The sequence below is a fragment of the Phymastichus coffea genome, unplaced genomic scaffold (assembly GCF_024137745.1).
Source record: "Phymastichus coffea isolate CEN01 unplaced genomic scaffold, Cenicafe_Pcof_1.1 PCOF00094, whole genome shotgun sequence".
In the NCBI taxonomy this organism is placed as follows: domain Eukaryota; kingdom Metazoa; phylum Arthropoda; class Insecta; order Hymenoptera; family Eulophidae; genus Phymastichus; species Phymastichus coffea.
The window spans coordinates 342762-446794 of NW_026706905.1; the positions used below are offsets into that span (position 1 = coordinate 342762).

Sequence of the window (104033 nt, forward strand, 5' to 3'; positions counted from 1 at the left end):
TGGCCGAGGCTAGAGCGCAGAGAGATACGCCGCTGGCTGCTTTATGGCGCGCGACGCTGCACATCGCACCAAGTCTTAAAGGAGGAAGGGGGCGGGGGGAGGGAAAGGGATTGAAGCCGCGTGTAGGCTTTTATGGGTGATAAAATTTTGTCCCGGGTCATGATCCCTTTCTTCTACATTATTCTCCTTCTCTATCTTTTCCAATATACATCCATGTACCATTGATGGTTACGTGTTTTGCCAGGCCCCAAAAATGAATTTCCACGCTGTCGTTCGCGCGATCGTTTCGCGCGAGCGAATAATTCATTGCTTCGCTGAGCTTTTGGCCGATGACAAACGTTTTCGCGCGACGGATTGAGCGCAAAGTCATTGGCCATTTCGGATTTTCAGTCTTGCGCTACGCGAACCAAATGAATCGCACGCAGAACGCGACATAAATCCAATTTCACTTCCTGCTGCATTTCTTTTCGACGGCGAGCTACGTGCAGTCGCCACGTTGTTACATCAATCAAGTCGACAAGGCAAATTGCTAATTACTTAAAACGTCGATTGCGCGAGGATGAAGCAAGTTGTCTTTGAGCTTTGCACGAATAGCGAAAAGTTGCGCGAGAGACCCTCGTACGAAACTCGAAATGACAATTAAGCTGGGATAGCTTCTGAATTCAGATATATATAGTGCGTGCATCGCAAGCATCGACGACAAGAAAGATGAAGAGAGAAAGTGTCTTGCATGAGCATGAAAAAGGACGATATAAAAGTGTACATTAAAAGCTCTTTGTAATGGTGTACGAACGAGCCACTCGTAAAGGACGCTTTCAGGAAGAAATAACTATGACTGCTGAGTATGTCAACAGCCGCACGGCGAACGCGGAAGGCATCTTCGCCGCGGAACTCCATATCCGAAATACTTTCGGATTCGCCCGAAAGTCGACGACATCTCGCCGCGGAGAGGCGGAAGGCCTCGGCATGCACAGCACAATATCGGCAATCAGCGTGGAGGAGCTCGAGAGCGGGGCCCAAGAATTATCGCCGTCGTGTCGCGATTTACTCGTACGCGCTCTCCCACCGACGACGGGCGCATCTTTCATTGCCTACTTCCCACCCGCCTGCCGTCGTCTTTTTATCCTTCGCGCACGTGAAAGCCGAGCTGAGGATCTTTTTCATCTGCTTTTTCGCGTCATCTTCTCTTTCTGCCTCGTTTTTTTTTTTCTTTTTTTTTATAAGACGGAGATGATGATCTGTTCTTTGAGGTGCCGTAAGGCTGAGTTACACGATGCCTTGTGGCGATGAGATGTCAGCAATTTATTTAATATTTTTGTCGTCTGCGAGGACTTTGATTGTACGTACACTTAAAACTCTATGTTCACAGCGATTTGCTATGTCAGTTATGATTTATTTGAACGGTGATTCAACTGATAATTCAGTCGTTGGTAATAACTGAGAAATCCTATACTTCGGTAAAAGGCATCGGGCAATAATTGCGGATGCAGGATGAAGAAATAATAACGAAGCGCTTGCTCGAGTGCAGCGCGGAGACAAGAAAAGTAACGTAGAGATTCGTTAAGCAGTGAGAAAGCCATGGGAGATAGAGAGTACAGCAAGCACGAGAAACTGTCGGCTCGCTCCCTTATTCTCGCGTCTGTGAAATTACATCACGCGCATTTAATATTTAATTACGGAGTTACTTCTACTTGTTCGCGCGTCGCTTCGGCTGAGACGCGCGCTTGCCAGCTAGCACGGCGCCGCCGTAGCCAATTGAATTTCGACCAATGAAGTTTTTCTTTTTCTTTTTCGAATTGAATTCCGATTCCTTTGCGACAACTCCGAGCTCAACACGGCCTCCCTTAATAATTGTCCTAATTGGAATGCTAATGCTCCGAGAAAATTTTGGGGGGTTTAGTCAGTCCGTCGCTCTCCTCCTTCCGAAACGAGCTGAATTAAATTTTCAAGCGCGAGCCCTCGGCGACAGCTGAATAATAGACATCCGCGATGCGCTTTTATTGCTCAATCAATAAAAACTGGAGAGATCGCGCGAGTAATCGAAGGAAAAAAAAAGAGAGAGAGAGAGAGAGAGAAAATGAAAAGGCCCCGCGCTCGATATAACGCCTGTGCGAGCCGCCGCATTAATTAGCGCGACACGCGGCGGGGGAGAGGCAACGGTAATTTAATCTTTTATCGATATTATCAGCTATTAAATTGCGCGCGAGCGCGAGCTCTCGCGAACACGGGCTATCGCGTAAATAATGCGCTCAAAGCACATTAACAGCTCTCTCTCCTCTGTTGCCGCATGAGCGTCGCAGCATAGAGACAAAAAATGAGTGCCAGCATTAATAAGCCTAGTCTGACTTAGTTGCGCTGCCATAGTTAATGCCCTCGGACTCATCGCGTAAGCGAGCTCGCAAATAGGCTTTCGTTCGTTTATTGAAGGCGCGCCACGGCGGGGCCCGAGCGGCCAGGATTCTCGTCGCGTGCCACAATCGAATCGCGACGCTCGGGCCCGTCGACGACGGCCGCGATGGTCGCGCGGGGCGGAGGCGTTGTTTCGAGCGCGAAGCGCAATTCGCTCGCCGAGAGCGGACGAGTTTATTTGGCCTGGAGCGCATAACGCGTAGCGGCCGTCAGTCAAACAGGGCAAACGGAATCGGAGAGTGCGTCGAGCCTGGTGTAACGCGCGTTCGTAAATACAAGGGAAGGAAGGGGATGAGCGTAGAGCGAAGCCGGAGATAAATCAAGGGTCGAATAAAAGTCGGACTGGGCAGCCTGTGCATGTATCAATCGAAATCAACCGTATCAATTTTATCCTCCTATCTAAATAAGTCTACTACTGTAGCATTCGCATCAAGAGAGAGAGAGAGAGAGAGAGAGAGAGAGAACACTGACGAGGGAAGGAAAAACGGGTATACAAGCTGGAAAAACACGTCGGCGCATGAGCGTCGCGAGCGCGGCTATAGAGTAGCGCGGCGCGCTCGGGGCAGGGAATCGATTATTCTGGCAGCAGCAGCAACAGTCGGCACGGGGAGCACTTTCGCGCGGGTCATGGATTCTTCTGACTTTGCCCCTTTCCTTTTCTCTTCCTCGCCGTCTCTCTTTCGCTAGCCCACGTCGCTCCCTTCTCGGTTGCACGCTCGCTCGAAAGAAAAGAAAAAAAAAGAAAAAGAAATTTACGACGATCGCCGTATAATCACCTCGAGTTCGATCCGCAAGCTGCCGTGGCGCTGGACTCTTCCTTTCGCTCGAAGCGACGATTTCCCGCGCGTCCCAAGCCAAAAACGTATGCTAATTGTCGCGCGAGCGCGCGATCGATCACTCGCACGTTCGCGCGTACCTCGCGACCTTACGGTTCTCACGTGACCATTGTAATTCAAGCTCGAACTTAATTTGACTGCAGCCACCGCACCGCGCGTCGCAACTGGCTTTTTCGTCGCCGAGGCGGCAAAAATCTCAATCGCGCGCTATTCCACGGGCTCGCGAACGAGGGATAAATTAACGCTGGCGACATAATTGAATCGGCCATTCGGAGAGCCGCTCGTATCGTAAAATCTCCGATAGGCCGCGCGAGGCGAAGGCAATAAAAGTCTTTAATAAAATACGTTATAACTCCCGTCGGACTTTCCGCGATCATATCCCGTGCAGCAGCGCGCCGCCCGCCACTTGTTTTCAAATTGATTCCACGCCATGATAGCCTCCTTCGGCGCGGCCCGAATTGCACTCGATAAAGTTCGAGCTGCGCGCCTTGCCGGAGGGGCGAATTCGCCGCGGCTAATCAATTAAGTTCCCTAGCTGCTGCATTCGTCACGTTCGCCTTTTTTCGCCCCCCCCCCACCTTCTCTTTCTTGCCCCAAGTAAACTTCCAGCGAAAATATGCTTGCTGCCCTACGCTTCCTCTCGTTTTTATACCCTATGAGGCTAACTGCACGAGATCTGTTTTTGCCAGATTTTCCCCTTCGAGCTGCCGACGCCTGATCGATCAATGAATACAATTACGTAATATCCATTGGACGATTGCATTGCACGTCGAACTATAAACTGTCGGTATTCCGAACAATTTAATTATCTTTCGTAGATCATCTTTCCCGGAAAAATATCTAACTTTAAAACGGTCAAAAAGTTGCGATCTATCCACCAACGGAACTAAATATACGATACGGATCTTCGAAGCTTTGCTTCGTACGACAACGATAATGCTGTTATACCCAAATAAATGGATAAAGCTTGTTAAGTCGAGAGTAAGTGAAAAAGGATTGACGCGATTTTCTGAAACAGCCGTTACGATGCCTGCATCCCGAAAAGTTTTAATTACAAATTATACGAAATATCTCTGCCTGAAATTACTTGTTTCGCGGGGGAAGAGAGAAGGGCGGCGAAACTAGCGAAGCTTCAAAAAGTTTCGCCGATTCGTGAGTACGAAAATAGCGATATAATGCACGTTTCCATTTTCGCTTGCTCAAAAACGGAATAACGAAATTCTTTTCTCTCAAAACACACAATTATCTGGCCGAATCGAGTGATCTTGAGCATAAAACGAACAAAAGCAACGCGCGCGGTACTCCTACCACGAAACGTAGAAAAGAAGACATATAGGATCTTTGGAATCGTACGCGGGAAGACGGTATTCCACTCGATAAATTTCGCTTGTTCGGCGTCGCGCGTCTTTCCAACCTCAGCTTTTTTTTCCACCCCCTTTTCGCCCGCTCACCGACTCCTTTACGTCCATGTGAAAATTTGCCGAGAATGAAACGAGGAAAGGGCTTTCTTGACGACGACCAATGGGCAAAATAATCGGTTGACTTTCGCACGAGTGAATGGCGACGAGACTATGGCCATTTGTCACGGGATCGTAAGGTGGGTTCATCCGACAGGTTTCCATTGGGATCGTTCTTAAATAATTCATACAGTCGAACGAAAATTGTCGATTTCAGCAGTTCAAATTACTACTTCGGTCGAGGGTACAAGATGCAAGAGGCATCTCCGTCAATCGATCGAGTTTACGACGCTTGGATGCAAGCACACGCGAGTCCGCGAAGCCTGTAGGTTTTGTCCGAACACACGGATGTGGAAGGGGAAGGTATAGAGGCGCGTGGACGCGAGCTTCCGCTAATAAATGGAGTTATACACACTTCGCCAAGTGGTCGCGGCCTGCTAACTCCATTCTCCAGAGCGGCAGCCACAATAATTGATGAGCCTTTGCCGCCGCCGCCGCCGCCGCCGCCTCTCGGCTCTGCTATGTCGCGCGATCGATTTTGCGCTCGAGCATTTACTCGCGTGTGCATCTGTGCGCGCGACGCCGCATTGTTGGTTTCTTGGATTAGCCGATTTTGCCGAATGCCAGAGCGGATTGTCTCGCCCCTGCGATGAAGCGCGATCCGAGACTGCGATCGACTCTTCTCGATTCGTTTGTGAGCGGCTGAGACGAATCGTCGAAAATCTTTTCGGCGCGAGGGTGTAGCGCTACTTTTGCCACCCTATGTACACGCTGCAAAGCTCATGCATATTAAATAGGAGCAAAATAATTCAGAAATTATATTCATTCTTCGCTTCTCCCTGAGAGGAGTGAGAGAGGACCGAGGGGGGCCCATTGGATCTCAAATAAATTTTCTTGAAAAAACTAGCGACCGAACTCTGAACAAGGTTGCTCTCGATTCGAGTATTGAAATCATTACGTAAGCCTTTTGTGTGAAAAGAAAAATTGTGGCAAACCGTATATGAGTAACAGAGGGGAAGAAAAAAATAAATGGAAACAACAATTAAAAGATAAGAGAACGCTCAGTTGTGAAAAAAAAAAAAAAATAAATTAACAAAAATCTATTTTTCCCAGAGGGACATCTTGCGCGAGCCGCGTCAGATAAAGAGGTAGAACAGAAGAAGCCATTTCAAAGACCCATTGTCTCAATTCTCTGCCTCTATGTACACGCTTTTCTGTTTCGCAATTTCCAGAGCCTCGGCCGTCGATATTCATCCCCTCCCCTCCCCCTGCTGAGTGATTTTCTTTCTCTCTCTCTCTTTTTATCTCCTCTTCGTTTTCAGCTCTTCACGTTGAGATTTTCACCCATGTAGACTTGCGCTCACGAAATACGCTGATATTTTCTTAATTATCGTGACAAAAGTTCAACGCGCAATTCAAAGAAAATTTTCTTTTCCCTTAAACGTTCCAAGTTTGACGGCAAAAAGACTATTACGCATGTACTATGCACTTATAGCTCTTAAGCCTTTTATTACCAGAGGAGGATTTAAGAAGGCAATTTCCTAGTGAAGTTTTCATCGGAGTGTTCCTTTTTTGGATTACGCGGCATCTGCATACCCGTTAGTAGGCCTAGATTATAGATTTGTGTAGAATATCAAAAATGCGCTGAATCGGCGCTGAACTGATAATGCGTTGCCGACGCTAGAGCAAAACTTCGCGCGCTGTTTGTATTGTAATTCCGAAATGAAAGCAGCAGTGAACTATTTCAATTTAAGTGGAATGTGTGTATCTAACGAAGCATTGTAACTCATGCGCTCATGTTGAATTTTTTTTTGGCACTGCATTCGCGCTGTTCCTCTATGATGTTCGCCCAGTTAAAAGAATTTTTCAAGTATTGCTGAAAAAAGCCAAAATTAATTTCACTTTAAAACAAATTGTTGTCGACGTTTCTTCTTATTTTTCGTTTTTATTTTCCTTTTATTTTATGTTTTTTTTTTGTTATTTGTAGCTGTTCAAAAAAAAAAGTAATAAAATAAAATATGCACATCATATCGACAGAGTTAATATAAACGAAGCAACGAAAAGAAAGATCGTATAAATTATTAAACTTTCAATTAACCAACTAAAGTGAAACAGAACTTGCAAGAGGCAAGAGTCGAATAATTACGAGAATGAGGAAAAAGAGAAAGCATATTGACGTGGAATGAAAAGGGGCTCGGACTACATAGCTCGGAGGAGAGGAGAGAGAGCGCCGCTAAATGTCGAGATGGGATTGTGTCGTCACGTGCGGCCACTCATCGCGTTAGCTTCATCTGCAGCACGCGCCACTGGCTTCCTTTCGAATTCGTCGAGCAATTTCGCTTGAGCTCTTTTTTTTTCTTTTTTTTTGTGGTCTACTATAACTAGGAGAGAGATTTGTTTTTTTATATAACGTAATTGAATGAGTTTTACGGAAGAAAGAGTATTCTCCAAGAATTTTACGCCAATGAAAGTGCGGTTTGTTTAATTTTTTTACAAAAATTAATATAGTTTGAAAAATATCATGTTGGGCTAGAAGTTTGCAGTGATAATTGACTGCTTAATTTTCAAGATAATAATTGTTATAGTAAAATCAAGGAAAAAATATTTTAGAAATAATTTCGCTAGTTAAAAAATGTCTGCCTTCTTATGAGTGGAAAAATAAAAATATACTCGAAGATTGTGGTGTAAGTACACAAAACAATAAATAATAAAATAAATTATGATCCGAGTGTAATGTTCAATTTCATAATATATTCTCTTAACTTATTGTTAATGTAATAAGTGGTTTTTCAATAAGGTGAACTAAGCTATTTAGAATAAAAAATATAAATACATTTTATTTTATCCAGTTTATAATAGTTATAATAGTTATAATAAAATGAGAATATATTAATAATAAAATTTATAACCAATAAGCATTACGATTTCAGCAAGAACCAGAGGAATTAGCGTTGATGTATTTTTTTTGTCTTAATTAATTTTTTTTAATTCATAGCAGAACCGATTATCATGAAAACGCCAGAATAAATGACGTTTCGTAACTTATCGCAATCCAACTGTCCAAAACACAACGTCGTTTCATTAACAAAATCACCGCGCGTAAACTATTTACATGGCTTTATACAAATCTATAACAAATTATTCTCATATACTAAACATGTACAGATATTGAGCATTCCATTCCAATCTAAATTTCGCCAACTTTTCTTCTCGTCCATCTTAAAATGTATTCAAAATTTTATATTAATTATTTTAGATAATATAAAAGGTTGAAACAGTTGGGATTTACTTTTTCTGATGTATGACTATAATTTAACATAGATACTTTATTCTACTTTAGACTCGAAAATTGTATGAGTAAAAAAAAGGAAAACGACCAATGATGATGCACTATAACATGTTCATGAATATTTTTTTAATAAATAAAAACAACTTCGATTTTAATTATAAACTAATTACAAGTCAATATAACAATCTTGAAGATTACGAACTGAACGCACAACACTATTTATTACCAAACGATAAGCCCGTCATATATTCTTCCCCAACATCTAATGTCTGAGTAGTTATATTATTGTAATAGTATTTTTAGAATTATAAAAGTTTTACTAGAGCTTTAGAGCTCAAATTTTTGTTGCTTTTATGTCAAATGTGCATTGAAAGATTTCAATGCCTCTCTTTATTTATTTTTTTTCGTAAACCTATCAAGATTACAAAAGGTATTTACGGCCTTATCAAATAACATTATATATACATTCATAGAATATTATCAACTTTGTTTTGTTTTATGAGAGGTGGAAATAGATTGATTTTCTTCACAATAAACTTAAAGCTTTATACGTATATAACTACAAATAGGTTTGCATTTTTAAACTGTAATAAGATGTAATTGTAAAACTGTATTTTATCTATTTTCTGGTATTGCAAAGTAGTGACGTCTAGCGTTCGGTCTAAATGTTAAAAAATAATATTTACATCCCTGATCGCAGGCTAAAAAAGTGCAAAAAAACGTCATTCGGAATACATATTTTTTGTCTATATATATTACGAGAAAATTATTGTAAACGTCGTCAGTACTCAAAAAAAATTTTTTCTTGTTCATAACAAATAAAATCTAATTGTACTGAAAAACAGATAATATATCACTTTCGTTAAAAAGAGGTTCAGATCAACTAGTTGCATTAATCTTGCTCGACTGATGGTTTACAACCTACAGTTCTTTTTGTCTGTAATTTTGTTTGGTAATGAAAGAACATCGTCACACGATAATTACGTAAAACGTGCATTCTCCATTTCTGCTAGTAGCAATTGAAGATGCTTCGAATGCCTTTGGATTCAAGACATTTTTGGTTGTCGTTGAACGTCAGATCTTTAACCATTAACTGTGAACAAATATCTTTCATAATGTAAGCTGTAAAAAAACTATTTTATGTCAAGAAATTCACTCTGATTGTCTCAAATCTATTTAAATTATTGACAATCTGAAATTACTTTACGAATACTTTACGAATTAATGTAAAAGTTCTTATTTTAATATAAAATATTAGATTATTGCATTAAAATATTACGTTTACAATCATCTAAAAAGTTTTATAAGATTTACAAATCGATAAGCACCAATCAACTATTGCATCAAGAATTTTAATTTACTTACCGTGTAAAGATGAGAATATAAATTTAAATAATAACATCATTGTTCTCGGATGTCCGTGGTACGACCGACGTAGCAAGAAAATTGTTAGCACCAATTCTAGCAGCAGCCCTCGCTTGTTGCCTCCTATCTAAAGCAGATGAACTTTCATCTACTTCCGTAGATAGGTTTACTGTGTGAAGTTTTGTACTGCTCACCGATCTTTCTAGATCTGACATTTCACCTATACAGGAAATCTCTATTTTTTACTCAAAAATGCTCTTATTCAATCTCATAAAATAGATATAATTTTTAAAGCTATATAACACAAGATGAAAAATCATTGGTACGTGCAATTAAATTAAGAAAATCAAATAACCTCGCAAAACCAAAAGTAACAAAACCTGTCAAATACTAACCGTTAATGCTATGACAATCTGAGACCAAGAAAACCGGACTATTTCTAGGATCGAGATCACCATTAGTATTTGTGCTTTCGGTATCGGCTTCAGTTCCACCACCAACTTCGTTATGACCCTCAGCTGGTGACTCATAGCTACTACCGGAGTGCTGGGATGCTCGTCGACGGCGATTTGCTATATGCCGCCAGAACGGATTCTCCGTTTGTGGTGTAAAAGTACCGCCTTGAGTCCCTGACCGATTGTTTTCACGGATAAGCGGCGTTGAGTCATCTGCGTCTGAATCGCTTTCTGAATCTGTCTCGACGCGCTCGTCTGCCGCAAATACTTTACGTTTGCATACCGGACATACTCGACGATTTTTTGTTAACCATGGATCAATACATTTTGTATGATAAGCTGAAAAACAATTGTGATTATTGGATATTTTAGCTTATTATAAAATTAGGTAGAACGCGTACAATAAATATAAATACAAATTAAGTACACATAAGAACTTTGTCTATTGTATATCAAAATATTCGTTTTTGTTAGTTTTAAGAAATTCTGACTCACCATGTGCACATGGCAATACTCGAAGTTTTTCGTTTTCCAGATAATCCTCTAAGCAAATAGCACAAGTTTCGTAGGGATCTCCTTTTGTGTATTTGTGAGTCGGTATCTTTTTCAAACTGGAATTCGGTAATCGGTGTCTTCGCTGTCTCCGCCTATCTTTAATACATCTAACAATCTATAAAAACCAATAAATAATCGTCAATGAGTTCCATTGTTATCTTGTCTTCACAAAATTTTACTCTACTGATTTGATCTATGATACATTCAGTGATAAAATTTTAAAAAATTTGAAAATATTTTTTATAACGTCAGAGATCAAATATAATAGATTTGATGATAAAACTGATCTGTGATAACATTAATAATTTAATTGATGTTTAGTGATACTTTTCAAAGTTTTAGTAAAAGTAGATAAAATAGTTCTTAATAGTTAAGTCAATGTGCTCATTACTTTCATTATTCCACTAATTATAGCAATTACTTTTAGTTCTTTTTCAGAAACTATAAATATCGCTTATCAACTCTCAAAACGCACCTTTTTTCAAGCAGGTCAAGATATCACAAGTTATGGTTAACTTGACCATAATTTGCGATTATTGTGATGTAATGACGTATTATTTTCTACAAATCGAGTGATGGTATTCAAAACCTTGATTTTGAAATAACAGACAAACTTACCATAAAAATAACCATGACTAGAAAACAAATTCCCACGACAATAGCGAACGGTAATAGTAGGTGTGTGTTGAAATTGATAGGCATATCATTGATAAGGACGAAGTAGTCTTCGTCATACCGATAAACTTCTTTCAAAAGCGAGCCTGTAAACTCGCTAACGAAGACTGATGGTATTGTTATGTTCGTCGCATCTTTTGCTGACATTTGCTCTTAAATACAAATTAATTTTTATTATTTTTTAAATATTATTTCGATAAAGTATATTAAAAATTTAGAAAAGAAAACTAACCTAATTCATTGCTGCCTACATTGTGAACAATTGCAGCATCGAAACCGGCCTTCTGAGCCCTTCGAATTTTTTCTTCGAAACTGCAATTAAATCTGGCTATCACTACTATCCAGTTATTGCCTTGATAACGAGTATTGTTTGGTGGAGGCTTTATATCTTTACATGCTTGTAGTGGTTCGGCAACAGCAATTACACCCTAAAAAGAAAACAGAAAGAACGGCCAAGATTAATGGTCGTTACGTTGCAAAAGTAAGCAGTCGAACGTATATTTACCCTGAATCCTTCAGCTGGAAGGGCACCACCAAATCTAGCCGGAGCATCACGGAAGCCCTGCTCGACTTTATGGCTATCCGATGATAGAAATACTAGAATGTCGGCTTTTCCGTAACCAACGCAAATAGTTACAGCAGCGAACCATATTTGCGTTGACCAGCTCAAGCAGCGTTTGAACATTGTTCGACTTGATTGACGAAAAAAACAAACGCCCTTCGTTGCCCCCAGTCTTTGGGCTTATGGTTTCATTTGAACTTGATTCTTCTTATCTCATCACATATCATAGGCTTAAATTTTCCGATCAGGTCGTAATAGCACCAATCGGCATTGTCCTGAAAATGAAAGGAAAAATAAAAAAATTTAAACATTGAAAATCAGTGTTTCTAAAATTTCATTTGATTTTCCTTAGATGAATTTTATTCCAACGTTCATTTAAAAACAAGCTAGTGTTATCAGTATATACTTTGTACATCTTTTTAAATCAATAAAAAAGTGTTATCTGGTTCTTTTATGCATAAATTAAGTAACAAGATAGTAGGTCATCTTTGAAAACTGTGTATTTTCTATTTTTAATCAAAATTTCTTCAATACCAACATGAATTATCTAAATAATTGCTGACTTGACAGTTAACTTTAACTCACATGTATTCATAATTATAGCATATATTTAAGCCCAGATATGAATATAAGATTATAAACTGAGAAGAGAAAAGATTGAGAACAAGAGAAGAAGATTGGCAATGTACAATTATTACATTTATTGATTATGAATCTTCTAATTCAAGTGATTTATGAACAGAAATTACCACAGTTATAAAAAGCCTATTAAAAACAGGTAGCATGATTCACTCGTTTGTAACAAAAGAAACTACACTTCCAACACAAAAACATTATTTAATGAAATACAAGCATAAAAAACTACTGAGAGAAGCAGACCACCACACAAGATATAGATAATCGAGCATGAATTAATCAGTTACATGCACTTCTAATTAGATCACCCACACACACAGGCACGAGAGAGAGAGAGAGAGAGAGTAATTAAAGAAACCTTATCCTACAGTCATAGATGTGCAACATTCAGCAGTAACATTTCACAGAAATAAGCAGATAAGCAAGGAGTAACAAAAGAAGTTTGAGAGAACACTCGCGGCAGCGCGATCAAATATACTTTGCGCAGTTTCTCGTTGCGTTTGCAGCCACTGCATAATCTGGAAGTGACGTTCAACTGTGTAAAGAACTCAACGAGCGCGTGACAAACGTGAAAATCGACATTCGTGACGTTGTATGTAAACGTGTGCGTAAGCCATTGTTCCGTGTGTGGGTGTGTGTGTGTGTGTGTGTATGCATTGTGTTGTAAAGAAGTATTAATGAAAGGATTGGTTGCCATTCATTTGTATACTGGGTATACTTTTTCCTTCTATATTTCATTGATTGATGAAATATAACTTTAACCATGTAATTGTATGTTAATAGATATCAATGTGGAAGTTACTATTACAATCAACTACATGCAATTTATTTTCTAAACTTTTCCTTGATTTCCTTTGTTATAGCCTACTATTCAATGAATTGATATATTTTATAAACATATATTACTCAAAAATATTTTAAAAAATAACAAAATAGACACTACTTTTTTAGTTTATTGTTTCAAAATGATATCTATTAAATCAAATAGCTTAGATATCTAAAAGTTTTTTTTTAGATAAATATACAATATATTAAAAAAGTTTAATGATTAACCAAAATAAATATTATTGATAATGATACTATCCTATTAAAATGATAATACCTAATCACGTTTTAACAGATAAATCTTTGACACTTAATAATTAAATCAAACTGCATAATATCTGTAAAAGAAAGTTCATTGAGGAATTCTTAATTGTAAACTTAAAGAAGCTATTTCATATGTAAAGTTAAAAACAGTGTTAAAAATTGTCATCGTTTGCATTATTTCAAAATTATTATTCAAAGCAACAAGTATTTTATCAAAATAAATTCTTTACAAGAATAAAAACATAATGGCTACGTGTTTGCGCGAATATTTTATCAAAGCGCATACTATTGACTACAATTTAGAATGATTAAATTTATATTCGTCAAACACTAATTAGATAGCACTGAAATAAGCATCGGATTTTGTATGTATTGACGTAATTTGTATGACAAAAGACGGAAAAAGTAAAATCATACACGCACTCGCGAAAAAAAAATGCTCGCGTTGTAAATGAGGTTAATCTCTCAATTGCGCTGCGTAAAATCATCTGCTGGCATATTTTTTAACTCAAAATAATGCAAGTGTCGCAAAAAAACAACGTTCTATGACAGTTTTTTATTCACTTGGTTCTGTTTACACACAGATTTATATGGACACACACACACAGGCAAACAAATATGCATATATAAAAGCAATAGTAATTACTGACTCAATGAAACAGTTATCTCCCGCACGTAACATATATATCACCAAACAATTTAGGTAACTGTCAGCACATGAAGGCTATTCCTTTCTGCATCAGCTTTTTATTTGATAAGCTTGGAACCTTGATTAAAATTGCACGAAACGCAATTATGAGATGAGCAAACGTGGGTGTAGGTCGACGACGATGTTTTTGTTGTGATTTTTCTTGCATGAGAATACTTACATTACTAGCTGCAACTTTTCTGAGAGCTATGTTGGTCTTCGTCAATGTATCCAACGGCTCGTTCACAAATTATCCTTGCACTTTCACATTTGATGTTCGAAAATGCACTGCGATATCAATGGTGTAATGAAAAAGCACACAAGAACCTTTTCATCGACTCAACGAAATTACACGATTTATTATTTTCGTACTGCTAGTAAGTATTCACTGATAGTAGCGCTCGATGTTTTTGCTCCGGACTGCCGATTCTGCGCAACGCTATTGTCGTCTTGCGGAAGTCGATTGGATGGCGGCGACATCTGAAGCATTGAAGCGCCAATTTTAAAAAATATATATAATTGTTTTTTTAATTTTAATTTTTCTAGGTAAATCATACATTTCTTAATTAGTATTGAATTTTTTCAAACTATTGATATTAAAAAATTATTTACCGTTATATAAATTTAATTAATCATTAAACTTTTGGATTTGATCAACTGTGGATACCGCAGACAAAAAAATAAACTTATAATGAATAATTGAATAATGAAATCACATGTACGTAACAAAGTTCAATATTTAAAGTTAATTTAACAAGTGTTGTGTAAATACTATAGGACGCACGAATCAATCAAACTCTAATATTTGTTAAATAACACTTCGAAATGTTTCGTAAATAAAAATGTTAACATCATATTTTCAAAAATTTATTCTCCGTTAATTTTTGTCTAAAGAAATATTCAAATTATCTTCTAAAATCTTTTCGAATTACAGCTTCATATACTAATAAATAAGAAAATTCTATAAATTTAATTATCACTCGGAGACTCATTTTATGTGCGATTTATTTATGTAGTACATACATCATCATCAAAGATAACGATTCAATTCCACTCCAACATTAATACTGTTATCAAAAGTTCTTCTAGAAGAAATCCGTGTCATCGTACAATAAAGCGTAGCTCGATATTCCTTAGCAAGCATATTACGACATTAAAATGATATCGTCATGCAATTTGAATGCAGTAAAATATTAACAATAAGTAGAACAAAAATCTAAAGAATTTCAGTTTAATTTATTTTAATTGACACTTAACCAGACAACTTGGCAAAGTGTTATTCACGGTCATCCGTTTCCGTATACGTAGCATATTGCGCACACATACGGATGCTAATACATGTATGACGCCTGCGTCGATGTGTAGACCTGTCAGTGTCCCATTGACGTAGAGGTTAACGGAGTATTGCAGGCACACCTTAGGGTTAAAGTTAACAATGAGAAAAATTGTTAGGAAAAGAAAGAAATTATTCTGACGGACACTCTTTTTGTTTAAATTGACGTTTGGTCTTTGTTTGTGAAAAAGTTACTTGTTTAAGTTGTGTACAGTACGATTGTCTCCGAACTGCTAGAACTTAGAAATTTTTTCTTACCTCCTAGAGCATTAAGAATTACTCGCAATATAGTATAATATATGAATAATATAATATCGACCAATCGCGCCTGAAATTAGCAATTTTTCTGAAGGTAAAACGATTATCTATTCCGTTGATCGCATTAAAAAGTTATAATGCATGAGTTATGTGACTGTTTTAACGATTATATTATTTCAGACTTTTCAGAGTTAACCTCTCTAACGTATAAATAGCGAATACGAAAAAAAGGAAATACAATTTGCGTCACATTACGACTCGCAGAAAAGCGATAGCAATATCTTTGTTCAATGATTCGAAAAGACGTCCCTCTGACTAACGAGTCTAATAATGCTGCTGAGGAGTCATTTCAACATGGAGAAAATCGCGGAATTTACAACCAAAATACACTTGGCAGTAGGCAGTTGAATACAAGTGAATCTATGGCTAATAATACTGGTATTATGTTGAACAACGCTGACTTTCCTTCCAACACAGCTGCCATTGAGACAAACAGAAATCAAACTTTGTACAGCAGCCAGCCAGCGCAGAACAGTGGACCACCTGTTCCAAATAACAATCCACCTGTAAATACTAATGCATCCTTGAATAGTGGTTTGTTCACAAGTAGAAGCCATCCACAGTCAAGCACTAGCTCTATTAACAGTGTCTTGTCCCCAAATAGTGACTCAGCCTATAATAACACACCTATTGTCACCAGTGGACCTCCTTTAAAAAATAGTCTGACTTTGGATAGTGGCCCTCCAAGCCAAAGTAGTCTGCATTTGAATAGTGGCCATCCAAGCCAAACTAGTCTACTTTCAAATAGTGACCTAGTTTTCAATAGATCAAGTGACAATAGCAAACCTCCATCAAATAGTAGTCAGCCATTGAATAATGGTCCCACAAGTCAAAGTAGATCACCAGTAACTATTAGTTTACAGCCAAAACTTGGCCCTTCATTACAGAATAAATCATCTGTATCGATTGGCCCACAAATGAGCAGTGGTTTGCAGTCAAGCAGCGGGCCTGCACAACAAAATAGATCACCAAATACTACTGGGTTACAGTTAAGCAGTGGACTTACAACACAAAATAGGTCACCAGTCAGTAGTGGTACACAATTAGGTACACTGTCTTCAATAGGCACTGGTCCAGTAAGACAAACCAAATCACAAAATGCAGGAATACCTCAGATGATTAATGGACCTGCAATGAAAAATAGGTCACTTATTACTGGCCAGCAATCAAATACTGCTCTACCATCAAATATAGGACCTCCATTGCAAAGCAAACCATCTATGACAACTGGCTTACAATCTAATGTCATTTCACAACAAAATATTAGTTATCCTCCACAAAATAGACCATCTGTTGCAGCTGGACCTCCATTGGATGATAGATCACTTGAAATGAATGCTTCATCGCTACAAAAGCCAGTTGTTAGCACAGGTCCGCTATTGCCAAGTGGTCCACAGTCAAGCAGTGCTCCATCGATTCAAAGATCAACTGTCAGTACTGGCCTACCATTACAAAGTGGTTCACAACTCGTCAATGGCCCTCCTACACAAAGTAATCCACCTACTACAGCTGGACCCCTGTACAACACTGGTTTACCACTGAGTAATGGGCTACCAATGTATAGTAGTGCATCTCTCAACTTAAATAGTTTAACATTAAGTGGACCTTCAACTTTGAGTGGTCCAAGGATGAACTCTGGACAACCTTTGTTACATATTCCACCTTATAGTAATGTTCCTTCACTACATAGCAATTCACTTGTTAGTGCTAGCTCACCATTGAGTGCTCCACCAACGAGCAGAGATCCTCATTACAGTACTGGATTACCAGCAAACAATGGTCCTCCTGGCTTCAATAGTAGCGCTCAGTTCAGAGATATACCTTTGAACAGCAGTTCTGCATTAAACAGAAATCCCATTCCACATAATGTGCCTATGGCAAATTATGGCCCGATGAGTGCAGGTATTTATTTTTTATAATAAATATAAAAATAATTGAATTTAAATTCTCAAGCTGCATATTGTAAATTTCATAACTCTCTTGCAACCTTTTTTGTTATTTAAATATTTTTTTCCTGCAATATGTTTTGTCTTGTCATGATCAATTAATTACATATTCAACAATATCAGTTTGTAGTATAAATGTGGAAGCTTTTGATCAAAACACGACTTGGTTTTAATGACTCAAGATTTAAATTAGTGTTGTATTATTGAATTCAGTTCATTCCTTAAACCATGATTATTAAAATTATTCTTTATAACTCAAAATTTTTATTCAAGTTTTGATCAAATTGTTCTTTTAATTGTATCCACCCTTAACAGATATTAAAATTATTGTATGTGTATGCATACGTGCATGTGTACGCGCGCGCATGTGCGCGTCAACCACAAATTACTTAAAGTAAATTAACACAATGTTTGCACCTTTACAGATTCTGCAGAAATGCGGCCAAATCATTTGAATGCATATTCTCAAAACAACCAATTAAATCAATATCAAAATGCATCAGTGTCAAGAACTGGCTTCAATAAGATGTGGGGTATGGATTACGTGGATCTCATGCAGTGCAGAAACATTCTGCCGACGGACAAAGTCTCACCACCTAGGATAAAGTTGCATCAAGATTTGTTAGATCGCGCCAACTGCAGTCCTGAGATATTTCGCTGTACATTAACGAAAATTCCCGATTCGAATTCGCTACTGCAAAAGTCACGCTTACCGCTAGGCATTCTTATACATCCATTCAAAGACTTGAATCACTTGCCCGTCATACAATGTAGCTCGATTGTACGTTGTAGATCTTGCAGAACCTACATCAATCCTTTCGTATACTTTGTAGACAGCAAGAGGTGGAAGTGCAACTTGTGCTTCAAAGTCAACGAGCTCCCCGAAGAGTTTCAATTCGATCCAGCAACAAGATCTTACGGAGATCCAAGTAGACGGCCAGAAATTCGTGCAAGTACCATTGAGTTCATCGCACCAGCTGAGTACATGTTACGGCCGCCTCAACCCGCGGTATATCTTTTTATATTTGACGTATCTAAGCTTGCCGTGGACAGCGGATATTTGCAGCTAGTTTGCAATATCGTTTCGGAAGAGATGTCTAAGCTCCCCGGAGACAGTCGAACTCAAGTTGGATTTATAGCTGTGGACTCGGCTGTACATTTCTTTAGTATACAAGAGAACGCATCTCAGCCTCATGAGATGGTCATGTTGGATATTGACGATGTATTCCTACCGTGTCCGGATAATTTGATAGTCAATTTGCGCGAACACCAAGAGCTTGTCAAAGACTTGCTGCAACAGCTGTCATATATGTTTAGAGATACTTTCGACACTAATTGCGCATTAGGAGCTGCTCTTCAAGCTGCATTTAAGCTGATGTCACCGACTGGTGGTCGAGTGACAGTGTTCCAACTGTGCCTACCGAACATTGGTCCAGGTGCACTTACGGCACGAGAAGATCCAAATACGCGAGCTGCCAAGGACGTTCCACACTTGAATCCTGCCACAGACTTCTATAAACGTTTGGCTCTAGACTGCAGCGGTCAACAGATAGCCGTAGATCTTTTCCTGCTAAATTGTCAGTACAGTGACTTGGCTACCTTATCTGGCATCTGTAAATTTTCCGGAGGTTGTATCTACTACATACCGCTGTTCCAGGCATCGAAATTGCAACATATCGAGGCTTTGGAGAAAATGCTAAGACGTTATCTCACTAGAAAAATTGGTTTCGAAGCAGTCATGAGGATTCGTTGTACACGTGGTTTGAGCATCCATACGTTCCACGGCAACTTTTTCGTTCGATCGACAGACCTGTTGAGTTTGCCTAATATCAATCCAGACGCAGGCTTTGGCATGCAGGTGACTATCGACGAAAATCTGTCGGATATGCAGCACGTCTGCTTCCAAGCTGCCTTACTTTACACTTCGAGTCGAGGCGAAAGGCGAATTCGCGTTCACACTCTCTGCCTACCGGTCACCACAAATTTATCAGACGTCATTTATTCGGCCGATCAGCAGTGTATCATAGGAATGTTATCAAAAATGGCAGTAGATAGGTCGCAACAGGCTTCGCTATCCGATGCCAGGGAAGCGCTTATCAATGCAGTCGTTGACGCGCTGTCTGCTTACAAACTTTTGCAGTCGTACCCGGGTGGTGGATTAGTTGCACCGCAGAACCTGAAACTGTTGCCGATGTACATAGTCTCGCTGCTGAAGAGCCGAGGATTCAGATTCGGATTAAGCACGCGATTGGATGATCGTGTGTTTGCCATGTGCCAGCTGAAGACTTTGCCTTTGAATCAGCTCATACAGCTTATTTATCCAGACTTTTATGCAGTGCACGAGTTCGTCAACAAACAAATTGAAGAGGTAGATGGACAAATTGTATTACCCAACAGACTACATCTATCGGCCGAGAAGTTGGACTCAAGAGGTGTATTTTTACTAGATAATCTTGACCACATGTATCTGTACGTGAGTAAGAACGTTCATCCATCATTCTGTTACAATGTGCTCGGTGTGGCGAGTTTCACGGCAATACCCGAGGAGATGTTTGGGCTACCAGAATTGGATACTCCGGAATCGGATAGACTTAGGACTTTGATCAATTGTCTGCAAGAGGATAAACCTTATCCGGCAACTTTACAAGTAATTAGGGATGACGGTCACTTTAGGACACTGTTTACCGAGCGCTTAATAGAGGACAGATTCGAGAACGCATTGAGCTACTACGAATTCCTTCAGCATATTAAAACACAAGTTAAATAAGGGTATATTTGTAATATTTTTCATGTATGGGTGGATATTCGCAAACAAACGTGAATTTGTTATAAATAAATATTGATAAATTGTATAAAAAATAAATATAATAACAATACAAGTAAAGCATTACGTCAATGTACTTTTCTGTTAATTTTTCTTTACAGCGATTTGTAGAAAATTGTGCAAAAACCGTGATTTGTTTCTTAATTTAAAGTGAAATTAAACGAAACGTTTGAATATTATAGTATATACACGTTGTATACAAGTTTAATAAATAAATAATGTTTTTGAAAATAACAAAGCGAAAGTTTTTAATATTTATCGGCTAAGTCGACAAAGAAAGGTATTTGCATTGGTTGATTTTTTATTTCAAATTTATTTTCTTAACACGTGAAAAACTGTATGCTAATAACATCCATGCACGTAACCGACTTTTGATATGTGATAAAGATCACACATATGTATTAGAACGTTATATTAGTCAGAGATTTAATTGTATTTAATTCAAATTGAGATCATATGGGAAAGATTGAATGTTCTTTTTTTAGATATCCTATAACATTTACGTTTGATGCACCGTTATCAGAAGTCATTCTCTGAGTTTTATAAGCTTATTAAATATCTCTAAGTGGAACTAACACCAATAGAAACCCCAAGTTTGTTTTGTTAAAAAAATTTATTTTTTAACAAATTTAAATTTCATCCTGATTTTTTTTTGTACATTTTCAAATGATTTCCTTTTTTTAAATATTATATTAGGAATTAATTTACAATTTTCTGGAGAACTTAAAACGTATGATTTGTTTACAACCATAAAATTATATTTTCAAAAACGTTTTTTACCTGCTATAGTCAATTGTTGTACGTACTAAGCTAATAATTATAAAAATTAATAAACTAAATTTCTTTTTATTTACAATTATGAAATTAAACTGACAGATAAAAGTCAATAGTCGCAATAAACAAGGATTGAAAATGTCTTATCAACAACAATATCTTTTAAAAGTTTATACGTAAAAATGTAAAGTATATGTAGCTGATTAGCTGATACATTATAGTTCTTATAATCTAACTTACAAAGTGCAATCAGTAACAATGTACAAATTCTTACAGCATTTTAGCTGCACTAAACCTGTCGTTCAAGCGGCTGGCTTTCTCAAAAATCTTTTTTTTTCTTGCTTCGTCTAAGCGATTTGCTTGCAGATCAATGTCACGATCAAAAGGCCTTCTAGTGGGTAATCCAAGATCTTTCGCTTCCTTTTCCATTTTCTAAAATCGTTAAGCATTGATTATATTTATTGGTATTGAAAAAATGTTGTAAATAATAAATAAAGTTCTTACCTTTTTTTTCTTTTTCAAATTTTTCAGGTGCATATCTAAAAGTGATTCAGGTCTTTTTTCTTCTTTAGCCTCCTGTGTAACATCTTGGTCTTTAGACTTCGATTTCTTACTTGATTCCTGAGATGGGACAAATCTATTCTCCTCCTATATTTATCAGAAATTTCTCATGAGCTAAGGTTTTTCGAGCATATTATCAATACGTTAGCCAATAAGTACAACAAACCTTTTCCTTCTGTTTTCTAAGTCTATCTGCCGGCGTATCCGTCCACATCGATCTATCGGACATATCAGGGCCTTCTTTTGTTCTAAAAGTACGTGGTATCGAACCTAAGCCTAAAGCAATAGCATGCGCTGGAGGTAGTTCAGTCATCCATTCTTCTCTTTTTTTTTCTTCTGGAGCAGTCTGTAAATGAAAAAATTCACATGCATTGATAACCATGAATTTCTTTACTAAAACTTATAAAATACATTATTTTTATGAATTTCCAATTAATTTAAAGAATCATAAAATAAAATGTATAAAAAAGTTACCTTATCTTTAAATTTAGCTTGTATTTGCAAAGCTCGATACTCTAGCAGCATTTTAGCTTGACTTCTAGCAGCAGGATGATCAGGAGGTAGGGGACCAACGACCTCACCATCATCGTCACTGTCTTCGTCGTTTTTAGAATTTGGACTCAACGTAGAAACATGAATAGGTGTTTCTCCGAGAACAAAATTATCTAACAATACAGGTCCAATAACCTTTCGTTTTTGCAAGTTTGGTGGTAAAGGCGGACCGAACGTATCTTCTTCTTCGCTGTCTTCTTTATTAGAAGCTTCATCTGTTTCTATTTTTTCGTCGTCTTCATTTGCTTGTCTCGACGCTAACAGATGTGAAGGAAGCGCGGGACCGATACTTTGCGATTCATTTTTCTCCACCACCGAGAGATACGAAGGCAGTGCAGGACCAATATTTGGTGACTTATCATTCTCCATCGATGGAAGATTTCCTATAATTTTTGGCTGCTCCATATCTCCTCGTTCTCGTACATTCAGCAATTTCTTCTCCAACTGAGGAGGCAAAACGGGTCCGTAATACGATGTGTCTTCCTCGATGGCCTTCTTATTGACGACCCTTTCGAAAAAAGATTTGGGTTTTTTACGAGCTGGGGCTGCAGCATCTGCCCTCATCTCATCTGAAACGACTAACTTGTTATACTTTTCCTGCGTTTTCTCCACACTTCTCTCATTTACCTTATCGCAGCCTTCCTTTTGCTTTTGTCCATTCGACACTGACGACTCCTCTTTTTGTTTGGAATTTCCCTCGTCCTTTTGCTTTTCCAACTTGTGATCGTTTGTCGTTGCCAGCGATTCCTCTTTTCGTTTTGTAGTCTCCTCGTCTTTTCGTTTTTCTAACTTTTCCACAACTGATTCTGGCTTCTCCTCTTTTCGCTTAGAATTCTCTTCGTTTAAGTTTGTCCTTTCTCGACTCCTCTCTCTCGAACGTTTTTTATGTTTGCTCTTATGTTTGTCAGAATCTTTCGGCCGATGAGAATCCTTGTGATGTTTCTTCTTCTCTTTACTATTACTCTTTGAATTTTTGTCTTTTTTATTGCTGGTTTCACAATCAACCGATGATCGACTTCTTCTATCGTCTTTTGAATGCCTTGAACTTCTATCCCAAGAACGAGATCGCGAACGTGAGCGAGAATAACGTCTTTTACGTTGAGGCGAGACGTTTCTTCTAGCTGTCGCTAATGAGGCAGTGTCTTTGCGAGTACTCTCAAAACGGAATCGACGCCCATCATCGCTGTCTTGGCTCTCTGAATCCGAATTCATTTTTCGCAGTTAAACCAGTAGTCCTGGAGAAAAAAATATTTCTTAAAATTTGAAAAGTATAGGATTCGTTTACGCAACTTACATTTTCATTGCTAAGATCTTTTAGATTTTATAAGAATGAAAAATTTATTCAAAATTTACAAAACGATATGCTTTCAAAAATAAAACGTGAAACTTATAATTCTCAGCAAAAATTTATTAGATTATCAATAAATCAACTTGCTACTAATAGACAACTGTTTTGAGTTACACGGTAAGTTTTACTAAAAATTAAACAATAAAGACATATTTTGGTAATATTTCATCTTTATGGCTCCACTCGCTTTTCTGAAGTCTTAGTTATACTATCGATTTTTATTGCACTTTTTACTGGTAATGATTCACTCCTTTTATTGATTAAATTTGATATAGGTATAGTGAGTTTTTTCCTCTGTTCCTCTGACTTCATCATTTTCATTATCTTGGCTGCACTATACTTGACTGATTTTCCAAGGCCTGCTGTAATAATTCCTTTCAAACTCTGTGTAACACTTGACTTCCATACTATATCTCTTAAACACTGATCTAATATTTCACTGGAATCAGGATCATATGCTATTGCTCTCAAACAGTCCTCAGTATCTTTTGACCTTGGTCCCTGTGACCATGATCTGACTAATTTGACTTGAGGTGTTCTTGGCAACTGGTTCAAATGATGAATTCTTGATTCTGGACTAAGATCTTGCTGACAGGTTTCATTGCCATCTTCATTTGACATTTCTACATACTTATCAAAGTGTTTTAATATCGGAGCATAAAGCTCTCTGAAGTATTTTAACTGAGGTAGAACGATGTTATTAATTTTCTCTTTGTCCTCTCCAAATATCATTCTAAAATCACCGTTGTAAGACAAACCTGCTATTGTTTTATAAAACTCTACCTCTGTAAAATGCTCAGGCAATAATATTAGAGCAGCATGTACAGCTGAGTGTAGATTTTGCACCAAAGCAGTCCTTATTTGTGAATTCTCATCTGGTTCCACTATAATTTCTACAGGTTTATGTAATCTGCCAGCTAAATATAGCACATTCCAGTCAAGCAAATCTTCGACCAAAGATATTTCTGAGATTACTCCGTACTTAATATTCCTTCCTTCAGTGGTTGTGATCAAAGTATTGTAATAAATTTTAGCACCCCAGTGCTCCTGTACTTTTGAAACAGCTTTGTGTCCTAGAAATTTCATTGGCTGAGCATAATGATCAGGATTCTTGGACATATTCTCAGCATGCCATTGATAAGGATTACGGACACAAAATATAAGGTCCAGCATGTTACTAGCTGGATCGCTTTTCTGTTTGAACACACCAGAACCATAAGCAAAGCAAAATTTCGTGTTCTTGGGAAATTCTCGCAGGATATTCTTGAACTGTGAGACTTGTGCAACTTTTTCCAACATCTTGTTATGATTACAAACTCACCGTATACATAACCTTCACTCGCAATCAATCGTATCAATAGATATATGTCTTTCACTTGAGAATTCAGAAAAGCAAGTGTGCAACCAAACCATACAGAACATCGGTTAGGTATTTTTTACGTCGGCACTTGCTATAGCGAAGATTTTCATTACGCATGAGCCAATACGGTTATTTTTTCGGGACCTTCGGACCAACTAACCTACAAAATGGTGTTTTTTGTCTTTCGCTTCTAAGGCACTTTTGACGCTTGTGTAAATACATATAAATAACAATAAAACTCACCTTCAATTAGCATTGATGCCTGTGATATGCTTCAACAAAAATTACTATTCATTATTTACAAATTTTCTCGCGTCAACTTTTCTAGTTTGGTGTTAGTGCAATTAACACATCGAGTAATGTTCAATTTTTATCAAAAATAAAAGAAAAATCAACTACTAACTATAGTCCTTTGACGTATCAATTTTTTTACTAAAAATATATTGATATTTGATTTACACCGGTTTCACAGCGTCACCCAACTTGATTAAAAAAAGATCGAGAAAACCCGACTCGTTACGCGATGTAACAGCCACTGAGCCACAGCCGTCAGACGATCATAAGGCGTCAAGCGCGATAACTACACAAACTTTATACAGTCACTCATACAAATAAACTAGAATTCGTGGTGAGAAAGTAATTGTGTGCGTAAATTAAGATGAATTTAAGATGAATTCAAAAAAATTGTCATTTCTGTTTTAGATAACTTATTGTGATTTACAATCTAAGAAATATTCCTATCGAATTGAAAAATTCATGAAATGAAAAATCAAGATAATATTTCTAAGCCTATAAAGTTTCGAAAACGTTGTTTAAAATATCTCCATTATTAAGATCAATTCCATCTAATTTATTTCGCAAAAATTAGAAAATTTTTCATTTTTGTATCACGATAGAAAAAAATGCAGTACAATTAAAATAGATTATAAAAGGATGACAAATTATGTCTCTATTGCCCTCAAATATTATGGGAATTCCTCGTTTAAATACTGGAAGTTTTTTAATTTTTCAGCTAATTAATTGTCAAATTGTTTTATTAATTCTTCGACATAGCATTTTTCAATATTTATCTAGTAACATCCTTTTTTTATTAAATTTTCTTTAGCTATACATTTTTTACCAAATAACTGGGCTTCAATAGTTTTTAAAATTTGTAATATTTTGTGAAGATTTTTTTTATTTTAGAGTTATTCGCAATATCTTACGCTTAATTTCTTCGATATAATGTCATCTGTAATATGAATCTTTCGGATATTAATACATTTTACAATGGCTAAATATATAGTACCATTATACTGGAATAAAGAAATTGCATAATAATAATCTTATAAATCATAGGTTGCACATTCATTTATATATGTTTAAATCCTTGTCTGTATAGTTTTCTGAGATTCGAATCTTTCAGCCCCACATTGCAAAAGAAGTTTGGTACACGTGTAACAATTCTTTCGCTTATTGTTTTTGTTCCTCGAAGCACAGTTCATGAATGCAAAAGCTACGACGTGTTTATGTCATTTGATTGTCGTGTAAAAATTACGTTCTGGTAAAAATTTGAGTAAAGCAGGCGAACCAAAACATACAGATTGAATATGCACTCATATCTCATTATTGTCAAATCTATAGACTTTTTATCGCGCAACAATTCCAATAAGGTTTTGGTTATTTGCGAAATTTGTGTTCATCACAATATAGTGCAGCGAAATGCTGTTTCGTTTATTCGTCACGCGCAAATTTACTGTAGATCGAACTAGAGCTTGCTGATCTTTTTACTGCTTAATTATTAGTGAAAGTCATATTGGCATATACGTCCTAATTTGACGCACTCGAAAATACTGACAGAAAATATTTTTTGCTCATGTTGGCATATAGCTGGCTGAAAATTAATTTATAGCGTTATTTACGTCCAGGGAATTAACGAGAAAATGATTGGCAGACGTTCTGTCTGGAGGTAAGATCAATTAGAAAACGCCGAAAGCTGTCTGACTAACAATTGCTAATGCGTTACTAACGATCGACAATACGTTACTAATGACAACGAATATAGAAAATTTTTAGCCGAGGAACATTTGTCGGTTGACATTATAATAGCAGATCACGCGCGGTAGGCTAAATGGTTAGCTTGTTTTGTAAAATGTTCTTTCTCGTCCAACTTTCTTCGGATCTGATTATTCTTTGTTTCAGAGAAAACACTTGGGGCTAGTTTTTCCGCTATTATTGGTTGAAAATTATGTCATAAACAAATTTCCAGTCGGATCTTCTATGTATCGGTGATCAAAAGTATCCTAGTAGGCTTTTCGGACTACTAGGTATCTTCTAAAGCACCAGAGATCAATCACAATGGTATAGAAAATCGTTGCTGATACAAAAAATTTCCTAAAATATTCCAAATCCAGTATGTTAGGTGAACTTTGACAGCATGGTATAACCTTGTGATTAAGTAAATGGAAAAAAATGCTTTACTTAAAAAAAAATGATTTCATCCAAGTAATTCAATCTCTGAAACAATGCAACTACACAAAGCTATTCCATTGAGTCATATTTTTTCTATTATCAGTCTTCAGACATTCATTACATCAGTATTCATTTCCGAAAGTTTGGAAATAATAAGAAAAATACAAGTTAAAAATAGCTATTGGTATTGACCATAATGAAATAATTATTGCATAAAGACGTTTAAACGAGTAACATTTATGGACTACTCCTTTAAAAGAGTTTATCTAATCTAGTAACACTATTTATTTATTAGTCTGTTTACTAATTTCACGTAACGACAGATTAGTCATTTCGCTAGTATGAAAATTATGACATTATTATGTACGACATATGTCTATTAGCAATTAATTTGTTTGATGACAGTTCCCTCAATGATTCTAAAGTAAAATTATACATCTTGATCCGACGTAATATAAATGTTGGATTTAGATTGAAGAAACATAGAAGAAACGTGAGCACGCATAAAAAAATTTGCTCGCATTTTAACATATGATCCCTTTGTAAGTATATAATGTTGACGATATGGCACGTAACGCATAAAACAAAGCATTCACTTACTATGTTATACTAGCCTCTGACGATGTTCTCGTCCACGTCAGGCGGAACTTTAAAAACGATTAGTTTGTGCTCTTGCATTAGTTATTTACGTTTTTGAATATTAGTCATTGAAATGTTTATATATAAGTCTTGCTAAAGGTGGACTTGGTTGTACCACTCCGCTTTAGTGAACATTTTGGTACATCTACTGTCTCTTTCGAAGGTACAATTATTTAATAATTTTTCACAAATTTATTTGGTAAAATATTGTAGAAAAACGTAATTACGTATTATTCTGTACAATTCTTAAATTTGTTATGATTCGTTATCTAATCCATATTTCAGTAAAGTAAACGGTATTGTGGTTATTTATTTTCGTTTAGAATTGATTCATTTATAGAATGTACATTATTACACTCCACTATATAATTAAAATTTAGATTAGCTGAATCCATATAATATAAAACTTGTTCATACCGAAACTTGAAATCATATATAACATTCGAAATTATAAGTAAAGTAAAACCAACAATCTGTGCCTTCATATTGTTAGTTTTAAAAGGAAGCACCAACGTGTTGAAACGTTACAACCAATTCTCAATTTTAATATGAACGAAATTGAGCTTCTGATATTACAATATGAATTCAGCACGTCTATGTTTTATAGCACAGTCGATTTTTTTATAGTATCTCCAATGTATAAATGAATGGTAGATAAAATAATAAATAAAATACCTTGATTGGATTGGGTTACTTACCATAAACATAAATTGACAGTATAATAAAATTATCTATAATTTTTAAAAATTTGCGAGTGTTGTCTTAAAAGTTTCCGATCTAATAAAGAAACAAGAAATTTTTCTCTAAAATCATTTTTATTGTTTTACATAGTCTTCTTTTGAGTGGATAGACTTATTGCAGCGATTCTCGAACTTCTTTAACTTTTCCAAATAATAGTTAACGTCTTTCTCTTTGAAATAGGCGTTTATTTACGCGATATTTTTCTGCTTCCATGAAAATTTTTCTCCTGCAAGTGAAACTTGGAAGTTAGATCTGGTAAATACGATGGGTGATCAATCAATTTGAAGTGCAGATCGTGAATTTTCATCATGGCCATCATCGAAATGTGAAAAGATGCGTTATCCTGATGAAAAAGCATTTTCTTCATTTTTTCTGAGCAATTTCTGCCATCAAATTTTTAAACAATGGTCATAGAATTCTCCTGTTATTGTTTTAACTTTTTGGCGATAAAAACGTCTTTGACTTTTTTGGAGCAGTTACGGCTATTGCAATCCATTGTCTTGACTGTTGATTCATTTCAGAAGTATAATGTTGGATCCAAGTTGTATATACAATTATAAGCCGATGAGAAAATTCCAACTCATTTTTACTTAAACCACATCAATATCGTTTTGAAAGTGTTCATTCGAATGCACTTTTGATCCAAAGCGAGCAACTTGGCACCCAATGCGCGGATAACTTACACATGTCCAATTATTTAGTCAGAATATATAAGAAATGTGTTCTGTTAATATTTCAAGAGCCTTTTTTATCACTCTTTCCTTAATTCGATGGTCTTCCAGTATAATTTGGTGCTTTTCCCATGTTATCGCTAGCTGTCGCAGTTTTTGACCATCCCGAACGCTCATTATCAGCTAAGCTGATATGGCCACGTATGAATTTAGTTGGCTAAAATTTCACGGTCGTAAATGATAGAGTGGACACTTCAGACATAGTATCAAACTCTTCCGATTTGCGTTAGCGTATTATTTAAAAAAAAAATCTTTAATAATAGCTTGTTGCTCAAGCTTTTTCATTAAAAAAATCTCCACAATGTTTCACTTATATGATTGTTCAATAAAAATGAAGCATTTTTAAAAGATATACTCTAACTATGTAAATAAATGGTGCCAACTTCAAATTAAGGTGGGAAACTTTTCAGACAGACTGTGTACATTGTTGAACCATCAGGACAATTGAAAAAGCTGAATCCTTTTGAAATACGTAAAATAATCTTGAATATAGCTAAAAATCTACTGTTTCATTTCGGAATAACGTCTTTTTTCAGTTTCGACCAAATAAATTCGGTGTAACTATACTATATTTTTCCTCTGATTCATTTACTCTCTTTTTACAGCAAAAGAAATGAAAATTCTTGTTCACATTCTGGCTTTTTTGGCCGTCGCTTTTGCAATTCAAGCGGATCGTGCTCATCGACGCCACCATTATAACTCCGAAAAGCTTGGATACAATGCGCAACCTACTGAAGTTTACGTTAATAAGACACCATCTCAGAACGGACTCAAACCGTTAAGCGAAACAGCTAGACAATGCATTTCAGGTCAAACCTCCCAGAATGGACACAGTGGAGAGTCCAATTCTAATGAGTTGTCGAATGAATCTGATCCGTCAGAAAGCAATTCAGCAGAAAACTTAAAATCTCCTGGACCACCCCAGGATGGAAACGTCAAGCTAAGTGATATACCTATAAGTGAACCCACTGAAGATTATAGTTTAAGTGAAACATCTCCGAGTGGTATCAGTACTGAAACGCAGACTCCGGAATCGTCGAGTGAGTATAGACAGTTTACAAGAGACCCAGCTGGAAAAGTCAAATCTAGTGGACCGCCAATGAATAAAAACCTCAAGCCAAATGACGAACCTATGAGTGTGACCACTGAAGAATATACTTCAAGTAAACCATTCCCAAGTGATATCGTTACACAGTCCCAGTCTGCCGAATCATCAAATGAGAATTGGCAGGCAACAAATGACCCAGCTGGAGAATTCGAAAATAGTGGACCACCTTTGGATGGAAGCGTAAATCCAAGTAATGGACCTGTGAATGTAACCACTGAAGAATACAGTTCAAGAAAAACATCTCCGACCGGTATCGGTACAGAGTCTCACTTAACTAAGTCCTTTAGTAAATATAGAAAATCTACAAAGGGTCCAGTTGGAAAATTCAAATCAAGTAGCCCACCCCCGAATAGAAACGTTAAGCCGAGTGAAGTTCCAGTAAGTAAAACCACTATACAATTTAGTTCAAGTAAACCATCTCTACATTCTACTAAGTCCGCAAGTAAATATAGGCATTCGACACGGGTTCCAGCTAGAAAATTCCAATCTAGTGGACCATCAATACATAAAAATCTCAAGCCAAATAATGAACCTATGAGTGTGACCACTGAAGAATACAGTTCAAGTAAACCATTTCCAAGTGATATCGTTACACAGTCCCAGTCTTCCGAATTATCGAATGAGGACTGGCAGGCGACAAATGACCCAGCTGGAGAATTCGAAAATAGTGGACCACCTTTGGATGGAAGCGTTAAGCCAAGTGATGGACCTATGAGTGTAACCACTAGAGAATATAGTTTAAGAAAAACATCTCCGACCGGTATCGGTGAAGAATCTCACTCAACTAAGTCCTCCAGTAAATATAGACAATCGAAAAGGGATCCAGTTGGAAAATTCAAATATAGTGAACCACCATTGAATAGAAACGTTAAATCGAGTGAAATTCCAGGAAGTGAAACCACTATACAATATAGTTCAAGTAAGCCATCTCTACATTCTACTAAGTCCGCAAGTAAATATAGGCATTCGACACGGGTTCCAGCTAGAAAATTCCAATCTAGTGGACCATCAATACATAAAAATCTCAAGCCAAATAATGAACCTATGAGTGTGACCACTGAAGAATACAGTTCAAGTAAACCATTCCCAAGTGATATCGTTACACAGTCCCAGTCTTCCGAATTATCGAATGAGGACTGGCAGGCGACAAATGACCCAGCTGGAGAATTCGAAAATAGTGGACCACCTTTGGATGGAAGCGTTAAGCCAAGTGATGGACCTATGAGTGTAACCACTAAAGAATATAGTTTAAGAAAAACATCTCCGACCGGTATCGGTGAAGAATCTCACTCAACTAAGTCCTCCAGTAAATATAGACAATCGAAAAGGGATCCAGTTGGAAAATTCCAATATAGTGAACCACCATTGAATAGAAACGTTAAATCGAGTGAAATTCCAGGAAGTGAAACCACTATACAATATAGTTCAAGTAAACCATCTCTACATTCTACTAAGTCCGCAAGTAAATATAGGCATTCGACACGGGTTCCAGCTAGAAAATTCCAATCTAGTGGACCATCAATACATAAAAATCTTAAGCCAAATAATGAACCTATGAGTGTGACCACTGAAGAATACAGTTCAAGTAAACCATTCCCAAGTGATATCGTTACACAGTCCCAGTCTTCCGAATTATCGAATGAGGACTGGCAGGCGACAAATGACCCAGCTGGAGAATTCGAAAATAGTGGACCACCTTTGGATGGAAGCGTTAAGCCAAGTGATGGACCTATGAGTGTAACCACTAAAGAATATAGTTTAAGAAAAACATCTCCGACCGGTATCGGTGAAGAATCTCACTCAACTAAGTCCTCCAGTAAATATAGACAATCGAAAAGGGATCCAGTTGGAAAATTCAAATATAGTGAACCACCATTGAATAGAAACGTTAAATCGAGTGAAATTCCAGGAAGTGAAACCACTATACAATATAGTTCAAGTAAACCATCTCTACATTCTACTAAGTCCGCAAGTAAATATAGGCATTCGACACGGGTTCCAGCTAGAAAATTCCAATCTAGTGGACCATCAATACATAAAAATCTTAAGCCAAATAATGAACCTATGAGTGTGACCACTGAAGAATACAGTTCAAGTAAACCATTCCCAAGTGATATCGTTACACAGTCCCAGTCTTCCGAATTATCGAATGAGGACTGGCAGGCGACAAATGACCCAGCTGGAGAATTCGAAAATAGTGGACCACCTTTGGATGGAAGCGTTAAGCCAAGTGATGGACCTATGAGTGTAACCACTAAAGAATATAGTTTAAGAAAAACATCTCCGACCGGTATCGGTGAAGAATCTCACTCAACTAAGTCCTCCAGTAAATATAGACAATCTAAAAGGGATCCAGTTGGAAAATTCAAATATAGTGAACCACCATTGAATAAAAACGTTAAATCGAGTGAAATTCCAGGAAGTGAAACCACTATACAATATAGTTCAAGTAAACCATCTCTACATTCTACTAAATCCGCAAGTAAATATAGGCATTCGACACGGGTTCCAGCTAGAAAATTTCAATTTAGTGGACCACCAATGAATAAAAATCTCAAGCCAAATAGTGAACCTATGAGTATGACCACTGAAGAATACAGTTCAAGTAAACCATTCCCAAGTGATATCGTTACACAGTCCCAGTCTTCCGAATCATCGAATGAGAATTGGCAGGCGACAAATGACCCAGCTGGAGAATTCGAAAATAGTGGAGCACCTTTGGATGAAAGCGTTAAGTCAAGTGATGGACCTATGAGTTTAACCACTACACAATTTAGTTCAAGTAGTCCATCTCCACATTTTACTAAGTCCGCGAGTAAATATAAGCATTCGTTAAGGGACCCAGTTAGAAAATTCGAATCCAATGGACCACCCTTGAATGGAAACGTGAAGCCAAGTGATGTACCTGTAAGTCAAACTACTGTACAAGTCAGTTCAAGTAAATCATCTTCTTATTCTACTAAATCCTCGAGTAAATATAGGCATTCGATAAAGAACCCAACTAGAAAATTCCAAAATAGCAGACCACCCCTGAATGGAAACCTTAAGCCAGGTGATGTACCTGTGGCTGAAACCACTGAACAATTCAGTTTAAGTAAAAAATCTCGAAATAGTAACGGTGCAGGATCCTATCTTGCTCAGCCCTCAAGTGAATATCGGCCGGCCATGAGGGACCCATCTGGAAAATTCGAATCTAGAGGACAACCCGTGGATGAAAATGTCAGCTCAAGTGAAGAACCTGCTAGTGAACCCGCTGAACAATTCAATTCAAGTGAAATTTCTCTGAGTAATATCGGTGTAGAATCCAATTCTAATGAAACGTCGAATGAAATTAATCAGCCGATAAGTGAATCAGCTGGACAATACGTATTGATGAGACAACCCTTCGATGAAAACGCCATTTCAAATAAAGAACTTATCAGTCAACCCGCTGAACAGTTCAATTCAAATGAAATTTCTCTGAGTAATATCGGTGTAGAATCCAATTCTAATGAAACGTCGAATGAAATTAATCAGCCGATAAGTGAATCAGCTGGACAATACGTATTGATGAGACAACCCTTCGATGGAAACGTCATTTCAAATAAAGAACTTATCAGTCAACCCGCTGAACAATTCAATTCAAATGAAACCTTTGCGAGTGGTGTCGGTGTAGTATCCAATTATAATGAGCCCTCAAGTGAAATTTATCAGTCGATAAATGAATCACCTGGAAAATTCGTATTAATAAGACATCACCTCAATGGAAAAGTCAGTTCAGGTGAAGAATCTGTGAATGAAGTTGCTGAACCATTCATTTCAGGTGAAATATTTCTTAGTGGTATCGGTGGACAGTCCAATTCCAATGAGTCCTCGAGTGAAATTTATCAGTCGATAAATGAATCACCTAGAAAATTCGTATTAATAAGACATCACCTCAATGGAAAAGTCAGTTCAGGTGAAGAATCTGTGAATGAAGTTGCTGAACCATTCACTTCAGGTGAAATATTTCTTAGTGGTATCGGTGGACAGTCCAATTCTAATGAGTCCTCGAGTGAAAGTTATCTGCCGATAAGGGAATCAGCTGGAAAATTTGTATTAATAAGACATCACCTCAATGGAAAAGTCAGTTCAGGTGAAGAATCTGGGAATGAAGTCGCTGAACCATTCACTTCAGGTGAAATATTTCTTAGTGGTATCGGTGGACAGTCCAATTCTAATGAGTCCTCGAGTGAAAGTTATCTGCCGATAAGGGAATCAGCTGAAAAATTCATATTTATAAGACGAATCCTCGATGTAAACGTCAGTTCAAGCGAAAAATCTATGAGTGAATCCGATGAACAATTTCCTCAAGGTGAAATATTTCTTAGCGGTATCGGTGTAGAATCCAATTCTAATGAGTCCTCGGGTGAAAATAATCTGCTGATAAACGAATCACCTGAAATTGTAGAATCTAGTGGACAATCCTTGGATGGTATCGTTTTAAACATTGTTCCAAGTGATGTACCTATAAGTATACCCCCTGAAATATTCCTTCGAATCCCGATGTCAATTAATGGATACGCTGCAGAATCCAATTATAATGTAAATAAGGTTGGTAGATTTTGGCCATCACTAAGCGAACCAGGTGGAAAATTGAAATCTAGTGAACAATACTTCGATGGAATTGTTGAAAACGTAAATCTAAGTGATTTGAATGTGAGTGAACCCGTTGAAAAATTCTCTCTAATTCCGATACCAATTAGTGGGTATACTCCAGATCCCAATTATGAAGTACATAACTTTAGTGAATTTTGGACGGCAGTAAGCGAACCGGCAGAAAATTTTGAATCTAGTGGACAACCCTTGGATGAAATCATTTTGAACGTCAGTCCAAGTGATTTATATATGAGTGAACCCGTTGAAACATTCTCTCCAACCCCAATGCCAATTAGTGAATACGCTGCAGAACCTAATTATAATGTACATAACTTTGATGGATTTTGGCCATCACTTAGACATCATCGAAAGTTTAGAGAGGGCTAATTATCATAACACTTTATTATAAGTAAAGAATAAAACGTTCTAGAAGACATTATTTTCAATGATAGAGAAGAATAAATGTAGTTATAATTGTAGCTTCGATGGTGACATGCACGTGTATTAATTGTACTTTGAATATCGAAATAAATTTTGTCAGATTACTTAAAATTTGGTGTATTTTTTATTTTTTTTACACATATATGTATGTTATACTGTGAGTAATAATATTCTTCTAAAAATGAGTTTCTATATATATTATGTATTCTTGCAAGTTTGTTTTCAAAAATTTTGCCGCTAAAACTAATTTAATTCGTAATTGTGCTTCTTGATAACGCTGCTATTTGCATATAATGATGTTTATTACGTTAGTATTATGTTGGAACTTGCTCAATGCCAACTTATGGTTATTTTTGATGCTAGAAAATATCAATCATACACAAAGATCAAAATCACTTGAAGGAACGTTACCAATGAATCAACCAGGACTAATCATGACCGATGATCTTGCATTTTGAAGAAACAATACTCAATCAATTATTATTTCTTGCACTGTTTCTCATGTGAAAAAAGTATATCGTCAAATAGCTACTATGGCATTCTTCATGAAAAATATAACGTCTGATTTCAGAGAACGCGAGAAATTGATTTTGCCACAGTTTAAAGTGATCGTTGATATAATAAAAGTGGTTAAGCATCCAGTGCTGGTCGTTAGCGCTGGGCGAGTGTAAGAAGATACATCACCAGGTAATATTCAGATACGAAGATGCAGCTACCATTAAGCCTAGTGGGCCTCTTGACTTTTGCATCAAGTTCGTCAAATGAAATGGGTACTATCATAAATGCATGGATTGCTAATAAATAGCTTCGTTTGCTCATAGTTATTCAATCACGATCACCGAGGTTCTAACATATCTGATGTGAATAATTCTGATGGCCTCGTGCTATCTTATATCCTTCGAACCTGCTGACATCGATTTATCTCCAATATCAAATCAAATTTATTTTAACCTCGACTCAATAGTCGGCTATATCTATTAGTGTCTTAACAGTCACTAATATTATCGTAAAGATCGCATCAATATTCTCGTTTAGCAAATGGTTAAGTAATCTCCAACGCATAACAAAAGTAGCGAATAACTGATTTTCCGTGATATAATTGAATCAATAAATGATCTGACAAATTAACAATTCGAAAGATAACTTCATATTAATTTTTCACACTAACTAGGATTTTTGCTTTTGTTTTCAGGTATCATTTATGCGTATTTCTCACTATACTATAGATTCAATATCGCAATGCCATGATTTCTTTACAGGGCGCTCACAATTATATTGTAGTGGCCGAATTACTGATTAATATTTTTAGGCATTGACAATATTGAAATTAAACTAGATATTGCGAACTTGACGCAAGTCATTCAATAGTGCGCTTTCTCAAGTAGCGTTTGGTGGTTGAACATACTTGAAAATGTATTAATTTCTATTATTAGATTTTGTTATCAAGTAAAAAAGCATGTTTCTTAAGTATTTCAGTTTTATTGTTTTGAATTATTTTGTATTACAATGAGTTATATGTACAATACAATGAAATCTCGTTACAATTCAAAACAATCGGTTTTGAATTACATGCTGTAGATACGTCATACATGATACTTATTTCACGGCAGAGACTTTCTAGATAACATGCAGACAACTTTGCATTTAATTTCACTCAATTGCTGTTGACAAATCTAATGTTAAAGCGCCTGCGCTTTTCTGCCACTGTGAGATATGCATCGTAGACAATTCCAGTTGTAACACATGCTGTTGAGTCTTAATAAATAAGTAGGCTCATTCTGTAAAGCAGGTTCAACTTACAATGTCTAAATCTATTACCTTCTCAAATTCTACGAAATTACAAAAAAAAGAAAAAAATTAATGGTCCATAAATAACGAGATATTTTAGACGTTCCCTATACATAATACTGTATTAAACGCAGTGACTCGAACAGCTTACGTCTGAAGACGGAAAGTTACGGAGTTGACAACTCCGAAGTCTATTATTATTAATGTGATGTTTATCGATCGCTTTACAGTTTGTTTCTCACTTTGATTACCATACTTTTATTATACACAATATAAACCATGCGCCATACCACTTCTTCGTTTAATTTATTATGTACAATTGTAATAACTAGTCTTAACCTAATTTTTAGCTAACTAGTGACAATTCGCTGTGATCTTTGAAGGGGTGTTAGCTTCCCCTTCACAAATTTATTACTTATAAATGTATTGTTTCACATTCTTTTATTATTAAAATTGCTTCGAATGTTATATTCTCATGTTCATTTAGATTTATATATAAATAACGTGCAAAAATGCTCGAACTTTCAGTACATGCATAAATAATTTACATAGTTTCACAAAAGACAATAAACGGACATAAACTGAAAAGAAAAAAACATCACAAGGAACAAAACTTAATGCAAAATGTACAATCGAAGAAAGAAAATGATCGGATCCCGCCAGATCATTACAATCTCTCGTATCGTTATTCCACCTTTCCTACTACTTTAAGTTCATACGTAATATATTAAAGTATTGTAAGAGAATAATGACGAGTGGTCATGAAAGTGTTTGAAAAAAAAAACCAAAAAAGTAAATTATAGAATAATAAGTATGAGACAAGTCGCGCAAGATGAGGATGCTGATAACAATTATGACTAGAAATGATTGCTCTATCTTGCACGCGCGAGAAATAGCCTGATAAATATTCACAGCGATTATTTCCTTCAGAACTCTGAATCTGCCATGGCGAGCAAAATGAAAAAGAAAATGTACAGAACGCGACACCCGAAGTAGGATAAACGCAGAAGAGTTGGCAGATGATAGGAAAGGACAGAGCAGATTTTTTACACTTCCGTAGTGCGTCCATACGGAACCTGAACCGCTGCAGTGGCCGAGTTCATAGTCACCGAATCTTCCGAGTGTGAAAGCTTACGCTCGCGCTTGTTGAAGAGATTTCCTAAAAAAGAAGGCTGCTGAGCCATATTCGTACCCTTGGCACAACTAGGAATCGTGGCGCCTTGGTGCACGAGGACTTGATGTCCTCCCGCCGCCGCTACCGCCACCTTCACGCCTTGGCTCATCGAGCTGGCGGAAGTCGATTGAAAGGAAATTGACATACCACTGTCTAAAGAGCCGACACTGCCACGCCGTTGTGGTTTCTCGCCAGCAACTGTAAAATATAAAACAGAATTGTTACTTGTATTCGGTATTGCTGCAAATGTTTCGAAATTCTGAAGAAATTTCTTTTACATTGTTCATGTATGTCGAGTAGAGAGTTGCTCAAGGCTGATCGCTTGAGCTGCGAGTCTATGTCTACCGCTTCGGATCTTTCGGAGCAGGGACCGGGACAAGGGCAGACTTCGACGTCCGCTACACCGGAATCACGATTCTCGGCACTGCTGCGCGCTCCACGGCTACTCTTTTGTCTTTCCAGTTCGGTCTCTATTCTGAGCGTCTCCATCTCATCCATCTCGCTAATCGACTCCCTCAAGTCCTCCACGAATTTGCAGCGATCGTGCTCGTTGCGCGCGTTGAATGTGACTAGTATTTTATTGTCGACACGCTGCGAGAGTCGTATACCGTATGGATAATCTATACAGCACATGATATTTTAATAAATGATCAATTTAATTTGATAGGATTTATCGAGATAGTTATACTCACGGGAAACTTCAAAGAGCGTGACAACCATTCCACACAGTGGAAAACTTTGCCTGAAGGTATATGTAACGCTGCTTTTCTTCTTGCTCAGTATTTTCGTGACGACGAGTAGGTCGTTAAACAGAAAAACTTCTCTCTGATGGACTCCGGGTCTCTCCTTTTTAGTAATGTCGGGTATCTCGTAGAGTCGACAGTAGCAAACTAATCGACGATGCGGTAGAGCCATGTTGGGCTTTTTCCCAACTATCGTGGCTTGCACTTTCATCACCTGCGTCACGTGATCGGAACCGGGTTTGAATTCATTCGCCTTAACTCTCTCGTAAATGCCGACAAGCATGTCTTTGTCGATGTCGCCGCAGTCATCGATTCCTCGCAAGTTCTTGATAAAATCTTCGATCCTCATTCGACGCTCAGGTTTGAGATTCGGTGTGTGTAGATCAGTATTGAGCATGATGATGGCGAACGCGAGTACGAAGACGGTATCGGGCGAGCGTAGTCTCGCGATCACATCAGGGTTGCACTGGCAGTATCGCTGACTGAACACCTCCATCAGTCGCTCGATTTTTTGTGCCTCGCCTGGCATACGGAAGTAGGCTTGGAACTTTCTCAGTGCCACGTCCACCTGCATACCAGCCAAGTCGAGCTCGTGGGAGAAGCACTCGAGTACAGCCATATTGAAAGGGTTCTGCAGATTGCCAAGGTACTCGCCAATCATTTGCTTGGATAAGCCCTTGCGACTGATGAGGAAACGCGCCACGCCTTGGGGCGAATTCTCGAGAAAGCCTCGGCGAATGAGGTAGTTGATGCCTCGTTCGGGCTTCTTGTTGAACAAGTTCAGACCGACGCGATATTGGCGCTTGCGCACCGTCTCTGAAACCTTGTAGCTCGTCTGCGATATGCTTTCGGCGTGATCCATCATGGGCAGTTGATAAGTCGAGGCTGCGTGCGAGTGGTTCATGTCTTTCACGCTGTTCAAGATAGAGCCGCTGTCATTTGCGTGCACCATCTCCGGGTGTTCCGGCGAACTCGACTGCAATGCGGGCAACGCGGAAGATTAATTTGGATGCCCCGCCGACGAGAAATACCGAGCGAATAACGATTGCCTACTCACCATTCCCTTGTGTTTCCAGACCGGCGAGCCTCGCTGCGCATCACCTTCTGAGCTCTCGCAATTGGTGGAGTCACTGCCGGAGCTCTGCACCGAGCTGAGACTTCCGTTCTCGACGCTTTTGCTGAGGCCGTTGTGCCTCGGCTCTCCGGAACGCGAATTGATGGAGGAGGTGCGCTTCGGTACCTCCGGCGGCACTTTCTTGCTGCAAGAACCCGTGGACGCTCGGCCGATTGATCTGCCGCTCGACGTACTCAGCTGTGACGCGCTGCTCGACCAGTTCTGCTGCTGCTGCATCTGCGACTGCAGATTCAATGGTGTGCATGGCGATGTGCACGGCGTTACGCGGTGCGTGTCGCGCGGTGGTGTGTCTTGGCGAAGGCCGCACAGCGCTTCCTGTTGATTGTAACGATTGCGGATTAGAACAATGATTTTTGCTGTGTTCAAGAGAAACGTATACATCATTCGATTCATCAATGATCTAATAACACTTTACGGGCAAAAAACTTGTATATTATTCTTTTTATTCTTTTTTCGTGACGGCCGGTCTAATTTTTCTGGTATCAAACTGATCGCTCCTAAGTACGCAAATAGACTTTCAGCAACTCGCGTTCCGTTTGTCGGCGACCGACAAAAATTACTTCCGTCCGCCGAGTGTACGTCCGTTTGTAGGAGCGATTCGGCAAAAGCGGTCCCTAGACGTCAGAAAATAAAATAAGAGAAGAGGGATTCGTCGTCGGGTCAATTTAGGCAAACGACGTTGTCCTCCAAATGACCCAATATATTTTGACAGAGGGTCAAAAAGCTAATGGCTGGCCGGTAGCGATAAACGAGGAAGCCACAGAAAAGGATAGTTGGACATTCACAGTAACGAGGGTAAAACGTACCTGAGGATTGTAATAATGAATACTAGAACCGCCGCTTTCCTGAGAACTGGATTCCCAACAGGGACTGGACGGCGGTTGCTGCTGCTGTTGTTGCTGTTGCCTACCGCAAGGACTCGGCGTCAGGGTCGGAGTGTGTCTGCCCGCGCCGGAATGATTCACCAGCTGGTGAGCCGCCAGCGCGTGGTTCGTGATCTGATTCTGCAATCGCGAACGAAGGACGATTAGTTATTATTTATCGATTGTTGTCCGTCGATGCGAAATTACGGTGGCTCGGCCAACTGACCGGGTGTTGGGCGTTGATCTGAATCTCGCATCTCGAGCTCTGACTGCGAGGCATCGGCGACGCGCATCCGTGGGCACCGCCGTCCACGACGACCGTCGCGCCGTGACGCCTCTCGCGCAGCGACATGCTGCGAATCGGCGTCGGCCGATTGACCGGCGACGACTGCTGATGATGCACGTACACCTGATTCTGATGGTACGCCAGTCGTTGATCTTGATGGTGATGGTGGTGGTGGTGGTGTTGCTGTTGCTGCTGGTGCTGGTGCTGGTGCTGCTGCTGATGGTGATGGTGCTGATGCTGCTGCTGCTGATGATGTTGCTGACGTTCGGTTTCCTCCGGTGGCTTGCGACCCAGTCGCTTTTCCGCTTTGGCCATGGCCGTGATCGCGGCGAACTTTTTCAGCAGAGTGTAGCGTCGGAAGGCTCTCTGTATCGTCAGCGCCGCGTTGCGCGCCTTCACGCCGCCGTACTTGCGCTCCAGCATCTCGATCTGCTTGTCTAGCAGATCCTGCGACAACTCGTACCTGCGTGATAACGCGAATAACGAGGCATTGTCGTCGTTAACGTTGAAATGCAGAAAGCCGACGTTGCGCATTCGCTACGCGCGGCGTCATTATGAATTTTATACAAGTTTCTCGTGACTCACGCCCCAAGGAGACTTGGCGCGAGGCTTCGAGCCGCGCGCGGGTCAATTGTCATTATGCAAAAATAATCTTTCGCGACGGCCTATGCCGTGTGACCGGCGATCGTCTTTTACGTAATGCTAATCGCAACGCCGCTCTATCAGCTCCCCGAGGAGAAATGTCGTTGCGCAAAATGTTGATCGGCTCGCTCGAGTAACAGTAGCCACCTAAATTGTCTCAGGGTCGGAGTCGCTCCGACTCCGCGCGAGCGCTCGCACGCTGCACGCGCGCTCTTTACTGCTGCGCTGTTTTGCAAAACGAGCGCCAGATGACAGGAAAGAAAAGAGAAATAAAAAAAAAAATAAAATAGAAAAAAAAAAAATAAAAAAGAACCACGCGCTCGCTATGAGTCACGCGCGTGCAACTCACTTGCGTGGTTTATTTTTATTTTCGTCCGGAGCTCGCGCGAGCGAGCGTTAATTAACGAGCGCATTATTCATTTGCCGAGCGCGGTGCGCGCAGTCAAGAGAAAGAAAGAGAGAGAGAGAGAGAAGGCGAAATTGACGAGGTGTCCGCGCCTAGACGCGACAACAAGCGGAGATACGGAAAAGCGTGTACTCACGCGGCCTGCAGCCGGCACCTCTTCATCACGTCGCCGTTGCGCACCGAGGCTTTCTTGTGCGGATAGGCATGGGCCGACGAGGCCATGGTCTGGCCGCCGTAGCCCTGGACCACGGCGCCGTAGCTCTGCGGCTGGGCGTAGCTCGGCTGGTGCAGGTACTGGGCGCCCGGCCCCGGATACTGCGCGTAATTCTGGCTGTACATGTACTGGCCGGTCATGTAAGAGGACGAAAGCGCCGGCTGACCGCCGCCGCCGCCGCTGCTGTAGATGCTACCGTTGCCCACGCTGCTCTTCGACGGCGCACCCAGCCTGTCCATTTTCTGCGGGAAGCTGTCGACAAACAAGATTAATCGCTCGTTAGTCGATCGATCGCTTGGCCAAACTATCGGGGGCTCGTTGCAGCGCAGCTCATCCTCGTTGAAAATTCGAGCGCCGCCGTGCGGCGTAAAAATAGACCCACTCGGGAGGATCGATGCGCATCGTTTCTTACGCCCGTCAGCTGCTGGGGATTCGAACGCCCGCCACACAGCCCCGCGTACGGGGCCGGGTGTTACCTATCGTTCCCCGCAGCGTTGGGCACACGCAGCACAACAGCGACACGTGCGCGCGCCGCACTTGTCGTGCCTGCTTTGCGAAATCTTATACGCCGCCGCAGCCAGCGGAAAGTGAAAGTCCGTTCAGCGCGCAGCGACATAGAGATAAGTGACCGATAATTTGTATCCGCAATCGGGTTGTAGCGGGTACGAGCTGTTCACTCCGCTTCGATCGCATCGCGAAAGACAAGCGACCTGCGCTCGCCGCTGCCCTCTTGCGTTTGACACAGGCACGCAATTTCTGTCTCGCAGCGCGTACATTGTCGTCCGCGTTAGGGAGGCAGCTGGCGTCGTTGATATCCGTCCCACGAGCAGCAATTTCCGCTTGCTCCCGACGGAGTCGTGAAGAATCTGCGTTCGTTCGCATGAAAAAGGAAAAGAAGGGGCGAGAGAGCGAGGAAGCGACGGGAAAGATTTATCGGGGCCTTCGCGCGTGCAACGTTCGTCCAAGCGGACGAAACGAGCGCGCGTGGACCGCGAACGCAAAGAGCCGCACAGGTGGCTCCGAAAATTCTCGGCCAACAGAGCGGAAGCGAGACACGTGGTATCTGGAAAGAGAGTGCCGAGCGATAAGCATCAAACGAAGCCCGCCGGTGCGGTCGCCGGGGGAAGAATCTCGAGCAATGTGGTGCCGGGATCATGAAAGATGCAGGCCGGCAGGCCCGAAAGAACGAAACGAAAACGGGAGGCGGAGGAGGAGGAGGAGGAGGAGGCGAGTGGCGCGTGCAGCCGGCAGCTGCCACGCGCCAGGTGCTCGCCGCGAGCGCGGTGCATCGATATTCCATGAGCGCGAGTGAATCACCAGCGCCGTGTGCAACCCCTTTATTCGCCCGCGATTGTGGGAGAATGGAGGTCGGAGGCCTAATCACGGAATGACCACTGATAAATGTTAATTTTCGTGATAAAGGCGGGTCCCCAAGGGAATGTCGAGATGACGTAGCTTTCGGTTGCACGACGATCCGCCGCTATCCTCACGGGGCGATCTGTCGACTTCGGCGACTCGTTGTATCCGGCTGCACGATTGTCACGAGCGTCCTCGAAAGAATTCGCGATGTCGCGGTGCTCATTGTCAGCCACTTGGCGCCGTGGAACGGGCTTGGCTGCATTTTCTCCCACGCGGATCGCGCAAAAATATATCGCGAGTCGTTGCGCCTCGTGCGAACGGCATTGAAAGACCGATTCTACGATCGAGCCTCGCGCAAATCGTGCGTCAACTCGATCGCACGCCTGACTGCGCGTGGCGTGTCACACGTGAGTAATCCAATCGTCCGAGTTGCGTCGGGCTTAACGCACCGCTAATTACGATTCAATTGCCGGCGAAGGCGATACACGGGGTAACGCGACGTTGCGCCGCGTCGCCTGTCATTACGCGCCCGCCCGCGCGTTTCTCGATAATCATTGGCCGAGGCGCGGAGCGACGACGGGCAGAAACGAATGCACGTACGCACGTGGATACGGTCGCGCAGCGCCGAGCGCACACGCACGCACACAGACACACCTGAGTCGCCACCCCGCGTCGTGTACGTACCGGCGCCGCGCAAAGAAGAGAGGAAAGAAAATGCAGTCACGCTCGACGTACCCCACTAAAAATCCGGATACGAAGATAATCATGGCGCTCGCTTCGGCTGAAAATTCCGCACACTAGACGCCAGGCTGCACGCGGCACCGTTCGCCAAGGACCAGCCGGGCTGCCCGCCGCGAGACGCGGAGTCAGCCAACGGCAAGTGTGCGCGCGGATCCTGCCACTGGTGTTCGTCCCGCGGGCACTCGAGCCGGGCTGTCGACGAGTGGGAAGAGTCGCGCTTGACAGAGAGGTGCTGGCTCGCCGAGCGCAGGCGGAGGACTGGCTGCGCGCCAGCTGCGCCGAGCCGAGGAGAGCGCGGCCCATAAGGAAGAGGATTCATCCTTGGCAGGGCGCGCACGGCTCGGGGAGAGGGGGGGCGGGGCAGCGCGCTACGCTGGCTTCTGCCAGTTGGTCGGAGGCACGGCCGCGCGCACTTGTTCCGCTTTTAATGAGCGCGCGCGTGGCGCGGCTTCCTTCCTCGCGCGGCCACCTGTCGTCGCCGCTCGGGATGCCCTGAATGCTCTGTCGCGGCCGCGCGATTACCCTCGGCGCCTTGTGCACCTACTGCGATAAAACTACGGCGAGGAGACGTTTACGAGCGCGTCGGGGCTCTGGCGGGGCAAAGCGGAACAGCTTCCCTCTCTCTCATTTGGCTGAACGGCAGCGTCGGCAGGTATATGCGCTACTAACATCGAGGAGCGATCGTCTAGAGATTTCAATGAATAGAATCGGGGTAGTCACCTTCCGTTTGTTCACCCGGCGAGCCGCGCAGGGGCGGAAAGAGGGGGGCGTTGCTCGCCCTCGACAACAGCGGCTTCTCCGCGGCGGCGGAGCAGGATGTTTTCGACAAAGGGTTGGGCAGTTTGTTTTAGCCTCCCTCGCTCTGCTGCCCTCGTACTTATTCGTCAAAGACGTTTCGCCGAGATGCACGTTTGCCGTACACTTTCGATCGACGCTCATTGTGCTCGTCTTTGTCCTGCACTTTATGACATATCATTTTTGCGACAGTGGATTTGTAACTCTCTCTGTCTCCCGTTCTCTTTCTCGACGTAGAACTGCAAGTGGAAGCAGCAGCAGCAACAAAGTGTGCGCGACACGAATAGGCATTGACGATTTTCGAAGATGTGCATTGTAAGTCACGGCGCCCTAGCCACTCGTCGGGCGTTTCACTATTGAATTGACCTGATTCATTTTACGAAGGCGACGGCTAACCCGTTTCAAACGAGGATCCCTATTCGTACGTACATCGCACTAAGAACGTCAATCATTTCTCTTTCTCTTTCTCTCTCTTCTTCGACTGCCAGTGCGAAAACATTTTTTTCTCTTCCTTTTGAAAAAAAATCGAGCAAGCGAATAGAAAAAAAATGCATTTTCCCTATTGAATTATTTTATCTAAAGGCAGGAAGAGACAGAGAGAGGGATCGGATTTTCTTTCACTCCACTTCATTTTCAATAGAATTTTCGTCTCCGAGAGCCCTTTTCACGAAAAGGAGTATGCATTGTCGTCGACGTCCCGGGGCATAAAAAACTCGTTATTTTCCTACCTATAGCACAGGCATCGTATACCTACACCTCAGAATACAAAAGAACAATAATACAAGTAACACACTAGAACAAGGAAGGAAGTAAGCATTTCCTCTCGAAGCTACGAGTACGTGGACAACATGAAAACTCCAGCCCTCTTTCGTGGCGGAAACAACGAAAACCCCCATCGTCCTGCGTGAACACCTGCACGCGTCGTGATTCCACGTCCGAAGCAGAAGAAGAAGAAACGCATCTGCCGGGCGAAGCGCGCGCGCGGCGGCACGCGCCTGGCACCTGGCCGGCGCGCGCGCGCGCACGTCTCGCATATTGGATGGCCGCACGCGGGCAGCGGGCAGCGGGCAGCGGGCACGAGTCGAACGCAGCTTGCCGCTACGCGAATCTCGTCCTCTCCTTCGCCGCGCGATTGCGATCGCTCGGATTTTTGAGAGAGGCGGGCGGAGCGCGCAGGTGCCCCCTCGGCCCGTACTGCGGACCGTCATCAATATCCACGATGGCTATGGGCGTGTGCCCTATCGTCGGGGAAGAGCGCAACGTGGACACGCGTGTACGAAAGAAGGAAAGAGAAAAGACCTCGCTGGCGCGTGTCCAAGTGGCAGCTGATGCGACGGCGCGCAGCGGCTGCAATCTTTCGAGTGGCTCTGCCGGCGTCTCGACAGAGAAGACTACTGCTGTCACTCCAGAGGTTTTTCCTCTCTCTCTCTCTCTCTCTCTCTCTCTATCTGAATCTTTTTCTTTTCTTTCCGAACGGATCACTGATCATTACCTTGGCTGCTACCACGTACTGAGTCACTCGTACGCATCGACAATAACCCAAGTCGAATCAGCCGATAGACTTGTATTCACTTGCGCTCGATCGGTACGGTAGGCGCGCGAAAGCTCGCAAATGTGTCCTCGACTTTCGCGAAGACGGCGTAATGGCTAGGCCATTACCCGGTCGGGCGAACGTTAAAGCTGCCGGGCGTAGGCATGCGATATGTAAAAACCGGTCGACGCCGCCGCGGCGCAACGTCATTAACGAGCGCTAACAGGCCGGCCAGAAGGACCCGGAATATTGACATAGTTTCCGCGCGAACGAAAAAAATTATGACGATCCGATAGAACGAGCCGACCGTTACGCCTTCCGAACGATCGGTCGCGCGCCCAGCTAAGCACGCGTTGCGAAAGAGCATAGAAAAAGTGCACGGGCGCGCTCATTAACGAGACTAATTTCCAGAGTGGCAATGCCCGACGACGTCGTTTCTGGTGATTTACGGCAAAGTTGGGGACCCGACGCTCCGATAAAGACGTCATTTGACCGACGAGTAACTCTCTCTCTCGCGAGTCACTTCGGCGCACTTAAGACAGTCGTCGCCAACGGGGTCACTTTACAAAATACGATTTTAAGCGAAGTTGCGAGTCCGACGGATCCCGAGAACGTTCGAGTAATCTCGAAGGCTCGGATGCTCCGTGTGCTTTTGTCGAAGCGCGAAAGGAAGGAGTCGTTACACGCGCAGGATTAATTAGTCGTGTGCGGGAGAGGAGGGTCGGACGGCGTAATAGCGCAGCGCCGCGCGCTCGCGCTTCCGGTTATCATAGCAACGAATCGAGCTACAGCCGAGCGTTAATGGCCGCTTCATCCCTGCGAAGTAACGGCATCGCGCTGAACGAGTCGAGACCGCGCGCGCGCCGAATTCGGCACCGACACCCGGGAGCCGACGATCGTCGGCGGGGCAATTAACGAACGCTAATTAACAGACGTGCCGAGCTTCGTCTTTTCACGCTCGCGAAACTTGTCGGGAGTTCGTCGACGACCCCGGGTACTCGCGCCGTTCGCTCGCGACCAGCGACGGTCGTTCGCGCAGGCGCGAGAGGCGCGCATATCGCTCGCATCCGTCGGCCGGAAGTTGCGCGCCCGCGCCTCCGATTTTGGGAAAGTCGGAGTAGGTACGCTGTGCGTCGGCAAACGTCTGGCTATATATAGATAGGAAAGGCGCGCGCGCGCCGCATTACGCAACGCCCGACGTTCGCGCGTTGCACGCACGAGATGCCGAGGCGTGCGAGTTCTCTCTCCCGCCTTGTCTGCCGCCGTAGCGCACCGCCCCGTTACTCAGCGGTTCTGCAGCCTTCGGCGCTCTCGCTCCGTCTTCTTCTATTTCCCTTCTTTTCCTCCTTCTTTATCGGATCCATTTCCTCCTCCGACGCGCGCGTTCGCGCTTCCAGCGAGCCCCGCGCATGGTTCCGCGTCACAGCGTCACCGCGTCACGCCGGCGAGCTCTCCTCGTCGAGGCGCTCCGTACGAAGTAGACACGGTCGCGAGAGGAACTTTCGAGGAAGGCGCGCTAATGGACGCCAAACAAGTTTCACGCGCGAAAAGCCGGCTGCCGGTTAATAAACGTTCGCGACCTAGTTTAGTCGGTACGGCCTCGACTGGCCATTTAACGACGAGCCGCTTTACGTAGGCTTTTCGTCAAGCTGTCAGCGCCTCAAAGCCCCGGACGTTTTACACGCGAACTCGTCAGCTCAGCGGCGCCATACGATGCAATTTGTTCTCTCGTGCTCTCGCTCTAGCTGAAAAAAGCGCCGCGGCTGACTTTTAAAATTTCAATCGAGTCGAGCGCTGCGCCTGATGGCTCGGCGCAACGAGTATACTCCTATCTCCGCGCAAGGCAGATCATTACGTCGTAAGAACGCTGTTGCGACGTAAGAGTGGCAAGGGGGGCTCGTTTTTTCAAGGGAGGGCTCTCTCGACGTCCTCGCGTGCGCACGCCTCTGACGGCGACGACGGTTGTCGAATCAAGACGAGTTACCGCCGAACGCGTCTTGCGTCCAATCGGCAATTTTCATGATCGCACCCTCGAGTGATCGACGCTGCATCTCTCGGCTGTCGCGACCTTGAGATGACAATCCAATCGCGAGGCGTGGAGATTGAGCTCTCGCGCGAGCGACACTGACAAGTCGTCGAAGGAACGATCGACGAGATCACTTGGCCGATCGTGCGGCACGCTTCCGCGGGGACAAACTCGGCCAAAGAAAAGTAAAAGCTGGAGGTACCGATTGATGAAGTTGGTCGGCGTTGAGTATCCGAGCTGCAATCTCGACCTGACCACCTTTTCTTGCACGGTGACCACGTGCCTGGTAGTGCGAGTGCTCTGATGCACTCGCGTGGTCTTGATCACCTGGTGCCTGTAGTGCTGGTGATGGTGGTGATGGTGGTGACGGCTGCCGTTGTGCAGCTGGGACGACTGCGAGGACGAGGATGAGCTGGCCGAGCTGCAGTGCTGCGGCTCCACCATTGTAGCGCCGAACATCGCGTCTTTCGCTGGGTCGCACTGTTATCGCGCGCGTGCGCGCACGCACGCACGCTGCTCGTCACTGACTGACACGCACACGCCCACTATCCATTTCTCTCGGGGAGGCACTCGACGAATCCCAATCGCGAAGCGAGTGTCACATTATTGCGGCGAACCAGCCGCCTCGATGCCTTAATTTCCCTCCTGTTCACGGCTGACCGTTCGTTCGTTACTCTGGAGGACCTACTTGGGCATTCTATTCGTTAGAGACGACTTTCTTTCCTCTTCCAGCAGAAATAACGCAGCGTCATTTCCGAGAGAGAGAGAGAGAGAGAGAGAGAGAGAGAGAGAGAGAGAGAGAAAGAGAGAAAATGCTTCTGAGAAGAGTCTTGCGAGCGAGTGTCCTTCGACTTTGTAAACGCTCTTATGCGAGAGGTAATGAAGTCACTTTTTCTTTCAAATAGTCGCTTGTACTGTGACTCCTAATCGCTAAATACGTAAAATTCGATCGACCACGAACTGTGACGCGGACGAGAACCCGCTCTCGCTCTTCGTCCGCGCGATTACACGGCGCTAAGAGCCTTGTAATCGCACGCAACGATCCGTTCGAGAGCCAAATGGAGTCCCACCTTTTATTGTCGTTTGTTTCTTGTCTTTTTCGTTTTGTTTATTTCCGATATCGCAGCGTTCGCCTCGAGATATCGGTTCTTAACGAGACACGAATTTGCGCAAGTTCGGACAAGCTATGCGGTTCGAGGCCTTGAAACGAACGCCCGCCTCTCGCGCGTAAAATGCTCGCTGAGCGTACAATGATCGGAGCGGAGCGCGCGCATAGTACGGCCGCGGCTGGCGCAACGCTAATGTCCCAGTTACGCGTGTGTGCGGGGCGGAGGCGATAACGTTTGAGAGATACGAGGCGCGCGTCGTCGATCGGTCCCGAGCGAAAAGAAAAAAACTTTTCCGCCCACGTGATAATGGACCGGCGGCGCGCCGGTCACTTTCCGCGCAAAACCGCCGCTGCTTTTTCCATCTCTTTCTTTTCTTTTTGGTGCGTCGCGAGAGGAGAAAGTTGCCGCGCAGAAACGGGCGTGAGAGATCGAGGCGGCGAGCGGTCGCCGATCGAGCGCGAGCTTCCAAGTTTTCATAGTGGAAACGAAGAAGAAAGCGCGTTCGTTGCGCCGGGCATGGGAAAGAGGCGCGTCGTCACCGCGCTCAAAAATCCGTCGCGAGATCGCTTTCTGCTCTTTCCACGGGCGCAATGGATATCCCGCCGCTCGCGCTCTGCATTATTTATCAGTTGCACCTTGACCAAATGGACGACGAACGATTGGCTGTCACTCGACGCGATCGAGCTTTGGAAAATCGCTCGACGAATGACGGCGGGTCGCGAACCGCGGCCTCGACATGGCGGCAATGTCTACCGGGCCGGCCGGTGTACAACACCGTAAGCGTCGCAGGCGCGAAAAGGGGACGCGCGCTCGCAATCGCAATAGTGTCCGCTCTCTTTTAATTGGTGGCGACGTCGTTGCGAGCTGCGCGTCGCGCGTGAGTCGCGTGCGCGGATAACGTTGCGACAACTCGCTCGCTCGGCGCACATTTTCCAGCTCGTGCGCAATCCCTCGCACGAGCCCAGCCGACAATTGGAGCGAAATGCAGGAGGGAGCCGCGAGTCAACGAGAGTAATAGACCCAGCTGTGACGAATCTTATCGAACTGTCTTCGTCTCGTCGCAAAAGTGGCTCTTACCCGCGCTAGACCTTGCGCCGCTCTTCTACGTATCATTAGAAAATCGATTTAACAAAGCCGACCAGTCCGATTGGTTTTTCCATCGTTTCCCTCATTGTCCGCGAATATGAAATGCGCACGACGTCTCGCGTGCGCTGCGCTCGCTTTCTCGCCCAATTGCATATTTAGACGCTGCGCGCGCGCGCGCACGCGGCTCGAAAAATTGCCTGCACGCAGAAGAAAGTAGCTCGCGCGCGAGCGTACAATAGCCCTCGAAACAAACCCATCGACGCTCGGGCTGACGTCAAAGTGACTTTCTCTGGTCGATCGGCGCTAAGGCCATTCCGCCTAATTAACCGGCGGAACGGCGGCGAAAAACGGAAAAACGCTTGGCCTTGGCACGTTGCATTGTAGACGGCGAGCAGCTCGCTCCCTCGGAAAAAATCCATTAAAGGAGAAAAATTCTTCGCAACGCTGTGGTCGAGTGTATCGGCCCCCGGTCAAGCTTTGATACGGTAATGGAACTGTCAGAATCAGCCGTCCTCCCCAATGCAAGGAAAGAAAGAAAACTAGGCTGAGCGCGCCGCGCGACGACCCACACGCGCGCACACGTACGGGTATATATTTTTTCTCTTTTCGCGCTCCAGCGAGCTTCTCTGTTCTGGTATTTCTCGCCGCGTCACGGGTGCGTTATTTCGCCGGAGCAGGCGACCTCGTTCCCGATGTTTAATTTGGAGGCGGCAATAGACGGAAAGACGCTTGACAAGTGTATCAGGCGCGTCGTCAATCACGGAGAATGACTTGGCGCCGCGCGCGTGGAAAAGGGCGCACGCGGTTTCCAGCGCGGCTCAGGTGCGCCACGTCCAATTCGGCGCGACGCGGCCCTCCCCGCCACTTGCCAGCGGGCCGCGCGCGTCCTCGGGTCACGCTCGACTGCGTCCTGCGCGTAAGCACGCGCGCCGATTAATAAACAATTTCTCCGTGGACTTATGGCGAGTTCTCGCTCGAGAAAGTCAAAAGGAGCGGAGGATTTCGCGCAAAAATTACGGAGCCGACGTCGCCGCTAATTGCAGCTGTGCACGGGATTATCGCGCCTCGGTGCCTCCAGCGTTTCATCGCGACCTCGAGACAGATCGCCGTCTGGCCCGACCGACCGCGCGGGAACGCCTCGCCTCGCTTCTCACATTCGCCGATCGTGATGCTTTGCGTTCAATTGAAAGAGAAACAAGCGCCTCGCGACCCGCTTCACGCAGCCGATGGAATCCCATTAATGTTATAGTAATAACTCGAAAGGAAAAGAAACACCGCAAACTCGCACACGCGCGGGGACGATAGAATCGGCCAGAGAGCTTGAATAACAATTGTTTCTTATAAGCCGCTTCTCACGAAAGCAATTAAACGCCTGTTATCTCTCTCTCCCTCTTTCTCTTTCTCTCTCGCGCAGCGGAGCCAAGCAATGAAATATTAGCCTCTACATAATATTCCAGTTTATTGCGGACTGACCGTATTTCGTAATGCACCCAAATTTTTCTCACACACGCCGAGAATAGCGCGCACGGAAATTTTTTCCATCTGATGACGAAAAAAAAATGTTTCATCTCTCTCTTGTACGGCAAGTTTGTACAGCAAAGTAAAAGCAACACACTTTGTTTATATATGCGCGACTCGTCACGTTCCATATATAAGCTTTGAAGAAAAAATAAAGAAGAAAAAGGAAACATTAATAATTAATGCTCGTTTCCCGCGAAAAATTATCGCTCAAGGTCTCTGCAGAGATCAAATTGTTGCTGTCAATCTCGACGCATGGTCCGTTTGATTAAGCGCTAAGGCTAACTTGATAAAATTAAAAGTAAAGTGATGCGAATAGGCCCTAATGAAAATGGCCATTGACACGGTTCCTTAATACACTCAAAGGTGATTGACATTCTCTCGGTCGTATGTATAAAAGAGCTTGCGCCGAATACGAATGAAGCTCCGTTGGAGTTTGGTCTCGCGAAAAAAAAAACGGGAACAGAATCGATCCATGAATTCTCCAACGAGCAAGGATAAAGAAGCGCGGACGGCCGCATTAATTAATCATTAATGCGGCGTAAATACACATGGTCTGTAAGCTTGGCTCTAACGGGCATTTAGAAATCGCCGCTCTCTCGAGGAAATGCAGGTCGCGCGAAATCGTTATGCCGGATCCCCCTCGGATTTATCATCTCGCCATTTTCTTTCTTTTTTTTTTTTCGACGACCGTCACGGTACTACTTAGCGAAAACGAAGACACTCTGGCGAGTGCGAAGGAGAGTAAGCGTCGAGGCGCTCGAGGGAAGTGGGGCAACATCAGCTGTCTGTCGACCTCGTGTTTTCTTGTTTTATGCAAGCGGCGCCGCTGCGCGAGGATCGCCGTAATCTCGCCGCGTAATAGCCCGATGATTAAGCTATAAAAAGCACCATCGACGGCGGGAGAGCGAGACTCCTTTTACGATTGGCGCACGTGCGCGCGGGCGATATTCTCAACTCGGACGACCGCGACCAGCGCGTTGCAACATCGCGAATTGCAAGACTCGTCCCATTCGCATGCCCGCGCGTGTGGCAGAAATTTGGAGGATTCAAAACAAGCCGTTCGGTCCAGATGTACACACATATGATTTGCAGGCGGCGCGAGAAAGGAGCAAGAATTTTAAAGAGCCAGCGAAACTTTCCATCTAAATGCAAAGGCGAAGTTGGCGAAAGAGAGAGGGAGAGAGGCGCGAGGAAGATTAAAGTCACGGCGAAGGATGCGCGAAGGATCAGGTTGTTGTCGCGCGGCTTGGTTGTATAATGCAAGCTGCCTCGGGCGGCAAAAGTAAAAGTTGGCGATCCGCGGAGAAAGGCCCTGGCTCGTGTGTGTGAGCGCGCGTGTCGTTGCTCTCCGCGAGACCTAATCGCCCGCATGAAAGCCGCCGCCGCCGCCACCGCTGCTGATGCGTTTTCCTTCCGATGCCCGCGCTAAACTTTCGCGCGACCCGCACTTTCCTCTCTAGCGCGCGCGCGCGCGCGCGTTGGCTTTCAGTGTCAACAGCGACGAGACTCTCGTCTTTCACCTCCTGCACTCCGTGCCGGATTTCCATCTGGTTTTTCTGCCTGCCGAGTGGCCGAGAGCTTTCGTGCATTAGAAACTCGCTGTGCGTGGACATGACCGGGGATCGAGGACAATTCCCAGCCACGCACGGATCTGGATGAAGATTCCGAGAGGTCGCGGTCTGATAACGCGAGCGCTAATCGCCGGCGCTCACGCGATATCGCGAAAGCTCCGCGCGCGCGCGTGCGGAGCGCGACTCGGCTCTTGTTCTTCGGTTGTGTCATTGCTTCGACGTCGCGCTGCCGTGGGTGACTCATCGAGGCCTTATAACTGTGCCAAACGCCTTGAAGATCGAGCAATAACAATAAAGAAACAAAGACGGAGAGAGAGAAAGAGGGACAAGGAGTTGCGCCGGCGTCGTCCGAAAAACCGAGCGCGGCTTTTGCGCAAGCCGCCTGCGAGTGGGAAGGGAAGATCAGTCTCGAGCGCGCGAAGGTTCGTTGGCGTTCGCGAGGAATGCGCGCCGACGGTGCTCTAATTGCGAAAGCCCCGCGCTTCCAGCGTGATCCGCGGAGTCGTTCCTTCTCGCGCGGGCGCTCGCGTGGCCCAAGTGAGCGCCACGCAATGGCTGAGACGGCTATCGGTCGTTGTATAACGACCAAATTGCAGAAGCCGGGAATCGGTCGGGCGCGCTGGCCGATTAGAGAGCGGAGACTCGGGTGGGGGGAGGTTCCGCACCGTGCGTGTCTCGCGAAAAGAAAAAGCTTTTCTAAAAGACAAACATTGCAGCGACTTTCCCCCGAAACACACGCGAAATCCGTCAACGAGCATTGATCATTCGATTATTCGCCGCACGCCCGCGCATTACTGCTTTACAGGAAGTTGATCGCGGCAGGGAAACTACTTTCTTTTTTTTTTCTCTCTCTTTCTCTCTCTCTTCACGGGTATCCCTCGCGTCGAATAATAATGGGAGAGAGAGAGAGAGAGATAGAGGTACTCTGGGCTTCGGTCGATTATTTATGCGAGTGCGCAGCCACCGATTTGACGCCAGGTCTATTGTGAAAGTTGTCAGCCTGGCCTTTGTCGCGCGCGTAGCCTGGCTTTTCTTTTTTTTTTATATATATACTTTTATGCGCGCGCCCGCGGGGAAAATTGTTCGATTGTCTTTCGGTCGCGTGTCTGTTTATTCGGAAATTATCACCGCGTCGGGTTTCTACGGCGGACTTTCCAAATATCGAAAGCGACCAGTCGCGAGTGATAATTCAAAGCTAGATGAAGCGTTTTGGTCAGTACCCCGCGGCAGCCTCGATTTATCGGCCTTGTCGAGCTCGAGCGCGAAAAAGCGACGGCGTCGGCAACAAAAACTGTCCACGTAGCGTAATAAAGAATAATGGAGAAGAGAGAGAGAGAGAGAGAGAGAGAGAAAACAAACACATGAAAGACAGTCGCAGTCGAGAGATGATTGCCGATCGCGAGAGAAGCCTTGACACGAACGACAACCTTTCGTAACGCTATATATGCAGCGCCATGCAAGAGGTAGACGCGCGCATCTCGTCTTTCGATACGAGCCAGTCAATTAGAAGCCCTTCCCCGTGACGCACGCGCACACGCACACACAGCCACTAAGTGAAAACGGAAGTGATCGGCTCGCTCGCACGCCCCGTACGACTTCCGCGCCGCGCGTCTTCTTTCGCCGTATTTGGCTGCAAACAACGCCGACGCGCGTCGCCGTAGAGTCGTTCTTTTTCGGGCCCCATTGTGCGCTCGAGATTGCCGGGAACGACCTGCCTTCGTTTTTTTCTTATTTTTTTTTTTTTTTCGACGAGTGACGGCTGATTATATCGTATACACCTGGCCGTTACGCGGAATCGCGCGAGATTCAGCGGTTGCGATAGCCGCGCCGTGGAAAAATCTCTCACGAGCAGCATTATACCCATCTCTCCAGAAATATGTTTACTCGGAGAGCTCGTAATGTGCAAAGCGAAGGTTACAGAACTAAGCGAGATCGTCGTTTTTTCTCTGCTTCACCCAAATTATTTTCTATCTTTGCAAGCTTCCGCGATCGTGAATAATCCCTCGTTTTCTTTTACGTACGCGAGTCCCGTACGTTTTCTCTTTCGCATTTCAGCAAACAATCGCACTTCCCGATTACATTTAAGTACACGTACAAAGCGCGCGCTCGCTAACGATTCCCAAAACATCGCGAGCGGCTGAATTGATTGATACGCGTCCCGTGTGTGCGCGCGCTGACATCGCGAATTTCCAAATATTGCTCATCGTTACGTGTGCGACATTCACTTTTGACTAGAGGCAAACAAACCCGGCGATAAAAAAGAAAAAAAAAAGAAAGGAAAAAAAGAGAAGAAGAAGACGTCATAAGATGTTGATTAATCGAAGTCGAATGAAAACACAGAGAAGGACGCAGCGAAAGTCTGCGTCGAGCGAATAATCATTAGACTCTCGTGGAGGAGTCTAATTTAGCCTCGAGGGAGAGGAGAAATAAAGGTGCTGCGCGCGCCTGTATTACAAAGGTCGACCCTGAGTAGTGCATGCGCGCAGGTATCGTCCGCAGGCGTGTGCGTGACGTGTAGGCTTCAAAGTAAGAGCGACACTTTCACTGCTCTCTCGCGCGACATTTTATTCTGCGCGCAAGCGCTCCACTCCTCTTTCCATCTACTTCGATACTTTCCTCTCGTTCTCTCTCTCTCTCTCTCTCTCTCTCTCTCTCTCATTGCCTGTAGTATTTTTAGTTACGCGACGGAAAGTGCATTTTGCAACGGGCGAGTTGTCGCAAGTGTCCGAGCAGAAAAAAAGAAAAGAAAAGAAGGCTGCGATTGTTCGCCGACGATCGCTGTCTCGCTGCGGTTAGAAATGCTAATCCGTGCGTTCGTCATCGCGCGCTCGCGCGCGCAAAAACCGACTCATCGTCGGACGTGAATTCATCCTCTCGAAATACGCGCGAGCGCCGAAAAATCGTCGGAACGATTCCCGTCGCTGGCAAGACTCTCCTCCGCGAGGCACTGTGCCGGCGTCGCACTCACTTCGTTGAGACAACGAAGAAAAATGTTTGTTTCTCTCGTAAACAGGAGAGAGAACAGGATAACTGCACTTGGGGCGGGCGACACTCGCGAGGCGCGCGGCGGCGCTGTTTGAAAATCGATGAAACGACGGCTCGACGCGCCGTTTTCAAGCTGACTGGCGCGCAATCGGCTGACTACTCGGTTAGCGCGCCGCTCGTGGTCCCTCTCTCGCGCGGCGCGCGTTGTAACCCCACCTCTCCCGCGCTAGCGGCTTTCTGCTCGCACAAGTGTACGTCGTACATACACATACGCGCGCGCTGCTACACCTACCACGTGCAATGCCTTACTTGTGCCTCTCTCTTTTTATCTATGCTACAACGCGAGGAAAACAAGGAAAAAGAAAAAGAACCGAGGCACGCTCGTGCTTTTTCTTATTGCGCGCGCCGAGTGGCGGAAAACAGCCGGGCTTTTGATAAAACTGCGCGCGAGGCAACATCGAGGTCGCGCGAGTCGCAGCGGTCGAGCAGGTTCCGCGAGATCCTCGCTCTCCGCAGGAACGAGAAGATGCCTAATTGACTTGGCGGCAGGTCATCCACACGCGTGCATGCGCGCGATGACCGATCTTCCTATCTCTAGCCGCAACCAAAAATAGGCCATGAAATCGAGCGCGCGCCGCTCTAAAAAAGGGGTGAGCGAGAAAGAGAGAAAGAGAGACGCAACGGACGAATCGAACGAGGGCTCGACTGGTAATAGCTGCAAGGGTGTGAAAAGTTGCGGCGACGGTAGCCGTCTGTCGAGAGCGGATCGGGCGACGAAACGGGGGGTAAGCATGTCGCAGCGCGCGGCAATTGTCGAATAAGGCTTGCCTCGCGCAAAAGCGAGCGCAACGAAACTGGATCGTCCTATGGAGCGTGGTCGGAACACGCGATGCGTAGTCGGTCAATGGAGAGGCGCGCAGTCCACCTAGACACGTCTGGCGCGGCGACGACGTAGCAGCAGCTGCAGCCGCGCTCCGTGCGATCGCCACGAGAATCGCGAGATCGGCGCTGATTAGCGGGAAGGAGACGCGCGTGGCCCGACGCTCGAGTGGCTCGGCGATCGCCGAGAGAGCGGTGCGGCTGATCGAACTCGCGCGTGGCCACGCGCCAAGCCACCGTTCTGCAACGGCCGCGTCCGAGGAGCGAGATTTCCGGCGGCGCCGAGAGGATGCGGGAGAGCGCGCGCGCATCGTCGGCGCAGAGTTCCACGCTACGCTTGGCATCTCGTCGCGGTGAGATGCTCTCGCCGTGGCCGCCCACTCGCTGTTTCTCTCTTCTTAATCCGTTCTCTCTCGGCTCTGTTAGGCAGCCGGCGACGGGGCGCGGCGCGCCGGTGCCGTGGCGGCAAGCTTCGCCGCGCTTTCCCGATATCGATCCGCGAGTCGCCCGGTTTCGAGGGCAGGCGGCCAGGCGCTTTGCTCATTTTACCCTCGCCACGAGATTGGAAAACTGGATGTCCGCGGTTTATTTATCCGTGTATCCTTGCAGCGCCGATCGATCGGCAAACAAGGAGGTCGCGCGCCTCTTCGGAAACGCGCGTACTGCTAATAAAGCAACGCCGAGGGAGCAAGAGACGGATCAATTTTTTAGCTAAAACGCTCTGATTGGCCCGCGGCGCGTTTTCAAATCCATTGATCCGGGACACTTTTGGCGCTCTGGCCTTTATATATAAAAAGGCGCTCTTTATCCGCGATAAATTTTACCAGGTATTCTGCATACCCCCCCCCCCCCCCATATTAACGTACAAAAGAGTTTTGTGTGCCTCGACGCGAGGTAATATATACTCTACCCGTTGCGCGCGCGTATATCTCGCTCGACGAACAATCCTCATTCTCCATCTTTCTCTCTCGCGCCGATTACGTAAAATGCGTCCGTTCGGCAGTCGACTTGTTGCAATAAAAACACCAACGTCCACGAGGCTTCGAAGACCGCAAAAGAGCACGGCAGTTCGCGGCAAAAAATAAAAAAAAAAGAGCGAGGCTTTGCGCAATAGATAACAGTCGAAACCGAGCGGTCAGTGTCAATCGAGAGAGAAAGAGAGACGCTCGCGTGCACGAGTCATCCTGATCGTTCTTTTTTCTTCTTCGCCTTCGTCCTTACGTAAGTCGCGCGGCCGTTTCAGCTCCTCTCGTTAATAGTACAGCTCTCTCGCGTTATGCGGTACCAGTCGGTACAACTTTGGCGACCATCGGAACGAGAGCGATGTGCCTTATAGGAGAGGCAGCGTGTGAAAAATAACGATGTGCCAATGCAAGCTTCTTCCTTCGCTCTCGGCTTTGTTGGCCAATCAAATTGATTGCTCGGAGAGTTCTCTTTCAAGCGCGCGCAACCACTCGCTCGTTTCTCTATTTGTCTTGGACGCGACGCGCGCAGCGACGCCTCGGGACGCTTGATTGAACTTGAAGCCTATCTGTCCCTGCAAAGCTGATGAACGCCTTTGTTTTTTTTTTTCTTTTTTTTTTCTTCCGATACTGGAAAAGCTGCTTTTGCGTAACTCCGCTGTTTTACAATAATTTCGTGCACACGAGCCTGCTATAGAACTTCCAATGACACGGTTCACCTTCGGGCTCGATTTCAGCGACTGCTGACTGTGCCTGGTCACACACGGCCGATTGCACCACCGACAACTCTTAATCCGCCTGTTAAGGATGCGCGTGGGCGCTTCGTTACGCCGGCTCCGCTTTTCTTTCGCCCTAACTGGATCGACTGGACGATAATTGCACGGCCGCGCGAGTCGATCGACGGCTGGTTTCGTTTGCTATTCATCTGCAAATCGCTGGATGTGTTTGACGAGGCAAAGAGCAATTCTAAACTGCGGTCGGTATCGATCACCGCGAAGAGAAAGCTGTCGTAAGAAAAAGACGCCGATACATAACGGCACCGCTGTTTTGTATTTTAACACCGTTTTACATAATTACCGCGCGCACGCTAATCGTGAGCCTCTTTTCGATGCTCTTCCTACTTTGAATACATTTCGATCGTGCAGATTGTAAACTCACTTGAATGCTTGCTTACATAATGGCCGTGTGTTGTATTTCTGGAATTCAATTGCCTCTTCGTTCCAATTGGAAAGAGCAAAAAGAGCAGCAGTGGTCTCGCGATATTTTTCGTGAATTTCGGCTTGATTGGCGCACTGTCGATCCTGACATAACTTTCATTGGCCCTCCTCCCCGCCGTACGCGAAAATGTGAATCGCGCGTCCAAGTGCGCGACCTTAGCTGCACTGCCAAGTGGTTTGTGACGCGCGTATAGCTTCTTCCTTCGCGGCAACGCGGGACGAGCGATCGATCGAGGTCGGACACAGCAGAGAGAAAACGGGAGGCAATGAGAAACTGTGAGAATTTCGCGAGCGACACGTCGGCGCGTCGCGGGATCGGAGCCGCGCTAATGAGCGTCAGGCAGCCGCACGATCTAGCGTCAATAATATTTTCTTGACACGCTTTCTATTGTCACGCGCAGCTTTATCGCGCCAACGGAAATTCTTACGCTCGGCCGCGCGGGCAGACCGGCACGGCGGCGCTTATAAGCTCTCCTGCGTTTCCGTTCTGTTCTCTGAATGCCAAGATTGACATGATTATGCGCGCGAGGAGGATAGCCGTCCGATTTATTTTCTCCGTGCGTGCGCGCGCCCACGCTGCGTGCGGATGTGCCTATCCTTGAACCGCTCGCGGGTTAAAGCCTAACTTTCGCCGCAAAAAGAGGTGTGCAGCATTTTTTTTTTTTTTTTTTTCTTTTTTATTTTCGTCGCTACTCCCTTTGACAGTGCTCGGCATCGTTAATTGGAATTTCGCGCGACGACGCATATGGACGAGAAGCCACGCGGAAAAAAAAAATCCGAAACGTTCTAGCCTTCTAATTAACGATGGCCGCTCTGGCGCGGAAATTTCATATCTCGCGTTCGACGGCGGCTGCAAATCGAAAGTTCGACGTGTTCGATTCTCGGGAAACTCCTCGCAATTACCGTCTCTCCGAAGCCGAACGTACCGAGACGCGTTCATAACTTTGCAGGATTCGCAGCGAGCACCAGCGCAGCGAGTGAGACAATGTGAGCAAAAAGAAACGAGCGAGTTTCCATAGGCAATAGAGCAAAATCGATCGACACGCGACCGACGCGGAGTGTCTCGTCTTACTTGGCCTTTCCCTTCGGACCGCAAAAAGCCTCGCGACAAAACGAAACCGTGAAACGCAGGCGGTCAGGAAACGTTATACTTCCACGTAGAAAAGTAAGCAGAAAAAAAAAAAATTTTGACGATTGACACGCGATACGCCGGCGAGCGCTTGGATTTGCGCGCGTGCACGAGACGAAAGTGGAGGCGTGCGCATGTATACACGGAACGGAGTGGAATCTGCGCGTGGAGTACGCTGATGAAAACGTGGACGCGTCGGAGCGTATTTCTCGAGGCAAGTCTCGAGCGACGCCGAAAGGGCGATTATCGATCGATCGCGCGTGGGCGAGCTTCTCTTGCAACGAGCGACTACGGCCTACCGGTCGTCCATACACTCGCGGCGAGAGGGGAAAAAAAATACACGGATAGGCGCTCGCGTATATCCCAAGCGGAAACGCCGACCTCGACTATTGCATTCAAGTTTTCTCGCGCTCCCCCGCGCGCGCGTATAAGCGCGCTCGTGAATCATATCGCGCCTGTGCGGCGTGCTTGGCAAATCTCTCTCTATCGCTCGCGCACAAGCGCGTAAGTGCGTCCTGTCGCCGCGCCGGCTATATTTGGGCGCGCGCGACAGGGCCCACTGAGAAAAAGCGCATTGGACGCAGGCGCCCGGCCGAGCAACGATTCGCGCTCTCGCGCGGAGAGGACAAAAAAAACGTTGCGACACGCGTAGCGCGGATATTATTTCTGTCTTGGCCGCTCTCACGACGGATTTAGCGAGAGCACCGCGCGAGCGCGCTTCCTAAAATTTCCGACGTCGCGCGGGCCACTCGAGCCGAGATCAATTTTGATCCAGGGAACGACGAGACGTTACGCCGTTTGCACTCCCTTCTCGCCGCGACAATGGATTGTCGGTGACGATTCATCACGTCACCCTCCAGCCTTGGTCGTAAAGTCGCGCGCAGGTTCGCCACAGAGAGAGAGAGAGAGAGAGAAAGAGAGAGAGAGCAGAAGCTTCCGCGCGCGCGAGCTCGTAAATTTTAACATCGCGGAGGGGGGATGGAGGCGCGTCAATTAACATTCGCGGGAAGAAAGGAGGGGAAAGAGAGAGTGGGCGCGGGCGACTACCCACGCGATGTAATAAGCCATCGTGTGCGTTGCAGAGGCGGCGGCGAAGCCTTAAACGAGCTAGTTTTATAGCGACGGTTCTGTCCTGTGGGAAAGCCTCGACGCGGCCCTATTTTTCAGAGTCCTCCGTTTATTACGCTGCCTCGCGACGCCAACGAGATTTCCGGCGCGCGGTCGTCTCGCGTGCGCTTCGCGATCGACGATCGCAAGGAACGCGACGAGCCTACGTATAATCGGCGCAAACTCGGGGGCGTTATCACGACGTCGCTTGAATTTTCGTCGCTCGGGCTTGTCGATGAAAAGAAAACGTGAAACCCTTCGAACGCGATTCGCAGCCGATCGAGCAGTTGGCGATGGGATCGACGCCAGTGAACGATCGCACCGTCGGGCGTGAAAATGCTCGGCTCTCGATTGCAAGTGGACGACAATTGGCGCCACTGGCCGTTTCGGCGAGAGCGCGGCTCCGACTTGCAACAGTGCTGACGCTTGCAGATGCACGAGCGTGCACGTATGCAAAGTCGATTGTACGTCGAGCGCAGCGTGGACTCGATCACTGAGAAAATCGTGCGCGCGCTCGCCGGTCTCTTTCCCTTGTCGTAGCGAGGGAGGAGTAGATCGTGTCCGCGAAATTCGACACTGGATTCGCTTTCCACTCGTCGCTGCGCCTCCTTTCGCCAATCGGGCACGCTTTGATTTTCGTGCGCGAAACGATGCGACGAACGAGCCACGCGTCAGAGACGCCGGGGCGAAGAAAAAACAATGTGGATGTGTGGCTTACTGGCAACTGTGCAACTGCGCTGCATTTGAGGTATACGTTGTCTAGCTTCGCGAGACAAGAAGATTAATGATACCCACCTGCAACAAACAAACCATAAAAGAAACGTTAGGTTATGATGGCTCTCGCAATCTGTCTCTCTCGCTGAAATCATACAACGCGGACAGTCGTTCGATTCGAACGAGCACTGCATTGCCTACAAGTGTGTGTAACCCCCGTTACACGTTGGAGGAAAGAAGAAAAAGGAACATTCGAGGTAACAACACGGCGCGCATGAAAGCGTTGCAGCACGACGACCGAGAGTAGTACGGCGAATCATTGAGTGTTCAATGGCGGCGGCAGATGCATTATTAAGTCGAGTAGCGTATTTGCGGCTTCGTGGGCAGCAGACGTACCGTTATAACTCGCGTCTTGCTCAATACGCACGCACCGTGTGCACTTTGGCGCGTGATATACGCGGAGCGCGCGCGGATACGGCAATTATTGCGACAATGCTCGTTTGCGTGCCGCGGCGGCGACGACTCCGCGAGATCGATTCATCGACGGCGCCTGACGCGATCCTTCTAATCGTACGCGTCACTCGCGTCATCGAGAGCGGCATCGCTATCACGGCCAATTCGTCGCGGACGCGCCTCGAAAGACGATGAACTTCGCGTCGACGCTGCGTCGGCTATTTATGTAGTGCCGTTCGCGGGACACGCTGCCGTAGATCGAGAGCACGTTGATGCAAAAGTCAAGGAAGCGCGCGCACGTAACCCGAATAAAATTCGACGCATTAGAAAGTCAAATATCACTTTCGAGCTGTGCTCGCAAGCAACTCGAAAAGGATAAAAAAAAGTTAATAAAACAACAACGGCTCCTCGCCTTTTCCCTTCCGCGGCGAATCACCGTGCGCAAAGCCATTTCGCAAATCTTCCTTTTACAACCCCAGCGCGAACTGTATACTTTCTGTTTTTCGCGCGCGCTAATTACGAATTCCCGTGTTTATATTTTTTAATCTAGCTCAACCCATCTCTCTCTACCTATCGCCCGATGCGATTAAATTTTCAAAGGGATGCATGCTGCTACTGCAAATTAAGTAATTAGTCACGGAAATTACTTCGCCTTGCTCGCGGCGCTGCCGTGCGTTTGTTCTGGAATTTCAATGACGACGAGGTGTCGAGGCGCGCCGCAGGTGTATCTCTCTCTCTCTCTCTCTCATTCGGAAATTGGGTTTGGCGAAAAATTCGCGCTGCTCGACGCGAAACCTAGAACTCGCTCGCACGAGAGCACCGGAGCCGGAGAGTGAGAGAGAAAACAATGAAACAAATGGCGAGTAGTAGACGGCGCGGTAATACTCTTTTCTTCTCTCTCACCTCTAACAAGCATTTCTAAGCTCGACGCGCGCGAACCGCAAAATTGCAATAACCGAATGACGTGCTTCACTTCGGGGCGCCGAGCCACGAGGCAATCTTGCCTCGTTTGCTAACGCACCTTTCACGGCGTCGCGTCGCATGCATCGGCGCGATTTCGCCAACGCGCACGGCGATTACCATCGCGCGGCAACAACGACCGCAGATCCCGGGGGAGCGAACCTTGCGCGAGCTAGAAAGAAACCGCGCTACTGTACGCGCGGCGATACGGCTAAGCGACAAATCAAGAGTGACACTGGTACATTATTAGAATAGTCTGATAAGCGTTATCAGCACGCGACAGAGAGAGAGAGAGAGAGAGAGAGAGAGAACGTTAATGGTCTTAGAAACAAACGACAGTCCGCGAAGGTGAACTATTGTCAGATCGTGACAAAGGTCGCACGGCGTCTCGGAGAGCAAACAACGCCGTCGGCGCCTTCCGATCGAGACGAAAGAGCTGACGCGGGCCGCGCGCGTGTTGTGGCGCGATTCTTGGATCGCGCACGGAACAATTGAAAGACCTAGCGACGCTAACACGCGCGAACGGTGTGCTAATCGCAACGAAGCGCGAGGCAGCGTACAGAGCTCCGACTAATCGAGTCGCGCTTTCGGCACTCGAGCGGCGTAAGTACACACACACACACACACGTACCTGTAGGCCGCGTAGTTACGGCGAAGCAGAATCATGACGACAAAGCGGAAAGGGTAGCACACGAGCTCGTACAGCCGACACATGGCTAGAGCGGCGAACACGACGTCTGCCACTTTATCTCGAGCGGACTCGCGGCGTAGAGAACGGCGGCGGCGATGGTGCTCCGATGCCGCGCGACATTTGACCGACCGTCCCGTGCACCAGAGAACGTGGGCATCGCGCCCGAAAGACGCGCGCCGCGTGCGGCACTGCTTAAGACGCGACAAGAGAGGGAGAGGCAGACAGATACGTACGTGACCAAACTGAAAACAGCCGGCGCGCGCGCGCGCACGGCCGGATATCAATTCAACTCGCCAATGAAGAGCGCTGATAAAGGCATTTCTGCTTCTCCGCTCTCATCGTCTCTCGCTCGTTATCTTTGCTCTCCGATCAAGTCTCGAGCGCAGCATCAGTAACAGCACTAGCTCTGCCGGTGCGCGCTCGCAACAATAACGCTGTCATGGCATCGCTTTCGATAGAGCAGCCGATGATCGAGCTTATTGATATAAACTACCGCGACTCGCTAGGAATCTAGTTTACCGACGACAGGTCTCCGTCGAAGCGGAGGCCTCGAGCTGTCGCGTCAATTGTTATTTATCGACGATGACAAGCTACCGCAACGAACGGACGCCCCGGTGGAGTAGGCAAGGGACGGGGGGTCGAAATGGATCCGTCAAGAGAGGACAGAGGCTGAGGGCGTTGCGGCGATCGCGACAAGCGAGGCGGGAAGGGACAGCGGCGAGGGCCAAGCCGCGGATTAGCGGAGGATCGAGGCGTCGTCGCGCGAGCTTTCTTCTGCGCGCCTCTCGTGGACGACGAGCAAGGGAGCTGGACAAACAAAAGACCGCCTTCTCGCGAGATACAGCACGCGCGCTCGATATCGGGAGTATACAGCGGTACACAACCAGATTCCAAATTGATCGCGTCACACGGCGTCGATTAGTCACCGACCAAAACGAAACGCGGCGTGCATTATCGAGCTTGCAAGCGCCAACCCCCTGCGTCTGAGTCAGCTACCTGCACTCTCGTCATTCGATAGAGGCGCCTGTGCGTGCCTTATTCTTTTTCCCCGAGCATCGCCACTGTCGGATCTTTGGGCCGCGTTATTTATCGTCATAGGGCGGGGGAATCGAATTACGAGCGCCGAAGGGAGCACAGATACGTTCGTTGGTTATCGATCCATCGCCACGCTGCGGAAAACAGAGTTCGTCGAAGAAAAAAGGAACACGCGAACCACGCAAAAAACTCGGTCGTTGATGGAAGTCGAATCATCATCTTCTCTTTATACTCGATAATAGCCATCGTGGTTTATCGAGAAAAGCTGTCGATGTACGGTAATAAGCTCCTTTGCGAGAGAGAGAAAGAGAGAGAACGAGGTCTCCGCGCGTTTATCGATTATCCAGCGCAGCATTACCGAAACCTTGGCATCACTAAACTTTTTTTCCGTCTCTTTCTCTCTTTCTCAGCGCACGTTATATGCTGAAACAGAGCAAGCGAAAGTGTAGCACCGCAGTCACCGCGATTCTAGCGTAATGTGCGCTTTGATGCGCCTGTGTTTATCGCCTCGCTGAGCCTTAATTCCACGGTCGTTTTCTTCTTCTTCCCCTCCTGCTCGACAAATCACAAACGTACTGCACGACAGTGCCGTTAGCTCCGTCTCCTTTGATCTTGATTTTTATTTTTATCGTGGCGCGAAAACTTTACCGATATTCCCTCTCTCTCTCTCTCTTTGCCCAGTCGCCGAACCTTTGCTCTTTTTTTGCGAGCAATCTTTCAACCGAACTAAAAATAAAAGAACACGACACGGTGCACTCGCTCGAACGAAATTAGGGCCAAGCGAGATTGCGCGCGTAAAATCGAATTTTTCCGGCAGCCCGAGGTTTATAACGCGCATCGATCGGCCAATGTGGCTCTAATCCACTTTACAAGCTTTTCGCGTATTTTTAACGCGGTCGGTTACGCAGCGGCGCGCCCTTACTTGCACTTTGCTCGACGAGCACTTCCTTGCGATGCGCGCGAGCTCTCAAAGCTACACGCTACACTTTATCCACCGATAAAATAGTTCATTGAACGCGCGCGCGCACGGATTTTCTCGTCCGTCCACTTTTCTTTATCGAATCGCCGAGCTTAACCATCCGGCCCCTGGCGGCCATCCGCATGCGAATACGGAATGAATAATTTAGCAGTGCTGCCAGTCAAATGCCTGTCCGGTTCCAAGTGAAAATTGAAATAATTGGTTTTTTTTTTTCTTTATCAAGGTGCAAGCTTGAAACGCAAACGGTAGCATTTCCTTTGCTTCGCGCGCCAGCTGGCATTTCCAAGCCAACATTGACATAATATAAATTGGAAATTCTTCCTGGATTTAATTTCCAGAGTGGAGTATACATATATATACATATATATAAAGCGGCGCTCGCGCAAAATTGCACCATTCGGATTTCAATTAAGCCTCGCGATGCGCTCAAATGGAATTCAATCGGCAAGCGCGCGTATCGGAAATAATTGCCATTGAAAAATAAGGAAGAGCAATACAAGGGAATATTGATAGAGAGAGAGAGAGAGAGAGAGAGAGAGAGAGAAGCAGCAGTGATTTGAATAATGCACTCGTTTGCGGCGGGGGTAGTAAGCAGCGCGCGCGCCTACGGGATTAGCAACCTGTTATACCTCGAGGTAAACAGTGCTCACTTGCTATACACGGCTGCTAGTTATTCCGGTAGATAAATATCCTGCGAGCTGATCCCGCGCCGAGCGCGTATCATGGGTTAGGTTGGGTTGGGCTTGCTCGGGATTTTCAATTTCGACGCAGCTTCGCGAATCGACATCTCGTCCACTCCCGTGGCTACGATCTGGCGATTCCCAGGGAGCGCACGTTAATCGGCAATAATTCGCGGCGAGTCCAACCGTAGGCCCCTCGCGCGATCGACTCGCGTGCGCAGAGGTGGGATACACAGCGGCTAATTGAAATTAAAGGAGGGGGCCGCGGGCGTTTAATCGATCGGCCTCTCGCTCGTCATCAAGCCATGAAAGTGAGCGTCGACAAGGCGAAAGGTTGAAAAGAAGAAAAGGAGCGCGCGAGGGTGCGGGGAAGCCGCGCTCGCCTCGTCGCAGGTTATGCCACTTGCTACCGCGATCGATACAACAGCAACACCCTCGGCGGCAGAAGCCTCTTCTCTTCCCCCGGCATCCCGTTGCCGCGCTGCTCGTTGATCGCGGTCCGAAGAGGAGAAATAACGACGGCGTACACACGCGCACACGTGCGCGTCCGTGCCGAGGGTGAGCCGATGAATATCGAGACTGCCTACGTACGTGTCGATGCCGTCTGCGCCTCGATCCAATTTCTTTTCTCGCTTTTATCGGCGCGCGACACCGATGCAGAACTAGTTGTGACAAAACAGCTCTTTCTCTCGCTTTCTAGAAACAGAGAGAGAGAGAGAGAGAGAGAGGTATTGAGCGCGAAATGTGGAGTATGCAGAGCCCTTGCAGCTTTATAGCCACATGTTCGTACATATAAAACTCGAGAGAGAGAGAGAGAGAGAGAGAGAGAGAGAGAGAGAGAGAGAGAGAGAGAGAGAGAGAGAGAGAGAGAGAGAGAGAGAGAGAGAGAGAGAGAGAGAGAGAGAGAGTTAACCACATTGTTCGTGAGTCGCGCGCGAGTTTTCTCTTTTCGAACGAAAATTCCGTGGCGGTGCGCGTAACGATGTGCCCCACGAGCGGCAGGGAGCGACCATCCTCGAAAAACGAAAGTGCAAGGGAGCTACAAGTGCGCGCGCTGGAGTGATTTTCAAGGGAGCCTGTTTCGTCTTTTCCTTCGTTTGATCCGTCTGCCAGTGCGCACCCCTCGGCATTTTCTCGTTTCTCTCTCTCTCTCTCTCTCTCGCTTTCTGTTCCCCCTCGCGGCTTGAATTAGTAATAGCGAGGCTGCGTTCGCTTTCTCGGGAAGAAAGTATCCGGACGTGATCTCGGGCTCGGTTGCCGGATCGCGCGACGATCGGAAAAAACGCCGCACGGCTTTGTCACACGGGACTACACGGGGAGCAATCGACGGCGCGCGCCTGCGCACGAATCGCACGCGGCCGCGTCGCGCGTATATCGTCCCGGACTGCTCGACATCGGCGACGACATTGGCCCTTTTTGCTCGCGAATCGCTCTCTCGGCGCGGCCTTCTTATTCGGCATGACGAGTCTCACTTGGCAGCATTTCAAGCTCGGTGCGTTCCGTCCGAGCGCACGTCGCGTGAATTGTTCCCTTGGCAATGAGGACTCGCGCTCGCTGTGATTAAAGTGCACGTCGTAGCGGCGGCAGGCTGCTTGGTCAAGGTCGTAAAGCCACCCCCAGCCGTCCGCCGCCCCCATCGCCAAGCGACGGGGAGTAGACGCCGATTGAGATTTCACTTTGCGTCTTGGAGGTTACACGTGACTCGCGAATCACCTTCGGACGCCTTACGTAAACCGATCAAGCGCGTATAGAGGAGGAACAAAGCGGTTCAAGAAGCGTCGGAAAATATGACAGTCGCGTTACGACGCCTAGGCGCGTGCGACGTCATGGCTCCCAAATCGATCGTGTCAAGGGTTATTCCAGTCGCGGTGCGCCGCCAAAAAGCGCGCGGCTCTGCAAATAGCGTCGATCGCGCGCGAGCCTGGTAAGTCGCTCGAGCCACCGCCGCCGCTGCCGCGGTTTATTTACAGAGGCGTGCCCTCTCGGCTGCGAGAGGCTGCAGCCAGCGAGATAACAGCCCATAGAGCACAAAGCGGAGATGAAAGCGATGCGTTTGCGCGAGCGCGCGCAACCCTTCTCGCTGCAATCAATAGCCGGTGAGCTCGCCTACCGCCGACGGGGGGCATGCCTGCTCTCGGCCGCAATTCACCACGTGCGCTACACTCCGCGGATCGATGCCGCGCAACATTCAAATGAACACTCGCGCGCGCGATCGATATCGGCTCGCTCTCGACTCTATTTTCGGCGCCTCTCGTCTTTTCGTCGGCGCGCCTCTTTCTTCTCCGCGAATGCGTTATCATCGGCTACCGCACATTGCTCGCTCCTTTCGCGACGAATGCTCTACTTTTTCGCTCGGCTCAATTTTCATTCTTTTCCCCTCTTCTTTTTTTGAAAAGTCAAGCGCAAGCCCGGCGCGCCAGAACGAGAGTCGGTTTATCAGAGGGCGCTTTATATGACGTATATAACTTTGTTTCCGTGACTCTTCGCCACTGGAAGGTCCATAGATTTTAATGCGAACGTTAAGCAGATTACGGAAATTGCGTTATAAATATAACAGGCGTGAATTTAACCCTGAAAGCGGAATTATAATTAATTGATTGGCAGTTGCGCAAGTTTACATTGCGCCATGGGGTTCGGACTGAAACGAAATCTAATTAAACCGTCGAAACTGCGTCCAAGCGAAAATTCCAAGGTACATTGTAATGGTAATGAACGGCGCAGCAATCGCGCGCGATACGAAAGGGAAGAGGGATGAACGAAGAGGAGAGGTCCGCAGCTGAAAGCGCGGCACGTATTGTAACGAAGGTCGCAGACATCGGTCCCAGGCTTCGATTTTCGAACGGAAGGAAGGAAGAAAGGAAGGAAGGAGGGAAGGTAGAGGGGGGGGGGGGGTGGCTAGCTGCGGCGTGTCGACCTTGCCAAAAAGCCGGCGACGCGGCGACGAAAATCAATCGCTCACGGTCAACGGCGACTATCCCAAGGTCTGCCGTGCATGGCCCGACTCGCTGATCCATCGCGAAAAGGCGGATGAGCACGACAACGGTCGGGGATGAAAGATGACGATCGCCTATATCAAATTGACGTCGAAGACTGCGGCTTAATGAAGATTAATTTTCCAGAATGAACGTGTAAAACGAACGATTTCTGACGGATGTTCCCCTCGAAATGAATATACATAAAGAGGTCGCAACAACCGTTTGCAACCGATAAGAAAACAGACGAGACGACGTTATGGAAATTGATCGGATCGATTGACGAGTAGTTTTGGCAAAGTGATGGACAGTTCAGCGATGATCCGTTGAGGCAATGGGCGTCTGCAATCGACGGAACGAACGACAGAAGAAAGCAAAAGCAGACGGACAAATCCACAAGGCTATCGGAAAAATCGCGGCGCGTATCTGGCGGTCGACATCTCAAATTAATCGGCAAGGCAAGCACGAAAGAAAGACAGACAGTGCAGATAGAACGCTTGTCCGCGGCACGTCGGCGGACACGTCGATGTATTATTCATCTTGCATCCGAGTGCAATTGTCGCCTGCAACGGCTGCTCAACACTCGCTGACATCGATGACAATGCCGCGCGCGTACATCTGGTAAGCGGGACGCGCGCTGCCGCGTGCTCTGCTCGCCCGAGCGTTTTGTAGGTGAAGAGATCGCGCGCGGCGACCGTACACGACCGCGGAATATGGTATCTCGCGGGGCCTCCTCCGGTTTCTCAATCTCGCGTACGGGCATCGACTTTCCCACGATAATCTATCTGCGTGCGCGTCGGCCGAGCCACCGAGCGCCTTCTCTTTTGCGGCTTTCCTTTCTCGTGGATGCCGTTCAGGCAGAGCAAATTAATTAAGCGCAAGACGGACTATTCTTCGAAGAGCGGAGATCGATGCAAATCATTCCAATGTGCACGCGATTCTATTTGGATTTACGTCGAGAATGGCGCTTTTGAAAGTGGCAGCGCTCGCGCGAGATCTCTTGCTCTGAAATTATTCAGAGAGACAAGTTTGATCGACGCGCGCGCGCAAACACTCGATTTGACGGAGAAATTTTTATTTTGTTTTCGTCACACCGAAAAACCGAGCCACTCCAGGTTTCGAAAGAGCAACGTGTACACGCAAACAAAAAGTTGCTCTCCGTTGCCAACGAGTTCGAAGCGCACACTCCAGACGAGGTGCTCTCTTGAAAAAATAAATAGAGAGAGAGAGAGAGAGAGAGAGAGAGAGTCGTCGTCTGCGCGCGTTACACCACTAGCCGAGAAACCCTGGTACTATACGGGGGTGCTTTCCGCGACAAATTGTTTTGCATCTGCCTCGGGGCATGTTCTCCCTCGGCAAAACGAGCTCTTAACGAAATAGAAGCGCAGCCGCAGCTCCACGTTTCCGACGAGAGAGAGCAGCGTGGGAAGGGCGACTCCAGCTGTATGATACGCGGCTCGTCGTCGACGGCCGAAGGCGCAGCTCGACATTCGGCCGCGAACGTCGGCGCGTGGCGACGGCCAATCGCAAAATCGAGACGGCATCTGCCCGCGCGCGCTCCATTAATTCCGATTTCCAGTCGAACGGCACGGCCGCGCGCGAAAATTACTCCTCGTTGACTTTCTTCCGGAGCGAGAATCGAGCTCTCGTCGAACTTCGAAGCGAGCAGCGACGTTTAACCGCGGAAATCGCGCGTCGTCGCGCAGCTCCGCGTTCGACCTGTTTTCGGCCGCGCGCTCGATGTTTCTTTTCCCCTCTCCGCTATGAACAAACGACGCCGCGCTGAGACGGACAGATTCGAAGCTGGAAGCTCATTAGAGCCGCCTAGTCGCCGCTCGACCTTTTGCCGCGCGCGCGCGCTCGAGGATATCACCTGCTTGGCAATTACGCGGACGCCTTACACGCCACGAGGATGTTAATTTGCTGACTTAACGGAGGGCAAATTGTACGAGGCTGAGCGATGCAGAAACAAAAAGCAGCATCGAGCGTACAACGCGAAGGTTTCTTTTCGTTCGGTTTTCACGCGTACCGTTAGCTGACGTACAGCCGACCGTCGCGTTTATCGTTGTGCGAGTGTTTGTCGTTCATACATACATATCAAAGTCGAGTGTGCCAACTGTTTACTCGCGGTTTCGATAACGCACGTCCGAGGACAATTGTTCGATTAACCTTCCGGCGCGTGTAATTCAATATTGTCAAAACCGCAGGTCTCTCTGTTGTTGCAAAGATTTCCAGGGTTATCGACTGCGCGCGACAATCCGCTAATGTAAATTTGCACGGCAAACAGATTTTTCAAGATTTTTCGAAAAACAATTGGTGAGACAAATTTATTATTCAATTCGACTTGAGCGTGAAAAACACTCAAATCTAGTTAGACGCAAGTGCAATTGTATTTGTGCCTAACTACTTTATTTTTGTGCGAATGCAAAGAAACTATTTCTGACTGACGAATATTAATTTGACCGTTTCCGCATATTTCAAAGTTTCGAAAAAAAGAAAAACACTAAAAGACGAAACACTCGTGTAAACGTGTATTTTCAGCAAGCGAAAACAGGACTACAAAAACTATGCAAACATGGGAGCCAGCCTAAAAATGACTCAATCAGCCAGCACATAATACACGGAGATTATGCCTGCAGACAAAACGCATTAGGGCGACAAATAAGTGAAAGGCAACCGTCAACACGCTGCAGTCTTATAAATCTCCGAAGGCGCGAAGACTTCATACATATATCCTTAGCGAGTTGTCTTCGTAAATCTCTGACACACATTTGAGCTCGATGGGAAAAAAAGAAAAAAAACGACAGAAGAAGAGTCAGTCTGTAGCGGGTCGACAACGCAAAAAGGAACTACGAACAAAGACAGAAAGAACGGAAGGAAGCGTAGTCGTGTCGGGGAAGAAGAAGACCGTGGCCGGAATGCAGTGGCAGCTGAAAATCCCAATGGAGTACCCTCGTCCCGAAAGGCGCGAAGCCTAGACAGAGGAATGCCGAATTACGATGAATGCCCCGCGCGACCATGCCTATATTCATGCGCGGAAACCTCACCGAGTTAATTGTCGAGCGCGATTACGCGATGGAAGGGGGGGGGGGGGTATGGCGCAAATCGATGCTAATCAACTTCCCTCTTGGAGAATGCGCGGTCCATTGTTTCATGCGAATCCGATGAATTTGCCCACGCTGCTCTTCGAACAATAACGTTCGTTTCAATCGAACTCGTCATTTCACACTGTCGACATATCTTCGGGGTATGTATCGATCTAGGACACCTACACGTACGACGATTGCACCAACATTGATCATCGGATCTGGATTTCCTTTGATTATATTGATATTGATCATTTCGGAATAATGTCGCTCAAGCTCGACACCGTATTTTCCAAGATCGAAGCAATCTTTCATTCGCCCCGAGTTAGAAAGGAAAGCGTTCTTTTGTCCGAGTGATAATGCCGGAAAGCGAAGCGACCCGCTGTCTCGGTAAGAAAGAGGAACGACCTGAAATCCAGAGGCGGTCACGAGGTAATAGAAATAGCTGGCACCGTATCGCGTCTGTGTTCCGCACGACACACTCGCGCATACGTGAATTTCGCGCAGAGAGGATGTACAATAGCCGCTGGCGGCACGCGCGTATCTGCGTCGCATGCGCGCACGTCGCCGAGGTGTCGGATGTGCATACGCAGTGACACGATGTGCTCGACGGCCGTTGACAGTGCGTCGGAGACGTGGTCTGAAAGACGGAAGCCGCTACGTACCGTTACCGCAGGCGCGCCTTGCCTAGGTATTGCTCCGCATCACAATAGCAACAATCGCAGCAGTAGCAGTAGCAGCAGCAGCAGCAGCGGTAGCCCATATCTCGCGCACTCGAGGACAGCGGAGCGACACGCGCACTCGGTAACCGCGCGCAGGCGGCGACGGCGCGTCGAACGGTCGGCGGGCCACTAGTAGTACGCCCGCGGCGCCACGCCAGCTAACTTGCACTTTGAACCCTCCTTTCCCATGGAGACTCGATGCACAGAGAGAGAGAGAGCCTCTCTCCTCGGACGCTCGCGATTCTGCGCCGTAGCTCGCCCGCGCGCTTTGTCCCGTGCTTGTACTTGCGCTACGCTACACTACACGACTCTCTCTCTCTCTTTGCCTCTCTATTTTTACGTCCTCAGGCCTGCGCAGCTTCCACCACTCTACCTTACCGCCGAGAGAGAGCGAGAGAGAGAGACGTCGCGTTGTCCATGGATATTTTTGGCCGGGAGACCAAGACGGCGATGGGACAATCTTTTTTTGTCGCGCGACGGAGGGACACCCAAGATTTTCTTCAGCGCGCACGACACAGAAAGCGAGAAAAAGAGAGCAGCGCTTGCTGGTGCTCGTCCTGCCGGGAATTTTCGCGCGCGCGAGCTTTTTAAGGTTATGTCACGCCCCATGCGTGCGTACGCGGAGACGCGCGGAGCGTCGAACGCACAGCCATCGGCAAGCTTGACGTTGGACGTCAAAAAACAGGAAAAAAGAGGCAAAGCGAGGCAAACAGCGCTCCGTGTTTCTGAGTCGTCGGTCAAAGCTGTGGCAGCCAGGCGGCGCATGAATATGCAGCGAGCACTGCCGAGTGCTCGCGCGCTTTTGGCGACAAGACGAGGAGAGATAGAGAGAGAGAGAGAGAGAGAGCAGGCGGGCGTCTGTGCTCGTTCCATTTTGCGTGCGAAGCGCCGCCAAACGAAGGCCCATCGAGCGAAACGTGCGAGAGTCAGCCGAGGCGGAGGTCGCGGCGCTCCCGGGCAAGGACGACCTCGAGCGCGCGATTCCGATCGCCGGCGTCAGCCACCAACGTATCCGGGCGGAGGCGGGGGACGCGAAGCGCTCCGTCGGCCCGCGCTGAGACGGCGCTTTCCATATTTACGCGAGCACGAGCGAGAGGGTCGACGGGCCGAACGGAGTTTGCGCTCGAGCGGCGCGTGTATTTTAAAAGCCGGCGCGCGCGCGCGCGCGCACTGCAGCGGCTACTCCGCGTGCGGCAGACATCACAAATAAATCCCCCGGAGTGCGTCGGCGGCGGAGGCCTTCCCGTCGCACGGGACAGTGGGGCAGCGCGTCGGCCGCGAGAGCCATTTTCTCTCTCTCGTGGCGCACTCGCGAGCTGGGACGAGATGCCCGAGGCAGGCCGCGCGACCGATTATCGATTACCCGTGCGCCGTCGACGGCTCCGACACAGTGGCGAGCAGCAGCCGACACGGCCAATCCGCCACCGATCGTGTTCCGCCCGCGCAGACTCATTACCCCCCCCCCCCCCCCCCCCCGGGCCAATTGTCCATGGTGCCGTGACCGAACATCTTCCTTTTATATTCAGAGCGCCTCCGAGAGAAGAATCGCTCGGGCCTATATGGGTCGCCCGGGACCGAGCCTCTCGGACTAACCAACTGATGTTTTCATTTTACCTTTCACTTTCCTGAAAAGTTAACAGACACAACGATGCAGGATATTATATCTCAATATCGGCGTGTCCATATGTGGAATATACGAGTGATTGATGAGAGGTTGGCTATGCGTTTTTCTTTTTTTTTTATTCATCGTGTATTTTCATTCAAAAATATGGAGGATGAGGAATACGCGATAGCGTGGATAATCGACCTGGCGTATTACCTGCGTCCAATAAAGGCTGATCAGAGCGATAGCATTGTGGACACACGCAACTGCAGCAAGATATTACGCGCGATGCGAATTTTTCATGAGATTAAGAGAAAGAGAACACGCGAAGAGCATTGTTTCAGTGGTGAGAGGAGTGGAGGGGGTGGGGAGGAAAACCGTCTACTGTTGGCTTTATATCTCTCTCTCTGACATTGTCATACTGCGCTAAACATCGCGCGAGTGCGCAACGAGTGGGCATAAATTGCTCTCTCTTCTCCGCCTGCGGATGACAAGTAGCCCCAAATAAATATACGCGTGCGTGTTCGGCAACTTGTCCGCGGGCGCACGTTTTACATCGCGTCGCTCCATCGAGGACGGATGGACGATCGCCTGGACGAATGACAGCGGATAGCGGTATCGCGAGAAACGGCGCCAATTAAACTAATTTGTTTCCCTCCAGAGCTAACGTTACAACTTTTCGCCGCGGAATGGGACGATCAAGAGAGAAAGAGAGAGAGAGAGAGAGCAACAACGACTGCACTTATTTCTTTGACACGCGTTCGAGTTTTCGAAGGTTTTACGAAGCGCAGCGACATCACTCGCGCACACCGCACGTGCACTCCGCGTGAATCGCCGGATATGCCGGCGACTCCGGTTCGTAATTGCGGTATTTCGAAGGGCAATCGCGCGCGCGGAACCCGTGTGGCGCACAGCGAGCGCGGAAGCTCGAGCAGCCTGCGCGCCAATCAGCCGACTCGATGCGATTTGGCCGGGAGGAGAGATCGAAGAAGAAAAAAAATGACAAATGCTGTTGCGCCCCCTCCCCCTCCCGCGGCCGCACGACTCCCGTACGGAAACTACGGAAATAGAGGGAGAGAGAAAGCGCGCACACGTGTGGAAGCCCAGAGGCGAGGAATATTTTCACGCTACGTCCAGATGCCGGGAGGAGAACACGATAGCAGGTCGCCCGTGGTCTGGACACAGCCGGCACTGTGCAGCCTCCGCCTAAGACAAGCACATGCGAGCTCGCACCGAGACGCGAAAGCGCGCAACACGCGCGAGCGAGCGGAGGACAATATAACGCGGCGGCGAAGCGCGCAGCTGCTTGGCACTCGAGGTGGCGCGTAGTTCTCTCTCCTCGGACGAGTTTTATTATCCTTGCCGCGCGCATCGTCGGTGCCTCGGCGAGCGCCATAAAGCCGCCGAGACGGACAGCTGATGGGCGCATCCTGGACCTCGACGCTGCCGTTAGACGGGGCCATGGCGCCGCTTAAGGCGCTCGCCCAGGAAGAACGCGAGTCGACGCCGCGCGCGTCATCTGCGACGCGCGTGAGCCTCTCTCTCGCTCGTCCGCGCTAGCTGTACGTATACAAGCTCTCGCTGCGACGAGAATTTTTAAGCTTTCGCGCGAGCCGGCCAAGGCGACGCTTATCTCCGCAGCGTCCGCCTGAGTGCCCTTGTTATCGTGATGCCCACGCAGAGCACATAAAACTCTCTCTCTCTCTCTTTCACTCAGTAATACACGCATTTGCACATTTTTCCGGTTTATCGTGTACCCGAGCAGCAGCTGCAGCTGCAAGCTTGGGAACATTTTGCGCGCGCGCTAAACTGCGCCTTGCGTAACTCGCGCGTAATTCGGCGCTTCCTTCTCGCCGAGGGTCTCATTTTCTTCATCGCGCAGCGCATTGTCTTTGGCGCGACGAGGGGAAAAGCTCGTTGAGTCATCACCGCGCCAAGGAAATAAGAAGAGACAATAAAAGTTTCACTATAGGAAAAATGGGCCATTATCTCTGCGCGCGCGTGCGTAATAAACGGCGTGTAGCACGTGCGTCGTCGGGGCTCATTCATTCTCCGTGCTCTGCCGTCACTTATCCTTGTCGTACATTTTTGATTTCGTCGAGCGAACAATGAGTTTCCTCGGAACGAACGGTTGCTCCGGACCGATCGCGGGATGACGTAACGACAGAAAAAGGGGAAAAACAACTTCGGCCGTGATGTCTGCCGTGCGCACGTGCGACTCGCTCGCTGTTTAATTTTACGAACTTTGCAGTCCGACGGCCGAATTGAGTCTCTTCCTAAAATCAAGCCAATCGCAGCTCATAACGGGAATTATGCCTCCATCATATCGCACGCTGACGATCACGGGGGAGGTTAAAAAAAAAAAAAAAAAAAAAGCCGAACGAGTTGTCGACTCTTCATGGCCGAATAACTCTTATGGTTTTCGAACGCTCGTTCGTGAAACTGTTTGTTTTCCCAAGTAGCGTACCGTGAGAATGTGGATTAGAGAGAAATCGATGGAAAATCCACACGTGGAACGATAGAATCGAAATGGGCGGAAAGGGGGGGTGGGGGGACCGGTTAGAGTTCCAAGAACAGAAGAGGAGAGAAAGAAGCGCGCTCTGACGCTCTCGATCAAGGTTCCCGTCGTCGATCAGTGGGATCCTTTCCAAGGTCGTCGCCACGCGCCACGCATCTTTTCTCGTAACTTTCCAATCCTCGCACGCAGCGACGTCGAGATAAGTCGTTCAGGGTCTCTTTGATTTCTCTCTCTCTCTCTCTCTCTCTCATTTTCTCTTCGTCGTGACTTGGCAGGATTACTTATCTAGCGCATATCCATTTGGCGCCAAAGTTATCTTTAGCGAAGAAATATGCGCGAAACGAGGATTGAGAGATTGCCAATGTGTGCTTCCTTTTTTCGTTGTTCCTCCGACGGCATACGTATACTTACACGTGGCGCGCGCTCCCGGCAGAATGAGATAAGATACGAACCGTGTCTGTCATTCGCAATCGAGACATTCTCGATTTACATGTGTCGCGTTGAATGGCAACGCTCAAAGAGAATTTTCTAAAGAACAAGAAATCTTATAGTTTTCAAACTTTCAATGTTCTCATCGTCGCTTCGCGTTGCGGTATTTCGCGTTACAAAGGAAAGTCCTACATGCGCATTGTACTTAGTAAGGCAGGGAATTTAACTTATGTATTTTCGTATTTTATTTATTTATTTTTTTTCATTGTGATATCTCTTTCCGTCCCAGGAGGGCAGCGGCTATTGTCACGATTCGCGTTCATCGTGAAATTCGCTTGAGAAGAATAATTAATCAGAGACGGCGAACAAACAAGTGGTATTACGAGAAATTAATTCCTCTCTGCGTGTCTCGGCAAGAAACCGGAATTGACCATTTCTTCATATCGCGTGTATATAAACACACAGTTTACGCACCTCCCTATGTATCTCGCGAGAAAAGAGAACGAGGTTATAGTACCTGAGAATCCATAAATGGCGATACCGCGGTGGCAAGCCAAATATCACTTTTTTTTTTCGAGAGCAAGAGGGAAACACGAGAGAAAAGACATCCGCAGCGGCGGCGACGGCGGCAGTCATTGAAACGAGGTGGTTGTCGGTCGAGGGGAAAAGTGTATACGTGCAATTACGACGCACTTGCGTCGGTCGCACATGCTATATACGTGAATGTAAATACGAGTTGTCGTCGCGAAAAAGGTCACACAAACGCGCGTACAGGCAAGCGTGCGCGCGCGAAGGTTGCGTGCGTGTGGCTAGACCTAATTACGCATGAGCGTGCGGGATTAATAAGCGTTAGCGACACACAAGGCAGCCCAGCGTGTGAGAGAGAGAACGATTCGCTCGCGTGTGGGAACGTCCTGCTCGCGCATCCCTTTTTCGCGCGTTTACGTATACATCTATTTTTTTTTCTTCTTTTTCTTTCCTCGCAAGATAGAGAGGCTTTAGTCGCGCGCGCGCGATGTTAATCTCGCGAGGCAAAGTGTGTAAGCGGAGCTGGCTGCTCTCTTTACAATTAGCGACGACTACGGAAAGGTTAACGACTGCTCACCGCTCGGCCTCATTGTTTCGTGTGTATGTCGCTATCTCTCTCTCTCTCTCTCGTTCTCTCTCGTCCCGACGGGAATCTATTAATACGAACGGACGCGCGCGCGAATTAAAGGCGCGCGAGAGAGATGCGCCGTCGCTCGCGACAATGCGCACATCGCGCGTCTGTCACCCGCGCCACCCAAATTACCCCGGCTCGTGAGAACGCTTATCGTGCGCGCGAAAACTATCGACTCGGCGCGCTCTGCGTAATTAGGAAAAAAAATTCTGATTTTTTTTTTTCTTTTTTTTTTCTTTTCATTTCCTCGCATATGAAACGCGCCGTTTTTCCCGTTTTTTCTTGCTTTTCTGTCGTCGCAGTCGTCGGCTCGGCAAATTTTCCTCGGAGACTTTCATTTCCCGGAGTAGTAGAGCACGAGACGACCCACGCTATATATACGCACCCGTATTTCTCTCATTACACGCTCGCGTTTCACGATTTGCCTCTCGTCGTCGTCGTCGTCGTCGTCGTCGTCGTCGTCGTCGTCGTCGTCGTCGTCGTCGTCGTCGTCGTCGTCGTCGTCGTCGTCGTCGTCGTCGTCGTCGTCGTCGTCGTCGTCGTCGTCGTCGTCGTCGTCGTCGTCGTCGTCGTCGTCGTCGTCGTCGTCGTCGTCGTCGTCGTCGTCGTTCTCCCACTTTGGCCACTTTGTCAGAAAGGAATTTTTTTTCTCGTCCTGCGCGAGCGATGTTCATTAAACGACGATATTCAGCGGAAACGTCGTTAACGCCTCTCTCTCGGCTGGTTTATTAAACGAGGAAGTCGAGAGAGGAAAAAAGCTGCTATCGCCGGAAGAAGCGAATGAGCGAGCTCGCACGCGCCGTACTTACTTATGCGCGCTTCACTGATGACATTGCTGGAAGCCTAATTAGCCCGCTTTTATCCGATCGTGTCTGCAACCACAACAGCTGTTTAATTAGAAATATACCCATGCTGAAGTCGTCGGAATAAAAATGATAATACCAGTAGACTGAAAGCAAGTAATTCAATGCTGTGCTGGAGACGGTTTCTCTTCGTAGTTACGAAAAAAAAGAAGAAACGCGTGATGCAAGCGAGAGACAGAGAGGAGAGAGAGAGAGAGAGCTATTATCCCATCGAATGCACGTATGTCTGCTGCCGTCGTCGAGGCGAGATACAAATCATGTTTTACTCGTCGATCGTAGCTACAACGTATCTCTCTCCGGCAAAAGTCGTGTCTCGAAGTTTTCCGCGGGCGAAGCTTGGCGGCGTTCTTTTTAGGGGCGAGAGAGGGAGAGGCCGCGCAGCAGTGTGGGACGATTAAATACCGGCCGTTGAGGCAGCGGAAGTCGATCGACTTGGCTTTTCAAGCGAACCACTCGTAATGCGCGCATCTGCGGCTGCGATTTTTCCCCCCAATTGCTTCTTCTGCCTTCCAGGAACGGACTCTGCTCTTACGCTCGTCGTCTCGGAGGGATCGGCATCGCGAAGTACGGCCGGCGTTGCATCATCATCATCGTGCAGGAGGGGTGGGACCTTGCGCGCGATCGGCGTCGATCGTCCGTTTGCACAACTAACAAATAACGAGTTCGGCCCGCCTCTATTTGCATAACTGCCTTTGCGCCTCGCTGGACGACGAAAATCAGCGCGAGTGCCGGTCATTTCGCGGCGCGCACACCGGCCCATTTACATTTCAAATCGAACGACTTGCCGTTGGGCCTGCGAATCGCGCTCGCGCAACAATCGCTGCGGCAAGATGCGCTCGTCGGAGCCATGTCCGACGGCGCATTGGGTAATAAACCCAACCCGAGTGGCGCGCGAGGACGAGGCACGTGCGCTCGCGAGTGGAAAGTCGAGTTCGATCGCAGTCAGGGGCGGCGGGGGCTGAGGCTATTCTTTTAAGTCAATTATCGCGCGGCTAAACTCGGTGACGTCCATCGGCAAAACTGCACGGCTGGCGAGCGCGCGCTCGGCGCGAAGCGATCGAGTCTTCCGATTTCGCCTTTTACGGGCAAGCACGCTAACCTCCACTCTCCGCCGACCTCTCGATCGGCTTAGCTTTGCCTGCCGTCGGATTATCGGCTTTTTTCCTCGCGACTCGATTTGCATCACGGGCGTCGAGGAATGTCCGCGTGAGTTTTGAAATCGCGGAAAGCCGCCGTGCGCCCCGTCGATCGACCGGCCGCGGCGAAAATATACGACCGGCCGGCGGCGCGTGCTAACGAGATCATAAGCGACACTTTCGATCGAATTCAAATTGCGCAATCGGCTGGTTGAAAAAGCCAGCCCAACGAAAGAGTCGCTCGATTTGGCGAAGAGAGGTGGGCATAGGGGGTTTCGGCATGAACGAAGAGGGGCGTGCGTCGATTCTCGACGGATCGATAATGCACGAGTCGAGCGTCGATCCTCCTCTCTTGAAAGAATGGCCTGTCGCATGTACAACGGCGAAGCAAAACGCGTTCCCGGCAAAGGAAACACGTTAAAAGCCACACACGCGCACGCACACGCACTTGTTCCCGTTGGCGCGCAGCGACTCTTGAGAGCGACAGAATACAGCCCATTAGGTCGAAACCTCAAAGCCACTCTCTTCTGCGCGCGACGAGTCGAAAAGGTTTTCGAGTCAGCGGACTCTCCGTGCTCTCTCTCTCTCTCTCTCTCTCTCTCACGCCCCATCTGCGCGACTACAGTGTCACGGCGAGCGAGAGCTGGCCGTATGGGCGCCGCCACCGCCGCATTCCTCGAAGAGCGCCGATTCTCAAGACAAGGCGAGCCAGAGTTTTCGGCTACGCCCACGCCGGTGCGCGCGTGCATGTGTTTCTCTTCTCCGAAGCAGACTCACGGAAGAAAAAGGCCCCTTTAAACAGCATTTAGGCTACCGTCTGGAAAATTGGAAAAACACACACGAAGCTGCGAGCGAGTCTGGGGGAGCCGTTGCCGCCGTCGAGTGCCGCGCGCCAACTTTTAATTAAGTCCCGAACGCCGACGAGCATTCCACTCGCAGTCGTCTACAGCGCCGTTATTGCATTATTTCATTGAACCGCTCTATAGCCCGAGAGCTGCTATACGTGCTCCCTTCGGCGACTCTTGTGACTTGGGTCGTTAAACTCGACCTCGTGTGTATGTATATGCTTCGAAAAAAAAAACAACAACAAAACCACCCCGTAGAACCCAAACTTTCACAACGCACGCGGGACTACGAGATACAATTTCGCTCGTTGACAACTCTCTCGCTATATAGGTAAAAAACGAAAAAAAAATAAAAATAAAAAAAACGAGCCCCGGGCCGTGCCTAACAATGAAGCGAGAATGTATGTACCTAATGATGAACGACGATACAGCTGTGTACACCGATAACAACTAACGGTCGTTATCAATTTCGAAATTCTTCTTCGAGGCTCGCCCACCTTCGATTAATAACAATAAAGATACCCACGAAGAAGCCTCCCCCCCCCATCTTTTTCCTCATTTGACTGTAGCCATAGAAGAGGAAGAAATTAATGTGCCGTAGTCACGACTCGCCACTGCGCGCGGCTTCCAATAAATACGCTTCGCGAGTTACGCGGACAAATGAGTGTTTTGAGTAATGACATCGTCCTTTTTTCCGTCACACGCACGACGAAATCCGACGGTGTAAATATTGAAGCGCGAGCGCGCGTACGCACGCATACGCGATTTTATCGATCTTCGGCCGTTCAACGAAAGGTTTCCAAGCATTATCTTTGAACGCGCAATTATTAGATCGGGCGCCGATAAAATAGCTCCTCGGTCGAGAGACGAGTATATGTGACACGCGAGCTTCTTAATCCATGACGTAAACAACGCTGGCATCAGACGCACACAGAAACAAATATTTGGAGGAACAGCTGACAGGTCGGTAAGCACATAAAAAACGAATAGGCTAAGACATTCTCAAAGATGCTCTGGCTATAGTACTTTATCTTCGAGCTTATACGATCGCATCAAACGCGCATATACACAAAGCAAGCGCGCGCGCAGCCGCGCGAGAGCGAACTGCATTAACATTCGTGCATCGTGATAGACATATGTGACAAACCTGTCGTCCTGAAGCCGCTTGAGGTCGGCCATCTCGAGCTCGAACTTGAATTTGGACAGATCGCAGAGGAGAGCATCGCGCTCCTGAATGACCTCGGCGAGCTCGCGCTGAAGCCGCTCGATCTCGGCGTATTGCCGGCTGATCAGCTGGTTCTTTTCCTCGAGCATCGCGTCCAAGTCCCTCGGCTCGCCGGTGCCGACGCTTTGCTGCTGTTGCTGCTGCTGCAGAAGCGCACTCATCTTTTGCCTTCGACGACTCTTACGAATTCCACACACTACCCGCGACGGCCGTTGTACAGCAGCAGCGACGCACGTGCGGCGCTCATCCCGCCACCGGCCTCGCGCCTTTCTTTCTCACTCACCGCTCTATTTGGCAACGGCTATATATGCGACTGTTGCTGATGCTGCTTGGCGATCTCCGCTCCAAAATTGTTTGCGCGCACAATAAACACACGAGTGTAACTCGCGAGAACGAGACCGTACGCGCGCACAGATGCACAGACACACTCGCGCGCGAAATCGCTGTCAAGGGAGGGTGGGCTTTTCGGCTATATACGCGCTTGCTCGTCGCGAGCGCAGAGAAACAGGCAGCAGCGTCCACAGCAGCACAAGCGACCGCGTCGCAGCACTACGTGCGTGTGAATAAGCGGCGGCGGTGACTGGCCGCGTGTGTGTATCGCGGAGAGTTTGCTCGTACATTCGTTCGTTCGCTGGCTCAAACACACACTTGCGCTTCCTTCCGCGCCTGCGCGTTACGACAGACGACCTCACGCCGCGCGAGAAAGCCGCTGCCGTACTCCTGGCTCCCCTCTCTGCCTGCTGTTGCAACTGGCTCGGCCTGCTAACGATCGATCTCGACCCGTGTGCTGCCCCTCGCGCGAATATATACTTAGACTAAGCTCACCTTTTTTTATAAGAGCACGGTGGTTCTCTGTATTGCCTGCTGTTGCTCGCGATCCCTTCTGCAACAACCTCTCGCGCTCTTTTTATTTACGAAAAAGCTTTTAGGACGCATGCGTGCTATCCGTTTTACCGCTATCTTTTGCCATGGCGTTCAAATTGGCTTTTTTCTATTGATGATTTGGATAGTTTGACAATCAACTCTTTCGTATAAGAAGTAAGTGTGTTGATTTTGTAAATTGATACGAATTTAAGTAGTATCAGATACGAATATAATTGCAAGCAAGTATATGATGATAAATAACATTTAAAAAATCAGTAACTACTTAACTGATATTGATTAAAATTAAAAGATAATTTTAATTGTATAAGAACGAATTAAACCGTTAGTTCGCATTTTAGTTGATTTTAATATTCGACGGACTTATAATATACAATGTTTAATATATATATCAGAACGTTTCATAAAATACCAATTGGCGTACAATGCTTTTTTAATAAAAGAAAAAAAAACATAATCAACATAACTTTCGTAAACTCATTTCTTAAAAGAATCGATAGTTGGAATGTCATCAACTTTTGATCAGAATTACTTTTTTTAAAACTAGTATACGAGTCCTCTGCTGCGTGTACGATTAACGCAGCAATCAATTCGCTAAAAATAAATTGAGAAAACTTAGCAACATTATATTCACATATTTAATAAGATATATTTTTAGAATAATGCAAGATACAATAAAAATTATTTCTTTGTATTGATACAAGTGATCCCACTTTCTAGTGCATTTATCTGAGCCACATCATTCAAATGACGATATTCTCTTATAGCCTTAATTCTTTCAATAGTAACTTCATCAAAGCATTTTTTTATAACTTCAGGAAATATATATTTTTCAAGGAAAACATATAGATTTCTCTCTTTTATATGATGAACATCAATATTGTAGAAGTTCTACAAAAAAGAATTATCGAAATATACTATTATGAATTAGTTCAATTAATGAATGCTAAATTACACACACAGTTATTACCATTAAACATTTGGCTCGAGGATTAATTTCTATTGCTTTTAAAAAGTATCTACAAGATTCTTTTAAATCATGTTCCCTTTTCCAATAACTAAAAGCTACATTTAGAATTAAAGGTTGAAGCTGCTTGTCTGGCAATGATTTGTACTTAACCAGCATGTTCAGAAGATATTTTGTAACATCGATAGACTTCTGGGTTTTGATTATGCAATCCACATATTGTTTTTCTGCAGCTAAATTAAAGTCATCAATAGCTTTTTCGAAATAATGTGTAGCTTCCTAAAAAGGTAATGAAAGGCATGTGATCTTGGAACCAAATTTTTCTTATTTTGTTATTTAGAACATTACATTGAATGTTTAAACATAAATTTTAATTTTTATTCTATGATTTCTTTTTTGCCAAACAGTATTATTGGTATTAAAAAAAGTCATTTATGTAATAAACAATGTACAATTAGTAACAGAAACTAATGAGTTGATAGAATCACATGCATGATTTTCAAAACTTTAAAACAATTTTATAAACCAATAAATAAGTTGTTTATTACTAAAATATGACAACTCATTTATGAACTTACCAGATATTCTTCTCTTTTCAAAAAATAAATTCCTCTGTAATGCAAGTACATGCTGTTCTTCGCATCAGTTTTTTCAGCTTTATCGAGGCAAGCTTTTGCCTTTTGCCATTTCTTCTGACTGATAAATCCAAGAGCCAATCGTAGCAATACTGAACTGCACAAACAATCAAAAGACGCAAATATATTGTTATATATTTTCAAAGCTTCCTTGTACTGCCTACTTTCGCGATACATTTGTGCAACGAAAATCCCGTAATTGGGATTCTTTGAGATATTATAAGCTTTTAAAAAACTCTCTCTTTCTTCGCAATCAGGTCTGTCAAAAAGGGATGAATAATCTCTTCTTTGACGACGGAGATTTTTGGCCAAAATGAAGTGCCACATATCGCAATTTCCGTTCAATTTCATTGCTTCACGAATTAATTGTTCAGCTACTTCAGAACCAGCTCTATGGTATATAGACCAACAGATAGCTTTACAGCCTAACAAAGTGCTCTTTTCCTTATTATTCATTTCATCTATATGTTCAAAGTTTTGATAAACTAGGTCGAGCTCTTTTTCCATATTCAATCTGAGATAAACGAAACATTTTGTAGCCTGGAGTACAGAATACACAATTTTGCTGGATACTTCTGGATGAGCTCTGAAAATGTTGTTTATTCAAGTCAGTTAGTGTTGAAAAATGTATTTTATTATTAAATATAGCTATACTTATTTTTCAATATCCGGTAGATATCATTACATTCTTTCAGTTTTTCGAATATTAAATTACTATCACTCTTGTCATCTTTCGTCTCCATAAAAATTATCATTAGAATACGCATCAATTTCAGTAATGGAAGAAGTTCTTCTTCGTCATGGGGAGTGTAATCAATCTTGATTGATTTGCTTATATTCTCCAGTTCCCAATTAAATGGACATTCAAGTTTGGATAACAACTCCTTATAAGTTTCGTTTTTTGACGCCTCAGTATAATTATTCCTGATCGATGCCATTTTGAACCTATTAAAAATGTACTGCCTTAACCAGGCGTTTCAACTCCTCGATTGACACAATCTGACTGAGTCATAAGTTACATACTATACTCTACTCCCAACTTCAGATAAAATGTTTATACTTATGACATTCCTCGATTATGACACTATATATATTCGAGTAAAAAGTGCTGCCACCATCGATCACAATTGTTTTTCACCAAAAACTAACTTTCTTATTTTTGTTGTTTGTAATGTGTTAACTAATAACTAGTTCATTTTTGATAAACTTGTTTAGGGTTCACACGAGCTCTTGAACCTTTTTCCTTTATATTTTTTTCAGCAAACAATATATGACTAATTTTTCTATATAATTACAAAACATTTGATATAAAACTATATACTACTTGCACAGAAAGGCTAAGACAGCGATTATATTTTATTTCAAAATTTCGTCTTACTATAATGGACATAAATACATTATCTGTCGTATCGTGGGGCTCTTAGTGACGCGATCGGAGGAATCAGGGAAAAGGTTGAGGTAAAATCACTATAAACTCACAGTGGATATGGTAGACACTTTAATATACGAGGGTTGTCCGATAAGTACTTAACCTACAAAAGAAAAATGAAAATTTTGGAAAAGTGGCGTTTTATTTTTCAACATAGTCTCCTTTTAGTTCGATACACTTGGCCCAGCGATGCTCCAACTTCTTTAACCCGTCTGAAAAATACATTTCCTCGAGGTCTGAAAAGTAGGCTTCCGTGGCAGCGATTACCTCCTCATTCGACTCAAATTTCTGCCCGGCGAGTGACTTTTTCAAGTTTGGAAACAAAAAGAAGTCGCTCGGGGCTAAATCTGGAGAATACGGTGGATGGGGCAGCAGTTCGTAGCCTAATTCGACCAATTTGGCCATGGCGACGGCGGAGGTGTGAGCCGGTGCGTTGTCATGGTGAAAGAGCACATTTTTCTTCGCCAAATGGGGCCGTTTTTTCTGCAATTCGACGTCGAATCGGCCCAATAATTCGGCATAGTACAGCCCTGTGACCGTTTTGCTCCTCTCCAGGTAGTCGATGTAGATCACACCTTGTGAATCCCAGAAAACGGTGGCCATCACCTTTCCGGCCGATGGGGCAGTTTTCGCCTTCTTCGGAACACTCCGATCTATCCCCGATGTTATACAGTGGCGTAGGCCCCTTTTTTCTTCTTGATACTTCTTGTTCGTATTGCGCTTTACTCGTGAGTAAGTTTGCCCTTATTTCTTTGAGTTTATCGAGATGATTACGTTGAAACTCGTCTACGTATCTTGCTGCGTCTTGGGACTTTAGTTGAAGAGTAGGAAGATGTGTTTCCAAATGCGTTTTTCTAAAATACATGGCCTCCATTGGCGCATATCCAGTTCCTCTATTCGGCAGGTTGTTGAATATAAACTGTATTTTCTTTAAATGCCGATCCCAGGTGTCGACGTGGTCTTCGACTAATATCTTGATTTGATCCTTTATTGTTGCGTGGGCCCTCTCTAACGACCCGTTCGACTGGGGATGACCTGCAGCTATGACTATCGGCTTTATCTTGAGGTGCTTTGTAAAGACTTTCATCACTTCTGACTGCAAACCCTGAGCGTTATCCATTATTATTTCCTGTGGGGCTCCATATAAATAGACGTAATGGTTAAACAGGGCGTTGGCGGTTTCCTGGCCAGAGACTGTCTTTACCGGTATTAGCGTCAAAAATTTGGTAAGCTGGTCTTGGACGCTGAGTATAAATCGGTTGCCATTTATTGAAGCTGGTAGAGGCCCGACGTGATCGATCGCAATCCTTTCTCCTAAACATCTTGGTGGTTGTATCAGTACTCCATCCGCTTGCGTGTTATATTGTGCTCGCTTCGTTATTTGACACTTCTTTATGAAATTCTCTACGTCCTTTCTACAATTTGTCCAAAAGTATTTTGCGGAAATTAATTCGAAAGTCTTATTTATACCGAAATACCCGTTCTCTGGCCCGTGGTATAATTTAAGTATTTCTAACTTCTCAGCTTCGGATTTCACTTCTGTTGTAGCTGTACTTTTTATTACTACGTCGGGTACTATGTTAAATCTTGTATAGATGAACCTTATCATTCGAGTGATTATGTATTTAACATTGTTATCGAGCAAAGACATAGCAAGTAGGCGTGGTGATACTAGTCAGGTGACCTTTTAGTTTGTTGAAAGCTATCTGTGGTTCTTCGTCGTGTGGTTCCTATTAGGATGTCGTGCTCGGCTCCTATTATAATAGTCGGTAACTTTGTATGAGTAACCTCTCGAATTGGTCGGAATACTGTATTTCGATAAGTCTGTAGGTATTCTTCGAAATCTTGGCTCTCATCATAATACGTTTGAACTGCGTGTACTCGCCTGGAGAGTGCGTCAGCATGCATTATGATCGAGCCCTTTTTGTATTCGATTTCGTAATCGTACTCTTCCAATTTCAGTCTCCAACGCATTAGACGCGACGACGGATCCTTGACGCTCATTAGCCACTTTAGAGGCTTGTGGTCGGTAATAATTTTAAAATGCTTACCGTACAAAAAGTGCCTGAAGTGCTTGACTGCCCACACAATCGCCAAAAGCTCCCTCTCTGTGGTGCTGTATCGAGATTTTGCGTCGTTGAGCGTTCTTGATGCGTAGGCGCACGGCCTTTCAGACTTTCCTTGCACTTGTAAGAGGACTGCACCAACAGCCTTGTTACTGGCGTCCGTACATAGTATAAATGGCTTGATATGATCGGGGTATATCAGCACAGACTCACTCGTGAGAGCTTCCTTTAAGCTCTGCAAGCTCTTGTCTTGCTCTTCGTTCCACACAAATGGCTTGTCCTTTTTTAATAAGTCCGTCAGTGGTTTAGCAACTTTGCTAAAGTTCTTGATGAACTTCCTGTATTACCCTGCGAGTCCGAGAAAACTCTTTATTTCCTTCGCGTTTGTTGCGGTGTTCTGTAACTCCTCACGGCTTCGATCTTGTTTGGATTTGGTTTCACTCCGTCTTTTGTGATGACGTGCCCGAGGTATTCTAATTCGGGACGTAAGTACTCACATTTGTCTGGTTGCAACTTTAAATCGTGGTCCCGCAGCCGCTGCAACAATGTTCTTAATCTTTCGTTATGTTCTTTAAGGATGGATCCAAAAACAATTATGTCGTCGAGAAAGACGTAGCAGATTTTGCCAATTAGTCCTCGCAATATATATGGTTGATTGCTCGCTGGAAGGTTGCGGGCGCGTTTTTTAGACCCATCGACATCCTCTTAAATTGAAAGTGTTTATTCGGAGTGGAAAAGGCCGTGAGCTTTCTTGATTCCGAGTCCATCAGAACGTGATAGAATCCTGAGTAGACATCAAAGGCGCTGAAGTATTGTGCCCCGTTCATATTTTCTATGATCTCGTCAATGTGTGGTAGAGGAAAGTTGTCTTGTTGGGTGTGTTCGTTGATCTTGCGAAAGTCCACGACGACTCGCCATTTCTGTTTGCCAGCATGAATACTTTAGAAATCTATTGCTGCGTCTGCAACGGTACGATTGAAAAAGTTGACTAAAAATTTATAGTTGTTTTACCATAATAATTATACTTATACAGCGCTGACGATGACTTTTATATAACATCAAGTACATTTTTCCAAAAAATTTGTAAAATCAATAAGTAAAACAACATTGTCGGTTTAATATAAAGTAAAATATGTTTTTATTATTTATTGTTGTTTTTATGTTTTTATTATTCATAAAATATATTTATTAACGAAGTTAACGGTAGTAACATTGGTCTATGTTTTGTGATTATTTTCTTTCACTATATGAATGCGTAAAACAAAAAAAATCAACTGTTCATTCTACTAACTCATTCTTGCGCGTAATAATTTAGGTAAATTTTAGAATTAATAGTGCATTATGACACAAGTGCAGATACGATGTGATACAAGGCACACGAAAAAAATAGTACATTACGGCACATGTTCAAGAAAGAGCTTCTAGACAAAAATCTACTTTCCCGCACTTGTATCATAATGTCCTAATTCTCAAACATATTTCATACCGTATTTGCGTTACTACCTTGCGCACGGAGTCTCGAAAATAAAATTAGAACTCAGAATAGTACATTACGATACAAGGGCGGGAAAGTAGATTCTGGTCTCGTGTGGCGTTTACGTCCGAGCGAAGCGAGCATGTGCTGTACCGTATTTTTTGATACGACGTGTGGACAGTGCGATTTTCAATGCACCTTTTCTACCGACTGTGCGGGAAAGACGCACTTTGCGCACGGAGTGTCGAAAAAGTACTTATAATAGAATCGTAGAACGTGAAATGTCAACAAAAATTTCATTTTCAATAAATTAATTGTAAATATTATCAAATTATAACCACGTATGCAATATTCTTTTGTATAAAATTTTATTTCAAGTACACATTGATGTACACAGCATACATAAAGTTATAAGTTAACAAATATATCAGCATCTTTCACATATATTTATATTTGTTTAGAAATTTGGTTTTTAGGAACATTATGCAATAAAATATATATTAATCAGTATCTAATCCATATCTGTTTCCTAGACATATGTTATATTACAGCTATAACACAATTATAATTATCTAACAAATTATGATCACGTAATGTGTAATACCTAAATGCAGAATTTTACATTTCAATCATAAAACCTTGTGATTATTTATAAAATGTTGTCTGAGCATTAATACATTTTTAAATTTATAGATTAAAATATTTTTAAATATGCAAGCTAATCAACATTATACTTTTTAAATTAGATTCTGAATTTCTCGTTAATAATCACTGCTCATTAACATTGCAGCTTGATTCACATATGTAATTTTAAATTCACATGGCGGTTGATGCCACGGTTCTCCATCAACTTGCATTGCACAAGATTTTTTTAAAATTACCTGAAAATTTGTAATAAATGGTATATCAACAAATGTTTAAGTACACTCCAGAATGTAATAGAGATACATACTTTAATGCTTTTAGCTTGTCCTAATCGTAATGGTTGTGAAAGGCCAACTTGTAATTGTGCAACATGGAGTGAAGAATACAAAGCAACAACTTCAACTTTTTTATCACTTATACTTTGGGGACTTACATTATTATCTACAATAAATAAACATAAGCATTAAAACCTTTGAAAAATTTTCAATATAACCAGTAAAGTAATACATTTTTTCTTAAATTCCACCTTCAAGATTCATATTCCATAAATCAACACCAGCACCCCATGATGGAATGTTTAATACTACAATACTTTCAATAGAAGGTAACTCCATTTTGTTACCATCCAAATATACTTCAATATTTTTATTTAAATCTTTGCATTCCCTTTCTATAACTTGTTGTGTTCCAAAACATAAATACAAAAGCTAAAAATATTAATATTATTACTTGCATATTTTTCAAGAAAAATATTTGGCAAATTTGTAAGTACCAGAAACCTTATTAAATATTCTGTGACTAAATAAATAAAAACGGCTTTCTCTAGTACGGTGGAAATTTAAAGTAACTTGTGCATCTACACCCACACTCAAATAATTGTACATATGCATTGTCTTGTGGTGCGATCTTAATCCCAAACCTTTTTTATTGTCTATTGTAAGAGACCATCTAAAGAAAAAATTATTTAACAATAATAAATAATATAACTCTTAGTATTCGTCATTGTAATGTGAAATATACCTATCCAAGTTTACTGTTTTAGATGCCTGTATTGTTTGTAAAGTATCACATACATCAGTGTATGTATCATATTCTTTGCCCCATCCTAATACTCTTGATAGATCATTGCCAGTTCCTAATGGAAGAATTGCTACAGCTGGAATTGGCTGTGTTGATAACGACTTTGAATTAACGTATTTATATGACATTAATAATAATAAAAATATATGCTAATTGTTTATTACATTCAATTGTAGCTTATGAATGGCATCTAATAACCAAGCAACAGTACCATCACCACCAGCAACTGCAATCCGATAAGGAGTATCACCTAATAAATGGCACCATTCAAGTGCAGCCACTGGATCACGGTCTGATAAATCTATCACTTGAATAGGATTTAATATCCTTCGAAAAGAAGATAATATTTCAGCACCTTCATTGTTTCCTGACTTTTGATTAGCTGTGATATGTTATTAAATAATCAACATTTGGAAACATCTGAATTCTTAATTAATATTGCAATTAATAAAAAATTCATTTACCAACTACGATTAATGGGCACCAGTTTGGCCATAATGGTGGTACAATAGATTTTAATTGGACTCTCCGCTGAATATTCTGTCTTTTATTAGCTATTTCAAGACTTGATGGAGGAATAATCATAAGCTTAAATACACCAAAATCACATAGCTGTCATAAAAATAAAAAAGCATCAATAGTTTCAGATCAAAACTAGAAAATAAAACATATTTAAGAAAAATCGCTTTACATCACTAATGGAAAGTTTGCATGTTTCATGTGCACATCTTTGACACCAGCAACACCACCAATCTAATAATCCTGGTTCTAAACTACATTCTTCATCACAGACATCACACATTGCAATTAATGGTAAATTACCTGAAAAAGTATTATAAATTTAAAATTTATAAAACTAAAAAACTTGAGGGGTTTGATAATTCTGTAAAGGTTATAAATGATTATTTGATTCTATACATAGATTGCTAGAAATAGAAATTTGCTCCTAAGCATTGTAAAAAGGATTTTTATTTGTTATTTGAATATTTAAAGTATTTTAATAATGTAGTATGATAAAAAATAGAACTTACCTCTAATCCAATGATGCTTTATAGATTCTTTACTGAGTGAACTAAGCTCTTTACATTTAAACTTTTTATCAGCTTTCTTAATACATTCGTGGTCAGCACATATCCCACACGAGTCACAGTACCATCCATTTGCAGCTATTAAAAGTGATTCGCATACATTGCAAAAATAAGCCTAGAAACAAATTTAAAAAGATGTACATCAACAAATAACTAAATTATAATTAAAAAAGTAAATTTCAATGTACTCTAGAACTTCGTTTAATGTTTTGCCAATTATGTCTTCTGTTGTCTCGAACATGGACGTTAAACTCTCCTATTAAAAACTTTACAACATTTATAGTGACAACAAATATTATCATTGTTGAAACTGTTGGCAAAAAACATCCATAAAATCCATCGGTCCACATTTTTTATAATTATGTATCAATTTTCACTGGAAATTCTAAATGTAAAAAAATAAACTTGATTAGCAGAAATGAGATTGAGCTAAAGAAAAGTAATACAAACAATGCAGTGACCATTGAAGTTACTTCAAAATGGTAAAAAATTACTTACCTTGTACAATTAACAACTATAAATAAACGCTTTACAAAATCCACAACTATTCATGTTGATTTCATCCATTTTATGGATTTTTATTGTCACTTCCATGGTAAAAGATGTTTTAGTTATTATTTTATATTTAGGTATCAAGAAGCAAAATCAATTCCTAAGCTATGAACATTGCGATAGTGAGTTGATAGCATGGTGCAGCGGTATTGATACTGTTGATAGGACGGTATAAATTTATATCAGCTTACTTATATCAACAAAACATTAACTATACTAATTAATGTTGATTTCTCGTAATTCCACTGTACTACTTTTAATGAAACAACGATAGCTTTGTGTAAGCGATGGGAGGGAAAATCGAAATGGCAGCTTAATTTAATTTACATTACAATATAAATATTAATTTTAGAATAAAAAAATTTATAGTGTGATAAAACAGTAATTTGATAATTTTAAGAATAAATAATATTTATTTTAGATTTCTATGTAGTTATAAACTTGTATATGGCCGGTGTAGTATATCATACGCAATACACATTCACAAACCTCACACATTTTCAATCAAAATAAGCTATCATACGTCGAATATATATATATATATATATATATATATAAAGCTTGTAACTAGTACTGGAATTTCGAGGTTATATTTGTACGCAACGATATATAGATTCATCCGACTTTTATAATAGTTTTTTATTTGAAACTTTGTCGATTGTGATATTTAGTTGTAGATTTATAAATTTACAATCTTCATACAAGGACTGTGATATGAATCATCTGTGAGCTACAACTTATAATGTATGCATAAAGTTGAGTATTCTTCTACAACACTTTTATATTTAAAAACTAGAATTTATAGATACAAAATAGTTTAATATTTTTCTAATATTCATTGCATAAATAAACATAAATAGGAAAACAGGAATTAATAAGTAACAAAGTTCACACAGACACTAAAATCATGACTAAGGACAGTAAAGCATTGCTGAAGGAAGCTAAGAAATTATTGACTGAAAAAGAATACCTAATTGCTATTAAAATTTGTAAGAAAGTATTAAAAGATGATAAGTATAATTATACCGCTTTGGTTTTAATGGGAGCTTCATTGCTAGAAGTTGATGATTTACAAATCCAAGTTCCAACTACATTAAAAAAAGCTGTTGACATTCAACCTGACAATCCTCTAGCTTGGCATGGATTAATGACATATTATGAAAGGCAGCCACCTTCTACTGAAATATGGTCTGAATTAGTCTCTGTATATAAAAAGCTTCTACAACTAGAGAGGTTTGAATTATTTCTACTATTTTTATTGTTTTACTGTTGGTAACAATAAAAAATTATCTGTCTTTTTTGTTGCAGTGATTTAAAGAAAATGTCACATTACTTAAAGAATATTTCAGAAATTATACTGAAATTAACTAATGATGAAGTTTTATCAGATACTGTTAACAAACTTTGTAAGTTGAAAGATCAAAAAGGTAGGGAACCAGAGGCTATAAAAGCTATCAATGAAACTATAGTATCAGTACTGATTCACTATCCAAAGTTAACTAATGATTACGATGAAATCTTGGAACAAGTGTTGATAACTATTATTGAGGATGAAAATTCAGTCAATAGGCATGAGTATTATAAAAGATATTTGAGGCTATTGTATAAATTAGAAAAGTATAATAAACTTCTATCTGAAGCCATAAAAATGCACGAAATATTCAGTCAAGATATTTATCCTTTGGGTAATTTGGAAATTAATATTGAATAAACAATTGAAACACTTCCTATTTCTAATTAACACTTCATTTATTCCAGAATGGATTTGCAAAGTGTATTCAGAGTTAAGCATAACTGACATTGCTTTTGATAAAATTGACATTGTCATTTATTATGAGACTTTATTGGATCATGAATCAGAATCTGTTCTTGGATATTTTGCCCAATCAGTGTATTTATACAAAACAGACAATCTAATTGATGCAAGAAATATTCTTAGTAAATTAGTTAGTGTCAAACCAAAATGGTTTCATGCTTGGTATCTGTTGAGTATAGTTGATGTCAAACTCTACTGTTGGGAAGATGCTGAATGTGCTGCACAACATGCTCAAAAAATTATACCTGAAGGTGATCCACACAAGTTACTTGGCAGGATTAATCTTATTTTATTGGAAGCTCTTGTGAAGAGTCCAAGCAAACTCAAATGGAAAAGAGCTGAAGCATTATTTGATAATGTAAATATATTAATAATTTTTAATTTATCAATTTTTCTAATTATTTTACACTTATGGATTACATATTTATTTCAGTTATCTGATAATTCTTCAAAAAGTGCAGTTCTACGTGCTCATCTAGCTGTTCAGCTTAGAGATCCTCAAGCTAATCATTTAATAAATAATTTGAAAAATGATTCAGAACTTGAAATTCAAGCTATTATACTTCATGCTACGGACTTACTGTTGAATAAACACTTGGAAGAAGCTGCTTATGTTGTGAGACCTACATCTAAACATACATCTGAAGCTTGGCTAACTTTGGGTAAAATACATTGGGAAATGGCTGATTATGGTCACAGTCTATTGGCTTTCATAAGAGGCTTAGAGGCTGATGGAAATAACTGGGAATGTCTGCTTTACTTGGGGAAGTATTATCAAAATCAAACACAAGAATACGAAAAATCTAAAAAATCTTATTTAAAAGCTTTACAAATTAATCCTAACTCTGACCAAGCTGGAATTGGATTAAGTTTAGTGTATCGACTTACAAAAAATATAGTAAGTATTACGTGAATCAATATTATTTACATTTTATCAATGCTATAATAATATTAATTTGCTATTTTGCGTGCAATGTAGGAAGCTAATATAAAATTTTTGAATGATTTAACAAGTCAAAGTAGAGGACCTAAGTGGGCATTTCTTCAATTAGGATTGCAGCATCTTGATAATGATAATATATCAGAAGCTATTTCAATTCTCAGAAATGCTACCAAAATTGATCCAAATGACAGGTTTGTCTGAATTAAAACTTCTTTCAATATTTATAGAATTTTTGAAAAACTAATAGTTTTCTTATTTTCACAACTGATTTTTAGTAATTGTTGGGAATGTCTTGCTGATGCATATTTAAAACGAGGGGCTTATTTATCAGCTGAAAAATCATATGCACGAGCTGTAGAATTAAATCCAGAATCATTCTATTCTATGACTCAAATTGCCAATATCAAGTTGGTAAGAGTTTTGTTACAAATATTTTTTGATTCTCGTAAAATAAATTTTGACTGTTTAATTTTTATAGATGATCGGTCAGTATGCTTCGGCAAAAACTGATTACATAAGTATTTTGGAAAAGAGTAAAGATAACGTTGCTGTATTCAAAGGTTTGGCTGAGTGTTGTTTCAAACTCGGTAAAGATCATGCCAACCAACAATTATTAGCTCGTGCAAGAGACGATTTCCAAGAGGCTGTAGATTTTTCGACAAAAGCTTTGATACAAAAGAGTAATTTCTTAAGTAACTGGAAACTTTTAGGTGATATTTGTTTCACTAGTTCTCTGCTACCAGAGAAATATTGCTTTTTAAAAGTAATTTCAGATTTAATTCAATCTGACGTGAAAGAAAATTATGTAATATTAACTAAAAAAGACATTTTGCTATTATCATCAAGGTATAAGTAATTGTCACAAACATGTAATTTTGCTCTGATAAAGTTTATTTACATATTGATAATTATTATTTTTAGATGTTTCTGCAAAGCTTTGAGCATATCAAAAAATTCTTCTCTCTTGTGGCATGACTTAGCTCGTTGCTACTTAGCTCAGGCATATTTGAATATTTCAGAAAATTACAAAGACACTTTAAACAAAAGTTTAGTAGCAGCAAAACAAGCGGTGAAGCTCAACCCATCTTCTCCGTTTCATTGGAATTTGTTAGGAGTTATCTGTATGTCAAACGAGATAAAAAACTACGCCTTGGCTCAACACAGCTTTGCTATGGCAATTGAAAAAGAATCTAATAATGCTGTAGCATGGACAAATCTTGGAACTTTGTATTATCTCTTAGGTATTGTTTTAATCGCGAATTATTTTTGCAAACGATAAATATGTTTATTATGAAAGTATTTATTTTCAATTAGTGTAGAATATTCACTCTCCATACAATTAATTCATCCAAAAATTTATTCTCAACAGATGATCCTTACCGAGCTAATGAAGCTTTTTCCTGGGCTCAAAAGGGAGATCCAGCTTATGTGAATTGTTGGATTGGTCAAGCTTTTATTGCCGAAAATTTTTCACAAAAAGATGCAATGGATTTATTCCGTCACGCAGCTCAACTCTCTTACCATCACGAAGCAGCCACTGGTTATGCTCATTGGGTACTCAAAACTGTTATGGATTCAGAGGCAAAGAAAGATTTACTTTACGACTATATTATTGAAAAAATGCATGCTGTCATAGTTGCTTCTGATAGTATGAGTCATTACACAGGTAATTTATATTAATAAGTTACACTGTCGAGAATTTCTTTAATTTTTTACAGCGTGATATTTGTTGAAATATTGATAATTTTGCAGCTCATGTCCCGACAAATTCGCACGCGTTAAACTCATACGGATTACTGCTGGAAAGACAAAAGCTTTACAAATCTGCTGCAGAAATGTTTAGTAATGCATTGAAATACCTGGAGGACGATAAGCACAAAGATGAAATAAGTGTAAATTTAGCACGTGTAATGGTACAACAGGAAAAGTACGAAGATGCTGTAAAAATATGTCTGGGAATAAAAGAAGCAAATTTTGCCTCTCATTGTCAATTGGCTTTATCGCTCTTCAAAGGTCAAATTTTTAAACGTGTGACTACTATTTAATTAATTTTATGTAATTATCTCGTTTCAATTATTGTTTTTCTTTTATTTTAGCTGAACATTTTAAAGAATCTTACGAGGCATATGAAGCGGCATTACACTGGTTAGCTGACGCTCCTTCAGATAAAGCTCATGTACTTTGTGCAATGGCTGCAATGGCTTATATGTTTCAAGAAAGTAACGATGCTAAAACTCTTCTTTACCAATCAATTGATATCAAACCACCAATTGTTTCTGGTTTATTGGCACTGGCTGCTTTGGGTATGCTTGATGGAGACAAAAATTTAACGCATCTTGTATTAAAAGAATTGAAATTGTACGACAATCTATCAGAGTATAGATATCATATTGCCAAACTGACGGCTTATTCATACTTAATACAAAATGATATGGAAGGTGCCTCTAGAGTATTATGTAAAAATATTCATCGTTACCCAGGTAAATATTGATACATTTTCATTAATGATTAGCGCGAAAATTCTATTAGAAAGTTTATTTTTTATTCTCGTTTTTTTCTAATTTGAATTTTCAAATGTCAAAATATTTACTTTTACTTTAGTTATCAATTGATAACTTTACTATGTATGAAATATTTAATTTCTTTTCAATAGATTCTTCAGAACTTTGGACTAATTTGGCTAAAATATTATTAACAATGAGTGATATTAATCCATTCTACAAATGTGTAGACAAAGCACTTTTCTTAGGAAATGATTCATCAAATAAAAATATTGCAAAAATTAAGTGCATGTCATCATTGAGCAAACTTATTACATTGAATCCAGAAGAAGGTTTACGATCTGTTTTGAATACTGTACATTCTTTCCCTGCTAATGTTGACAGTTGGTCAATTCTAATCACTAGTCTTATGCCAAGGTAATCGCTTTATCTTTGTAATAATTGTTACAATTAGACAGTCAAGAAAACGTAAAACAAATTTATTGAAAAAAAAACTTAAATTGATTTCATTAGATGGAGTAAAATTTCTCAACTGAATGCTCACTGGTTAATGGTTCTGGCTTCAAGAGTACGAAATACTCTTATATGTACAAGAAACATGGAACAATGGCTTTTAAAGAATGAGAAACTTGCCAATGATATCGCATATTGCTAATATTACTTACATAATGTCACTGTAAAAACTGTTGTACAGAAATAAAGTTTAATAAATGAAGTCATTGATTTCTAATGTCTTATGTCCCTACAGCTTTTTACTAATACATTTGCATATATAAAAGAGCAAATAATCACATAATAATTAGATAATGTTTCTTGAATTTGAAGTGTTTATGCCACATCTTTTAAGCTTGGCCTAGAGTTCGACTTATTATAATTTCTGTTTCTGTCATAACTGATATTCTCTTCCCCTGATCTATTAGGATACCTATTGGAATGAATCCTACTCTGGTTATCATATTCATTATCCCTGTGTTGATTATTTTGCTGGAATAAATTTCTACGTGCCCATGGCTTATCATCCCCTCTTGCAATAGCATAATCAATAGTAGTGGATATATGTTCATCTAATGTCTGAAATATACATTATACATATTTTAGTTATCATATTTTTCATTTTTTATTTTATTAATATTAAACAAGTACATACTGTTTGTTGTACATAATCATGTATTTTAATCTGTTCCAATGATTTCACAAGATCAGAATTGTCGTCAAGATTTTCATCTTTGACAAGTTGCTCAACTTTTTTTATCTAAAACAAACGTATACATTATTATATATTTGAAAATTAAATTAAAACTGTTCATTAAACATGATAAATTTAAAAAACAAACTGTGTCTTTGAAATAAAGTTGTTTACGCCTGTTAGCCAAATCTTGCTGGAGTGAGGACCGGAAATAGACTATTATTTCATCAATACGTTTCAATTTTATATAAGCTTCAATTTTAATACATCTAATATCAATATATCTTGCATTCCTAGCTAATGATGCAGTCTCAAGAGCAATAGTAGGATTATTCTGTTTTAAAGCTAAAGCTCCCATAAATGTGAGAGCTCTTCGAGGAGTAGTAAAATCTCTTGTTTGAGTTTCTTTAAATAAATCTAATGCATATTTAAAACTTTCTTCTGTATTCTGTAAAAAAAGATGGTTAGCTAGTGGATTTTGTAAGTAATTAAAGCATTCATCTCATTATTTCATACCTCTTGATAACAGGCACCAATTACAATAATAAATGGATTTTTAGGATGTACAATACCGTGAGTTGTTCTAGACTTAATCATATTGTAAACTTCTCTACATTCTGCATATTTACCATGATTATACAGCATATCAAGAAGTAATTGATAAGACATTACTTGATCAAAGAAATTGGTCAATTCTGGATCTTTAAAAGCTTGGAGTGCTAATTCTGGCTCATTGAGATGATAAAATGCTCTCATTGCTACTGTACCAAATACAAAACTACCAAACCTCAAGTTATTTTGGGAATTATAATTTTTCATCATTTTTAATAACAAATTTAATTGCTCTGGCTTTTTCTCAACAAGGTGCAACATAGTCTTCAAATCTTCTGTGAAAATCATTGATTCATCTTTTTTTTCAACAAAGTCCTTCATTTTATCAAAAAATAAATTCTCCACATTTAAAAATTGAGACTTCACGTAGTCTCTTGCATTTAAGTAACCATTCATTCCCATTGTGTGTGGAGCATATAATTGTCTTGTTGCTGAAAATAATATTTCTTTTTCAATCTCACAATGCTGTGAATATCATTCAGTTTAGTAATAATAAATATCGAATTCACTAAAGATGACATTTAACTTAATCGAACAATTACATCAATTCACAAAATTGAAAACAGTGCCGCAATAGTGAAAAATTAATGTTTATTTAAAATAATGTTCTCGATAATTGTTGCTAAAGTTAGAAAGTAAGGTTACGAAAGTATTTCTTACCGACAACAGCAAACTGTTTGAAGACATTTTTGCTCAACAAGTTAAAACTGGTCTTGGCAATATTTTTCACACAAATTGCCATTTTAAAAAAATTCGAATTAACAAATTAAATTTGATAAAGTAACACTTTTATATTTCTTATGCACTGTCAATGCATGGGGATAAGAAAGGAAAGAAGCGATCGTCTACACCACGTGTGATTCTAGTTTAGAGTGGAGTAGCCAATCAGCATGCGTTATTGGTGCACTACTGCTATTATGTAACTAGAATAGAGAACTATTATTTCTCCTGTATCTTCATTTTCATTAGCCTATATGATATTCTTTTACTGACATATTATTATATTTACAATATATATATGTCGAAAAATTAAAAATAACAAATTAATTAATGTATGA

At 43.8% G+C, this 104033-nt stretch overlaps 11 protein-coding genes across 24 annotated transcripts; 3 read left to right on the top strand and 8 right to left on the bottom strand.

Moving 5' to 3' along the window:
- Positions 1-7512: 7512 nt before the first annotated feature.
- LOC131669525 (E3 ubiquitin-protein ligase RNF13-like) lies at positions 7513-14450 on the bottom strand. Of its 4 annotated transcripts, none has more exons than XM_058944448.1 (8): positions 14198-14450; positions 11547-11878; positions 11274-11469; positions 10985-11193; positions 10307-10481; positions 9752-10150; positions 9357-9591; positions 7513-9084 (listed from the first exon to the last, which is right to left on the bottom strand). In XM_058944448.1, the coding sequence occupies exons 2-7, from the start codon at positions 11724-11726 to the stop codon at positions 9380-9382; spliced, it is 1371 nt and encodes a 456-aa protein (XP_058800431.1). In that variant the 5' UTR covers positions 11727-11878; positions 14198-14450; the 3' UTR covers positions 7513-9084; positions 9357-9379. The 4 variants fall into 4 exon arrangements, with proteins under 4 accessions (XP_058800431.1, XP_058800434.1, XP_058800432.1 ...); XM_058944451.1 differs by having other exon boundaries at positions 9357-9576; positions 14198-14449; XM_058944449.1 differs by lacking the exon at positions 14198-14450 and adding an exon at positions 12608-12717.
- A 651-nt stretch (positions 14451-15101) lies between these two features.
- Positions 15102-20659, top strand: LOC131669524 (protein transport protein Sec24A). Its single transcript, XM_058944447.1, has 3 exons — positions 15102-15701; positions 15788-17569; positions 18039-20659. Exons 2-3 carry the CDS (start codon positions 15898-15900, stop codon positions 20378-20380), a joined length of 4014 nt encoding a protein of 1337 aa, XP_058800430.1. The 5' UTR covers positions 15102-15701; positions 15788-15897; the 3' UTR covers positions 20381-20659.
- A 281-nt stretch (positions 20660-20940) lies between these two features.
- Positions 20941-25556, bottom strand: LOC131669520 (GPALPP motifs-containing protein 1). 2 transcript variants are annotated; one of them, XM_058944437.1, is made up of 5 exons: positions 23619-23842; positions 22247-23559; positions 21939-22118; positions 21716-21859; positions 20941-21643 (listed from the first exon to the last, which is right to left on the bottom strand). In XM_058944437.1, exons 2-5 carry the CDS (start codon positions 23534-23536, stop codon positions 21482-21484), a joined length of 1776 nt encoding a protein of 591 aa, XP_058800420.1. In that variant the 5' UTR covers positions 23537-23559; positions 23619-23842; the 3' UTR covers positions 20941-21481. The 2 variants fall into 2 exon arrangements, with proteins under 2 accessions (XP_058800420.1, XP_058800419.1); XM_058944436.1 differs by lacking the exon at positions 23619-23842 and adding an exon at positions 25276-25556 and having other exon boundaries at positions 20942-21643.
- Positions 23844-24404, bottom strand: LOC131669511 (phosphatidate cytidylyltransferase, mitochondrial-like). The gene has a single exon (XM_058944429.1). The coding sequence runs from the start codon at positions 24402-24404 to the stop codon at positions 23844-23846; it is 561 nt and encodes a 186-aa protein (XP_058800412.1).
- Positions 24452-24971, bottom strand: LOC131669512 (phosphatidate cytidylyltransferase, mitochondrial-like). The gene is made up of 2 exons (XM_058944430.1): positions 24519-24971; positions 24452-24457 (listed from the first exon to the last, which is right to left on the bottom strand). Exons 1-2 carry the CDS (start codon positions 24969-24971, stop codon positions 24452-24454), a joined length of 459 nt encoding a protein of 152 aa, XP_058800413.1.
- A 2698-nt stretch (positions 25557-28254) lies between the features above and the next one.
- Positions 28255-35871, top strand: LOC131669572 (mucin-5AC-like). Its single transcript, XM_058944533.1, has 2 exons — positions 28255-28285; positions 30200-35871. Exon 2 carries the CDS (start codon positions 30208-30210, stop codon positions 35704-35706), a length of 5499 nt encoding a protein of 1832 aa, XP_058800516.1. The 5' UTR covers positions 28255-28285; positions 30200-30207; the 3' UTR covers positions 35707-35871.
- Positions 35872-35995: 124 nt separating this feature from the next.
- Positions 35996-85678, bottom strand: LOC131669573 (IQ motif and SEC7 domain-containing protein 1). Of its 8 annotated transcripts, none has more exons than XM_058944534.1 (9): positions 57719-57857; positions 49666-50147; positions 42934-43263; positions 41690-42212; positions 41407-41604; positions 40523-40915; positions 39415-40441; positions 39001-39342; positions 35996-38920 (listed from the first exon to the last, which is right to left on the bottom strand). In XM_058944534.1, the coding sequence occupies exons 2-9, from the start codon at positions 49920-49922 to the stop codon at positions 38595-38597; spliced, it is 3396 nt and encodes a 1131-aa protein (XP_058800517.1). In that variant the 5' UTR covers positions 49923-50147; positions 57719-57857; the 3' UTR covers positions 35996-38594. The 8 variants fall into 8 exon arrangements, with proteins under 8 accessions (XP_058800517.1, XP_058800518.1, XP_058800520.1 ...); XM_058944535.1 differs by having other exon boundaries at positions 49666-50150; positions 57719-57742; XM_058944537.1 differs by lacking the exon at positions 57719-57857 and having other exon boundaries at positions 35996-38707; positions 38870-38920; positions 49666-52437.
- Positions 85679-86598: 920 nt separating this feature from the next.
- On the bottom strand, positions 86599-88665 carry LOC131669535 (uncharacterized). The gene is made up of 4 exons (XM_058944469.1): positions 88238-88665; positions 87527-88169; positions 86952-87227; positions 86599-86872 (listed from the first exon to the last, which is right to left on the bottom strand). Exons 1-4 carry the CDS (start codon positions 88519-88521, stop codon positions 86663-86665), a joined length of 1413 nt encoding a protein of 470 aa, XP_058800452.1. The 5' UTR covers positions 88522-88665; the 3' UTR covers positions 86599-86662.
- A 4255-nt stretch (positions 88666-92920) lies between these two features.
- On the bottom strand, positions 92921-96355 carry LOC131669534 (diacylglycerol kinase epsilon). 2 transcript variants are annotated; one of them, XM_058944467.1, is made up of 11 exons: positions 95864-96355; positions 95554-95750; positions 95309-95480; positions 94969-95099; positions 94742-94889; positions 94442-94659; positions 94218-94363; positions 93977-94145; positions 93724-93904; positions 93505-93638; positions 92921-93433 (listed from the first exon to the last, which is right to left on the bottom strand). In XM_058944467.1, the coding sequence occupies exons 2-11, from the start codon at positions 95713-95715 to the stop codon at positions 93314-93316; spliced, it is 1581 nt and encodes a 526-aa protein (XP_058800450.1). In that variant the 5' UTR covers positions 95716-95750; positions 95864-96355; the 3' UTR covers positions 92921-93313. The 2 variants fall into 2 exon arrangements, with proteins under 2 accessions (XP_058800450.1, XP_058800451.1); XM_058944468.1 differs by lacking the exon at positions 92921-93433 and having other exon boundaries at positions 93522-93638; positions 93705-93904.
- Positions 96356-96523: 168 nt separating this feature from the next.
- Positions 96524-101848, top strand: LOC131669502 (tetratricopeptide repeat protein 37). Of its 2 annotated transcripts, none has more exons than XM_058944414.1 (14): positions 96524-96672; positions 96778-97150; positions 97226-97602; positions 97676-98091; positions 98167-98631; positions 98713-98867; positions 98952-99087; positions 99155-99522; positions 99598-99917; positions 100046-100342; positions 100429-100689; positions 100773-101156; positions 101330-101594; positions 101691-101848. In XM_058944414.1, the coding sequence occupies exons 2-14, from the start codon at positions 96825-96827 to the stop codon at positions 101830-101832; spliced, it is 3912 nt and encodes a 1303-aa protein (XP_058800397.1). In that variant the 5' UTR covers positions 96524-96672; positions 96778-96824; the 3' UTR covers positions 101833-101848. The 2 variants fall into 2 exon arrangements, with proteins under 2 accessions (XP_058800397.1, XP_058800398.1); XM_058944415.1 differs by having other exon boundaries at positions 96814-97150.
- A 7-nt stretch (positions 101849-101855) lies between these two features.
- On the bottom strand, positions 101856-103815 carry LOC131669503 (pentatricopeptide repeat-containing protein 2, mitochondrial-like). Its single transcript, XM_058944416.1, has 5 exons — positions 103636-103815; positions 102880-103406; positions 102512-102811; positions 102325-102429; positions 101856-102248 (listed from the first exon to the last, which is right to left on the bottom strand). The coding sequence occupies exons 1-5, from the start codon at positions 103715-103717 to the stop codon at positions 102006-102008; spliced, it is 1257 nt and encodes a 418-aa protein (XP_058800399.1). The 5' UTR covers positions 103718-103815; the 3' UTR covers positions 101856-102005.
- Positions 103816-104033: the final 218 nt, after the last annotated feature.

What these genes read in the sequence shown, in the direction of transcription:
- LOC131669525 (XM_058944448.1), bottom strand. Translation starts at nt 11,726, where the DNA reads ATGTTCAAACGCTGCTTGAGCTGGTCAACGCAAATATGGTTCGCTGCT. An exon ending in TAGTCATGGTTATTTTTATG is followed by an intron (nt 10,482 to 10,984) that starts GTAAGTTTGTCT and finishes TGGTTTTTATAG; the next exon opens with ATTGTTAGATGTATTAAAGA. An exon ending in AGATTGTCATAGCATTAACG is followed by an intron (nt 9,592 to 9,751) that starts GTTAGTATTTGA and finishes AGTAAAAAATAG; the next exon opens with AGATTTCCTGTATAGGTGAA.
- LOC131669524 (XM_058944447.1), top strand. Translation starts at nt 15,898, where the DNA reads ATGATTCGAAAAGACGTCCCTCTGACTAACGAGTCTAATAATGCTGCT. An exon ending in TTATGGCCCGATGAGTGCAG is followed by an intron (nt 17,570 to 18,038) that starts GTATTTATTTTT and finishes GCACCTTTACAG; the next exon opens with ATTCTGCAGAAATGCGGCCA.
- LOC131669520 (XM_058944437.1), bottom strand. Translation starts at nt 23,536, where the DNA reads ATGAATTCGGATTCAGAGAGCCAAGACAGCGATGATGGGCGTCGATTC. An exon ending in TTAGAAAACAGAAGGAAAAG is followed by an intron (nt 21,860 to 21,938) that starts GTTTGTTGTACT and finishes TGATAAATATAG; the next exon opens with GAGGAGAATAGATTTGTCCC. An exon ending in ATTTGAAAAAGAAAAAAAAG is followed by an intron (nt 21,644 to 21,715) that starts GTAAGAACTTTA and finishes TAACGATTTTAG; the next exon opens with AAAATGGAAAAGGAAGCGAA.
- LOC131669511 (XM_058944429.1), bottom strand. Translation starts at nt 24,404, where the DNA reads ATGATATTTGGAGAGGACAAAGAGAAAATTAATAACATCGTTCTACCT.
- LOC131669512 (XM_058944430.1), bottom strand. Translation starts at nt 24,971, where the DNA reads ATGTTGGAAAAAGTTGCACAAGTCTCACAGTTCAAGAATATCCTGCGA.
- LOC131669572 (XM_058944533.1), top strand. Translation starts at nt 30,208, where the DNA reads ATGAAAATTCTTGTTCACATTCTGGCTTTTTTGGCCGTCGCTTTTGCA.
- LOC131669573 (XM_058944534.1), bottom strand. Translation starts at nt 49,922, where the DNA reads ATGTTCGGCGCTACAATGGTGGAGCCGCAGCACTGCAGCTCGGCCAGC. An exon ending in AGATCAACGCCCAACACCCG is followed by an intron (nt 41,605 to 41,689) that starts GTCAGTTGGCCG and finishes TCGCGATTGCAG; the next exon opens with AATCAGATCACGAACCACGC. An exon ending in TCTGGAAACACAAGGGAATG is followed by an intron (nt 40,442 to 40,522) that starts GTGAGTAGGCAA and finishes CCCGCATTGCAG; the next exon opens with TCGAGTTCGCCGGAACACCC.
- LOC131669535 (XM_058944469.1), bottom strand. Translation starts at nt 88,521, where the DNA reads ATGGCATCGATCAGGAATAATTATACTGAGGCGTCAAAAAACGAAACT. An exon ending in TGAAAAGAGAAGAATATCTG is followed by an intron (nt 87,228 to 87,526) that starts GTAAGTTCATAA and finishes TTACCTTTTTAG; the next exon opens with GAAGCTACACATTATTTCGA. An exon ending in CTCGAGCCAAATGTTTAATG is followed by an intron (nt 86,873 to 86,951) that starts GTAATAACTGTG and finishes TCTTTTTTGTAG; the next exon opens with AACTTCTACAATATTGATGT.
- LOC131669534 (XM_058944467.1), bottom strand. Translation starts at nt 95,715, where the DNA reads ATGTGGACCGATGGATTTTATGGATGTTTTTTGCCAACAGTTTCAACA. An exon ending in AAAACAGTAAACTTGGATAG is followed by an intron (nt 94,146 to 94,217) that starts GTATATTTCACA and finishes TTTTTTCTTTAG; the next exon opens with ATGGTCTCTTACAATAGACA. An exon ending in GTCACAGAATATTTAATAAG is followed by an intron (nt 93,905 to 93,976) that starts GTTTCTGGTACT and finishes TAATATTTTTAG; the next exon opens with CTTTTGTATTTATGTTTTGG.
- LOC131669502 (XM_058944414.1), top strand. Translation starts at nt 96,825, where the DNA reads ATGACTAAGGACAGTAAAGCATTGCTGAAGGAAGCTAAGAAATTATTG. An exon ending in AAATTGCCAATATCAAGTTG is followed by an intron (nt 99,088 to 99,154) that starts GTAAGAGTTTTG and finishes TAATTTTTATAG; the next exon opens with ATGATCGGTCAGTATGCTTC. An exon ending in ATTTTGCTATTATCATCAAG is followed by an intron (nt 99,523 to 99,597) that starts GTATAAGTAATT and finishes TATTATTTTTAG; the next exon opens with ATGTTTCTGCAAAGCTTTGA.
- LOC131669503 (XM_058944416.1), bottom strand. Translation starts at nt 103,717, where the DNA reads ATGGCAATTTGTGTGAAAAATATTGCCAAGACCAGTTTTAACTTGTTG. An exon ending in CAAACAGTTTGCTGTTGTCG is followed by an intron (nt 103,407 to 103,635) that starts GTAAGAAATACT and finishes TATTATTTTCAG; the next exon opens with CAACAAGACAATTATATGCT. An exon ending in AACTTTATTTCAAAGACACA is followed by an intron (nt 102,430 to 102,511) that starts GTTTGTTTTTTA and finishes CGTTTGTTTTAG; the next exon opens with ATAAAAAAAGTTGAGCAACT.